Source organism: Symphalangus syndactylus, chromosome 21 (assembly GCF_028878055.3).
Source record: "Symphalangus syndactylus isolate Jambi chromosome 21, NHGRI_mSymSyn1-v2.1_pri, whole genome shotgun sequence".
NCBI lineage: Eukaryota > Metazoa > Chordata > Mammalia > Primates > Hylobatidae > Symphalangus > Symphalangus syndactylus.
The window spans coordinates 94,022,398-94,166,576 of NC_072443.2; positions in this window are offsets into that span (position 1 = coordinate 94,022,398).

Sequence of the window (144,179 nt, forward strand, 5' to 3'; positions counted from 1 at the left end):
AAAAAGAATATGTTCAAATATAAACTACACAGAAGCATTGTATGAAACTTCTTTCTGTTCTGTGCATTCAACTAACAGAGTTGAACCTTACTTTTGATTGAGCCTTTCTGAAACACCCTTTCTGTAGAAACTGCAATTGGACATTCTGAGCGCTAAGAGGCCTCTATTGGGAAAAATAATATCTTCAAATAAAAACTACACAGAAGCATTGTGTGAAACTTATTTCTGATATGTTCATTAAGCTAACAGAGTTAAATCATACTTTTGATTACGCAGTTCAGAACACACTTTCTGTAGAAAATGCAAGTGGACATTCGGAGCGCTAAGAGGGTAATAGTGGAAAAAAGAGTATATTCATATATAAACTACACAGTAGCATTCTGTGAAAATTCTTTCTGTTTTGTGCATTCAACTAACAGAGTTGAACCTTACTTTTGATTGAGCCGTTCTGAAACACTCTTTCTGTAGAAACTGCAATTGGACATGCTAAGCGCTAAGAGGCCTACATTGGGAAAAAGAATATCTTCAAATAAAAACTACACAGATGCATTCTGTGAAACTTATTTCTGATCTGTAAATTCAGTTAACAGAGATAAAACATATTTTTGATTGAGCAGTTATGAAACACTCTTTTTGTAGAAAATGCAAGTGGAGATTCGGAGCGCTAAGAGGGTAATAGTGGAAAAAGGAATGTCTTCAAATATAAACTACACAGAATCATTCGGTGAAACTTCCTTCTGATCTGTGCATTCAGCTAACAGAGTTAAACCATACTTTTGATTGAGCAGATCTGAACACTCTTTCTGTAGAAAATGCAACTGGACATTTGGAGCGCTAAGAGCGTAGTAGTGGAAAAAGGAATATATTCAAATATAAACTACACAGAAGCATTCTGTGAAACTTCTTTCTGATCTGAGCATTCAGCTAACAGAGTTAAACCATACTTTTGATTGAGCAGTTTTGAAACACTCTGTCTGTAGAAAATGCAACTTGACATTCGTAGCGCTAAGTGGGTAATAGTGGAAAAAAGAATATGTTCAAATACAAACTACACAGAAGCATTGTATGAAACTTCTTTCTGTTCTGTGCATTCAACTAACAGAGTTGAACCTTACTTTTGATTGAGCCGTTCTGCAACACTCTTTCTGCAGAAACTGCAATTGGACATTCTGAGCGCTAGGAGGCCTATATTGGGAAAAAGAATGTCTACAAATAAAAACTACACAGAAGAATTGTGTGAAACTTCTTTCAGTTCTCTTTGTTCAACTAAAAGAGTTGAACCTTAGTTTTGATTGAGCCGTTCTGAAACACTCTTTCTGTAGAAAATGCAAGTGGAGATTCGGAGCGCTAAGGGGGTAATAGTGGAAAAACGAATGTCTCCAAATATAAACTACACAGAATCATTCTGTGAAACTTCTTTCTGATCTGTGCATTCAGCTAACAGAGTTAAACCATACTTTTGATTGAGCAGTTTTGAAACACTCTGTCTGTTGAAAATGCAACTGGACATTCGTAGCGCTAAGTGGGTAATAGGGGAAAAAAGAATATGTTCAAATATAAACTACACAGAAACATTGTATGAAACTTCTTTCTGTTCTGTGCATTCAACTAACAGAGTTGAACCTTACTTTTGATTGAGCCTTTCTGAAACACTCTTTCTGTAGAAACTGCAATTGGACATTCTGAGTGCTAAGAGGCCTCTATTGGGAAAAATAATATCTTCAAATAAAAACTACACAGAAGCATTGTGTGAAACTTATTTCTGATATGTTCATTAAGCTAACAGAGTTAATCCATACTTTTGATTGCGCAGTTCTGAACACTCTTTCTGTAGAAAATGCAAGTGGACATTCGGAGCGCTAAGAGGGTAATAGTGGAAAAAAGATTATATTCAAATATAAACTACACAGTAGCATTCTGTGAAAATTCTTTCTGTTCTGTGCATTCAACTAACAGAGTTGAACCTTACTTTTGATTGAGCCGTTCTGAAACACTCTTTCTGTAGAAACTGCAATTGGACATGCTAAGCGCTAAGAGGCCTACATTGGGAAAAAGAATATCTTCAAATAAAAACTACAAAGATGCATTCTGTGAAACTTATTTCTGATCTGTAAATTCAGTTAACAGAGATAAAACATATTTTTGATTGAGCAGTTATGAAACCCTCTTTTTGTAGAAAATGCAAGTGGAGATTCGGAGCGCTAAGAGGGTAATAGTGGAAAAAGGAATGTCTTCAAATATAAACTACACAGAATCATTCGGTGAAACTTCCTTCTGATCTGTGCATTCAGCTAACAGAGTTAAACCATACTTTTGATTGAGCAGATCTGAACACTCTTTCTGTAGAAAATGCAACTGGACATTTGGAGCGTTAAGAGCGTAGTAGTGGAAAAAGGAATATATTCAAATATAAACTACACAGAAGCATTCTGTGAAACTTCTTTCTGATCTGAGCATTCAGCTAACAGAGTTAAACCATACTTTTGATTGAGCAGTTTTGAAACACTCTGTCTGTAGAAAATGCAACTTGACATTCGTAGCGCTAAGTGGGTAATAGTGGAAAAAAGAATATGTTCAAATACAAACTACACAGAAGCATTGTATGAAACTTCTTTCTGTTCTGTGCATTCAACTAACAGAGTTGAACCTTACTTTTGATTGAGCCGTTCTGCAACACTCTTTCTGCAGAAACTGCAATTGGACATTCTGAGCGCTAGGAGGCCTATATTGGGAAAAAGAATGTCTACAAATAAAAACTACACAGAAGAATTGTGTGAAACTTCTTTCAGTTCTCTTTGTTCAACTAAAAGAGTTGAACCTTAGTTTTGATTGAGCCGTTCTGAAACACTCTTTCTGTAGAAAATGCAAGTGGAGATTCGGAGCGCTAAGGGGGTAATAGTGGAAAAACGAATGTCTCCAAATATAAACTACACAGAATCATTCTGTGAAACTTCTTTCTGATCTGTGCATTCAGCTAACAGAGTTAAACCATACTTTTGATTGAGCAGTTTTGAAACACTCTGTCTGTTGAAAATGCAACTGGACATTCGTAGCGCTAAGTGGGTAATAGGGGAAAAAAGAATATGTTCAAATATAAACTACACAGAAACATTGTATGAAACTTCTTTCTGTTCTGTGCATTCAACTAACAGAGTTGAACCTTACTTTTGATTGAGCCTTTCTGAAACACTCTTTCTGTAGAAACTGCAATTGGACATTCTGAGTGCTAAGAGGCCTCTATTGGGAAAAATAATATCTTCAAATAAAAACTACACAGAAGCATTGTGTGAAACTTATTTCTGATATGTTCATTAAGCTAACAGAGTTAATCCATACTTTTGATTGCGCAGTTCTGAACACTCTTTCTGTAGAAAATGCAAGTGGACATTCGGAGCGCTAAGAGGGTAATAGTGGAAAAAAGATTATATTCAAATATATACTACACAGTAGCATTCTGTGAAAATTCTTTCTGTTCTGTGCATTCAACTAACAGAGTTGAACCTTACTTTTGATTGAGCCGTTCTGAAACACTCTTTCTGTAGAAACTGCAATTGGACATGCTAAGCGCTAAGAGGCCTACATTGGGAAAAAGAATATCTTCAAATAAAAACTACAAAGATGCATTCTGTGAAACTTATTTCTGATCTGTAAATTCAGTTAACAGAGATAAAACATATTTTTGATTGAGCAGTTATGAAACACTCTTTTTGTAGAAAATGCAAGTGGAGATTCGGAGCGCTAAGAGGGTAATAGTGGAAAAAGGAATGTCTTCAAATATAAACTACACAGAATCATTCGGTGAAACTTCCTTCTGATCTGTGCATTCAGCTAACAGAGTTAAACCATACTTTTGATTGAGCAGATCTGAACACTCTTTCTGTAGAAAATGCAACTGGACATTTGGAGCGCTAAGAGCGTAGTAGTGGAAAAAGGAATATATTCAAATATAAACTACACAGAAGCATTCTGTGAAACTTCTTTCTGATCTGAGCATTCAGCTAACAGAGTTAAACCATACTTTTGATAGAGCAGTTTTGAAACACTCTGTCTGTAGAAAATGCAACTGGACATTCGTAGGGCTAAGTGGGTAATAGTGGAAAAAAGAATATGTTCAAATATAAACTACACAGAAGCATTGTATGAAACTTCTTTCTGTATTGTGCATTCAACTAACAGTGTTGAACCTTACTTTTGATTGAGCCGTTCTGAAACACTCTTTCTGTAGAAACTGCAATTGGACATTCTGAGCGCTAGGAGGCCTATATTTGGAAAAAGAATGTCTACAAATAAAAACTACACAGAAGAATTGTGCGAAACTTCTTTCTGTTCTGTTTGTTCAACTAAAAGAGTTGAACCTTAGTTTTGATTGAGCCGTTCTGAAACACTCTTTCTGTAGAAAATGCAAGTGGAGATTCGGAGCGCTTAGAGGGTAATAGTGGAAAAAGGAATGTCTCCAAATATAAACTACACAGAATCATTCTGTGAAACTTCTTTCTGATCTGTGCATTCAGCTAACAGAGTTAAACCATACATTTGATTGTGCAGATCTGAACACTCTTTCTGTAGAAAATGCAACTGGACATTTGGAGCGCTAAGAGAGTAGTAGTGGAAAAAGGAATATATTCAAATATAAACTACACAGAAGCATTCTGTGAAACTTCTTTCTGATCTGAGCATTCAGCTAACAGAGTTAAACCATACTTTTGATTGAGCAGTTTTGAAACACTCTGTCTGTAGAAAATGCAACTGGACATTCGTAGCGCTAAGTGGGTAATAGTGGAAAAAAGAATATGTTCAAATATAAACTACACAGAAGCATTGTATGAAACTTCTTTCTGTTCTGTGCATTCAACTAACAGAGTTGAACCTTACTTTTGATTGAGCCTTTCTGAAACACTCTTTCTGTAGAGACTGCAATTGGACATTCTGAGCGCTAAGAGGCCTCTATTGGGAAAAATAATATCTTCAAATAAAAACTACACAGAAGCATTGTGTGAAACTTATTTCTGATATGTTAATTAAGCTAACAGAGTTAAAACATACTTTTGATTGCGCAGTTCTGAACACTCTTTCTGTAGAAAATGCAAGTGGACATTCGGAGCGCTAAGAGGGTAATAGTGGAAAAGGGAATATATTCAAATATAAACAACACAGTAGCATTCTGTGACAATTCTTTCTGTTCTGTGCATTCAACTAACACAGTTGAACCTTACTTTTATTGAGCCGTTCTGAAACACTCTTTCTGTAGAAACTGCAATTGGACATGCTAAGTGCTAAGAGGCCTACATTGGGAAAAAGAATATCTTCAAATAAAAACTACACAGATGCATTCTGTGAAACTTATTTCTGATCTGTAAATTCAGTTAACAGAGATAAAACATATTTTTGATTGAGCAGCTATGAAACACTCTTTTTGTAGAAAATGCAGGTGGAGATTCGGAGTGCTAAGAGGGTAATAGTGGAAAAAGGAATATCTTCAAATATAAACTACACAGAATCATTCGGTGAAACTTCCTTCTGATCTGTGCATTCAGCTAACAGAGTTAAACCATACTTTTGATTGAGCAGATCTGAACACTCTTTCTGTAGAAAATGCAACTGGACATTTGGAGTGCTAAAAGCGTAGTAGTGGAAAAAGGAGTATATTCAAATATAAACTACACAGAAGCATTCTGTGAAACTTCTTTCTGATCTGAGCATTCAGCTAACAGAATTAAACCATACTTTTGATTGAGCAGTTTTGAAACACTCTGTCTGTAGAAAATGCAACTGGACATTAGTAGCGCTAAGTGGGTAATAGTGGAAAAAAGAATATGTTCAAATATAAACTACACAGAAGCATTGTATGAAACTTCTTTCTGTTCTGTGCATTCAACTAACAGATTTGAACCTTACTTTTGATTGAGCCGTTCTGAAACACTCTTTCTGTAGAAACTGCAATTGGACATTCTGAGCGCTAGGAGGCCTATATTGGGAAAAAGAATGTCTACAAATAAAAACTACACAGAAGAATTGTGTGAAACTTCTTTCTATTCTGTTTGTTCAACTAAAAGAGTTGAACCTTAGTTTTGATTGAGCCGTTCTGAAACACTCTTTCTGTAGAAAATGCAAGTGGAGATTCGGAGCGCTTAGAGGGTAATAGTGGAAAAAGGAACGTCTCCAAATATAAACTACACAGAATCATTCTGTGAAACTTCTTTCTGATCTGTGCATTCAGCTAACAGAGTTAAACCATACTTTTGATTGAGCAGATCTGAACACTCTTTCTGTAGAAAATGCAACTGGACATTTGGAGCGCTAAGAGAGTAGTAGTGGAAAAAGGAATATATTCAAATATAAACTACACAGAAGCATTCTGTGAAACTTCTTTCTGATCTGAGCATTCAGCTAACAGAGTTAAACCATACTTTTGATTGAGCAGTTTTGAAACACTCTGTCTGTAGAAAATGCAACTGGACATTCGTAGCGCTAAGTGGGTAATAGTGGAAAAAAGAATATGTTCAAATATAAACTACACAGAAGCATTGTATGAAACTCCTTTCTGTTCTGTGCATTCAACTAACAGTGTTGAACCTTACTTTTGATTGAGCCTTTCTGAATCACTCTTTCTGTAGAAACTGCAATTGGACATTCTGAGCGCTAAGAGGCCTCTATTGGGAAAAATAATATCTTCAAATAAAAACTACACAGAAGCATTGTGTGAAACTTATTTCTGATATGTTCATTAAGCTAACAGAGTTAAACCATACTTTTGATTGTGCAGTTCTGAACACTCTTTCTGTAGAAAATGCAAGTGTACATTCGGAGAGCTAAGAGGGTAATAGTGGAAAAGGGAATATATTCAAATATAAACTACACAGTAGCATTCTGTGAAAATACTTTCTGTTCTGTGCATTCAACTAACAGAGTTGAACCTTACTTTTGATTGAGCCGTTCTGAAACACTCTTTCTGTAGAAACTGCAATTGGACATGCTAAGCGCTAAGAGGCCTACATTGGGAAAAAGTATATCTTCAAATAAAAACTACACAGATGCATTCTGTGAAACTTATTTCTGATCTGTAAATTCAGTTAACAGAGATAAAACATATTTTCGATTGAGAAGTTATGAAACACTCTTTTTGTAGAAAATGCAAGTGGAGATTCGGAGCGCTAAGTGGGTAATAGGGGAAAAGGAATGTCTTCAAATATAAACTACACAGAATCATTCGGTGAAACTTCCTTCTGATCTGTGCATTCAGCTAACAGATTTAAACCATACTTTTGATTGAGCAGATCTGAACACTCTTTCTGTAGAAAATGCACCTGGACATTTGGAGCGCTAAGAGAGTAGTAGTGGAAATAGGAATATATTCAAATATAAACTACACAGAAGCATTCTGTGGAACTTCTTTCTGATCTGAGCATTCAGGTAACAGAGTTAAACCATACTTTTGATTGAGCAGTTTTGAAACACTCTGTCTGTAGAAAATGCAACTGGACATTCGTAGCGCTAAGTGGGTAATAGTGGAAAAAAGAATATGTTCAAATATAAACTACACAGAAGCATTGTATGAAACTTCTTTCTGTTCTGTGCATTCAACTAACAGAGTTGAACCTTACTTTTGATTGAGCCGTTCTGAAACACTCTTTCTGTAGAAACTGCAATTGGACATTCTGAGCGCTAGGAGGCCTATATTGGGAAAAAGAATGTCTACAAATAAAAACTACACAGAAGAATTGTGCGAAACTCCTTTCTGTTCTGTTTGTTCAACTAAAAGAATTGAACCTTAGTTTTGATTGAGCCGTTCTGAAACACTCTTTCTGTAGAAAATGCAAGTGGAGATTCGGAGCGCTTAGAGGGTAATAGTGGAAAAAGGAACGTCTCCAAATATAAACTACACAGAATCATTCTGTGAAACTTCTTTCTGATCTGTGCATTCAGCTAACAGAGTTAAACCATACTTTTGATTGAGCAGATCTGAACACTCTTTCTGTAGAAAATGCAACTGGACATTTGGAGCGCTAAGAGAGTAGTAGTGGAAAAAGGAATATATTCAAATATAAACTACACAGAAGCATTCTGTGAAACTTCTTTCTGATCTGAGCATTCAGCTAACAGAGTTAAACCATACTTTTGATTGAGCAGTTTTGAAACACTCTGTCTGTAGAAAATGCAACTGGACATTCGTAGCGCTAAGTGGGTAATAGTGGAAAAAAGAATATGTTCAAATATAAACTACACAGAAGCATTGTATGAAACTTCTTTCTGTTCTGTGCATTCAACTAACAGAGTTGAACCTTACTTTTGATTGAGCCTTTCTGAATCACTCTTTCTGTAGAAACTGCAATTGGACATTCTGAGCGCTAAGAGGCCTCTATTGGGAAAAATAATATCTTCAAATAAAAATTACACAGAAGCATTGTGTGAAACTTATTTCTGATATGTTCATTAAGCTAACAGAGTTAAACCATACTTTTGATTGCGCAGTTCTGAACACTCTTTCTGTAGAAAATGCAAGTGGACATTCGGAGAGCTAAGAGGGTAATAGTGGAAAAGGGAATATATTCAAATATAAACTACACAGTAGCATTCTGTGAAAATACTTTCTGTTCTGTGCATTCAACTAACAGAGTTGAACCTTACTTTTGATTGAGCCGTTCTGAACACTCTTTCTGTAGAAACTGCAATTGGACATGCTAAGCGCTAAGAGGCCTACATTGGGAAAAATAATATCTTCAAATGAAAACTACACAGATGCATTCTGTGAAACTTATTTCTGATCTGTAAATTCAGTTAACAGAGATAAAACATATTTTCGATTGAGAAGTTATGAAACACTCTTTTTGTAGAAAATGCAAGTGGAGATTCGGAGCGCTAAGAGGGTAATAGGGGAAAAGGAATGTCTTCAAATATAAACTACACAGAATCATTCGGTGAAACTTCCTTCTGATCTGTGCATTCAGCTAACAGATTTAAACCATACTTTTGATTGAGCAGATCTGAACACTCTTTCTGTAGAAAATGCACCTGGACATTTGGAGCGCTAAGAGAGTAGTAGTGGAAAAAGGAATATATTCAAATATAAACTACACAGAAGCATTCTGTGGAACTTCTTTCTGATCTGAGCATTCAGGTAACAGAGTTAAACCATACTTTTGATTGAGCAGTTTTGAAACACTCTGTCTGTAGAAAATGCAACTGGACATTCGTAGCGCTAAGTGGGTAATAGTGGAAAAAAGAATATGTTCAAATATAAACTACACAGAAGCATTGTATGAAACTTCTTTCTGTTCTGTGCATTCAACTAACAGAGTTGAACCTTACTTTTGATTGAGCCGTTCTGAAACACTCTTTCTGTAGAAACTGCAATTGGACATTCTGAGCGCTACGAGGCCTATATTGGGAAAAAGAATGTCTACAAATAAAAACTACACAGAAGAATTGTGTGAAACTACTTTCTGTTCTGTTTGTTCAACTAAAAGAGTTGAACCTTAGTTTTGATTGAGCCGTTCTGAAACACTCTTTCTGTAGAAAATGCAAGTGGAGATTCGGAGCGCTTAGAGGGTAATAGTGGAAAAAGGAATGTCTCCAAATATAAAATACACAGAATCATTCTGGGAAACTTCTTTCTGATCTGTGCATTCAGCTAACAGAGTTAAACCATACTTTTGATTGAGCAGATCTGAACACTCTTTCTGTAGAAAATGCAACTGGACATTTGGAGCGCTAAGAGAGTAGTAGTGGAAAAAGGAATATATTCAAATATAAACTACACAGAATCATTCTGTGAAACTTCTTTCTGATCTGAGCATTCAGCTAACAGAGTTAAACCATACTTTTGATTGAGCAGTTTTGAAACACTCTGTCTGTAGAAAATGCAACTGGACATTCGTAGCGCTGAGTGGGTAATAGTGGAAAAAAGAATATGTTCAAATATAAACTACACAGAAGCATTGTATGAAACTTCTTTCTGTTCTGTGCATTCAACTAACAGAGTTGAACCTTACTTTTGATTGAGCCTTTCTGAAACACTCTTTCTGTAGAAACTGCAATTGGACATTCTGAGCGCTAAGAGGCCTCTATTGGGAAAAATAATATCTTCAAATAAAAACTACACAGAAGCATTGTGTGAAACTTATTTCTGATATGTTCATTAAGCTAACAGATTTAAACCATACTTTTGATTGCGCAGTTCTGAACACTCTTTCTGTAGAAAATGCAAGTGGACATTCGGAGCGCTAAGAGGGTAATAGTGGAAAAAAGAGTATATTCAAATATAAACTACACAGTAGCATTCTGTGAAAATTCTTTCTGTTCTGTGCATTCAACTAACAGAGTTGAACCTTACTTTTGATTGAGCCGTTCTGAAACACTATTTCTGTAGAAACTGCAATTGGACATGCTAAGCGCTAAGAGGCCTACATTGGGAAAAAGGATATCTTCAAATAAAAACTACACAGATGCATTCTGTGAAACTTCTTTCTGATCTGTAAATTCAGTTAACAGAGATAAAACATATTTTCGATTGAGCAGTTATGAAACACTCTTTTTGTAGAAAATGCAAGTGGAGATTCGGAGCGCTAAGAGGGTAATAGTGGAAAAAGTAATGTCTTCAAATATAAACTACACAGAATCATTCGGTGAAACTTCCTTCTGATCTGTGCATTCAGCTAACAGATTTAAACCATACTTTTGATTGAGCAGATCTGAACACTCTTTCTGTAGAAAATGCAACTGGACATTTGGAGCGCTAAGAGCGTAGTAGTGGAAAAAGGAATATATTCAAATATAAACTACACAGAAGCATTCTGTGAAACTTCTATCTGATCTGAGCATTCAGCTAACAGAGTTAAACCATACCTTTGATTGAGCAGTTTTGAAACACTCTGTCTGTAGAAAATGCAGCTGGACATTCGTAGCGCTAAGTTGGTAATAGTGGAAAAAAGAATATGTTCAAATATAAACTACACAGAAGCATTGTATGAAACTTCTTTCTGTTCTGTGCATTCAACTAACAGAGTTGAACCTTACTTTTGATTGAGCCGTTCTGAAACACTCTTTCTGTAGAAACTGCAATTGGACATTCTGACCGCTAGGAGGCCTATATTGGGAAAAAGAATGTCTACAAATAAAAACTACACAGAAGAATTGTGCGAAACTTCTTTCTGTTCTGTTTGTTCAACTAAAAGAGTTGAACCTTAGTTTTGATTGAGCCGTTCTGAAACACTCTTTCTGTAGAAAATGCAAGTGGAGATTCGGAGCGCTTAGAGGGTAATAGTGGAAAAAGGAATGTCTCCAAATATAAACTACACAGAATCATTCTGTGAAACTTCTTTCTGATCTGTGCATTCAGCTAACAGAGTTAAACCATACTTTTGATTGAGCAGATCTGAACACTCTTTCTGTAGAAAATGCAACTGGACATTTGGAGCGCTAAGAGAGTAGTAGTGGAAAAAGGAATATATTCAAATATAAACTACACAGAAGCATTCTGTGGAACTTCATTCTGATCTGAGCATTCAGCTAACAGAGTTAAACCATACTTTTGATTGAGCAGTTTTGAAACACTCTGTCTGTAGAAAATGCAACTGGACATTCGTAGCGCTAAGTGGGTAATAGTGGAAAAAAGAATATGTTCAAATATAAACTACACAGAAGCATTGTATGAAACTTCTTTCTGTTCTGTGCATTGAACTAACAGAGTTAAACCTTACTTTTGATTGAGCCTTTCTGAAACACTCTTTCTGTAGAAACTGCAATTGGACATTCTGAGCGCTAAGAGGCCTCTATTGGGATAAATAATATCTTCAAATAAAAACTACACAGAAGCATTGTGTGAAACTTATTTCTGATATGTTCATTAAGCTAACAGAGTTAAACCATACTTTTGATTGCGCAGTTCTGAACACTCTTTCTGAAGAAAATGCAAGTGGACATTCGGAGCGCTAAGAGGGTAATAGTGGAAAAGGGAATATATTCAAATATAAACTACAAAGTAGCATTCTGTGAAAATACTTTCTGTTCTGTGCATTCAACTAACAGAGTTGAACCTTACTTTTGATTGAGCCGTTCTGAAACACTCTTTCTGTAGAAACTGCAATTGGACATGCTAAGCGCTAAGAGGCCTACATTGGGAAAAAGAATATCTTCAAATAAAAACTACACAGATGCATTCTGTGAAACTTATTTCTGATCTGTAAATTCAGTTAACAGAGATAAAACATATTTTTGAGTGAGCAGTTATGAAACACTCTTTTTGTAGAAAATGCAAGTGGAGATTCGGAGCGCTAAGAGGGTAATAGTGGAAAAAGGAATGTCTTCAAATATAAACTACACAGAATCATTCGGTGAAACTTCCTTCTGATCTGTGCATTCAGCTAACAGAGTTAAAGCACACTTTTGATTGAGCAGATCTGAACACCCTTTCTGTAGAAAATGCAACTGGACATTTGGAGCGCTAACAGCGTAGTAGTGGAAAAAGGAATATATTCAAATATAAACTACACAGAAGCATTCTGTGAAACTTCTTTCTGATCTGAGCATTCAGCTAACAGAGTTAAACCATACTTTGGATTGAGCAGTTTTGAAACACTCTGTCTGTAGAAAATGCAACTGGACATTCGTAGCGCTAAGTGGTTAATAGTGGAAAAAAGAATATGTTCAAATATAAACTACACAGAAGCATTGTATGAAACTTCTTTCTCTTCTGTGCATTCAACTAACAGAGTTGAACCTTACGTTTGATTGAGCCGTTCTGAAACACTCTTTCTGTAGAAACTGCAATTGGACATTCTGAGCGCTAAGAGGCCTATATTGGGAAAAAGAATGTCTACAAATAAAAACTACACAGAAGAATTGTGTGAAACTTCTTTCTGTTCTGTTTGTTCAACTAAAAGAGTTGAACCTTAGTTTTGATTGAGCCGTTCTGAAACACTCTTTCTGTAGGAAATGCAAGTGGAGATTCGGAGCGCTAAGAGGGTAATAGTGGAAAAAGGAATGTCTCCAAATATAAACTACACAGAATCATTCTGTGAAACTTCTTTCTGATCTGTGCATTCAGCTAACAGAGTTAAACCATACTTTTGATTGAGCAGATCTGAACACTCTTTCTGTAGAAAATGCAACTGGACATTTGGAGCGCTGAGAGAGTAGTAGTGGAAAAAGGAATATATTCAAATGTAAACTACACAGAAGCATTCTGTGAAACTTCTTTCTGATCTGAGCATTCAGCTAACAGAGTTAAACCATACTTTTGATTGAGCAGTCTTGAAACACTCTGTCTGTAGAAAATGCAACTGGACATTCGTAGCGCTAAGGGGGTAATAGTGGAAAAAAGAATATGTTCAAATATAAACTACACAGAAACATTGTATGAAACTTCTTTCTGTTCTGTGATTTAAACTAACAGAGTTGAACCTTACTTTTGATTGAGCCTTTCTGAAACACTCCTTCTGTAGAAACTGCAATTGGACATTCTGAGCGCTAAGAGGCCTCTATTGGGAAAAATAATGTCTTCAAATAAAAACTAAACAGAAGCATTGTGTGAAACTTATTTCTGATATGTTCATTAAGCTAACAGAGTTAAACCATACTTTTGATTGCGCAGTTCTGAACACTCTTTCTGCAGAAAATGCAAGTGGACATTCGGAGCGCTAAGGGGGTAATAGTGGAAAACGTAATGTCTTCAAATATAAACTACACAGAATCATTCGGTGAAACTTCTTTCTGATCTGTGCATTCAGCTAACAGAATTAAACCATACTTTTGATTGAGCAGATCTGAACACTCTTTCTGTAGAAAATGCAACTGGACATTTGGAGCGCTAAGAGCGTAGTAGTGGAAAAAGGAATATATTCAAATATAAACTACACAGAAGCATTCTGTGAAACTTCTTTCTGATCTGAGCATTCAGCTAACAGAGTTAAACCATAATTTTGATTGAGCAGTTTTGAAACACTCTGTCTGTAGAAAATGCAACTGGACATTCGTAGCGCTAAGTGGGTAATAGTGGAAAAAAGAATATGTTCAAATATAAACTACACAGAAGCATTGTATGAAACTTCTTTCTGTTCTGTGCATTCAACTAACAGAGTTGAACCTTACTTTTGATTGAGCCGTTCTGAAACACTCTTTCTGTAGAAACTGCAATTGGACATTCTGAGCGCTAAGAGGCCTATATTGGGAAAAAGAATGTCTACAAATAAAAACTACACAGAAGAATTGTGTGAAACTTCTTTCTGTTCTGTTTGTTCAACTAAAAGAACTGAACCTTAGTTTTGATTGAGCCGTTCTGAAACACTCTTTCTGTAGAAAATGCAAGTGGAGATTCGGAGCGCTAAGAGGGTAATAGTGGAAAAAGGAATGTCTCCAAATATAAACTACACAGAATCATTCTGTGAAACTTCTTTCTCCTCTGTGCATTCAGCTAACAGAGTTAAACCATCCTTTTTATTGAGCATATCTGAACACTCTTTCTGTAGAAAATGCAACTGGACACTTGGAGCGCTAAGAGAGTAGTAGTGGAAAAAGGAATATATTCAAATATAAACTACACAGAAGCATTCTGTGAAACTTCTTTCTGATCTGAGCATTCAGCTAACAGAGTTAAACCATACTTTTGATTGAGCAGTTTTGAAACACTCTGTCTGTAGAAAATGCAACTGGACATTCGTAGCGCTAAGTGGGTAATAGTGGAAAAAAGAATATGTTCAAATATAAACTACACAGAAGCATTGTATGAAACTTCTTTCTGTTCTGTGCATTCAACTAACAGAGTTGAACCTTACTTTGATTGAGCCTTTCTGAAACACTCTTTCTGTAGAAACTGCAATTGGACATTCTGAGCGCTAAGAGGCCTCTATTGGGAAAAATAATATCTTCAAATAAAAACTACACAGAAGCATTGTGTGAAACTTATTTCTGATATGTTCATTAAGCTAACAGAAATAAACCATACTTTTGATTGCGCAGTTCTGAACACTCTTTCTGCAGAAAATGCAAGTGGACATTCGGAGAGCTAAGAGGGTAATAGTGGAAAAAGGAATATATTCAAATATAAACTACACAGTAGCATTCTGTGAAAATTCTTTCTGTTCTGTGCATTCAACTAACAGAGTTGAACCTTACTTTTGATTGAGCCGTTCTGAAACACTCTTTCTGTAGAAACTGCAATTGGACATGCTAAGCGCTAAGAGGCCTACATTGGGAAAAAGAATATCTTCAAATAAAAAGTACACAGATGCATTCTGTGAAACTTATTTCTGATCTGTAAATTCAGTTAACAGAGATAAAACATATTTTTGATTGAGCAGTTATGAAACACTCTTTTTGTAGAAAATGCAAGTGGAGATTCGGAGCGCTTAGAGGGTAATAGTGGAAAAAGGAATGTCTTCAAATATAAACTACACAGAATCATTCGGTGAAACTTCTTTCTGATCTGTGCATTCAGCTAACAGAGTTAAACCATACTTTTGATTGAGCAGTTTTGAAACACTCTGTCTGTAGAAAATGCAACTGGACATTCGTAGCGCTAAGTGGGTAATAGTGGAAAAAAGAATATGTTCAAATATAAACTACACAGAAGCATTGTATGAAACTTCTTTCTGTTCTGTGCATTCAACTAACAGAGTTGAACCTTACTTTTGATTGAGCCGTTCTGAAACACTCTTTCTGTAGAAACTGCAATTGGACATTCTGAGCGCTAGGAGGCCTATATTGGGAAAAAGAATGTCTACAAATAAAAACTACACAGAAGAATTGTGCGAAACTTCTTTCTGTTCTGTTTGTTCAACTAAAAGAGTTGAACCTTAGTTTTGATTGAGCCGTTCTGAAACACTCTTTCTGTAGAAAATGCAAGTGGAGATTCGGAGCACTTAGAGGGTAATAGTGGAAAAAGGAATGTCTCCAAATATAAACTACACAGAATCATTCTGTGAAACTTCTTTCTGATCTGTGCATTCAGCTAACAGAGTTAAACCATACTTTTGATTGAGCAGATCTGAACACTCTTTCTGTAGAAAATGCAACTGGACATTTGGAGCGCTAAGAGAGTAGTAGTGGAAAAAGGAATATATTCAAATATAAACTACACAGAAGCATTCTGTGAAACTTCTCTCTGATCTGAGCATTCAGCTAACAGAGTTAAACCATACTTTTGATTGAGCAGTTTTGAAACACTCTGTCTGTAGAAAATGCAACTGGACATTCGTAGCGCTAAGTGGGTAATAGTGGAAAAAAGAATATGTTCAAATATAAACTACACAGAAGCATTGTATGAAACTTCTTTCTGTTCTGTGCATTCAACTAACAGAGTTGAACCTTACTTTTGATTGAGCCTTTCTGAAACACTCTTTCTGTAGAAACTGCAATTGGACATTCTGAGCGCTAAGAGGCCTCTACTGGGAAAAATAATATCTTCAAATAAAAACTACACAAAAGCATTGTGTGAAACTTATTTCTGATATGTTCATTAAGCTAACAGATTTAAACCATACTTTTGATTGCGCAGTTCTGAACACTCTTTCTGTAGAAAATGCAAGTGGACATTCGGAGCGCTAAGAGGGTAATAGTGGAAAAGGGAATATGTTCAAATATAAACTACACAGTAGGATTCTGTGAAAATTCTTTCTGTTCTGTGCATTCAACTAACAGAGTTGAACCTTACTTTTGATTGAGCCGTCCTGAAACACTCTTTCTGTACAAACTGCAATTGGACATGCTAAGCGCTTAGAGGCCTACATTGGGAAAAAGAATATCTTCAAATAAAAACTACACAGATGCATTCTCTGAAACTTATTTCTGATCTGTAAATTCAGTTAACAGAGATAAAACATATTATTGATTGAGCAGTTATGAAACACTCTTTTTGTAGAAAATGCAAGTGGAGATTCGGAGCGCTAAGAGGGTAATAGTGGAAAAAGGAATGTCTTCAAATATAAACTACACAGAATCATTCGGTGAAACTTCCTTCTGATCTGTGCATTCAGCTAACAGAGTTAAACCATACTTTTGATTGAGCAGATCTGAACACTCTTTCTGTAGAAAATGCAACTGGACATTTGGAGCGCTAAGAGCGTAGTAGTGGAAAAAGGAATATATTCAAATATAAACTACACAGAAGCATTCTGTGAAACTTTTTTCTGATCTGAGCATTCAGCTAACAGATTTAAACCATACTTTTGATTGAGCAGTTTTGAAACACTCTGTCTGTAGAAAATGCAAGTGGACATTCGTAGCGCTAAGTGGGTAATAGTGGAAAAAAGAATATGTTCAAATATAAACTACACAGAAGCATTGTATGAAACTTCTTTCTGTTCTGTGCATTCAACTAACAGAGTTGAACCTTACTTTTGATTGAGCCGTTCTGAAACACTCTTTCTGTAGAAACTGCAATTGGACATTCTGAGCGCTACGAGGCCTATATTGGGAAAAAGAATGTCTACAAATAAAAACTACACAGAAGAATTGTGTGAAACTACTTTCTGTTCTGTTTGTTCAACTAAAAGAGTTGAACCTTAGTTTTGATTGAGCCGTTCTGAAACACTCTTTCTGTAGAAAATGCAAGTGGAGATTCGGAGCGCTTAGAGGGTAATAGTGGAAAAAGGAATGTCTCCAAATATAAACTACACAGAATCATTCTGGGAAACTTCTTTCTGATCTGTGCATTCAGCTAACAGAGTTAAACCATACTATTGATTGAGCAGATCTGAACACTCTTTCTGTACAAAATGCAACTGGACATTTTGAGCGCTAAGAGAGTAGTAGTGGAAAAAGGAATATATTCAAATATAAACTACACAGAATCATTCTGTGAAACTTCTTTCTGATCTGAGCATTCAGCTAACAGAGTTAAACCATACTTTTGATTGAGCAGTTTTGAAACACTCTGTCTGTAGAAAATGCAACTGGACATTCGTAGCGCTGAGTGGGTAACAGTGGAAAAAAGAATATGTTCAAATATAAACTACACAGAAGCATTGTATGAAACTCCTTTCTGTTCTGTGCATTCAACTAACAGAGTTGAACCTTACTTTTGATTGAGCCTTTCTGAAACACTCTTTCTGTAGAAACTGCAATTGGACATTCTGAGCTCTAAGAGGCCTCTATTGGGAAAAATAATATCTTCAAATAAAAACTACACAGAAGCATTGTGTGAAACTTATTCCTGATATGTTCATTAAGCTAACAGATTTAAACCATACTTTTGATTGCGCAGTTCTGAACACTCTTTCTGTAGAAAATGCAAGTGGACATTCGGAGCGCTAAGAGGGTAATAGTGGAAAAAAGAGTATATTCAAATATAAACTACACAGTAGCATTCTGTGAAAATTCTTTCTGTTCTGTGCATTCAACTAACAGAGTTAAACCTTACTTTTGATTGAGCCTTTCTGAAACACTCTTTCTGTAGAAACTGCAATTGGACATTCTGAGCGCTAAGAGGCCTCTATTGGGATAAATAATATCTTCAAATAAAAACTACACAGAAGCATTGTGTGAAACTTATTTCTGATATGTTCATTAAGCTAACAGAGTTAAACCATACTTTTGATTGCGCAGTTCTGAACACTCTTTCTGTAGAAAATGCAAGTGGACATTCGGAGCGCTAAGAGGGTAATAGTGGAAAAGGGAATATATTCAAATATAAACTACACAGTAGCATTCTGTGAAAATTCTTTCTGTTCTGTGCATTCAACTAACAGAGTTGAACCTTACTTTTGATTGAGCCGTTCTGAAACACTCTTTCTGTAGAAACTGCAATTGGACATGCTAAGCGCTAAGAGGCCTACATTGGGAAAAAGAATATCTTCAAATAAAAACTACACAGATGCATTCTGTGAAACTTATTTCTGATCTGTAAATTCAGTTAACAGAGATAAAACATATTTTTGATTGAGCAGTTATGAAACACTCTTTTTGTAGAAAATGCAAGTGGAGATTCGGAGCGCTAAGAGGGTAATAGTGGAAAAAGGAATGTCTTCAAATATAAACTACACAGAATCATTCGGTGAAACTTCTTTCTGATCTGTGCATTCAGCTAACAGAGTTAAACCATACTTTTGATTGAGCAGATCTGAACACTCTTTCTGTAGAAAATGCAACTGGACATTTGGAGCGCTAAGAGCGTAGTAGTGGAAAAAGTAATATATTCAAATATAAACTACACAGAAGCATTCTGTGAAACTTCTTTCTGATCTGAGCATTCAGCTAACAGAGTTAAACCATACTTTTGATTGAGCAGTTTTGAAACACTCTGTCTGTAGAAAATGCAACTGGACATTCGTAGCGCTAAGTGGGTAATAGTGGAAAAAAGAATATATTCAAATATAAACTACACAGAAGCATTGTATGAAACTTCTTTCTGTTCTGTGCATTCAGCTAACAGAGTTGAACCTTACTTTTGATTGAGCCGTTCTGAAACACTCTTTCTGTAGAAACTGCAATTGGACATTCTGAGCGCTAAGAGGCCTATATTGGGAAAAAGAATGTCTACAAATAAAAACTACACAGAAGAATTGTGTGAAACTTCTTTCTGTTCTGTTTGTTCAACTAAAAGAGCTGAACCTTAGTTTTGATTGAGCCGTTCTGAAACACTCTTTCTGTAGAAAATGCAAGTGGAGATTCGGAGCGCTAAGAGGGTAATAGTGGAAAAAGGAATGTCTCCAAATATAAACTACACAGAATCATTCTGTGAAACTTCTTTCTGATCTGTGCATTCAGCTAACAGAGATAAACCATACATTTGATTGAGCAGATCTGAACACTCTTTCTGTAGAAAATGCAACTGGACATTTGGAGCGCTAAGAGAGTAGTAGTGGAAAAAGGAATATATTCAAATATAAACTACACAGAAGCATTCTGTGAAACTTCTTTCTGATCTGAGCATTCAGCTAACAGAGTTAAACCATACTTTTGATTGAGCAGTTTTGAAACACTCTGTCTGTAGAAAATGCAACTGGACATTCGTAGCGCTAAGTGGGTAATAGTGGAAAAAAGAATATGTTCAAATATAAACTACACAGAAGCATTGTATGAAACTTCTTTCTGTTCTGTGCATTCAACTAACAGAGTTGAACCTTACTTTTGATTGAGCCTTTCTGAAACACTCTTTCTGTAGAAACTGCAATTGGACATTCTGAGCGCTAAGAGGCCTCTACTGGGAAAAATAATATCTTCAAATAAAAACTACACAAAAGCATTGTGTGAAACTTATTTCTGATATGTTCATTAAGCTAACAGATTTAAACCATACTTTTGATTGCGCAGTTCTGAACACTCTTTCTGTAGAAAATGCAAGTGGACATTCGGAGCGCTAAGAGGGTAATAGTGGAAAAGGGAATATGTTCAAATATAAACTACACAGTAGGATTCTGTGAAAATTCTTTCTGTTCTGTGCATTCAACTAACAGAGTTGAACCTTACTTTTGATTGAGCCGTCCTGAAACACTCTTTCTGTACAAACTGCAATTGGACATGCTAAGCGCTTAGAGGCCTACATTGGGAAAAAGAATATCTTCAAATAAAAACTACACAGATGCATTCTCTGAAACTTATTTCTGATCTGTAAATTCAGTTAACAGAGATAAAACATATTATTGATTGAGCAGTTATGAAACACTCTTTTTGTAGAAAATGCAAGTGGAGATTCGGAGCGCTAAGAGGGTAATAGTGGAAAAAGGAATGTCTTCAAATATAAACTACACAGAATCATTCGGTGAAACTTCCTTCTGATCTGTGCATTCAGCTAACAGAGTTAAACCATACTTTTGATTGAGCAGATCTGAACACTCTTTCTGTAGAAAATGCAACTGGACATTTGGAGCGCTAAGAGCGTAGTAGTGGAAAAAGGAATATATTCAAATATAAACTACACAGAAGCATTCTGTGAAACTTTTTTCTGATCTGAGCATTCAGCTAACAGATTTAAACCATACTTTTGATTGAGCAGTTTTGAAACACTCTGTCTGTAGAAAATGCAACTGGACATTCGTAGCGCTAAGTGGGTAATAGTGGAAAAAAGAATATGTTCAAATATAAACTACACAGAAGCATTGTATGAAACTTCTTTCTGTTCTGTGCATTCAACTAACAGAGTTGAACCTTACTTTTGATTGAGCCGTTCTGAAACACTCTTTCTGTAGAAACTGCAATTGGACATTCTGAGCGCTACGAGGCCTATATTGGGAAAAAGAATGTCTACAAATAAAAACTACACAGAAGAATTGTGTGAAACTACTTTCTGTTCTGTTTGTTCAACTAAAAGAGTTGAACCTTAGTTTTGATTGAGCCGTTCTGAAACACTCTTTCTGTAGAAAATGCAAGTGGAGATTCGGAGCGCTTAGAGGGTAATAGTGGAAAAAGGAATGTCTCCAAATATAAACTACACAGAATCATTCTGGGAAACTTCTTTCTGATCTGTGCATTCAGCTAACAGAGTTAAACCATACTTTTGATTGAGCAGATCTGAACACTCTTTCTGTACAAAATGCAACTGGACATTTGGAGCGCTAAGAGAGTAGTAGTGGAAAAAGGAATATATTCAAATATAAACTACACAGAATCATTCTGTGAAACTTCTTTCTGATCTGAGCATTCAGCTAACAGAGTTAAACCATACTTTTGATTGAGCAGTTTTGAAACACTCTGTCTGTAGAAAATGCAACTGGACATTCGTAGCGCTGAGTGGGTAACAGTGGAAAAAAGAATATGTTCAAATATAAACTACACAGAAGCATTGTATGAAACTCCTTTCTGTTCTGTGCATTCAACTAACAGAGTTGAACCTTACTTTTGATTGAGCCTTTCTGAAACACTCTTTCTGTAGAAACTGCAATTGGACATTCTGAGATCTAAGAGGCCTCTATTGGGAAAAATAATATCTTCAAATAAAAACTACACAGAAGCATTGTGTGAAACTTATTCCTGATATGTTCATTAAGCTAACAGATTTAAACCATACTTTTGATTGCGCAGTTCTGAACACTCTTTCTGTAGAAAATGCAAGTGGACATTCGGAGCGCTAAGAGGGTAATAGTGGAAAAAAGAGTATATTCAAATATAAACTACACAGTAGCATTCTGTGAAAATTCTTTCTGTTCTGTGCATTCAACTAACAGAGTTAAACCTTACTTTTGATTGAGCCTTTCTGAAACACTCTTTCTGTAGAAACTGCAATTGGACATTCTGAGCGCTAAGAGGCCTCTATTGGGATAAATAATATCTTCAAATAAAAACTACACAGAAGCATTGTGTGAAACTTATTTCTGATATGTTCATTAAGCTAACAGAGTTAAACCATACTTTTGATTGCGCAGTTCTGAACACTCTTTCTGTAGAAAATGCAAGTGGACATTCGGAGCGCTAAGAGATTAATAGTGGAAAAGGGAATATATTCAAATATAAACTACACAGTAGCATTCTGTGAAAATTCTTTCTGTTCTGTGCATTCAACTAACAGAGTTGAACCTTACTTTTGATTGAGCCGTTCTGAAACACTCTTTCTGTAGAAACTGCAATTGGACATGCTAAGCGCTAAGAGGCCTACATTGGGAAAAAGAATATCTTCAAATAAAAACTACACAGATGCATTCTGTGAAACTTATTTCTGATCTGTAAATTCAGTTAACAGAGATAAAACATATTTTTGATTGAGCAGTTATGAAACACTCTTTTTGTAGAAAATGCAAGTGGAGATTCGGAGCGCTAAGAGGGTAATAGTGGAAAAAGGAATGTCTTCAAATATAAACTACACAGAATCATTCGGTGAAACTTCTTTCTGATCTGTGCATTCAGCTAACAGAGTTAAACCATACTTTTGATTGAGCAGATCTGAACACTCTTTCTGTAGAAAATGCAACTGGACATTTGGAGCGCTAAGAGCGTAGTAGTGGAAAAAGTAATATATTCAAATATAAACTACACAGAAGCATTCTGTGAAACTTCTTTCTGATCTGAGCATTCAGCTAACAGAGTTAAACCATACTTTTGATTGAGCAGTTTTGAAACACTCTGTCTGTAGAAAATGCAACTGGACATTCGTAGCGCTAAGTGGGTAATAGTGGAAAAAAGAATATATTCAAATATAAACTACACAGAAGCATTGTATGAAACTTCTTTCTGTTCTGTGCATTCAACTAACAGAGTTGAACCTTACTTTTGATTGAGCCGTTCTGAAACACTCTTTCTGTAGAAACTGCAATTGGACATTCTGAGCGCTAAGAGGCCTATATTGGGAAAAAGAATGTCTACAAATAAAAACTACACAGAAGAATTGTGTGAAACTTCTTTCTGTTCTGTTTGTTCAACTAAAAGAGCTGAACCTTAGTTTTGATTGAGCCGTTCTGAAACACTCTTTCTGTAGAAAATGCAAGTGGAGATTCGGAGCGCTAAGAGGGTAATAGTGGAAAAAGGAATGTCTCCAAATATAAACTACACAGAATCATTCTGTGAAACTTCTTTCTGATCTGTGCATTCAGCTAACAGAGATAAACCATACTTTTGATTGAGCAGATCTGAACACTCTTTCTGTAGAAAATGCAACTGGACATTTGGAGCGCTAAGAGAGTAGTAGTGGAAAAAGGAATATATTCAAATATAAACTACACAGAAGCATTCTGTGAAACTTCTTTCTGATCTGAGCATTCAGCTAACAGAGTTAAACCATACTTTTGATTGAGCAGTTTTGAAACACTCTGTCTGTAGAAAATGCAACTGGACATTCGTAGCGCTAAGTGGGTAATAGTGGAAAAAAAATATGTTCAAATATAAACTACACAGAAGCATTGTATGAAACTTCTTTCTGTTCTGTGCATTCAACTAACAGAGTTGAACCTTACATTTGATTGAGCCGTTCTGAAACACTCTTTCTGTAGAAACTGCAATTGGACATTCTGAGCGCTAAGAGGCCTCTATTGGGAAAAAGAATATCTTCAAATAAAAACTACACAGAAGCATTGTGTGAAACTTATTTCTGATATGTTCATTAAGCTAACAGAGTTAAACCATACTTTTGATTGCGCAGTTCTGAACACTCTTTCTGCAGAAAATGCAAGTGGACATTCGGAGCGCTAAGATGGTAATAGAGGAAAAAGGAATATATTCAAATATAAACTACACAGTAGCATTCTGTGAAGCTTCTTTCTGTTCTGTGCATTCAACTAACAGAGTTGAACCTTACTTTTGATTGAGCCGTTCTGAAACACTCTTTCTGTAGAAAATGCAATTGGACATGCTAAGCGCTAAGAGGCCTACATTGGGAAAAAGAATATCTTCAAATAAAAACTACACAGATGCATTCTGTGAAACTTATTTCTGATCTGTAAATTCAGTTAACAGAGATAAAACATATTTTTGATTGAGCAGTTATGAAACACTCTTTTTGTAGAAAATGCAAGTGGAGATTCGGAGCGCTAAGAGGGTAATAGTGGAAAAAGGAATGTCTTCAAATATAAACTACACAGAATCATTCGGTGAAACTTTTTTCTGATCTGTGCATTCAGCTAACAGAGTTAAACCATACTTTTGATTGAGCAGATCTGAACACTCTTTCTGTAGAAAATGCAACTGGACATTTGGAGCGCTAAGAGCGTAGTAGTGGAAAAGGTAATATATTCAAATATAAACTACACAGAAGCATTCTGTGAAACTTCTTTCTGATCTGAGCATTCAGCTAACAGAGTTAAACCATACTTTTGATTGAGCAGTTTTGAAACACTCTGTCTGTAGAAAATGCAACTGGACATTCGTAGCGCTAAGTGGGTAAGAGTGGAAAAAAGAATATGTTCAAATATAAACTACACAGAAGCATTGTATGAAACTTCTTTCTGTTCTGTGCATTCAACTAACAGAGTTGAACCTTACTTTTGATTGAGCCGTTCTGAAACACTCTTTCTGTAGAAACTGCAATTGGACATTCTGAGCGCTAAGAGGCCTCTATTGGGAAAAAGAATATCTTCAAATAAAAACTACACAGAAGCATTGTGTGAAACTTATTTCTGATATGTTCATTAAGCTAACAGAGTTAAACCATACTTTTGATTGCGCAGTTCTGAACACTCTTTCTGCAGAAAATGCAAGTGGACATTCGGAGCGCTAAGAGGGTAATAGTGGAAAAAGGAATATATTCAAATATAAACTACACAGTAGCATTCTGTGAAGCTTCTTTCTGTTCTGTGCATTCAACTAACAGAGTTGAACCTTACTTTTGATTGAGCCGTTCTGAAACACTCTTTCTGTAGAAACTGCAATTGGACATTCTGAGCGCTAAGAGGCCTATATTGGGAAAAAGAATGTCTACAAATAAAAACTACACAGAAGAATTGTGTGAAACTTCTTTCTGTTCTGTTTGTTCAACTAAAAGAGCTGAACCTTAGTTTTGATTGAGCCGTTCTGAAACACTCTTTCTGTAGAAAATGCAAGTGGAGATTCGGAGCGCTAAGAGGGTAATAGTGGAAAACGGAATGTCTCCAAATATAAACTACACAGAATCATTCTGTGAAACTTCTTTCTGATCTGTGCATTCAGCTAACAGAGTTAAACCATACTTTTGATTGAGCAGATCTGAACACTCTTTCTGTAGAAAATGCAACTGGACATTTGGAGCGCTAAGAGAGTAGTAGTGGAAAAAGGAATATATTCAAATATAAACTACACAGAAGCATTCTGTGAAACTTCTTTCTGATCTGAGCATTCAGCTAACAGAGTTAAACCATACTTTTGATTGAGCAGTTTTGAAACACTCTGTCTGTAGAAAATGCAACTGGACATTCGTAGCGCTAAGTGGGTAATAGTGGAAAAAAGAATATGTTCAAATATAAACTACACAGAAGCATTGTATGAAACTTCTTTCTGTTCTGTGCATTCAACTAACAGAGTTGAACCTTAATGTTGATTGAGCCTTTCTGAAACACTCTTTCTGTAGAAACTGCAATTGTCATTCTGAGCGCTAAGAGGCCTATATTGCGAAAAATAATATCTTCAAATAAAAACTACACAGAAGAATTGTGTGAAACTTATTTCTGATATGTTCATTAAGCTAACAGAGTTAAACCATACTTTTGATTGCGCAGTTCTGAACACTCTTTCTGCAGAAAATGCAAGTGGACATTCGGAGCGCTAAGAGGGTAACAGTGGAAAAAGGAATATATTCAAATATAAACTACACAGTAGCATTCTGTGAAGCTTCTTTCTGTTCTGTGCATTCAACTAACAGAGTTGAACCTTACTTTTGATTGAGCCGTTCTGAAAGACTCTTTCTGTAGAAACTGCAATTGGACATGCTAAGCGCTAAGAGGCCTACTTTGGGAAAAAGAATATCTTCAAATAAAAACTACACAGATGCATTCTGTGAAACTTATTTCTGATCTGTAAATTCAGTTAACAGAGATAAAACATATTTTTGATTGAGCAGTTATGAAACACTCTTTTTGTAGAAAATGCAAGTGGAGATTCGGAGCGCTAAGAGGGTAATAGTGGAAAAAGGAATGTCTTCAAATATAAACTACACAGAATCATTCGGTGAAACATCTTTCTGATCTGTGCATTCAGCTAACAGAGTTAAACCATACTTTTGATTGAGCAGATCTGAACACTCTTTCTGTAGAAAATGCAACTGGACATTTGGAGCGCTAAGAGAGTAGTAGTGGAAAAAGGAATATATTCAAATATAAACTACACAGAAGCATTCTGTGAAACTTCTTTCTGATCTGAGCATTCAGCAGACAGAGTTAAACCATACTTTTGATTGAGCAGTTTTGAAACACTCTGTCTGTAGAAAATGCAACTGGACATTCCTAGCGCTAAGTGGGTAATAGTGGAAAAAAGAATATGTTCAAATATAAACTACACAGAAGCATTGTATGAAACTTCTTTCTGTTCTGTGCATTCAACTAACAGAGTTGAACCTTACTTTTGATTGAGCCGTTCTGAAACACTCTTTCTGTAGAAACTGCAATTGGACATTCTGAGCGCTAAGAGGCCTACATTGGGAAAAAGAATATCTTCAAATAAAAACTACACAGATGCATTCTGTGAAACTTATTTCTGATCTGTAAATTCAATTAACAGAGATAAAACATATTTTTTATTGAGCAGTTATGAAACACTCTTTTTGTAGAAAATGCAAGTGGAGATTCGGAGCGCTAAGAGGGTAATAGTGGAAAAATGAATGTCTTCAAATATAAACTACACAGAATCATTCAGTGAAACTTCTTTCTGATCTGTGCATTCAGCTAACAGAGTTAAACCATACTTTTTATTGAGCAGATCTGAAAACTCTTTCTGTAGAAAATGCAACTGGACATTTGGAGCGCTAAGAGCGTAGTAGTGTAAAAAGGAATATATTCAAATATAAACTACACAGAAGCATTCTGTGAAACTTCTTTCTGATCTGAGCATTCAGCTAACAGAGTTAAACCATACTTTTGATTGAGCAGTTTTGAAACACTCTGTCTGTAGAAAATGCAACTGGACATTCGTAGCGCTAAGTGGGTAATAGTGGAAAAAAGAATATGTTCAAATATAAACTACACAGAAACATTGCATGAAACGCCTTTCTGTTCTGTGCATTCAACTAACAGAGTTGAACCTTACTTTTGATTGAGCCGTTCTGAAACACTCTTTCTGTAGAAACTGCAATTGGACATTCTGAGCGCTAAGAGGCCTATATTGGGAAAAAGAATGTCTACAAATAAAAACTACACAGAAGAATTGTGTGAAACTTCTTTCTGTTCTGTTTGTTCAACTAAAAGAGTTGAACCTTAGTTTTGATTGAGCCGTTCTGAAACACTCTTTCTGTAGAAAATGCAAGTGGAGATTCGGAGCGCTAAGAGGGTAATAGTGGAAAAAGGAATGTCTCCAAATATAAACTACACAGAATCATTCTGTGAAACTTCTTTCTGATCTGAGCATTCAGCTAACAGAGTTAAACCATACTGTTGATTGAGCAGTTTTGAAACACTCTGTCTGTAGAAAATGCAACTGGACATTCGTAGCGCTAAGTGGGTAATAGTGGAAAAAATAATATGTTCAAATATAAACTACACAGAAGCATTGTATGAAACTTCTTTCTGTTCTGTGCATTCAACTAACAGAGTTGAACCTTACTTTTGATTGAGCCTTTCTGAAACACTCTTTCTGTAGAAACTGCAATTGGACATTCTGAGCGCTAAGAGGCCTATATTGGGAAAAATAATATCTTCAAATAAAAACTACACAGAAGCATTGTGTGAAACTTATTTCTGATATGTTCATTAAGCTAACAGAGTTAAACCATACTTTTGATTGCGCAGTTCTGAACACTCTTTCTGTAGAAAATACAAGTGGACATTCGGAGCGCTAAGAGGGTAATAGTGGAAAAAGGAATATATTCAAATATAAACTACACAGTAGCATTCTGTGAAAATCCTTTCTGTTCTGTGCATTCAACTAACAGAGTTGAACCTTACTTTTGATTGAGCCGTTCTGAAACACTCTTTCTGTAGAAACTGCAATTGGACATGCTAAGCGCTAAGAGGCCTACATTGGGAAAAAGAATATCTTCAAATAAAAACTACACAGATGCATTCTGTGAAACTTATTTCTGATCTGTAAATTCAGTTAACAGAGATAAAACATATTTTTGATTGAGCAGTTATGAAACACTCTTTTTGTAGAAAATGCAAGTGGAGATTCGGAGCGCTAAGAGGGTAATAGTGGAAAAAGGAATGTCTTCAAATGTAAACTACACAGAATCAATCGGTGAAACTTCTTTCTGATCTGTGCATTCAGCTAACAGAGTTAAACCATACTTTTGATTGAGCAGATCTGAACACTCTTTCTGTAGAAAATGCAACTGGACATTTGGAGCGCTAAGAGCGTAGTAGTGGAAAAAGGAATATATTCAAATATAAACTACACAGAAGCATTCTGTGAAACTTCTTTCTGATCTGAGCATTCAGCTAACAGAGTTAAACCATACTTTTGATTGAGCAGTTTTGAAACACTCTGTCTGTAGAAAATGCAACTGGACATTCGTAGCGCTAAGTGGGTAATAGTGGAAAAATAATATGTTCAAATATAAACTACACAGAAGCATTGTATGAAACTTCTTTCTGTTCTGTGCATTCAACTAACAGAGTTGAACCTTACTTTTGATTGAGCCGTTCTGAAACACTCTTTCTGTAGAAACTGCAATTGGACATTCTGAGCGCTAGGAGGCCTATATTGGGAAAAAGAATGTCTACAAATAAAAACTACACAGAAGAATTGTGTGAAACTTCTTTCTGTTCTGTTTGTTCAACTAAAAGAGTTGAACCTTAGTTTTGATTGAGCCGTTCTGAAACACTTTTTCTGTAGAAAATGCAAGTGGAGATTCGGAGCGCTAAGAGGGTAATAGTGGAAAAAGGAATGTCTCCAAATATAAACTACACAGAATCATTCTGTGAAACTTCTTTCTGATCTGTGCATTCAGCTAACAGAGTTAAAACATACTTTTGATTGAGCAGATCTGAACACTCTTTCTGTAGAAAATGCAACTGGACATTTGGAGCGCTAAGAGAGTAGTAGTGGAAAAAGGAATATATTCAAATATAAACTACACAGAAGCATTCTGTGAAACTTCTTTGTGATCTGAGCATTCAGCTAACAGAGTTAAACCATACTTTTGATTGAGCAGTTTTGAAACACTCTGTCTGTAGAAAATGCAACTGGACATTCGTAGCGCTAAGTGGGTAATAGTGGAAAAAATAATATGTTCAAATATAAACTACACAGAAGCATTGTATGAAACTTCTTTCTGTTCTGTGCATTCAACTAACAGAGTTGAACCTTACTTTTGATTGAGCCTTTCTGAAACACTCTTTCTGTAGAAACTGCAATTGGACATTCTGAGCGCTAAGAGGCCTATATTGGGAAAAATAATATCTTCAAATAAAAACTACACAGAAGCATTGTGTGAAACTTATTTCTGATATGTTCGTTAAGCTAACAGAGTTAAACCATACTTTTGATTGCGCAGTTCTGAACACTCTTTCTGTGGAAAATGCAAGTGGAAATTCGGAGCGCTAAGAGGGTAATAGTGGAAAAAGGAATATATTCAAATATAAACTACACAGTAGCATTCTGTGAAAATTCTTTCTGTTCTGTGCATTCAACTAACAGAGTTGAACCTTACTTTTGATTGAGCCGTTCTGAAACACTCTTTCTGTAGAAAGTGCAATTGGACATGCTAAGCGCTAAGAGGCCTACATTGGGAAAAAGAATATCTTCAAATAAAAACTACACAGATGCATTCTGTGAAACTTATTTCTGATCTGTAAATTCAGTTAACAGAGATAAATCATATTTTTGATTGAGCAGTTATGAAACACTCTTTTTGTAGAAAATGCAAGTGGAGATTCGGAGCGCTAAGAGGGTAATAGTGGAAAAAGGAATGTCTTCAAATATAAACTACACAGAATCATTCGGTGAAACTTCTTTCTGATCTGTGCATTCACCTAACAGAGTTAAACCATACTTCTGATTGAGCAGATCTGAACACTCTTTCTGTAGAAAATGCAACTGGACATTTGGAGCGCTAAGAGAATAGTAGTGGAAAAAGGAATATATTCAAATATAAACTACACAGAAGCATGCTGTGAAACTTCTTTCTGATCTGAGCATTCAGCTAACAGAGTTAAACCATACTTTTGATTGAGCAGTTTTGAAACACTCTGTCTGTAGAAAATGCAACTGGACATTCGTAGCGCTAAGTGGGTAATAGTGGAAAAAAGAATATGTTCAAATATAAACTACACAGAAGCATTGTAGGAAACTTCTTTCTGTTCTGTGCATTCAACTAACAGAGTTGAACCTTACTTTTGATTGAGCCTTTCTGAAACACTCTTTCTGTAGAAACTGCAATTGGACATTCTGAGCGCTAAGAGGCCTATATTGGGAAAAATAATATCTTCAAATGAAAACTACACAGAAGCATTGTGTGAAACTTATTTCTGATATGTTCATTAAGCTAACAGAGTTAAACCATACTTTTGATTGTGCAGTTCTGAACACTCTTTCTGTAGAAAATGCAAGTGGACATTCGGAGGGCTAAGAGGGTAATAGTGGAAAAAGGAATATATTCAAATATAAACTACACAGTAGCATTCTGTGAAAATTCTTTCTGTTCTGTGCATTCAACTAACAGAGTTGAACCTTACTTTTGATTGAGCCGTTCTGAAACACTCTTTCTGTAGAAACTGCAATTGGACATGCTAAGCGCTAAGAGGCCTACATTGGGAAAAAGAATATCTTCAAATAAAACTACACAGATGCATTCTGTGAAACTTATTTCTGATCTGTAAATTCAGTTAACAGAGATAAAACATATTTTTGATTGAGCAGTTATGAAACACTCTTTTTGTAGAAAATGCAAGTGGAGATTCGGAGCGCTAAGAAGGTAATAGTGGAAAATGAATGTCTTCAAATATAAACTACACAGAATCATTCGGTGAAACTTCTTTCTGATCTGTGCATTCAGCTAACAGAGTTAAACCATACTTTTGATTGAGCAGATCTGAACACTCTTTCTGTAGAAAATGCAACTGGACATTTGGATCGCTAAGAGCGTAGTGGTGGAAAAAGGAATATATTCAAATATAAACTACACAGAAGCATTCTGTGAAACTTCTTTCTGATCTGAGCATTCAGCTAACAGAGTTAAACCATACTTTTGATTGAGCAGTTTTGAAACACTCTGTCTGTAGAAAATGCAACTGGACATTCGTAGCGCTAAGTGGGTAATAGTGGAAAAAAGAATATGTTCAAATATAAACTACACAGAAGCATTGTATGAAACTTCTTTCTGTTCTGTGCATTCAACTAACAGAGTTGAACCTTACTTTTGATTGAGCCTTTCTGAAACACTCTTTCTGTAGAAACTGCAATTGGACATTCTGAGCGCTAAGAGGCCTATATTGGGAAAAATAATATCTTCAAATAAAAACTACACAGAAGCATTGTGTGAAACTTATTTCTGATATGTTCATTAAGCTAACAGAGTTAAACCATACTTTTGATTGCGCAGTTCTGAACACTCTTTCTGTAGAAAATGCAAGTGGACATTCGGAGCGCTAAGAGGGTAATAGTGGAAAAAGGAATATATTCAAATATAAACTACACAGTAGCATTCTGTGAAAATTCTTTCTGTTCTGTGCATTCAACTAACCGAGTTGAACCTTACTTTTGATTGAGCCGTTCTGAAACACTCTTTCTGTAGAAACTGCAATTGGACATGCTAAGCGCTAAGAGGCCTACATTGGGAAAAAGAATATCTTCAAATAAAAACTACACAGATGCATTCTGTGAAACTTATTTCTGATCTGTAAATTCAGTTAACAGAGATAAAACATATTTTTGATTGAGCAGTTATGAAACACTCTTTTTGTAGAAAATGCAAGTGGAGATTCGGAGCGCTAAGAGGTTAATAGTGGAAAAAGGAATGTCTTCAAATATAAACTACACAGAATCATTCGGTGAAACTTCTTTCTGATCTGTGCATTCAGCTAACAGAGTTAAACCATACTTTTGATTGAGCAGATCTGAACACTCTTTCTGTAGAAAATGCAACTGGACATTTGGAGCGCTAAGAGCGTAGTAGTGGAAAAAGGAATATATTCATATATAAACTACACAGAAGCATTCTGTGAAACTTCTTTCTGATCTGAGCATTCAGCTAACAGAGTTAAACCATACTTTTGATTGAGCAGTTTTGAAACACTCTGTCTGTAGAAAATGCAACTGGACATTCGTAGCGCTAAGTGGGTAATAGTGGAAAAAAGAATATGTTCAAATATAAACTACACAGAAGCATTGTATGAAATTTCTTTCTGTTCTGTGCATTCAACTAACAGAGTTGAACCTTACTTTTGATTGAGCCGTTCTGAAACACTCTTTCTCTAGAAACTGCAATTGGACATTCTGAGCGCTAAGAGGCCTATATTGGGAAAAAGAATGTCTACAAATAAAAACTACACAGAATAATTGTGTGAAATTTCTTTCTGTTCTGTTTGTTCAACTAAAAGAGTTGAACCTTAGTTTTGATTGAGCCGTTCTGAAACACTCTTTCTGTAGAAAATGCAAGTGGAGATTCGGAGCGCTAAGAGGGTAATAGTGGAAAAAGGAATGGCTCCAAATATAAACTACACAGAATCATTCTGTGAAACTTCTTTCTTATCTGTGCATTCAGCTAACAGAGTTAAACCATACTTTTGATTGAGCAGATCTGAACACTCTTTCTGTAGAAAATGCAACTGGACATTTGGAGCACTAAGAGAGTAGTAGTGGAAAAAGGAATATATTCAAATATAAACTACACAGAAGCATTCTGTGAAACTTCTTTCTGATCTGAGCATTCAGCTAACAGAGTTAAACCATACTTTTGATTGAGCAGTTTTGAAACACTCTGTCTGTAGAAAATGCAACTGGACATTCGTAGCGCTAAGTGGGTAATAGTGGAAAAAATAATATGTTCAAATATAAACTACACAGAAGCATTGTATGAAACTTCTTTCTGTTCTGTGCATTCAAATAACAGAGTTGAACCTTACTTTTGATTGAGCCTTTCTGAAACACTCTTTCTGTAGAAACTGCAATTGGACATTCTGAGCGCTAAGAGGACTATATTGGGAAAAATAATATCTTCAAATAAAAACTACACAGAAGCATTGTGTGAAACTTATTTCTGATATGTTCATTAAGCTAGCAGAGTTAAACCATACTTTTGATTGCGCAGTTCTGAACACTCTTTCTGTAGAAAATGCAAGTGGACATTCGGAGCGCTAAGAGGGTAATAGTGGAAAAAGTAATATATTCAAATATAAACTACACAGTAGCATTCTGTGAAAATTCTTTCTATTCTGTGCATTCAACTAACAGAGTTGAAACTTACTTTTGATTGAGCCGTTCTGAAACACTCTTTCTGTAGAAACTGCAATTGGACATGCTAAGCGCTAAGAGGCCTACATTGGGAAAAAGAATATCTTCAAATAAAAACTACACAGATGCATTCTGTGAAACTTATTTCTGATCTGTAAATTCAGTTAACAGAGATAAAACATATTTTTGATTGAGCAGTTATGAAACACTCTTTTTGTAGAAAATGCAAGTGGAGATTCGGAGCGCTAAGAGGGTAATAGTGGAAAAAGGAATGTCTTCAAATATAAACTACACAGAATCATTCGGTGAAACTTCTTTCTGATCTGTGCATTCAGCTAACAGAGTTAAACCATACTTTTGATTGAGCAGATCTGAACACTCTTTCTGTAGAAAATGCAACTGGACATTTGGAGCGCTAAGAGCGTAGTAGTGGAAAAAGGAATATATTCATATATAAACTACACAGAAGCATTCTGTGAAACTTCTTTCTGATCTGAGCATTCAGCTAACAGAGTTAAACCATACTTTTGATTGAGCAGTTTTGAAACACTCTGTCTGTAGAAAATGCAACTGGACATTCGTAGCGCTAAGTGGGTAATAGAGGAAAAAAGAATATGTTCAAATATAAACTACACAGAAGCATTGTATGAAATTTCTTTCTTTTCTGTGCATTCAACTAACAGAGTTGAACCTTACTTTTGATTGAGCCGTTCTGAAACACTCTTTCTCTAGAAACTGCAATTGGACATTCTGAGCGCTAAGAGGCCTATATTGGGAAAAAGAATGTCTACAAATAAAAACTACACAGAAGAATTGTGTGAAACTTCTTTCTGTTCTGTTTGTTCAACTAAAAGAGTTGAACCTTAGTTTTGATTGAGCCGTTCTGAAACACTCTTTCTGTAGAAAATGCAAGTGGAGATTCGGAGCGCTAAGAGGGTAATAGTGGAAAAAGGAATGTCTCCAAATATAAACTACACAGAATCATTCTGTGAAACTTCTTTCTGATCTGTGCATTCAGCTAACAGAGTTAAACCATACTTTTGATTGAGCAGATCTGAACACTCTTTCTGTAGAAAATGCAACTGGACATTTGGAGCGCTAAGAGAGTAGTAGTGGAAAAAGGAATATATTCAAATATAAACTACACAGAAGCATTCTGTGAAACTTCTTTCTGATCTGAGCATTCAGCTAACAGAGTTAAACCATACTTTTGATTGAGCAGTTTTGAAACACTCTGTCTGTCGAAAATGCAACTGGACATTCGTAGCGCTAAGTGGGTAATAGTGGAAAAAAGAATATGTTCAAATATAAACTACACAGAAGCATTGTATGAAACTTCTTTCTGTTCTGTGCATTCAATTAACAGAGTTGAACCTTACTTTTGATTGAGCATTTCTGAAACACTCTTTCTGTAGAAACTGCAATTGGACATTCTGAGCGCTAAGAGGCCTATATTGGGAAAAATAATATCTTCAAATAAAAACTACACAGAAGCATTGTGTGAAACTTATTTCTGATATGTTCATTAAGCTAACAGAGTTAAACCATACTTTTGATTGCGCAGTTCTGAACACTCTTTCTGTAGAAAATGCAAGTGGACATTCGGAGCGCTAAGAGGGTAATAGTGGAAAAAGGAATATATTCAAATATAAACTACACAGTAGAATTCTGTGAAAATTCTTTCTGTTCTGTGCATTCAACTAACAGAGTTGAACCTTACTTTTGATTGAGCCGTTCTGAAACACTCTTTCTGTAGAAACTGGAATTGGACATGCTAAGCGCTAAGAGGCCTACATTGGGAAAAAGAATATCTTCAAATAAAAACTACACAGATGCATTCTGTGAAACTTATTTCTGATCTGTAAATTCAGTTAACAGAGATAAAGCATATTTTTGATTGAGCAGTTATGAAACACTCTTTTTGTAGAAAATGCAAGTGGAGATTCGGAGCGCTAAGAGGGTAATAGTGGAAAAAGGAATGTCTTCAAATATAAACTACACAGAATCATTCTGTGAAACTTCTTTCTGATCTGTGCATTCAGCTAACAGAGTTAAACCATACTTTTGATTGAGCAGATCTGAACACTCTTTCTGTAGAAAATGCAACTGGACATTTGGAGCGCTAAGAGCGTAGTAGTGGAAAAAGGAATATATTCAAATATAAACTACACAGAAGCATTCTGTGAAACTTCTTTTTGATCTGAGCATTCAGCTAACAGAGTTAAACCATACTTTTGATTGAGCAGTTTTGAAACACTCTGTCTGTAGAAAATGCAACTGGACATTCGTAGCGCTAAGTGGGTAATAGTGGAAAAAAGAATATGTTCAAATATAAACTACACAGAAGCATTGTATGAAACTTCTTTCTGTTCTGTGCATTCAACTAACAGAGTTGAACCTTACTTTTGATTGAGCCTTTCTGAAACACTCTTTCTGTAGGAACTGCAATTGGACATTCTGAGCGCTAAGAGGCCTATATTGGGAAAAATAATATCTTCAAATAAAAACTACACAGAAGCATTGTGTGAAACTTATTTCTGATATGTTCATTAAGCTAACAGAGTTAAACCATACTTTTGATTGCGCAGTTCTGAACACTCTTTCTGTAGAAAATGCAAGTGGACATTCGGAGCGCTAAGAGGGTAATAGTGGAAAAAGGAATATATTCAAATATAAACTACACAGTATCATTCTCTGAAAATTCTTTCTGTTCTGTGCATTCAACTAACAGAGTTGAACCTTACTTTTGATTGAGCCGTTCTGAAACACTCTTTCTGTAGAAACTGCAATTGGACATGCTAAGCGCTAAGAGGCCTACATTGGGAAAAAGAATGTCTACAAATAAAAACTACACAGAAGAATTGTGTGAAACTTCTTTCTGTTCTGTTTTTCAACTAAAAGAGTTGAACCTTAGTTTTGATTGAGCCGTTCTGAAACACTCTTTCTGTAGAAAATGCAAGTGGAGATTCGGAGCGCTAAGAGGGTAATAGTGGAAAAAGAATGTCTCCAAATATAAACTACACAGAATCATTCTGTGAAACTTCTTTCTGATCTGTGCATTCAGCTAACAGTGTTAAACCATACTTTTGATTGAGCAGATCTGAACACTCTTTCTGTAGAAAATGCAACTGGACATTTGGAGCGCTAAGAGAGTAGTAGTGGAAAAAGGAATATATTCAAATATAAACTACACAGAAGCATTCTGTGAAACTTCTTTCTGATCTGAGCATTCAGCTAACAGAGTTAAACCATACTTTTGATTGAGCAGTTTTGAAACACTCTGTCTGTAGAAAATGCAACTGGACATTCGTAGCGCTAAGTGGGTAATAGTGGAAAAAAGAATATGTTCAAACATAAACTACACAGAAGCATTGTATGAAACTTCTTTCTGTTCTGTGCATTCAAGTAACAGAGTTGAACCTTACTTTTGATTGAGCCTTTCTGAAACACTCTTTCTGTAAAAACTGCAATTGGACATTCTGAGCGCTAAGAGGCCTATATTGGGAAAAATAATACCTTCAAATAAAAACTACACAGAAGCATTGTGTGAAACTTATTTCTGATATGTTCATTAAGCTAACAGAGTTAAACCATACTTTTGATTGCGCAGTTCTGAACACTCTTTCTGTAGAAAATGCAAGTGGACATTCGGAGCGCTAAGAGGGTAATAGTGGAAAAAGGAATATATTCAAATATAAACTACACAGTAGCATTCTGTGAAAATTCTTTCTGTTCTGTGCATTCAACTAACGGAGTTGAACCTTACTTTTGATTGAGCCGTTCTGAAACACTCTTTCTGTAGAAACTGCAATTGGACATGCTAACCGCTAAGAGGCCTACATTGGGAAAAAGAATATCTTCAAATAAAAACTACACAGATGCATTCTGTGAAACTTATTTCTGATCTGTAAATTCAGTTAACAGAGATAAAACATATTTTTGATTGAGCAGTTATGAAACACTCTTTTTGTAGAAAATGCAAGTGGAGATTCGGAGCGCTAAGAGGGTAATAGTGGAAAAAGGAATGTCTTCAAATATAAACTACACAGAATCATTCGGTGAAACTTCTTTCTGATCTGTGCTTTCAGCTAACAGAGTTAAACCATACTTTTGATTGAGCAGATCTGAACACTCTTTCTGTAGAAAATGCAACTGGACATTTGGAGCGCTAAGAGCGTAGTAGTGGAAAAAGGAATATATTCAAATATAAACTACACAGAAGCATTCTGTGAAAGTTCTTTCTGATCCTAGCATTCAGCTAACAGAGTTAAACCATACTTTTGATTGAGCAGTTTTGAAACACTCTGTCTGTAGAAAATGCAACTGGACATTCGTAGCGCTAAGTGGGTAATAGTGGAAAAAAGAATATGTTCAAATATAAACTACACAGAAGCATTGTATGAAACTTCTTTCTGTTCTGTGCATTCAACTAACAGAGTTGAACCTTACTTTTGATTGAGCCTTTCTGAAACACTCTTTCTGTAGGAACTGCAATTGGACATTCTGAGCGCTAAGAGGCCTATATTGGGAAAAATAATATCTTCAAATAAAAACTACACAGAAGCATTGTGTGAAACTTATTTCTGATATGTTCATTAAGCTAACAGAGTTAAACCATACTTTTGATTGCGCAGTTCTGAACACTCTTTCTGTAGAAAATGCAAGTGGACATTCGGAGCGCTAAGAGGGTAATAGTGGAAAAAGGAATATATTCAAATATAAACTACACAGTAGCATTCTGTGAAAATTCTTTCTGTTCTGTGCATTCAACTAACAGATTTGAACCTTACTTTTGATTGAGCCGTTCTGAAACACTCTTTCTGTAGAAACTGCAATTGGACATGCTAAGCGCTAAGAGGCCTACATTGGGAAAAAGAATATCTTCAAATAAAAACTACACAGATGCATTCTGTGAAACTTATTTCTGATCTGTAAATTCAGTTAACAGAGATAAAACATATTTTTGATTGAGCAGTTATGAAACACTCTTTTTGTAGAAAATGCAAGTGGAGATTCGGAGCGCTAAGAGGGTAATAGTGGAAAAAGGAATGTCTTCAAATATAAACTACACAGAATCATTCGGTGAAACTTCTTTCTGATCTGTGCATTCAGCTAACAGAGTTAAACCATACTTATGATTGAGCAGATCTGAACACTCTTTCTGTAGAAAATGCAACTGGACATTTGGAGCGCTAAGAGAGTAGTAGTGGAAAAAGGAATATATTCAAATATAAACTACACAGAAGCATTCTGTGAAACTTCTTTCTGATCTGAGCATTCAGCTAACAGAGTTAAACCATACTTTTGATTGAGCAGTTTTGAAACACTCTGTCTGTAGAAAATGCAACTGGACATTCGTAGCGCTAAGTGGGTAATAGTGGAAAAAAAATATGTTCAAATATAAACTACACAGAAGCATTGTATGAAACTTCTTTCTGTTCTGTGCATTCAACTAACAGAGTTGAACCTTACTTTTGATTGAGCCTTTCTGAAACACTCTTTCTGTAGAAACTGCAATTGGACATTCTGAGCGCTAAGAGGCCTATATTGGGAAAAATAATATCTTCAAATAAAAACTACACAGAAGCATTGTGTGAAACTTATTTCTGATATGTTCATTAAGCTAACAGAGTTAAACCATACTTTTGATTGCGCAGTTCTGAACACTCTTTCTGTAGAAAATGCAAGTGGACATTCGGAGCTCTAAGAGGGTAATAGTGGAAAAAGGAATATATTCAAATATAAACTACACAGTATCATTCTCTGAAAATTCTTTCTGTTCTGTGCATTCAACTAACAGAGTTGAACCTTACTTTTGATTGAGCCGTTCTGAAACACTCTTTCTGTAGAAACTGCAATTGGACATGCTAAGCGCTAAGAGGCCTACATTGGGAAAAAGAATATCTTCAAATAAAAAGTACACAGATGCATTCTGTGAAACATATTTCTGATCTGTAAATTCAGTTAACAGAGATAAAACATATTTTTGATTGAGCAGTTATGAAACACTCTTTCTGTAGAAAATGCAAGTGGAGATTCGGAGCGCTAAGAGGGTAATAGTGGAAAAAGGAATGTCTCCAAATATAAACTACACAGAATCATTCTGTGAAACTACTTTCTGATCTGTGCATTCAGCTAACAGTGTTAAACCATACTTTTGATTGAGCAGATCTGAACACTCTTTCTGTAGAAAATGCAACTGGACATTTGGAGCGCTAAGAGAGTAGTAGTGGAAAAAGGAATATATTCAAATATAAACTCCACAGAAGCATTCTGTGAAACTTCTTTCTGATCTGAGCATTCAGCTAACAGAGTTAAACCATACTTTTGATTGAGCAGTTTTGAAACACTCTGTCTGTAGAAAATGCAACTGGACATTCGTAGCGCTAAGTGGGTAATAGTGGTAAAAAGAATATGTTCAAATATAAACTACACAGAAGCATTGTATGAAACTTCTTTCTGTTCTGTGCATTCAACTAACAGAGTTGAACCTTACTTTTGATTGAGCCGTTCTGAAACACTCTTTCTGTAGAAACTGCAATTGGACATTCTGAGCGCTAAGAGGCCTATATTGGGAAAAAGAATGTCTACAAATAAAAACTACACAGAAGAATTGTGTGAAACTTCTTTCTGTTCTGTTTGTTCAACTAAAAGATTTGAACCTTAGTTTTGATTGAGCCGTTCTGAAACACTCTTTCTGTAGAAAATGCAAGTGGAGATTCGGAGCGCTAAGAGGGTAATAGTGGAAAAAGGAATGTCTCCAAATATAAACTACACAGAATCATTCTGTGAAACTTCTTTCTGATCTGTGCATTCAGCTAACAGAGTTAAACCATACTTTTGATTGAGCAGATCTGAACACTCTTTCTGTAGAAAATGCAACTGGACATTTGGAGCGCTAAGAGAGTAGTAGTGGAAAAAGGAATATATTCAAATATAAACTACACAGAAGCATTCTGTGAAACTTCTTTCTGATCTGAGCATTCAGCTAACAGAGTTAAACCATACTTTTGATTGAGCAGTTTTGAAACACTCTGTCTGTAGAAAATGCAACTGGACATTCGTAGCGCTAAGTGGGTAATAGTGGAAAAAAGAATATGTTCAAATATAAACTACACAGAAGCATTGTATGAAACTTCTTTCTGTTCTGTGCATTCAACTAACAGAGTTGAACCTTACTTTTGATTGAGCCTTTCTGAAACACTCTTTCTGTAGAAACTGCAATTGGACATTCTGAGCGCTAAGAGGCCTATATTGGGAAAAATAATATCTTCAAATAAAAACTACACAGAAGCATTGTGTGAAACTTATTTCTGATATGTTCATTAAGCTAACAGAGTTAAACCATACTTTTGATTGCGCAGTTCTGAACACTCTTTCTGTAGAAAATGCAAGTGGACATTCGGAGCGCTAAGAGGGTAATAGTGGAAAAAGGAATATATTCAAATATAAACTACACAGTATCATTCTCTGAAAATTCTTTCTGTTCTGTGCATTCAACTAACAGAGTTGAACCTTACTTTTGATTGAGCCGTTCTGAAACACTCTTTCTGTAGAAACTGCAATTGGACATGCTAAGCGCTAAGAGGCCTACATTGGGAAAAAGAATGACTACAAATAAAAACTACACAGAAGAATTGTGTGAAACTTCTTTCTGTTCTGTTTTTCAACTAAAAGAGTTGAACCTTAGTTTTGATTGAGCCGTTCTGAAACACTCTTTCTGTAGAAAATGCAAGTGGAGATTCCGAGCGCTAAGAGGGTAATAGTGGAAAAAGAATGTCTCCAAATATAAACTACACAGAATCATTCTGTGAAACTTCTTTCTGATCTGTGCATTCAGCTAACAGTGTTAAACCATACTTTTGATTGAGCAGATCTGAACACTCTTTCTGTAGAAAATGCAACTGGACATTTGGAGCGCTAAGAGAGTAGTAGTGGAAAAAGGAATATATTCAAATATAAACTACACAGAAGCATTCTGTGAAACTTCTTTCTGATCTGAGCATTCAGCTAACAGAGTTAAACCATACTTTTGATTGAGCAGTTTTGAAACACTCTGTCTGTAGAAAATGCAACTGGACATTCGTAGCGCTAAGTGGGTAATAGTGGAAAAAAGAATATGTTCAAATATAAACTACACAGAAGCATTGTATGAAACTTCTTTCTGTTCTGTGCATTCAATTAACAGAGTTGAACCTTACTTTTGATTGAGCCTTTCTGAAACACTCTTTCTGTAGAAACTGCAATTGGACATTCTGAGCGCTAAGAGGCGTATATTGGGAAAAATAACACCTTCAAATAAAAACTACACAGAAGCATTGTGTGAAACTTATTTCTGATATGTTCATTAAGCTAACAGAGTTAAACCATACTTTTGATTGCGCAGTTCTGAACACTCTTTCTGTAGAAAATACAAGTGGACATTCGGAGCGCTAAGAGGGTAATAGTGGAAAAAGGAATATATTCAAATATAAACTACACAGTAGCATTCTGTGAAAATTCTTTCTGTTCTGTGCATTCAACTAACAGAGTTGAACCTTACTTTTGATTGAGCCGTTCTGAAACACTCTTTCTGTAGAAACTGCAATTGGACATGCTAAGCGCTAAGAGGCCTACATTGGGAAAAAGAATATCTTCAAATAAAAACTACACAGATGCATTCTGTGAAACTTATTTCTGATCTGTAAATTCAGTTAACAGAGATAAAACATATTTTTGATTGAGCAGTTATGAAACACTCTTTTTGTAGAAAATGCAAGTGGAGATTCGGAGCGCTAAGAGGGTAATAGTGGAAAAAGGAATGTCTTCAAATATAAACTACACAGAATCATTCGGTGAAACTTCTTTCTGATCTGTGCATTCAGCTAACAGAGTTAAACCATACTTATGATTGAGCAGATCTGAACACTCTTTCTGTAGAAAATGCAACTGGACATTTGGAGCGCTAAGAGAGTAGTAGTGGAAAAAGGAATATATTCAAATATAAACTACACAGAAGCATTCTGTGAAACTTCTTTCTGATCTGAGCATTCAGCTAACAGAGTTAAACCATACTTTTGATTGAGCAGTTTTGAAACACTCTGTCTGTAGAAAATGCAACTGGACATTCGTAGCGCTAAGTGGGTAATAGTGGAAAAAAAATATGTTCAAATATAAACTACACAGAAGCATTGTATGAAACTTCTTTCTGTTCTGTGCATTCAACTAACAGAGTTGAACCTTACTTTTGATTGAGCCTTTCTGAAACACTCTTTCTGTAGAAACTGCAATTGGACATTCTGAGCGCTAAGAGGCCTATATTGGGAAAAATAATATCTTCAAATAAAAACTACACAGAAGCATTGTGTGAAACTTATTTCTGATATGTTCATTAAGCTAACAGAGTTAAACCATACTTTTGATTGCGCAGTTCTGAACACTCTTTCTGTAGAAAATGCAAGTGGACATTCGGAGCTCTAAGAGGGTAATAGTGGAAAAAGGAATATATTCAAATATAAACTACACAGTATCATTCTCTGAAACTTCTTTCTGTTCTGTGCATTCAACTAACAGAGTTGAACCTTACTTTTGATTGAGCCGTTCTGAAACACTCTTTCTGTAGAAACTGCAATTGGACATTCTGAGCGCTAAGAGGCCTACATTGGGAAAAAGAATATCTTCAAATAAAAACTACACAGATGCATTCTGTGAAACATATTTCTGATCTGTAAATTCAGTTAACAGAGATAAAACATATTTTTGATTGAACAGTTATGAAACACTCTTTCTGCAGAAAATGCAAGTGGAGATTCGGAGCGCTAAGAGGGTAATAGTGGAAAAAGGAATGTCTCCAAATATAAACTACACAGAATCATTCTGTGAAACTACTTTCTGATCTGTGCATTCAGCTAACAGTGTTAAACCATACTTTTGATTGAGCAGATCTGAACACTCTTTCTGTAGAAAATGCAACTGGACATTTGGAGCGCTAAGAGAGTAGTAGTGGAAAAAGGAATATATTCAAATATAAACTACACAGAAGCATTCTGTGAAACTTCTTTCTGATCTGAGCATTCAGCTAACAGAGTTAAACCATACTTTTGATTGAGCAGTTTTGAAACACTCTGTCTGTAGAAAATGCAACTGGACATTCGTAGCGCTAAGTGGGTAATAGTGGTAAAAAGAATATGTTCAAATATAAACTACACAGAAGCATTGTATGAAACTTCTTTCTGTTCTGTGCATTCAACTAACAGAGTTGAACCTTACTTTTGATTGAGCCGTTCTGAAACACTCTTTCTGTAGAAACTGCAATTGGACATTCTGAGCGCTAAGAGGCCTATATTGGGAAAAAGAATGTCTACAAATAAAAACTACACAGAAGAATTGTGTGAAACTTCTTTCTGTTCTGTTTGTTCAACTAAAAGATTTGAACCTTAGTTTTGATTGAGCCGTTCTGAAACACTCTTTCTGTAGAAAATGCAAGTGGAGATTCGGAGCGCTAAGAGGGTAATAGTGGAAAAAGGAATGTCTCCAAATATAAACTACACAGAATCATTCTGTGAAACTTCTTTCTGATCTGTGCATTCAGCTAACAGAGTTAAACCATACTTTTGATTGAGCAGATCTGAACACTCTTTCTGTAGAAAATGCAACTGGACATTTGGAGCGCTAAGAGAGTAGTAGTGGAAAAAGGAATATATTCAAATATAAACTACACAGAAGCATTCTGTGAAACTTCTTTCTGATCTGAGCATTCAGCTAACAGAGTTAAACCATACTTTTGATTGAGCAGTTTTGAAACACTCTGTCTGTAGAAAATGCAACTGGACATTCGTAGCGCTAAGTGGGTAATAGTGGAAAAAAGAATATGTTCAAATATAAACTACACAGAAGCATTGTATGAAACTTCTTTCTGTTCTGTGCATTCAACTAACAGAGTTGAACCTTACTTTTGATTGAGCCTTTCTGAAACACTCTTTCTGTAGAAACTGCAATTGGACATTCTGAGCGCTAAGAGGCCTATATTGGGAAAAATAATATCTTCAAATAAAAACTACACAGAAGCATTGTGTGAAACTTATTTCTGATATGTTCATTAAGCTAACAGAGTTAAACCATACTTTTGATTGCGCAGTTCTGAACACTCTTTCTGTAGAAAATGCAAGTGGACATTCGGAGCGCTAAGAGGGTAATAGTGGAAAAAGGAATATATTCAAATATAAACTACACAGTATCATTCTCTGAAAATTCTTTCTGTTCTGTGCATTCAACTAACAGGGTTGAACCTTACTTTTGATTGAGCCGTTCTGAAACACTCTTTCTGTAGAAACTGCAATTGGACATGCTAAGCGCTAAGAGGCCTACATTGGGAAAAAGAATGTCTACAAATAAAAACTACACAGAAGAATTGTGTGAAACTTCTTTCTGTTCTTTTTTTCAACTAAAAGAGTTGAACCTTAGTTTTGATTGAGCCGTTCTGAAACACTCTTTCTGTAGAAAATGCAAGTGGAGATTCGGAGCGCTAAGAGGGTAATAGTGGAAAAAGAATGTCTCCAAATATAAACTACACAGAATCATTCTGTGAAACTTCTTTCTGATCTGTGCATTCAGCTAACAGTGTTAAACCATACTTTTGATTGAGCAGATCTGAACACTCTTTCTGTAGAAAATGCAACTGGACATTTGGAGCGCTAAGAGAGTAGTAGTGGAAAAAGGAATATATTCAAATATAAACTACACAGAAGCATTCTGTGAAACTTCTTTCTGATCTGAGCATTCAGCTAACAGAGTTAAACCATACTTTTGATTGAGCAGTTTTGAAACACTCTGTCTGTAGAAAATGCAACTGGACATTCGTAGCGCTAAGTGGGTAATAGTGGAAAAAAGAATATGTTCAAATATAAACTACACAGAAGCATTGTATGAAACTTCTTTCTGTTCTGTGCATTCAATTAACAGAGTTGAACCTTACTTTTGATTGAGCCTTTCTGAAACACTCTTTCTGTAGAAACTGCAATTGGACATTCTGAGCGCTAAGAGGCCTATATTGGGAAAAATAATACCTTCAAATAAAAACTACACAGAAGCATTGTGTGAAACTTATTTCTGATATGTTCATTAAGCTAACAGAGTTAAACCATACTTTTGATTGCGCAGTTCTGAACACTCTTTCTGTAGAAAATGCAAGTGGACATTCGGAGCGCTAAGAGTGTAATAGTGGAAAAAGGAATATATTCAAATATAAACTACACAGTAGCATTCTGTGAAAATTCTTTCTGTTCTGTGCATTCAACTAACAGAGTTGAACCTTACTTTTGATTGAGCCGTTCTGAAACACTCTTTCTGTAGAAACTGCAATTGGACATGCTAAGCGCTAAGAGGCCTACATTGGGAAAAAGAATATCTTCAAATAAAAACTACACAGATGCATTCTGTGAAACTTATTTCTGATCTGTAAATTCAGTTAACAGAGATAAAACATATTTTTGATTGAGCAGTTATGAAACACTCTTTTTGTAGAAAATGCAAGTGGAGATTCGGAGCGCTAAGAGGGTAATAGTGGAAAAATTAATGTCTTCAAATATAAACTACACAGAATCATTCGGTGAAACTTCTTTCTGATCTGTGCTTTCAGCTAACAGAGTTAAACCATACTTTTGATTGAGCAGATCTGAACACTCTTTCTGTAGAAAATGCAACTGGACATTTGGAGCGCTAAGAGCGTAGTAGTGGAAAAAGGAATATATTCAAATATAAACTACACAGAAGCATTCTGTGAAAGTTCTTTCTGATCCTAGCATTCAGCTAACAGAGTTAAACCATACTTTTGATTGAGCAGTTTTGAAACACTCTGTCTGTAGAAAATGCAACTGGACATTCGTAGCGCTAAGTGGGTAATAGTGGAAAAAAGAATATGTTCAAATATAAACTACACAGAAGCATTGTATGAAACTTCTTTCTGTTCTGTGCATTCAACTAACAGAGTTGAACCTTACTTTTGATTGAGCCTTTCTGAAACACTCTTTCTGTAGGAACTGCAATTGGACATTCTGAGCGCTAAGAGGCCTATATTGGGAAAAATAATATCTTCAAATAAAAACTACACAGAAGCATTGTGTGAAACTTATTTCTGATATGTTCATTAAGCTAACAGAGTTAAACCATACTTTTGATTGCGCAGTTCTGAACACTCTTTCTGTAGAAAATGCAAGTGGACATTCGGAGCGCTAAGAGGGTAATAGTGGAAAAAGGAATATATTCAAATATAAACTACACAGTAGCATTCTGTGAAAATTCTTTCTGTTCTGTGCATTCAACTAACAGAGTTGAACCTTACTTTTGATTGAGCCGTTCTGAAACACTCTTTCTGTAGAAACTGCAATTGGACATGCTAAGCGCTAAGAGGCCTACATTGGGAAAAAGAATATCTTCAAATAAAAACTACACAGATGCATTCTGTGAAACTTATTTCTGATCTGTAAATTCAGTTAACAGAGATAAAACATATTTTTGATTGAGCAGTTATGAAACACTCTTTCTGTAGAAAATGCAAGTGGAGATTCGGAGCGCTAAGAGGGTAATAGTGGAAAAAGGAATGTCTCCAAATATAAACTACACAGAATCATTCTGTGAAACTACTTTCTGATCTGTGCATTCAGCTAACAGTGTTAAACCATACTTTTGATTGAGGAGATCTGAACATTCTTTCTGTAGAAAATGCAACTGGACATTTGGAGCGCTAAGAGAGTAGTAGTGGAAATAGGAATATATTCAAATATAAACTACACAGAAGCATTCTGTGAAACTTCTTTCTTATCTGAGCATTCAGCTAACAGAGTTAAACCATACTTTTGATTGAGCAGTTTTGAAACACTCTGTCTGTAGAAAATGCAACTGGACATTCGTAGCGCTAAGTGGGTAATAGTGGTAAAAAGAATATGTTCAAATATAAACTACACAGAAGCATTGTATGAAACTTCTTTCTGTTCTGTGCATTCAACTAACAGAGTTGAACCTTACTTTTGATTGAGCCTTTCTGAAACACTCTTTCTGTAGAAACTGCAATTGGACATTCTGAGCGCTAAGAGGCCTATATTGGGAAAAAAAATATCTTCAAATAAAAACTACACAGAAGCATTGTGTGAAACTTATTTCTGATATGTTCATTAAGCTAACAGAGTTAAACCATACTTTTGATTGCGCAGTTCTGAACACTCTTTCTGCAGAAAATGCAAGTGGACATTCGGAGCGCTAAGATGGTAATAGTGGAAAAAGGAATATATTCAAATATAAACTACACAGTAGCATTCTGTGAAAATTCTTTCTGTTCTGTGCACTCAACTAACAGAGTTGAACCGTACTTTTGATTGAGCCGTTCTGAAACACTCTTTCTGTAGAAACTGCAATTGGACATGCTAACCGCTAAGAGGCCTACATTGGGAAAAAGAATATCTTCAAATAAAAACTACACAGATGCATTCTGTGAAACTTATTTCTGATCTGTAAATTCAGTTAACAGAGATAAAACATATTTTTGATTGAGCAGTTATGAAACACTCTTTTTGTAGAAAATGCAAGTGGAGATTCGGAGCGCTAAGAGGGTAATAGTGGAAAAAGGAATGTCTTCAAATATAAACTACACAGAATCATTCGGTGAAACTTCTTTCTGATCTGTGCTTTCAGCTAACAGAGTTAAACCATACTTTTGATTGAGCAGATCTGAACACTCTTTCTGTAGAAAATGCAACTGGACATTTGGAGCGCTAAGAGCGTAGTAGTGGAAAAAGGAATATATTCAAATATAAACTACACAGAAGCATTCTGTGAAAGTTCTTTCTGATCCTAGCATTCAGCTAACAGATTTAAACCATACTTTTGATTGAGCAGTTTTGAAACACTCTGTCTGTAGAAAATGCAACTGGACATTCGTAGCGCTAAGTGGGTAATAGTGGAAAAAAGAATATGTTCAAATATAAACTACACAGAAGCATTGTATGAAACTTCTTTCTGTTCTGTGCATTCAACTAACAGAGTTGAACCTTACTTTTGATTGAGCCTTTCTGAAACACTCTTTCTGTAGGAAATGCAATTGGACATTCTGAGCGCTAAGAGGCCTATATTGGGAAAAATAATATCTTCAAATAAAAACTACACAGAAGCATTGTGTGAAACTTATTTCTGATATGTTCATTAAGCTAACAGAGTTAAACCATACTTTTGATTGCGCAGTTCTGAACACTCTTTCTGTAGAAAATGCAAGTGGACATTCGGAGCGCTAAGAGGGTAATAGTGGAAAAAGGAATATATTCAAATATAAACTACACAGTAGCATTCTGTGAAAATTCTTTCTGTTCTGTGCATTCAACTAACAGAGTTGAACCTTACTTTTGATTGAGCCGTTCTGAAACACTCTTTCTGTAGAAACTGCAATTGGACATGCTAAGCGCTAAGAGGCCTACATTGGGAAAAAGAATATATTCAAATAAAAACTACACAGATGCATTCTGTGAAACTTATTTCTGATCTGTAAATTCAGTTAACAGAGATAAAACATATTTTTGATTGAGCAGTTATGAAACACTCTTTTTGTAGAAAATGCAAGTGGAGATTCGGAGCGCTAAGAGGGTAATAGTGGAAAAAGGAATGTCTTCAAATATAAACTACACAGAATCATTCGGTGAAACTTCTTTCTGATCTGTGCATTCAGCTAACAGAGTTAAACCATACTTATGATTGAGCAGATCTGAACACTCTTTCTGTAGAAAATGCAACTGGACATTTGGAGCGCTAAGAGAGTAGTAGTGGAAAAAGGAATATATTCAAATATAAACTACACAGAAGCATTCTGTGAAACTTCTTTCTGATCTGAGCATTCAGCTAACAGAGTTAAACCATACTTTTGATTGAGCAGTTTTGAAACACTCTGTCTGTAGAAAATGCAACTGGACATTCGTAGCGCTAAGTGGGTAATAGTGGAAAAAAGAATATGTTCAAATATAAACTACACAGAAGCATTGTATGAAACTTCTTTCTGTTCTGTGCATTCAACTAACAGAGTTGAACCTTACTTTTGATTGAGCCTTTCTGAAACACTCTTTCTGTAGAAACTGCAATTGGACATTCTGAGCGCTAAGAGGCCTATATTGGGAAAAATAATATCTTCAAATAAAAACTACACAGAAGCATTGTGTGAAACTTATTTCTGATATGTTCATTAAGCTAACAGAGTTAAACCATACTTTTGATTGCGCAGTTCTGAACACTCTTTCTGTAGAAAATGCAAGTGGACATTCGGAGCTCTAAGAGGGTAATAGTGGAAAAAGGAATATATTCAAATATAAACTACACAGTATCATTCTCTGAAAATTCTTTCTGTTCTGTGCATTCAACTAACAGAGTTGAACCTTACTTTTGATTGAGCCGTTCTGAAACACTCTTTCTGTAGAAACTGCAATTGGACATGCTAAGCGCTAAGAGGCCTACATTGGGAAAAAGAATATCTTCAAATAAAAACTACACAGATGCATTCTGTGAAACTTATTTCTGATCTGTAAATTCAGTTAACAGAGATAAAACATATTTTTGATTGAGCAGTTATGAAACACTCTTTCTGTAGAAAATGCAAGTGGAGATTCGGAGCGCTAAGAGGGTAATAGTGGAAAAAGGAATGTCTCCAAATATAAACTACACAGAATCATTCTGTGAAACTACTTTCTGATCTGTGCATTCAGCTAACAGTGTTAAACCATACTTTTGATTGAGCAGATCTGAACACTCTTTCTGTAGAAAATGCAACTGGACATTTGGAGCGCTAAGAGAGTAGTAGTGGAAAAAGGAATATATTCAAATATAAACTACACAGAAGCATTCTGTGAAACTTCTTTCTGATCTGAGCATTCAGCTAACAGAGTTAAACCATACTTTTGTTTGAGCAGTTTTGAAACACTCTGTCTGTAGAAAATGCAACTGGACATTCGTAGCGCTAAGTGGGTAATAGTGGTAAAAAGAATATGTTCAAATATAAACTACACAGAAGCATTGTATGAAACTACTTTCTGTTCTGTGCATTCAACTAACAGAGTTGAACCTTACTTTTGATTGAGCCTTTCTGAAACACTCTTTCTGTAGAAACTGCAATTGGACATTCTGAGCGCTAAGAGGCCTATATTGGGAAAAAAAATATCTTCAAATAAAAACTACACAGAAGCATTGTGTGAAACTTATTTCTGATATGTTCATTAAGCTAACAGAGTTAAACCATACTTTTGATTGCGCAGTTCTGAACACTCTTTCTGCAGAAAATGCAAGTGGACATTCGGAGCGCTAAGATGGTAATAGTGGAAAAAGGAATATATTCAAATATAAACTACACAGTAGCATTCTGTGAAAATTCTTTCTGTTCTGTGCACTCAACTAACAGAGTTGAACCTTACTTTTGATTGAGCCGTTCTGAAACACTCTTTCTGTAGAAACTGCAATTGGACATGCTAAGCGCTAAGAGGCCTACATTGGGAAAAAGAATATCTTCAAATAAAAACTACACAGATGCATTCTGTGAAACTTATTTCTGATCTGTAAATTCAGTTAACAGAGATAAAACATATTTTTGATTGAGCAGTTATGAAACACTCTTTTTGTAGAAAATGAAAGTGGAGATTCGGAGCGCTAGAGGGTAATAGTGGAAAAAGGAATGTCTTCAAATATAAACTACACAGAATCATTCGGTGAAACTTCTTTCTGATCTGTGCATTCAGCTAACAGAGTTAAACCATACTTTTGATTGAGCAGATCTGAACACTCTTTCTGTAGAAAATGCAACTGGACATTTGGAGCGCTAAGAGCGTAGTAGTGGAAAAAGGAATATATTCAAATATAAACTACACAGAAGCATTCTGTGAAACTTCTTTCTGATCTGAGCATTCAGCTAACAGAGTTAAACCATACTTTTGATTGAGCAGTTTTGAAACACTCTGTCTGTAGAAAATGCAACTGGACATTCGTAGCGCTAAGTGGGTAATAGTGGAAAAAAGAATATGTTCAAATATAAACTACACAGAAGCATTGTATGAAACTTCTTTCTGTTCTGTGCATTCAACTAACAGAGTTGAACCTTACTTTTGATTGAGCCGTTCTGAAACACTCTTTCTGTAGAAACTGCAATTGGACATTCTGAGCGCTAAGAGGCCTATATTGGGAAAAAGAATGTCTACAAATAAAAACTACACAGAAGAATTGTGTGAAACTTCTTTCTGTTCTGTTTGTTCAACTAAAAGAGTTGAACCTTAGTTTTTGATTGAGCCATTCTGAAACACTCTTTCTGTAGAAAATGCAAGTGGAGATTCGGAGCGCTAAGAGGGTAATAGTGGAAAAAGGAATGTCTCCAAATATAAACTACACAGAATCATTCTGTGAAACTTCTTTCTGATCTGTGCATTCAGCTAACAGAGTTAAACCATACTTTTGATTGAGCAGATCTGAACACTCTTTCTGTAGAAAATGCAACTGGACATTTGGAGCGCTAAGAGAGTAGTAGTGGAAAAAGGAATATATTCAAATATAAACTACACAGAATCATTCTGTGAAACTTCTTTCTGATCTGAGCATTCAGCTAACAGAGTTAAACCACACTTTTGATTGAGCAGTTTTGAAACACTCTGTCTGTAGAAAATGCAACTGGACATTCTTAGCGCTAAGTGGGTAATAGTGGAAAAAAGAATATGCTCAAATATAAACTACACAGAAGCATTGAATGAAACTTCTTTCTGTTCTGTGCATTCAACTAACAGAGTTGAACCTTACTTTTGATTGAGCCTTTCTGAAACACTCTTTCTGTAGAAACTGCAATTGGACATTCTGAGCGCTAAGAGGCCTATATTGGGAAAAATAATATCTTCAAATAAAAACTACCCAGAAGCATTGTGTGAAACTTATTTCTGATATGTTCATTAAGCTAACAGAGTTAAACCATACTTTTGATTGCGCAGTTCTGAACACTCTTTCTGCAGAAAATGCAAGTGGACATTCGGAGCGCTAAGATGGTAATAGTGGAAAAAGGAATATATTCAAATATAAACTACACAGTAGCATTCTGTGAAAATACTTTCTGTTCTGTGCATTCAACTAACAGAGTTGAACCTTACTTTTGATTGAGCCGTTCTGAATACTCTTTCTGTAGAAACTGCAATTGGACATGCTAAGCGCTAAGAGGCCTACATTGGGAAAAAGAATATCTTCAAATAAAAACTACACAGATGCATTCTGTGAAACTTATTTCTGATCTGTAAATTCAGTTAACAGAGATAAAACATATTTTTGATTGAGCAGTTATGAAACACTCTTTTTGTAGAAAATGCAAGTGGAGATTCGGAGCGCTAAGAGGGTAATAGTGGAAAAAGGAATGTCTTCAAATATAAACTACACAGAATCATTCGGTGAAACTTCTTTCTGATCTGTGCATTCAGCTAACAGAGTTAAACCATACTTATGATTGAGCAGATCTGAACACTCTTTCTGTAGAAAATGCAACTGGACATTTGGAGCGCTAAGAGAGTAGTAGTGGAAAAAGGAATATATTCAAATATAAACTACACAGAAGCATTCTGTGAAACTTCTTTCTGATCTGAGCATTCAGCTAACTGAGTTAAACCATACTTTTGATTGAGCAGTTTTGAAACACTCTGTCTGTAGAAAATGCAACTGGACATTCGTAGCGCTAAGTGGGTAATAGTGGAAAAAAGAATATGTTCAAATATAAACTACACAGAAGCATTGTATGAAACTTCTTTCTGTTCTGTGCATTCAACTAACAGAGTTGAACCTTACTTTTGATTGAGCCTTTCTGAAACACTCTTTCTGTAGAAACTGCAATTGGACATTCTGAGCGCTAAGAGGCCTATATTGGGAAAAATAATATCTTCAAATAAAAACTACACAGAAGCATTGTGTGAAACTTATTTCTGATATGTTCATTAAGCTAACAGAGTTAAAGCATACTTTTGATTGCGCAGTTCTGAACACTCTTTCTGTAGAAAATGCAAGTGGACATTCGGAGCGCTAAGAGGGTAATAGTGGAAAAAGGAATATATTCAAATATAAACTACACAGTATCATTCTCTGAAAATTCTTTCTGTTCTGTGCATTCAACTAACAGAGTTGAACCTTACTTTTGATTGAGCCGTTCTGAAACACTCTTTCTGTAGAAACTGCAATTGGACATGCTAAGCGCTAAGAGGCCTACATTGGGAAAAAGAATATCTTCAAATAAAAACTACACAGATGCATTCTGTGAAACTTATTTCTGATCTGTAAATTCAGTTAACAGAGATAAAACATATTTTTGATTGAGCAGTTATGAAACACTCTTTCTGTAGAAAATGCAAGTGGAGATTCGGAGCGCTAAGAGGGTAATAGTGGAAAAAGGAATGTCTCCAAATATAAACTACACAGAATCATTCTGTGAAACTTCTTTCTGATCTGTGCATTCAGCTAACAGTGTTAAACCATACTTTTGATTGAGCAGATCTGAACACTCTTTCTGTAGAAAATGCAACTGGACATTTGGAGCGCTAAGAGAGTAGTAGTGGAAAAAGGAATATATTCAAATATAAACTACACAGAAGCATTCTGTGAAACTTCTTTCTGATCTGAGCATTCAGCTAACAGAGTTAAACCATACTTTTGATTGTGCAGTTTTGAAACACTCTGTCTGTAGAAAATGCAACTGGACATTCGTAGCGCTAAGTGGGTAATAGTGGAAAAAAGAATATGTTCAAATATAAACTACACAAAAGCATTGTATGAAACTTCTTTCTGTTCTGTGCATTCAACTAACAGAGTTGAACCTTACTTTTGATTGAGCCTTTCTGAAACACTCTTTCTGTAGAAACTGCAATTGGACATTCTGAGCGCTAAGAGGCCTATATTGGGAAAAAAAATATCTTCAAATAAAAACTACACAGAAGCATTTTGTGAAACTTATTTCTGATATGTTCATTAAGCTAACAGAGTTAAACCATACTTTTGATTGCGCAGTTCTGAACACTCTTTCTGCAGAAAATGCAAGTGGACATTCGGAGCGCTAAGATGGTAATAGTGGAAAAACGAATATATTCAAATATAAACTACACAGTAGCATTCTGTGAAAATACTTTCTGTTCTGTGCATTCAACTAACAGAGTTGAACCTTACTTTTGATTGAGCCGTTCTGAATACTCTTTCTGTAGAAACTGCAATTGGACATGCTAAGCGCTAAGAGGCCTACATTGGGAAAAAGAATATCTTCAAATAAAAACTACACAGATGCATTCTGTGAAACTTATTTCTGATCTGTAAATTCAGTTAACTGAGATAAAACATATTTTTGATTGAACAGTTATGAAACACTCTTTTTGTAGAAAATGCAAGTGGAGATTCGGAGCGCTAAGAGTGTAATAGTGGAGAAAGGAATGTCTCCAAATATAAACTACACAGAATCATTCTGTGAAACTTCTTTCTGATCTGTGCATTCAGCTAACAGAGTTAAACCATACTTTTGATTGAGCAGATCTGAACACTCTTTCTGTAGAAAATGCAACTGGACATTTGGAGCGCTAAGAGAGTAGTAGTGGAAAAAGGAATATATTCAAATATAAACTACACAGAAGCATTCTGTGAAACTTCTTTCTGATCTGAGCATTCAGCTAACAGAGTTAAACCATACTTTTGATTGAGCAGTTTTGAAACACTCTGTCTGTAGAAAATGCAACTGGACATTCGTAGCGCTAAGTGGGTAATAGTGGAAAAAAGAATATGTTCAAATATAAACTACACAGAAGCATTGTATGAAACTTCTTTCTGTTCTGTGCATTCAACTAACAGAGTTGAACCTTACTTTTGATTGAGCCGTTCTGAAACACTCTTTCTGTAGAAACTGCAATTGGACATTCTGAGCGCTAAGAGGCCTATATTGGGAAAAAGAATGTCTACAAATAAAAACTACGCAGAAGGATTGTGTGAAACTTCTTTCTGTTCTGTTTGTTCAACTAAAAGAGTTGAACCTTAGTTTTGATTGATCCGTTCTGAAACACTCTTTCTGTAGAAAATGCAAGTGGAGATTCGGAGCGCTAAGAGTGTAATAGTGGAGAAAGGAATGTCTCCAAATATAAACTACACAGAATCATTTTGTGAAACTTCTTTCTGATCTGTGCATTCAGCTAACAGAGGTAAACCATACTTTTGATTGAGCAGATCTGAACACTCTTTCTGTAGAAAATGCAACTGGACTTTTGGAGCGCTAAGAGAGTAGTAGTGGAAAAAGGAATATATTCAAATATAAACTACACAGAAGCATTCTGTGAAACTTCTTTCTGATCTGAGCATTCAGCTAACAGAGTTAAACCATACTTTTGATTGAGCAGTTTTGAAACACTCTGTCTGTAGAAAATGCAACTGGACATTCGTAGCGCTAAGTGGGTAATAGTGGAAAAAAGAATATGTTCAAATATAAACTACACAGAAGCATTGTATGAAACTTCTTTCTGTTCTGTGCATTCAACTAACAGAGTTGAACCTTACTTTTGATTGAGCCGTTCTGAAACACTCTTTCTGTAGAAACTGCAATTGGACATTCTGAGCGCTAAGAGGCCTATATTGGGAAAAAGAATGTCTACAAATAAAAACTACGCAGAAGGATTGTGTGAAACTTCTTTCTGTTCTGTTTGTTCAACTAAAAGAGTTGAACCTTAGTTTTGATTGAGCCGTTCTGAAACACTCTTTCTGTAGAAAATGCAAGTGGAGATTCGGAGCGCTAAGAGTGTAATAGTGGAGAAAGGAATGTCTCCAAATATAAACTACACAGAATCATTTTGTGAAACTTCTTTCTGATCTGTGCATTCAGCTAACAGAGGTAAACCATACTTTTGATTGAGCAGATCTGTACACTCTTTCTGTAGAAAATGCAACTGGACTTTTGGAGCGCTAAGAGAGTAGTAGTGGAAAAAGGAATATATTCAAATATAAACTACACAGAAGCATTCTGTGAAACTTTTTTCTGATCTGAGCATTCAGCTAACAGAGTTAAACCATACTTTTGATTGAGCAGTTTTGAAACACTCTGTCTGTAGAAAATGCAACTGGACATTCGTAGCGCTAAGTGGGTAATAGTGGAAAAAAGAATATGTTCAAATATAAACTACACAGAAGCATTGTATGAAACTTCTTTCTGTTCTGTGCATTCAACTAACAGAGTTGAACCTTACTTTTGATTGAGCCTTTCTGAAACACTCTTTCTGTAGAAACTGCAATTGGGCATTCTGAGCGCTAAGAGGCCTATATTGGGAAAAATAATATCTTCAAATAAAAACTACACAGAAGCATTGTGTGAAACTTATTTCTGATATGTTCATTAAGCTAACAGAGTTAAACCATACTTTTGATTGCGCAGTTCTGAACACTCTTTCTGTAGAAAATGCAAGTGGACATTCGGAGCGCTAAGAGGGTAATAGTGGAAAAAGGAATATATTCAAATATAAACTACACAGTAGCATTCTGTGAAAATTCTTTCTGTTCTGTGCATTCAACTAACAGAGTTGAACCTTACTTTTGATTGAGCCGTTCTGAAACACTCTTTCTGTAGAAACTGCAATTGGACATGCTAAGCGCTAAGAGGCCTACATTGGGAAAAAAATATCTTCAAATAAAAACTACACAGATGCATTCTGTGAAAATTATTTCTGATCTGTAAATTCAGTTAACAGAGATAAAACATATTTTTGATTGAGCAGTTATGAAACAATCTTTTTGTAGAAAATGCAAGTGGAGATTCGGAGCGCTAAGTGGGTAATAGTGGAAAAAGGAATGTCTTCAAATATAAACTACACAGAATCATTCGGTGAAACTTCTTTCTGATCTGTGCATTCAGCCAACAGAGTTAAACCATACTTCTGATTGAGCAGATCTGAACACTCTTTCTGTAGAAAATGCAACTGGACATTTGGAGCGCTAAGAGAGTAGTAGTGGAAAAAGGAATATATTCAAATATAAACTACACAGAAGCATTCTGTGAAACTTCTTTCTGATCTGAGCATTCAGCTAACAGAGTTAAACCATACTTTTGATTGAGCAGTTTTGAAACACTCTGTCTGTAGAAAATGCAACTGGACATTCGTAGCGCTAAGTGGGTAATAGTGGAAAAAAGAATATGTTCAAATATAAACTACACAGAAGCATTGTATGAAACTTCTTTCTGTTCTGTGCATTCAACTAACAGAGTTGAACCTTACTTTTGATTGAGCCGTTCTGAAACACTCTTTCTGTAGAAACTGCAATTGGACAATCTGAGCACTAAGAGGCCTATATTGGGAAAAATAATATCTTCAAATAAAAACTACACAGAAGCATTGTGTGAAACTTCTTTCTGATATGTTCATTAAGCTAACAGAGTTAAACCATACTTTTGATTGCGCAGTTCTGAACATTCTTTCTGTAGAAAATGCAAGTGGACATTCGGAGCGCTAAGAGGGTAATAGTGGAAAAAGGAATATATTCAAATATAAACTACACAGTAGCATTCTGTGAAAATTCCTTCTGTTCTGTGCATTCAACTAACAGAGTTGAACCTTACTTTTGATTGAGCCGTTCTGAAACACTCTTTCTGTAGAAACTGCAATTGGACATGCTAAGCGCTAAGAGGCCTACATTGGGAAAAAGAATATCTTCAAATAAAAACTACACAGATGCATTCTGTGAAACTTATTTCTGATCTGTAAATTCAGTTAACAGAGATAAAACCTATTTTTGATTGAGCAGTTATGAAACACTCTTTTTGTAGAAAATGCAAGTGGAGATTCGGAGCGCTAAGAGGGTAATAGTGGAAAAAGGAATGTCTTCAAATATAAACTACACAGAATCATTCGGTGAAACTTCTTTCTGATCTGTGCATTCAGCTAACAGAGTTAAACCATACTTTTGATTGAGCAGATCTGAACACTCTTTCTGTAGAAAATGCAACTGGACATTTGGAGCGCTAAGAGCTTAGTAGTGGAAAAAGGAATATATTCAAATATAAACTACACAGAAGCATTCTGTGAAACTTCTTTCTGATCTGAGCATTCAGCTAACAGAGTTAAACCATACTTTTGATTGAGCAGTTTTGAAACACTCTGTCTGTAGAAAATGCAACTGGACATTCGTAGCGCTAAGTGGGTAATAGTGGAAAAAAGAATATGTTCAAATATAAACTACACAGAATCATTGTATGAAATTTCTTTCTGTTCTGTGCATTCAACTAACAGAGTTGAACCTTACTTTTGATTGAACCGTTCTGAAACACTCTTTCTGTAGAAACTGCAATTGGACATTCTGAGCGCTAAGAGGCCTATATTGGGAAAAAGAATGTCTACAAATAAAAACTACACGGAAGAATTGTGTGAAACTTCTTTCTGTTCTGTTTGTTCAACTAAAAGAGTTGAACCTTAGTTTTGATTGAGCCGTTCTGAAACACTCTTTCTGTAGAAAATGCAAGTGGAGATTCGGAGCGCTAAGAGGGTAATAGTGGAGAAAGTAATATCTCCAAATATAAACTACACAGAATCATTCTGTGAAACTTCTTTCTGATCTGTGCATTCAGCTAACAGAGTTAAACCATACTTTTGATTGAGCAGATCTGAACACTCTTTCTGTAGAAAATGCAACTGGACATTTGGAGCGCTAAGAGAGTAGTAGTGGAAAATGAATATATTCAAATATAAACTACACAGAAGCATTCTGTGAAACTTCTTTCTGATCTGAGCATTCAGCTAACAGAGTTAAACCATACTTTTGATTGAGCAGTTTTGAAACACTCTGTCTGTAGAAAATGCAACTGGACATTCGTAGCGCTAAGTGGGTAATAGTGGAAAAAAGAATATGTTCAAATATAAACTACACAGAAGCATTGTATGAAACTTCTTTCTGTTCTGTGCATTCAACTAACAGAGTTGAACCTTACTTTTGATTGAGCCTTTCTGAAACACTCTTTCTGTAGAAACTGCAATTGGACATTCTGAGCGCTAAGAGGCCTATATTGGGAAAAATAATATCTTCAAATAAAAACTACACAGAAGCATTGTGTGAAACTTATTTCTGATATGTTCATTAAGCTAACAGAGTTAAACCATACTTTTGATTGCGCAGTTCTGAACACTCTTTCTGCAGAAAATGCAAGTGGACATTCGGAGCGCTAAGAGGGTAATATTGGAAAAAGGAATATATTCAAATATAAACTACACAGTAGCATTCTGTGAAACTTCTTTCTGTTCTGTGCATTCAACTAACAGAGTTGAACCTTACTTTTGATTGAGCCGTTCTGAAACACTCTTTCTGTAGAAACTGCAATTGGACATGCTAAGCGCTAAGAGGCCTACATTGGGAAAAAGAATATCTTCAAATAAAAACTACACAGATGCATTCTGTGAAACTTATTTCTGATCTGTAAATTCAGTTAACTGAGATAAAACATATTTTTGATTGAGCAGTCATGAAACACTCTTTTTGTAGAAAATGCAAGTGGAGATTCGGAGCGCTAAGAGGGTAATAGTGGAAAAAGGAATGTCTTCAAATATAAACTACACAGAATCATTCGGTGAAACTTCTTTATGATCTGTGCATTCAGCTAACAGAGTTAAACCATACTTTTGATTGAGCAGATCTGAACACACTTTCTGTAGAAAATGCAACTGGACATTTGGAGCGCTAAGCGCGTAGTAGTGGAAAAAGGAATATATTCAAATATAAACTACACAGAAGCATTCTGTGAAACTTCTTTCTGATCTGAGCATTCAGCTAACAGAGTTAAACCATACTTTTGATTGAGCAGTTTTGAAACACTCTGTCTGTAGAAAATGCAACTGGACATTCGTAGCGCTAAGTGGGTAATAGTGGAAAAAAGAATATGTTCAAATATAAACTACACAGAAGCATTGTATGAAACTTCTTTCTGTTCTGTGCATTCAACTAACAGAGTTGAACCTTACTTTTGATTGAGCCGTTCTGAAACACTCTTTCTGTAGAAACTGCAATTGGACATTCTGAGCGCTAAGAGGCCTATATTGGGAAAAAGAATGTCTACAAATAAAAACTACACAGAAGAATTGTGTGAAACTTCTTTCTGTTCTGTTTGTTCAACTAAAAGAGTTGAACCTTAGTTTTGATTGAGCCGTTCTGAAACACTCTTTCTGTAGAAAATGCAAGTGGAGATTCGGAGCGCTAAGAGGGTAATAGTGGAAAAAGGAATGTCTCCAAATATAAACTACACAGAATCATTCTGTGAAACTTCTTTCTGATCTGTGCATTCAGCTAACAGAGTTAAACCATACTTTTGATTGAGCAGATCTGAACACTCTTTCTGTAGAAAATGCAACTGGACATTTGGAGCGCTAAGAGAGTAGTAGTGGAAAAAGGAATATATTCAAATATAAACTACACAGAAGCATTCTGTGAAACTTCTTTCTGATCTGAGCATTCAGCTAACAGAGTTAAACCATACTTTTGATTGAGCAGTTTTGAAACACTCTGTCTGTAGAAAATGCAACTGGACATTCGTAGCGCTAAGTGGGTAATAGTGGAAAAAAGAATATGTTCAAATATAAACTACACAGAAGCATTGTATGAAACTTCTTTCTGTTCTGTGCATTCAACTAACAGAGTTGAACCTTACTTTTGATTGAGCCGTTCTGAAACACTCTTTCTGTAGAAACTGCAATTGGACATTCTGAGCGCTAAGAGGCCTATATTGGGAAAAAGAATGTCTACAAATAAAAACTACACGGAAGAATTGTGTGAAACTTCTTTCTGTTCTGTTTGTTCAACTAAAAGAGTTGAACCTTAGTTTTGATTGAGCCGTTCTGAAACACTCTTTCTGTAGAAAATGCAAGTGGAGATTCGGAGCGCTAAGAGGGTAATAGTGGAGAAAGTAATATCTCCAAATATAAACTACACAGAATCATTCTGTGAAACTTCTTTCTGATCTGTGCATTCAGCTAACAGAGTTAAACCATACTTTTGATTGAGCAGATCTGAACACTCTTTCTGTAGAAAATGCAACTGGACATTTGGAGCGCTAAGAGAGTAGTAGTGGAAAATGAATATATTCAAATATAAACTACACAGAAGCATTCTGTGAAACTTCTTTCTGATCTGAGCATTCAGCTAACAGAGTTAAACCATACTTTTGATTGAGCAGTTTTGAAACACTCTGTCTGTAGAAAATGCAACTGGACATTCGTAGCGCTAAGTGGGTAATAGTGGAAAAAAGAATATGTTCAAATATAAACTACACAGAAGCATTGTATGAAACTTCTTTCTGTTCTGTGCATTCAACTAACAGAGTTGAACCTTACTTTTGATTGAGCCTTTCTGAAACACTCTTTCTGTAGAAACTGCAATTGGACATTCTGAGCGCTAAGAGGCCTATATTGGGAAAAATAATATCTTCAAATAAAAACTACACAGAAGCATTGTGTGAAACTTATTTCTGATATGTTCATTAAGCTAACAGAGTTAAACCATACTTTTGATTGCGCAGTTCTGAACACTCTTTCTGCAGAAAATGCAAGTGGACATTCGGAGCGCTAAGAGGGTAATATTGGAAAAAGGAATATATTCAAATATAAACTACACAGTAGCATTCTGTGAAACTTCTTTCTGTTCTGTGCATTCAACTAACAGAGTTGAACCTTACTTTTGATTGAGCCGTTCTGAAACACTCTTTCTGTAGAAACTGCAATTGGACATGCTAAGCGCTAAGAGGCCTACATTGGGAAAAAGAATATCTTCAAATAAAAACTACACAGATGCATTCTGTGAAACTTATTTCTGATCTGTAAATTCAGTTAACTGAGATAAAACATATTTTTGATTGAGCAGTCATGAAACACTCTTTTTGTAGAAAATGCAAGTGGAGATTCGGAGCGCTAAGAGGGTAATAGTGGAAAAAGGAATGTCTTCAAATATAAACTACACAGAATCATTCGGTGAAACTTCTTTATGATCTGTGCATTCAGCTAACAGAGTTAAACCATACTTTTGATTGAGCAGATCTGAACACACTTTCTGTAGAAAATGCAACTGGACATTTGGAGCGCTAAGCGCGTAGTAGTGGAAAAAGGAATATATTCAAATATAAACTACACAGAAGCATTCTGTGAAACTTCTTTCTGATCTGAGCATTCAGCTAACAGAGTTAAACCATACTTTTGATTGAGCAGTTTTGAAACACTCTGTCTGTAGAAAATGCAACTGGACATTCGTAGCGCTAAGTGGGTAATAGTGGAAAAAAGAATATGTTCAAATATAAACTACACAGAAGCATTGTATGAAACTTCTTTCTGTTCTGTGCATTCAACTAACAGAGTTGAACCTTACTTTTGATTGAGCCGTTCTGAAACACTCTTTCTGTAGAAACTGCAATTGGACATTCTGAGCGCTAAGAGGCCTATATTGGGAAAAAGAATGTCTACAAATAAAAACTACACAGAAGAATTGTGTGAAACTTCTTTCTGTTCTGTTTGTTCAACTAAAAGAGTTGAACCTTAGTTTTGATTGAGCCGTTCTGAAACACTCTTTCTGTAGAAAATGCAAGTGGAGATTCGGAGCGCTAAGAGGGTAATAGTGGAAAAAGGAATGTCTCCAAATATAAACTACACAGAATCATTCTGTGAAACTTCTTTCTGATCTGTGCATTCAGCTAACAGAGTTAAACCATACTTTTGATTGAGCAGATCTGAACACTCTTTCTGTAGAAAATGCAACTGGACATTTGGAGCGCTAAGAGAGTAGTAGTGGAAAAAGGAATATATTCAAATATAAACTACACAGAAGCATTCTGTGAAACTTCTTTCTGATCTGAGCATTCAGCTAACAGAGTTAAACCATACTTTTGATTGAGCAGTTTTGAAACACTCTGTCTGTAGAAAATGCAACTGGACATTCGTAGCGCTAAGTGGGTAATAGTGGAAAAAAGAATATGTTCAAATATAAACTACACAGAAGCATTGTATGAAACTTCTTTCTGTTCTGTGCATTCAACTAACAGAGTTGAACCTTACTTTTGATTGAGCCGTTCTGAAACACTCTTTCTGTAGAAACTGCAATTGGACATTCTGAGCGCTAAGAGGCCTATATTGGGAAAAAGAATGTCTACAAATAAAAACTACGCAGAAGGATTGTGTGAAACTTCTTTCTGTTCTGTTTGTTCAACTAAAAGAGTTGAACCTTAGTTTTGATTGAGCCGTTCTGAAATACTCTTTCTGTAGAAAATGCAAGTGGAGATTCGGAGCGCTAAGAGTGTAATAGTGGAGAAAGGAATGTCTCCAAATATAAACTACACAGAATCATTTTGTGAAACTTCTTTCTGATCTGTGCATTCAGCTAACAGAGGTAAACCATACTTTTGATTGAGCAGATCTGAACACTCTTTCTGTAGAAAATGCCACTGGACTTTTGGAGCGCTAAGACAGTAGTAGTGGAAAAAGGAATATATTCAAATATAAACTACACAGAAGCATTCTGTGAAACTTCTTTCTGATCTGAGCATTCAGCTAACAGAGTTAAACCATACTTTTGATTGACCAGTTTTGAAACACTCTGTCTGTAGAAAATGCAACTGGACATTCGTAGCGCTAAGTGGGTAATAGTGGAAAAAAGAATATGTTCAAATATAAACTACACAGAAGCATTGTATGAAACTTCTTTCTGTTCTGTGCATTCAACTAACAGAGTTGAACCTTACTTTTGATTGAGCCTTTCTGAAACACTCTTTCTGTAGAAACTGCAATTGGGCATTCTGAGCGCTAAGAGGCCTATATTGGGAAAAATAATATCTTCAAATAAAAACTACACAGAAGCATTGTGTGAAACTTATTTCTGATATGTTCATTAAGCTAACAGAGTTAAACCTTACTTTTGATTGCGCAGTTCTGAACACTCTTTCTGTAGAAAATGCAAGTGGACATTCGGAGCGCTAAGAGGGTAATAGTGGAAAAAGGAATATATTCAAATATAAACTACACAGTAGCATTCTGTGAAAATTCTTTCTGTTCTGTGCATTCAACTAACAGAGTTGAACCTTACTTTTGATTGAGCCGTTCTGAAACACTCTTTCTGTAGAAACTGCAATTGGACATGCTAAGCGCTAAGAGGCCTACATTGGGAAAAAAATATCTTCAAATAAAAACTACACAGATGCATTCTGTGAAACTTATTTCTGATCTGTAAATTCAGTTAACAGAGATAAAACATATTTTTGATTGAGCAGTTATGAAACAATCTTTTTGTAGAAAATGCAAGTGGAGATTCGGAGCGCTAAGTGGGTAATAGTGGAAAAAGGAATGTCTTCAAATATAAACTACACAGAATCATTCGGTGAAACTTCTTTCTGATCTGTGCATTCAGCCAACAGAGTTAAACCATACTTCTGATTGAGCAGATCTGAACACTCTTTCTGTAGAAAATGCAACTGGACATTTGGAGCGCTAAGAGAGTAGTAGTGGAAAAAGGAATATATTCAAATATAAACTACACAGAAGCATTCTGTGAAACTTCTTTCTGATCTGAGCATTCAGCTAACAGAGTTAAACCATACTTTTGATTGAGCAGTTTTGAAACACTCTGTCTGTAGAAAATGCAACTGGACATTCGTAGCGCTAAGTGGGTAATAGTGGAAAAAAGAATATGTTCAAATATAAACTACACAGAAGCATTGTATGAAACTTCTTTCTGTTCTGTGCATTCAACTAACAGAGTTGAACCTTACTTTTGATTGAGCCGTTCTGAAACACTCTTTCTGTAGAAACTGCAATTGGACATTCTGAGCACTAAGAGGCCTATATTGGGAAAAATAATATCTTCAAATAAAAACTACACAGAAGCATTGTGTGAAACTTATTTCTGATATGTTCATTAAGCTAACAGAGTTAAACCATACTTTTGATTGCGCAGTTCTGAACATTCTTTCTGTAGAAAATGCAAGTGGACATTCGGAGCGCTAAGAGGGTAATAGTGGAAAAAGGAATATATTCAAATATAAACTACACAGTAGCATTCTGTGAAAATTCCTTCTGTTCTGTGCATTCAACTAACAGAGTTGAACCTTACTTTTGATTGAGCCGTTCTGAAACACTCTTTCTGTAGAAACTGCAATTGGACATGCTAAGCGCTAAGAGGCCTACATTGGGAAAAAGAATATCTTCAAATAAAAACTACACAGATGCATTCTGTGAAACTTATTTCTGATCTGTAAATTCAGTTAACAGAGATAAAACCTATTTTTGATTGAGCAGTTATGAAACACTCTTTTTGTAGAAAATGCAAGTGGAGATTCGGAGCGCTAAGAGGGTAATAGTGGAAAAAGGAATGTCTTCAAATATAAACTACACAGAATCATTCGGTGAAACTTCTTTCTGATCTGTGCATTCAGCTAACAGAGTTAAACCATACTTTTGATTGAGCAGATCTGAACACTCTTTCTGTAGAAAATGCAACTGGACATTTGGAGCGCTAAGAGCTTAGTAGTGGAAAAAGGAATATATTCAAATATAAACTACACAGAAGCATTCTGTGAAACTTCTTTCTGATCTGAGCATTCAGCTAACAGAGTTAAACCATACTTTTGATTGAGCAGTTTTGAAACACTCTGTCTGTAGAAAATGCAACTGGACATTCGTAGCGCTAAGTCGGTAATAGTGGAAAAAAGAATATGTTCAAATATAAACTACACAGAAGCATTGTATGAAATTTCTTTCTGTTCTGTGCATTCAACTAACAGAGTTGAACCTTACTTTTGATTGAACCGTTCTGAAACACTCTTTCTGTAGAAACTGCAATTGGACATTCTGAGCGCTAAGAGGCCTATATTGGGAAAAAGAATGTCTACAAATAAAAACTACACGGAAGAATTGTGTGAAACTTCTTTCTGTTCTGTTTGTTCAACTAAAAGAGTTGAACCTTAGTTTTGATTGAGCCGTTCTGAAACACTCTTTCTGTAGAAAATGCAAGTGGAGATTCGGAGCGCTAAGAGGGTAATAGTGGAGAAAGTAATATCTCCAAATATAAACTACACAGAATCATTCTGTGAAACTTCTTTCTGATCTGTGCATTCAGCTAACAGAGTTAAACCATACTTTTGATTGAGCAGATCTGAACACTCTTTCTGTAGAAAATGCAACTGGACATTTGGAGCGCTAAGAGAGTAGTAGTGGAAAATGAATATATTCAAATATAAACTACACAGAAGCATTCTGTGAAACTTCTTTCTGATCTGAGCATTCAGCTAACAGAGTTAAACCATACTTTTGATTGAGCAGTTTTGAAACACTCTGTCTGTAGAAAATGCAACTGGACATTCGTAGCGCTAAGTGGGTAATAGTGGAAAAAAGAATATGTTCAAATATAAACTACACAGAAGCATTGTATGAAACTTCTTTCTGTTCTGTGCATTCAACTAACAGAGTTGAACCTTACTTTTGATTGAGCCGTTCTGAAACACTCTTTCTGTAGAAACTGCAATTGGACATGCTAAGCGCTAAGAGGCCTACATTGGGAAAAAGAATATCTTCAAATAAAAACTACACAGATGCATTCTGTGAAACTTATTTCTGATCTGTAAATTCAGTTAACAGAGATAAAACCTATTTTTGATTGAGCAGTTATGAAACACTCTTTTTGTAGAAAATGCAAGTGGAGATTCGGAGCGCTAAGAGGGTAATAGTGGAAAAAGGAATGTCTTCAAATATAAACTACACAGAATCATTCGGTGAAACTTCTTTCTGATCTGTGCATTCAGCTAACAGAGTTAAACCATACTTTTGATTGAGCAGATCTGAACACTCTTTCTGTAGAAAATGCAACTGGACATTTGGAGCGCTAAGAGCTTAGTAGTGGAAAAAGGAATATATTCAAATATAAACTACACAGAAGCATTCTGTGAAACTTCTTTCTGATCTGAGCATTCAGCTAACAGAGTTAAACCATACTTTTGATTGAGCAGTTTTGAAACACTCTGTCTGTAGAAAATGCAACTGGACATTCGTAGCGCTAAGTGGGTAATAGTGGAAAAAAGAATATGTTCAAATATAAACTACACAGAATCATTGTATGAAATTTCTTTCTGTTCTGTGCATTCAACTAACAGAGTTGAACCTTACTTTTGATTGAACCGTTCTGAAACACTCTTTCTGTAGAAACTGCAATTGGACATTCTGAGCGCTAAGAGGCCTATATTGGGAAAAAGAATGTCTACAAATAAAAACTACACGGAAGAATTGTGTGAAACTTCTTTCTGTTCTGTTTGTTCAACTAAAAGAGTTGAACCTTAGTTTTGATTGAGCCGTTCTGAAACACTCTTTCTGTAGAAAATGCAAGTGGAGATTCGGAGCGCTAAGAGGGTAATAGTGGAGAAAGTAATATCTCCAAATATAATCTACACAGAATCATTCTGTGAAACTTCTTTCTGATCTGTGCATTCAGCTAACAGAGTTAAACCATACTTTTGATTGAGCAGATCTGAACACTCTTTCTGTAGAAAATGCAACTGGACATTTGGAGCGCTAAGAGAGTAGTAGTGGAAAATGAATATATTCAAATATAAACTACACAGAAGCATTCTGTGAAACTTCTTTCTGATCTGAGCATTCAGCTAACAGAGTTAAACCATACTTTTGATTGAGCAGTTTTGAAACACTCTGTCTGTAGAAAATGCAACTGGACATTCGTAGCGCTAAGTGGGTAATAGTGGAAAAAAGAATATGTTCAAATATAAACTACACAGAAGCATTGTATGAAACTTCTTTCTGTTCTGTGCATTCAACTAACAGAGTTGAACCTTACTTTTGATTGAGCCTTTCTGAAACACTCTTTCTGTAGAAACTGCAATTGGACATTCTGAGCGCTAAGAGGCCTATATTGGGAAAAATAATATCTTCAAATAAAAACTACACAGAAGCATTGTGTGAAACTTATTTCTGATATGTTCATTAAGCTAACAGAGTTAAACCATACTTTTGATTGCGCAGTTCTGAACACTCTTTCTGCAGAAAATGCAAGTGGACATTCGGAGCGCTAAGAGGGTAATATTGGAAAAAGGAATATATTCAAATATAAACTACACAGTAGCATTCTGTGAAACTTCTTTCTGTTCTGTGCATTCAACTAACAGAGTTGAACCTTACTTTTGATTGAGCCGTTCTGAAACACTCTTTCTGTAGAAACTGCAATTGGACATGCTAAGCGCTAAGAGGCCTACATTGGGAAGAAGAATATCTTCAAATAAAAACTACACAGATGCATTCTGTGAAACTTATTTCTGATCTGTAAATTCAGTTAACAGAGATAAAACATATTTTTGATTGAGCAGTCATGAAACACTCTTTTTGTAGAAAATGCAAGTGGAGATTCGGAGCGCTAAGAGGGTAATAGTGGAAAAAGGAATGTCTTCAAATATAAACTACACAGAATCATTCGGTGAAACTTCTTTCTGATCTGTGCATTCAGCTAACAGAGTTAAACCATACTTTTGATTGAGCAGATCTGAACACACTTTCTGTAGAAAATGCAACTGGACATTTGGAGCGCTAAGCGCGTAGTAGTGGAAAAAGGAATATATTCAAATATAAACTACACAGAAGCATTCTGTGAAACTTCTTTCTGATCTGAGCATTCAGCTAACAGAGTTAAACCATACTTTTGATTGAGCAGTTTTGAAACACTCTGTCTGTAGAAAATGCAACTGGACATTCGTAGCGCTAAGTGGGTAATAGTGGAAAAAAGAATATGTTCAAATATAAACTACACAGAAGCATTGTATGAAACTTCTTTCTGTTCTGTGCATTCAACTAACAGAGTTGAACCTTACTTTTGATTGAGCCGTTCTGAAACACTCTTTCTGTAGAAACTGCAATTGGACATTCTGAGCGCTAAGAGGCCTATATTGGGAAAAAGAATGTCTACAAATAAAAACTACACAGAAGAATTGTGTGAAACTTCTTTCTGTTCTGTTTGTTCAACTAAAAGAGTTGAACCTTAGTTTTGATTGAGCCGTTCTGAAACACTCTTTCTGTAGAAAATGCAAGTGGAGATTCGGAGCGCTAAGAGGGTAATAGTGGAAAAAGGAATGTCTCCAAATATAAACTACACAGAATCATTCTGTGAAACTTCTTTCTGATCTGTGCATTCAGCTAACAGAGTTAAACCATACTTTTGATTGAGCAGATCTGAACACTCTTTCTGTAGAAAATGCAACTGGACATTTGGAGCGCTAAGAGAGTAGTAGTGGAAAAAGGAATATATTCAAATATAAACTACACAGAAGCATTCTGTGAAACTTCTTTCTGATCTGAGCATTCAGCTAACAGAGTTAAACCATACTTTTGATTGAGCAGTTTTGAAACACTCTGTCTGTAGAAAATGCAACTGGACATTCGTAGCGCTAAGTGGGTAATAGTGGAAAAAAGAATATGTTCAAATATAAACTACACAGAAGCATTGTATGAAACTTCTTTCTGTTCTGTGCATTCAACTAACAGAGTTGAACCTTACTTTTGATTGAGCCGTTCTGAAACACTCTTTCTGTAGAAACTGCAATTGGACATTCTGAGCGCTAAGAGGCCTATATTGGGAAAAAGAATGTCTACAAATAAAAACTACGCAGAAGGATTGTGTGAAACTTCTTTCTGTTCTGTTTGTTCAACTAAAAGAGTTGAACCTTAGTTTTGATTGAGCCGTTCTGAAATACTCTTTCTGTAGAAAATGCAAGTGGAGATTCGGAGCGCTAAGAGTGTAATAGTGGAGAAAGGAATGTCTCCAAATATAAACTACACAGAATCATTTTGTGAAACTTCTTTCTGATCTGTGCATTCAGCTAACAGAGGTAAACCATACTTTTGATTGAGCAGATCTGAACACTCTTTCTGTAGAAAATGCCACTGGACTTTTGGAGCGCTAAGACAGTAGTAGTGGAAAAAGGAATATATTCAAATATAAACTACACAGAAGCATTCTGTGAAACTTCTTTCTGATCTGAGCATTCAGCTAACAGAGTTAAACCATACTTTTGATTGACCAGTTTTGAAACACTCTGTCTGTAGAAAATGCAACTGGACATTCGTAGCGCTAAGTGGGTAATAGTGGAAAAAAGAATATGTTCAAATATAAACTACACAGAAGCATTGTATGAAACTTCTTTCTGTTCTGTGCATTCAACTAACAGAGTTGAACCTTACTTTTGATTGAGCCTTTCTGAAACACTCTTTCTGTAGAAACTGCAATTGGGCATTCTGAGCGCTAAGAGGCCTATATTGGGAAAAATAATATCTTCAAATAAAAACTACACAGAAGCATTGTGTGAAACTTATTTCTGATATGTTCATTAAGCTAACAGAGTTAAACCTTACTTTTGATTGCGCAGTTCTGAACACTCTTTCTGTAGAAAATGCAAGTGGACATTCGGAGCGCTAAGAGGGTAATAGTGGAAAAAGGAATATATTCAAATATAAACTACACAGTAGCATTCTGTGAAAATTCTTTCTGTTCTGTGCATTCAACTAACAGAGTTGAACCTTACTTTTGATTGAGCCGTTCTGAAACACTCTTTCTGTAGAAACTGCAATTGGACATGCTAAGCGCTAAGAGGCCTACATTGGGAAAAAAATATCTTCAAATAAAAACTACACAGATGCATTCTGTGAAACTTATTTCTGATCTGTAAATTCAGTTAACAGAGATAAAACATATTTTTGATTGAGCAGTTATGAAACAATCTTTTTGTAGAAAATGCAAGTGGAGATTCGGAGCGCTAAGTGGGTAATAGTGGAAAAAGGAATGTCTTCAAATATAAACTACACAGAATCATTCGGTGAAACTTCTTTCTGATCTGTGCATTCAGCCAACAGAGTTAAACCATACTTCTGATTGAGCAGATCTGAACACTCTTTCTGTAGAAAATGCAACTGGACATTTGGAGCGCTAAGAGAGTAGTAGTGGAAAAAGGAATATATTCAAATATAAACTACACAGAAGCATTCTGTGAAACTTCTTTCTGATCTGAGCATTCAGCTAACAGAGTTAAACCATACTTTTGATTGAGCAGTTTTGAAACACTCTGTCTGTAGAAAATGCAACTGGACATTCGTAGCGCTAAGTGGGTAATAGTGGAAAAAAGAATATGTTCAAATATAAACTACACAGAAGCATTGTATGAAACTTCTTTCTGTTCTGTGCATTCAACTAACAGAGTTGAACCTTACTTTTGATTGAGCCGTTCTGAAACACTCTTTCTGTAGAAACTGCAATTGGACATTCTGAGCACTAAGAGGCCTATATTGGGAAAAATAATATCTTCAAATAAAAACTACACAGAAGCATTGTGTGAAACTTATTTCTGATATGTTCATTAAGCTAACAGAGTTAAACCATACTTTTGATTGCGCAGTTCTGAACATTCTTTCTGTAGAAAATGCAAGTGGACATTCGGAGCGCTAAGAGGGTAATAGTGGAAAAAGGAATATATTCAAATATAAACTACACAGTAGCATTCTGTGAAAATTCCTTCTGTTCTGTGCATTCAACTAACAGAGTTGAACCTTACTTTTGATTGAGCCGTTCTGAAACACTCTTTCTGTAGAAACTGCAATTGGACATGCTAAGCGCTAAGAGGCCTACATTGGGAAAAAGAATATCTTCAAATAAAAACTACACAGATGCATTCTGTGAAACTTATTTCTGATCTGTAAATTCAGTTAACAGAGATAAAACCTATTTTTGATTGAGCAGTTATGAAACACTCTTTTTGTAGAAAATGCAAGTGGAGATTCGGAGCGCTAAGAGGGTAATAGTGGAAAAAGGAATGTCTTCAAATATAAACTACACAGAATCATTCGGTGAAACTTCTTTCTGATCTGTGCATTCAGCTAACAGAGTTAAACCATACTTTTGATTGAGCAGATCTGAACACTCTTTCTGTAGAAAATGCAACTGGACATTTGGAGCGCTAAGAGCTTAGTAGTGGAAAAAGGAATATATTCAAATATAAACTACACAGAAGCATTCTGTGAAACTTCTTTCTGATCTGAGCATTCAGCTAACAGAGTTAAACCATACTTTTGATTGAGCAGTTTTGAAACACTCTGTCTGTAGAAAATGCAACTGGACATTCGTAGCGCTAAGTCGGTAATAGTGGAAAAAAGAATATGTTCAAATATAAACTACACAGAAGCATTGTATGAAATTTCTTTCTGTTCTGTGCATTCAACTAACAGAGTTGAACCTTACTTTTGATTGAACCGTTCTGAAACACTCTTTCTGTAGAAACTGCAATTGGACATTCTGAGCGCTAAGAGGCCTATATTGGGAAAAAGAATGTCTACAAATAAAAACTACACGGAAGAATTGTGTGAAACTTCTTTCTGTTCTGTTTGTTCAACTAAAAGAGTTGAACCTTAGTTTTGATTGAGCCGTTCTGAAACACTCTTTCTGTAGAAAATGCAAGTGGAGATTCGGAGCGCTAAGAGGGTAATAGTGGAGAAAGTAATATCTCCAAATATAAACTACACAGAATCATTCTGTGAAACTTCTTTCTGATCTGTGCATTCAGCTAACAGAGTTAAACCATACTTTTGATTGAGCAGATCTGAACACTCTTTCTGTAGAAAATGCAACTGGACATTTGGAGCGCTAAGAGAGTAGTAGTGGAAAATGAATATATTCAAATATAAACTACACAGAAGCATTCTGTGAAACTTCTTTCTGATCTGAGCATTCAGCTAACAGAGTTAAACCATACTTTTGATTGAGCAGTTTTGAAACACTCTGTCTGTAGAAAATGCAACTGGACATTCGTAGCGCTAAGTGGGTAATAGTGGAAAAAAGAATATGTTCAAATATAAACTACACAGAAGCATTGTATGAAACTTCTTTCTGTTCTGTGCATTCAACTAACAGAGTTGAACCTTACTTTTGATTGAGCCTTTCTGAAACACTCTTTCTGTAGAAACTGCAATTGGACATTCTGAGCGCTAAGAGGCCTATATTGGGAAAAATAATATCTTCAAATAAAAACTACACAGAAGCATTGTGTGAAACTTATTTCTGATATGTTCATTAAGCTAACAGAGTTAAACCATACTTTTGATTGCGCAGTTCTGAACACTCTTTCTGCAGAAAATGCAAGTGGACATTCGGAGCGCTAAGAGGGTAATATTGGAAAAAGGAATATATTCAAATATAAACTACACAGTAGCATTCTGTGAAACTTCTTTCTGTTCTGTGCATTCAACTAACAGAGTTGAACCTTACTTTTGATTGAGCCGTTCTGAAACACTCTTTCTGTAGAAACTGCAATTGGACATGCTAAGCGCTAAGAGGCCTACATTGGGAAAAAGAATATCTTCAAATAAAAACTACACAGATGCATTCTGTGAAACTTATTTCTGATCTGTAAATTCAGTTAACAGAGATAAAACATATTTTTGATTGAGCAGTTATGAAACACTCTTTTTGTAGAAAATGCAAGTGGAGATTCGGAGCGCTAAGAGGGTAATAGTGGAAAAAGGAATGTCTTCAAATATAAACTACACAGAATCATTCGGTGAAACTTCTTTCTGATCTGTGCATTCAGCTAACAGAGTTAAACCATACTTTTGATTGAGCAGATCTGAACACACTTTCTGTAGAAAATGCAACTGGACATTTGGAGCGCTAAGCGCGTAGTAGTGGAAAAAGGAATATATTCAAATATAAACTACACAGAAGCATTCTGTGAAACTTCTTTCTGATCTGAGCATTCAGCTAACAGAGTTAAACCATACTTTTGATTGAGCAGTTTTGAAACACTCTGTCTGTAGAAAATGCAACTGGACATTCGTAGCGCTAAGTGGGTAATAGTGGAAAAAAGAATATGTTCAAATATAAACTACACAGAAGCATTGTATGAAACTTCTTTCTGTTCTGTGCATTCAACTAACAGAGTTGAACCTTACTTTTGATTGAGCCGTTCTGAAACACTCTTTCTGTAGAAACTGCAATTGGACATTCTGAGCGCTAAGAGGCCTATATTGGGAAAAAGAATGTCTACAAATAAAAACTACACAGAAGAATTGTGTGAAACTTCTTTCTGTTCTGTTTGTTCAACTAAAAGAGTTGAACCTTAGTTTTGATTGAGCCGTTCTGAAACACTCTTTCTGTAGAAAATGCAAGTGGAGATTCGGAGCGCTAAGAGGGTAATAGTGGAAAAAGGAATGTCTCCAAATATAAACTACACAGAATCATTCTGTGAAACTTCTTTCTGATCTGTGCATTCAGCTAACAGAGTTAAACCATACTTTTGATTGAGCAGATCTGAACACTCTTTCTGTAGAAAATGCAACTGGACATTTGGAGCGCTAAGAGAGTAGTAGTGGAAAAAGGAATATATTCAAATATAAACTACACAGAAGCATTCTGTGAAACTTCTTTCTGATCTGAGCATTCAGCTAACAGAGTTAAACCATACTTTTGATTGAGCAGTTTTGAAACACTCTGTCTGTAGAAAATGCAACTGGACATTCGTAGCGCTAAGTGGGTAATAGTGGAAAAAAGAATATGTTCAAATATAAACTACACAGAAGCATTGTATGAAACTTCTTTCTGTTCTGTGCATTCAACTAACAGAGTTGAACCTTACTTTTGATTGAGCCGTTCTGAAACACTCTTTCTGTAGAAACTGCAATTGGACATTCTGAGCGCTAAGAGGCCTATATTGGGAAAAAGAATGTCTACAAATAAAAACTACGCAGAAGGATTGTGTGAAACTTCTTTCTGTTCTGTTTGTTCAACTAAAAGAGTTGAACCTTAGTTTTGATTGAGCCGTTCTGAAACACTCTTTCTGTAGAAAATGCAAGTGGAGATTCGGAGCGCTAAGAGTGTAATAGTGGAGAAAGGAATGTCTCCAAATATAAACTACACAGAATCATTTTGTGAAACTTCTTTCTGATCTGTGCATTCAGCTAACAGAGGTAAACCATACTTTTGATTGAGCAGATCTGAACACTCTTTCTGTAGAAAATGCCACTGGACTTTTGGAGCGCTAAGAGAGTAGTAGTGGAAAAAGGAATATATTCAAATATAAACTACACAGAAGCATTCTGTGAAACTTCTTTCTGATCTGAGCATTCAGCTAACAGAGTTAAACCATACTTTTGATTGACCAGTTTTGAAACACTCTGTCTGTAGAAAATGCAACTGGACATTCGTAGCGCTAAGTGGGTAATAGTGGAAAAAAGAATATGTTCAAATATAAACTACACAGAAGCATTGTATGAAACTTCTTTCTGTTCTGTGCATTCAACTAACAGAGTTGAACCTTACTTTTGATTGAGCCTTTCTGAAACACTCTTTCTGTAGAAACTGCAATTGGGCATTCTGAGCGCTAAGAGGCCTATATTGGGAAAAATAATATCTTCAAATAAAAACTACACAGAAGCATTGTGTGAAACTTATTTCTGATATGTTCATTAAGCTAACAGAGTTAAACCATACTTTTGATTGCGCAGTTCTGAACACTCTTTCTGTAGAAAATGCAAGTGGACATTCGGAGCGCTAAGAGGGTAATAGTGGAAAAAGGAATATATTCAAATATAAACTACACAGTAGCATTCTGTGAAAATTCTTTCTGTTCTGTGCATTCAACTAACAGAGTTGAACCTTACTTTTGATTGAGCCGTTCTGAAACACTCTTTCTGTAGAAACTGCAATTGGACATGCTAAGCGCTAAGAGGCCTACATTGGGAAAAAAATATCTTCAAATAAAAACTACACAGATGCATTCTGTGAAACTTATTTCTGATCTGTAAATTCAGTTAACAGAGATAAAACATATTTTTGATTGAGCAGTTATGAAACAATCTTTTTGTAGAAAATGCAAGTGGAGATTCGGAGCGCTAAGTGGGTAATAGTGGAAAAAGGAATGTCTTCAAATATAAACTACACAGAATCATTCGGTGAAACTTCTTTCTGATCTGTGCATTCAGCCAACAGAGTTAAACCATACTTCTGATTGAGCAGATCTGAACACTCTTTCTGTAGAAAATGCAACTGGACATTTGGAGCGCTAAGAGAGTAGTAGTGGAAAAAGGAATATATTCAAATATAAACTACACAGAAGCATTCTGTGAAACTTCTTTCTGATCTGAGCATTCAGCTAACAGAGTTAAACCATACTTTTGATTGAGCAGTTTTGAAACACTCTGTCTGTAGAAAATGCAACTGGACATTCGTAGCGCTAAGTGGGTAATAGTGGAAAAAAGAATATGTTCAAATATAAACTACACAGAAGCATTGTATGAAACTTCTTTCTGTTCTGTGCATTCAACTAACAGAGTTGAACCTTACTTTTGATTGAGCCGTTCTGAAACACTCTTTCTGTAGAAACTGCAATTGGACATTCTGAGCACTAAGAGGCCTATATTGGGAAAAATAATATCTTCAAATAAAAACTACACAGAAGCATTGTGTGAAACTTATTTCTGATATGTTCATTAAGCTAACAGAGTTAAACCATACTTTTGATTGCGCAGTTCTGAACATTCTTTCTGTAGAAAATGCAAGTGGACATTCGGAGCGCTAAGAGGGTAATAGTGGAAAAAGGAATATATTCAAATATAAACTACACAGTAGCATTCTGTGAAAATTCCTTCTGTTCTGTGCATTCAACTAACAGAGTTGAACCTTACTTTTGATTGAGCCGTTCTGAAACACTCTTTCTGTAGAAACTGCAATTGGACATGCTAAGCGCTAAGAGGCCTACATTGGGAAAAAGAATATCTTCAAATAAAAACTACACAGATGCATTCTGTGAAACTTATTTCTGATCTGTAAATTCAGTTAACAGAGATAAAACCTATTTTTGATTGAGCAGTTATGAAACACTCTTTTTGTAGAAAATGCAAGTGGAGATTCGGAGCGCTAAGAGGGTAATAGTGGAAAAAGGAATGTCTTCAAATATAAACTACACAGAATCATTCGGTGAAACTTCTTTCTGATCTGTGCATTCAGCTAACAGAGTTAAACCATACTTTTGATTGAGCAGATCTGAACACTCTTTCTGTAGAAAATGCAACTGGACATTTGGAGCGCTAAGAGCTTAGTAGTGGAAAAAGGAATATATTCAAATATAAACTACACAGAAGCATTCTGTGAAACTTCTTTCTGATCTGAGCATTCAGCTAACAGAGTTAAACCATACTTTTGATTGAGCAGTTTTGAAACACTCTGTCTGTAGAAAATGCAACTGGACATTCGTAGCGCTAAGTGGGTAATAGTGGAAAAAAGAATATGTTCAAATATAAACTACACAGAAGCATTGTATGAAACTTCTTTCTGTTCTGTGCATTCAACTAACAGAGTTGAACCTTACTTTTGATTGAGCCGTTCTGAAACACTCTTTCTGTAGAAACTGCAATTGGACATTCTGAGCGCTAAGAGGCCTATATTGGGAAAAAGAATGTCTACAAATAAAAACTACACAGAAGAATTGTGTGAAACTTCTTTCTGTTCTGTTTGTTCAACTAAAAGAGTTGAACCTTAGTTTTGATTGAGCCGTTCTGAAACACTCTTTCTGTAGAAAATGCAAGTGGAGATTCGGAGCGCTAAGAGGGTAATAGTGGAAAAAGGAATGTCTCCAAATATAAACTACACAGAATCATTCTGTGAAACTTCTTTCTGATCTGTGCATTCAGCTAACAGAGTTAAACCATACTTTTGATTGAGCAGATCTGAACACTCTTTCTGTAGAAAATGCAACTGGACATTTGGAGCGCTAAGAGAGTAGTAGTGGAAAAAGGAATATATTCAAATATAAACTACACAGAAGCATTCTGTGAAACTTCTTTCTGATCTGAGCATTCAGCTAACAGAGTTAAACCATACTTTTGATTGAGCAGTTTTGAAACACTCTGTCTGTAGAAAATGCAACTGGACATTCGTAGCGCTAAGTGGGTAATAGTGGAAAAAAGAATATGCTCAAATATAAACTACACAGAAGCATTGTATGAAACTTCTTTCTGTTCTGTGCATTCAACTAACAGAGTTGAACCTTACTTTTGATTGAGCCTTTCTGAAACACTCTTTCTGCAGAAAGTGCAATTGGACATTCTGAGCGCTAAGAGGCCTATATTGGGAAAAATAATATCTTCAAATAAAAACTACCCAGAAGCATTGTGTGAAACTTATTTCTGATATGTTCATTAAGCTAACAGAGTTAAACCATACTTTTGATTGCGCAGTTCTGAACACTCTTTCTGCAGAAAATGCAAGTGGACATTCGGAGCGCTAAGATGGTATTAGTGGAAAAAGGAATATATTCAAATATAAACTACACAGTAGCATTCTGTGAAAATACTTTCTGTTCTGTGCATTCAACTAACAGAGTTGAACCTTACTTTTGATTGAGCCGTTCTGAATACTCTTTCTGTAGAAACTGCAATTGGACATGCTAAGCGCTAAGAGGCCTACATTGGGAAAAAGAATATCTTCAAATAAAAACTACACAGATGCATTCTGTGAAACTTATTTCTGATCTGTAAATTCAGTTAACTGAGATAAAACATATTTTTGATTGAACAGTTATGAAACACTCTTTTTGTAGAAAATGCAAGTGGAGATTCGGAGCGCTAAGAGGGTAATAGTGGAAAAAGGAATGTCTTCAAATATAAACTACACAGAATCATTCGGTGAAACTTCTTTCTGATCTGTGCATTCAGCTAACAGAGTTAAAACATACTTTTGATTGAGCAGATCTGAACACTCTTTCTGTAGAAAATGCAACTGGACATTTGGAGCGCTAAGAGCGTAGTAGTGGAAAAAGGAATATATTCAAATATAAACTGCACAGAAGCATTCTGTGAAACTTCTTTCTGATCTGAGCATTCAGCTAACAGAGTTAAACCATACTTTTGATTGAGCAGTTTTGAAACACTCTGTCTGTAGAAAATGCAACTGGACATTCGTAGCGCTAAGTGGGTAATAGTGGAAAAAAGAATATGTTCAAATATAAACTACACAGAAGCATTGTATGAAACTTCTTTCTGTTCTGTGCATTCAACTAACAGAGTTGAACCTTACTTTTGATTGAGCCGTTCTGAAACACTCTTTCTGTAGAAACTGCAATTGGACATTCTGAGCGCTAAGAGGCCTATATTGGGAAAAAGAATGTCTACAAATAAAAACTACACAGAAGGATTGTGTGAAACTTCTTTCTGTTCTGTTTGTTCAACTAAAGAGTTGAACCTTAGTTTTGATTGAGCCGTTCTGAAACACTCTTTCTGTAGAAAATGCAAGTGGAGATTCGGAGCGCTAAGAGGGTAATAGTGGAAAAAGGAATGTCTCCAAATATAAACTACACAGAATCATTCTGTGAAACTTCTTTCCGATCTGTGCATTCAGCTAACAGAGTTAAACCATACTTTTGATTGAGCAGATCTGAACACTCTTTCTGTAGAAAATGCAACTGGACATTTGGAGCGCTAAGAGAGTAGTAGTGGAAAAAGGAATATATTCAAATATAAACTACACAGAAGCATTCTGTGAAACTTCTTTCTGATTTGAGCATTCAGCTAACAGAGTTAAACCATACTTTTGATTGAGCAGTTTTGAAACACTCTGTCTGTAGAAAATGCAACTGGACATTCGTAGCGCTAAGTGGGTAATAGTGGAAAAAAGAATATGTTCAAATATAAACTACACAGAAGCATTGTATGAAACTTCTTTCTGTTCTGTGCATTCAACTAACAGAGTTGAACCTTACTTTTGATTGAGCCTTTCTGAAACACTCTTTCTGTAGAAACTGCAATTGGAAATTCTGAGCGCTAAGAGGCCTCTATTGGGAAAAATAATATCTTCAAATAAAAACTACACAGAAGCATTGTGTGAATCTTATTTCTGATATGTTCATTAAGCTAACAGAGTTAAACCATACTTTTGATTGCGCAGTTCTGAACCCTCTTTCTGTAGAAAATGCAAGTGGACTTTCGGAGCGCTAAGAGGGTAATAGTGGAAAAAGGACTATATTCAAATATAAACTACACAGTAGCATTCTGTGAAAATTCTTTCTGTTCTGTGCATTCAACTAACAGAGTTGAACCTTAATTTTGATTGAGCCGTTCTGAAACACTCTTTCTGTAGAAACTGCAATTGGACATGCTAAGCGCTAAGAGGCCTACTTTGGGAAAAAGAATATCTTCAAATAAAAACTACACAGATGCATTCTGTGAAACTTATTTCTGATCTGTAAATTCAGTTAACAGAGATAAAACATATTTTTGATTGAGCAGTTATGAAACACTCTTTTTGTAGAAAATACAAGTGGAGATTCGGAGCGCTAAGAGGGTAATTGTGGAAAAAGGAATGTCTTCAAATATAAACTACACAGAATCATTCGGTGAAACTTCTTTCTGATCTGTGCATTCAGCTAACAGAGTTAAACCATACTTTTGATTGAGCAGATCTGAACACTCTTTCTGTAGAAAATGCAACTGGACATTTGGAGCGCTAAGAGCGTAGTAGTGGAAAAAGGAATATATTCAAATATAAACTACACAGAAGCATTCTGTGAAACTTCTTTCTGATCTGAGCATTCAGCTAACAGAGTTAAACCATACTTTTGATTGAGCAGTTTTGAAACACTCTGTCTGTAGAAAATGCAACTGGACATTCGTAGCACTAAGTGGGTAATAGTGGAAAAAAGAATATGTTCAAATATAAACTACAAAGAAGCATTGTATGAAACTTCTTTCTGTTCTGTGCATTCAACTAACAGAGTTGAACCTTACTTTTGATTGAGCCGTTCTGAAACACTCTTTCTGTAGAAACTGCAATTGGACATTCTGAGCGCTAAGAGGACTATATTGGGAAAAAGAATGTCTACAAATAAAAACTACACAGAAGAATTGTGTGAAAATTCTTTCTGTTCTGTTTGTTCAACTAAAAGAGTTGAACCTTAGTTTTGATTGATCCGTTCTGAAACACTCTTTCTGTAGAAAATGCAAGTGGAGATTCGGAGCGCTAAGTGGGTAATAGTGGAAAAAGGAATGTCTCCAAATATAAACTACACAGAAACATTCTGTGAAACTTCTTTCTGATCTGTGCATTCAGCTAACAGAGTTAAACCATACTTTTGATTGAGCAGATCTGAACACTCTTTCTGTAGAAAATGCAACTGGACATTTGGAGCGCTAAGAGAGTAGTAGTGGAAAAAGGAATATATTCAAATATAAACTACACAGAAGCATTCTGTGAAACTTCTTTCTGATCTGAGCATTCAGCTAACAGAGTTAAACCATACCTTTGATTGAGCAGTTTTGAAACACTCTGTCTGTAGAAAATGCAACTGGACATTCGTAGCGCTAAGTGGGTAATAGTGGAAAAAAGAATATGTTCAAATATAAACTACACAGAAGCATTGTATGAAACTTCTTTCTGTTCTGTGCATTCAACTAACAGAGTTGAACCTTACTTTTGATTGAGCCTTTCTGAAACACTCTTTCTGTAGAAACTGCAATTGGAAATTCTGAGCGCTAAGACGCCTCTATTGGGGAAAATAATATCTTCAAATAAAAACTACACAGAAGCATTGTGTGAAACTTATTTCTGATATGTTCACTAAGCTAACAGAGTTAAACCATACTTTTGATTGCGCAGTGCAGAACCCTCTTTCTGTAGAAAATGCAAGTGGACATTCGGAGCGCTAAGAGGGTAATAGTGGAAAAAGGACTATATTCAAATATAAACTACACAGTAGCATTCTGTGAAAATTCTTTCTGTTCTGTGCATTCAACTAACAGAGTTGAACCTTACTTTTGATTGAGCCGTTCTGAAACACTCTTTCTGTAGAAACTGCAATTGGACATGCTAAGCGCTAAGAGGACTACATTGGGAAAAAGAATATCTTCAAATAAAAACTACACAGATGCATTCTGTGAAACTTATTTCTGATCTGTAAATTCAGTTAACAGAGATAAAACATATTTTTGATTGAGCAGTTATGAAACACTCTTTTTGAAGAAAATGCAAGTGGAGATTCGGAGCGCTAAGAGGGTAATAGTGGAAAAAGGAATGTCTTCAAATATAAACTACACAGAATCATTCGGTGAAACTTCTTTCTGATCTGTGGATTCAGCTAACAGAGTTAAAACATACTTTTGATTGAGCAGATCTGAACACTCTTTCTGTAGAAAATGCAACTGGACATTTTGAGCGCTAAGCGCGTAGTAGTGGAAAAAGGAATATATTCAAATATAAACTACACAGAAGCATTCTGAGAAACTTCTTTCTGATCTGAGCATTCAGCTAACAGAGTTATACCATACTTTTGATTGAGCAGTTTTGAAACACTCTGTCTGTAGAAAATGCAACTGGACATTCGTAGCGCTAAGTTGGTAATAGTGGAAAAAAGAATATGTTCAAATATAAACTACACAGAAGCATTGTATAAAACTTCTTTCTTTTCTGTGCATTCAACTAACAGAGTTGAACCTTACTTTTGATTGAGCCGTTCTGAAACACTCTTTCTGTAGAAACTGCAATTGGACATTCTGAGCGCTAAGAGGCCTATATTGGGAAAAAGAATGTCTACAAATAAAAACTACACAGAAGAATTGTGTGAAACTTCTTTCTGTTCTGTTTGTTCAACTAAAAGAGTTGAAACTTAGTTTTGATTGAGCCTTTCTGAAACACTCTTTCTGTAGAAAATGCAAGTGGAGATTCGGAGCGCTAAGAGGGTAATAGTGGAAAAAGGAATGTCTCCAAATATAAACTACACAGAATCATTCTGTGAAACTTCTTTCCGATCTGTGCATTCAGCTAACAGAGTTAAACCATACTTTTGATTGAGCAGATCTGAACACTCTTTCTGTAGAAAATGCAACTGGATATTTTGAGCGCTAAGAGTGTAGTAGTGGAAAAAGGAATATATTCAAATATAAACTACACCGAAGCATTCTGTGAAACTTCTTTCTGATTTGAGCATTCAGCTAACAGAGTTAAACCATACTTTTGATTGAGCAGTTTTGAAACACTCTGTCTGTAGAAAATGCAACTGGACATTCGTAGCGCTAAGTGGGTAATAGTGGAAAAAAGAATATGTTCAAATATAAACTACACAGAAGCATTGTATGAAACTTCTTTCTGTTCTGTGCATTCAACTAACAGAGTTGAACCTTACTTTTGATTGAGCCTTTCTGAAACACTCTTTCTGTAGAAACTGCAATTGGACATTCTGAGCGCTAAGAGGCCTATATGGGGAAAAATAATATCTTCAAATAAAAACTACACAGAAGCATTGTGTGAATCTTATTTCTGATATGTTCATTAAGATAACAGAGTTAAACCATACTTCTGATTGCGCAATTCTGAACACTCTTTCTGTAGAAAATGCAACTGGACATTCGGAGCGCTAAGAGGGTAATAGTGGAAAAAGGAATATATTCAAATATAAACTACACAGTAGCATTCTGTGAAAATTCTTTCTTTTCTGTGCATTCAACTAACAGAGTTGAACCTTACTTTTGATTGAGCCGTTCTGAAACACTCTTTCTGTAGAAACTGCAATTGGACATGCTAAGCGCTAAGAGGCCTACATTGGGAAAAAAAATATCTTCAAGTAAAAACTACACAGATGCATTCTGTGAAACTTATTTCTGATCTGTAAATTCAGTTAACAGAGATAAAACATATTTTTGATTGAGCAGTTATGAAAAACCCTTTTTGTAGAAAATGCAAGTGGAGATTCGGAGCGCTAAGAGGGTAATAGTGGAAAAAGGAATGTCTTCAAATATAAACTACACAGAATCATTCGGTGAAACTTCTTTCTGATCTGTGCATTCAGCTAACAGAGTTAAACCATACATTTGATTGAGCAGTTTTGAAACACTCTGTTGTAGAAAATGCAACTAGACATTCGTAGCGCTAAATGGGTAATAGTGGAAAAAAGAATATATTCAAATATAAACTACACAGAAGCATTGTATGAAACTTCTTTCTGTTCTGTGCATTCAACTAACAGAGTTGAACCTTACTTTTGATTGAGCCGTTCTGAAACACTCTTTCTGTAGAAACTGCAATTGGACATTCTGAGCGCTAAGAGGCCTATATTGGGAAAAAGAATGTCTACAAATAAAAACTACACAGAAGAATTGTATGAAACTTCTTTCTGATCTGTTTGTTCAACTAAAAGAGTTGAACCTTAGTTTTGATTGAGCCGTTCTGAAACACTCTTTCTGTAGAAAATGCAAGTGGAGATTCGGAGCGCTAAGAGGGTAATAGTGGAAAAAGGAATGTCTCCAAATATAAACTACACAGAATCATTCTGTGAAACTTCTTTCTGATCTGTGCATTCAGCTAACAGAGTTAAACCATACTTTTGATTGAGCAGATCTGAACACTCTTTCTGTAGAAAATGCAACTGTACATTTGGAGCGCTAAGAGAGTAGTAGTTGAAAAAGGAATATATTCAAATATAAACTACACAGAAGCATTCTGTGAAACTTCTTTCTGATCTGAGCATTGAGCTAAGAGAATTAAACCATACTTTTGGTTGAGCAGTTTTGAAACTCTCTGTCTGTAGAAAATGCAACTGGACATTCGTAGGGCTAAGTGGGTAATAGTGGAAAAAAGAATATTTTCAAATATAAACTACACAGAAGCATTGTATGAAACTTCTTTCTGTTCTGTGCATTCAACTAACAGAGTTGAACCTTACTTTTGATTGAGCCTTTCTGAAACACTCTTTCTGTAGAAACTGCAATTGGACATTCTGAGCGCTAAGAGGCCTCTATAGGGAAAAATAATATCTTCAAATAAAAACTACACAGAAGCATTGTGTGAAACTTATTTCTGATATGTTCATTAAGCTAACAGAGTTAAACCATACTTTTGATTGCGCAGTGCTGAACCCTCTTTCTGTAGAAAATGCAAGTGGACATTCGGAGCGCTAAGAGGGTAATAGTGGAAAAAGGAATATATTCAAATATAAACTACACAATAGCATTCTGGGAAAATTCTTTCTGTTCTGTGCATTCAACTAACAGAGTTGAACCTTACTTTTGATTGAGCCGTTCTGGAACACTCTTTCTGTAGAAACTGCAATTGGACATGCTAAGCGCTAAGAGGCCTACATTGGGAAAAAGAATCTCCTCAAATAAAAACTACACAGATGCATTCTGTGAAACTTATCTCTGATCTGTAAATTCAGTTAACAGAGATAAAACATATTTTTGATTGAGCAGTTATGAAACACTCTTTTTGTAGAAAAGGCAAGTGGAGATTCCGAGCGCTAAGAGGGTAATAGTGGAAAAAGGAATGTCTCCAAATATAAACTACACAGAATCATTCGGTGAAACTTCTTTCTGATCTGTGCATTCAGCTAACAGAGTTAAACCATACTTTTGATTGAGAAGATCTGAACACTCTTTCTGTAGAATATGCAACTGGACATTTGGAGCGCTAAGAGCGTAGTAGTGGAAAAAGGAATATATTCAAATATAAACTACACAGAAGCATTCTGTGAAACTTCTTTCTGATCTGAGCATTCAGCTAACAGAGTTAAACCATACATTTGATTGAGCAGTTTTGAAACACTCTGTCTGTAGAAAATGCAACTGGACATTCGTAGCGCTAAATGGCTAATAGTGGAAAAAAGAATATGTTCAAATATAAACTACACAGAAACATTGTATGAAACTTCTTTCTGTTCTGTGCATTCAACTAACAGAGTTGAACCTTACTTTTGATTGAGCCGTTCTGAAACACTCTTTCTGTAGAAACTGCAATTGGACATTCTGAGCGCTAAGAGGCCTATATTGGGAAAAAGTATGTCTACAAATAAAAACTACACAGAAGAATTGTATGAAACTTCTTTCTGTTCTGTTTGTTCAACTAAAAGAGTTGAACCTTAGTTTTGATTGAGCCGTTCTGAAACACTCTTTCTGTAGAAAATGCAAGTGGAGATTCGGAGCGCTAAGAGGGTAATAGTGGAAAAAGGAATGTCTCCAAATATAAACTACACCGAATCATTCTGTGAAACTTGTTTCTGATCTGTGCATTCAGCTAACAGAGTTAAACCATACTTTTGATTGAGCAGATCTGAACACTCTTTCTGTAGAAAATGCAACTGTACATTTGGAGCGCTAAGAGAGTAGTAGTGGAAAAAGGAATATATTCAAATATAAACTACACAGAAGCATTCTGTGAAACTTCTTTCTGATATGAGAATTGAGCTAACAGAGTTAAACCATACTTTTGATTGAGCAGTTTTGAAACTCTCTTTCTGTAGAAAATGCAACTGGACATTCGTAGGGCTAAGTGGGTAATAGTGGAAAAAAGAATATGTTCAAATATAAACTACACAGAAGCATTGTATGAAACTTCTTTCTGTTCTGTGCATTCAACTAACAGAGTTGAACCTTACTTTTGATTGAGCCTTTCTGAAACACTCTTTCTGTAGAAACTGCAATTGGACATTCAGAGCGCTAAGAGGCCTCTATTGGGAAAAATAATATCTTCAAATAAAAACTACACAGATGCATTCTATGAAACTTATTTCTGATCTGTAAATTCAGTTAACAGAGATAAAATATATTTTTGATTGAGCAGTTATGAAACACTCTTTTTGTAGAAAATGCAAGTGGAGATTCGGAGCGCTAAGAGGGTAATAGTGGAAAAAGGGATATATTCAAATATAAACTACACAGTAGCATTCTGTGAAAATTCTTTCTGTTCTGTGCATTCAACTAACAGAGTTGAACCTTACTTTTGATTGAGCCATTCTGAAACACTCTTTCTGTAGAAACTGCAATTGGACATTCTGAGCACTAAGAGGCCTATATTGGGAAAAATAATATCTTCAAATAAAAACTACACAGAAACATTGTGTGAAACTTATTTCTGATATGTTCATTAAGCTAACAGAGTTAAACCATACTTTTGATTGCGCAGTTCTGAACACTCTTTCTGTAGAAAATGCAAGTGGACATTCGGAGCGCTAAGAGGGTAATAGTGGAAAAAGGAATATATTCAAATATAAACTACACAGTAGCATTCTGTGAAAATTCTTTCTGTTCTGTGCATTCAACTAACAGAGTTGAACCTTACTTTTGATTGAGCCGTTCTGAAACACTCTTTCTGTAGAAACTGCAATTGGACATGCTAAGCGCTAAGAGGCCTACATTGGGAAAAAGAATATCTTCAAGTAAAAACTACACAGATGCATTCTGTGAAACTTATTTCTGATCTGTAAATTCAGTTAACAGAGATAAAACATATTTTTGATTGAGCAGTTATGAAACACCCTTTTTGTAGAAAATGCAAGTGGAGATTCGGAGCGCTAAGAGGGTAATAGTGGAAAAAGGAATGTCTTCAAATATAACCTACACAGAATCATTCGGTGAAACTTCTTTCTGATCTGTGCATTCAGCTAACAGAGTTAAACCATACTTTTGATTGAGCAGATCTGAACACTCTTTCTGTAGAAAATGCAACTGGACATTTGGAGCGCTAAGCGCGTAGTAGTGGAAAAAGGAATATATTCAAATATAAACTACACAGAAGCATTGTATAAAACTTCTTTCTGTTCTGTGCATTCAACTAACAGAGTTGAACCTTACTTTTGATTGAGCCGTTCTGAAACACTCTTTCTGTAGAAACTGCAATTGGACATTCTGAGCGCTAAGAGGCCTATATTGGGAAAAAGAATGTCTACAAATAAAAACTACACAGAAGAATTGTGTGAAACTTCTTTCTGTTCTGTTTGTTCAACTAAAAGAGTTGAACCTTAGTTTTTATTGAGCCGTTCTGAAACACTCTTTCTGTAGAAAATGCAAGTGGACATTCGGAGCGCTAAGAGGGTAATAGTGGAAAAAGGAATATATTCAAATATAAACTACACAGAAGCATTCTGTGAAACTTCTTTCTGATCTGAGCATTCAGCTAACAGAGTTAAACCATACCTTTGTTTGAGCAGTTTTGAAACACTCTGTCTGTAGAAAATGCAACTGGACATTCGTAGCGCTAAGTGGGTAATAGTGGAAAAAAGAATATGTTCAAATATAAACTACACAGAAGCATTGTATGAAACTTCTTTCTGTTCTGTGCATTCAACTAACAGAGTTGAACCTTACTTTTGATTGAGCCTTTCTGAAACACTCTTTCTGTAGAAACTGCAATTGGAAATTCTGAGCGCTAAGACGCCTCTATTGGGGAAAATAATATCTTCAAATAAAAACTACACAGAAGCATTGTGTGAAACTTATTTCTGATATGTTCATTAAGCTAACAGAGTTAAACCATACTTTTGATTGCGCAGTGCAGAACCCTCTTTCTGTAGAAAATGCAAGTGGACATTCGGAGCGCTAAGAGGGTAATAGTGGAAAAAGGACTATATTCAAATATAAACTACACAGTAGCATTCTGTGAAAATTCTTTCTGTTCTGTGCATTCAACTAACAGAGTTGAACCTTACTTTTGATTGAGCCGTTCTGAAACACTCTTTCTGTAGAAACTGCAATTGGACATGCTAAGCGCTAAGAGGCCTACATTGGGAAAAAGAATATCTTCAAATAAAAACTACACAGATGCATTCTGTGAAACTTATTTCTGATCTGTAAATTCAGTTAACAGAGATAAAACATATTTTTGATTGAGCAGTTATGAAACACTCTTTTTGTAGAAAATGCAAGTGGAGATTCGGAGCGCTAAGAGGGTAATAGTGGAAAAAGGAATGTCTTCAAATATAAACTACACAGAATCATTCGGTGAAACTTCTTTCTGATCTGTGGATTCAGTTAACAGAGTTAAAACATACTTTTGATTGAGCAGATCTGAACACTCTTTCTGTAGAAAATGCAACTGGACATTTTGAGCGCTAAGCGCGTAGTAGTGGAAAAAGGAATATATTCAAATATAAACTACACAGAAGCATTCTGAGAAACTTCTTTCTGATCTGAGCATTCAGCTAACAGAGTTATACCATACTTTTGATTGAGCAGTTTTGAAACACTCTGTCTGTAGAAAATGCAACTGGACATTCGTAGCGCTAAGTTGGTAATAGTGGAAAAAAGAATATGTTCAAATATAAACTACACAGAAGCATTGTATAAAACTTCTTTCTGTTCTGTGCATTCAACTAACAGAGTTGAACCTTACTTTTGATTGAGCCGTTCTGAAACACTCTTTCTGTAGAAACTGCAATTGGACATTCTGAGCGCTAAGAGGCCTATATTGGGAAAAAGAATGTCTACAAAAAAAAACTACACAGAAGAATTGTGTGAAACTTCTTTCTGTTCTGTTTGTTCAACTAAAAGAGTTGAAACTTAGTTTTGATTGAGCCTTTCTGAAACACTCTTTCTGTAGAAAATGCAAGTGGAGATTCGGAGCGCTAAGAGGGTAATAGTGGAAAAAGGAATGTCTCCAAATATAAACTACACAGAATCATTCTGTGAAACTTCTTTCCGATCTGTGCATTCAGCTAACAGAGTTAAACCATACTTTTGATTGAGCAGATCTGAACACTCTTTCTGTAGAAAATGCAACTGGATATTTTGAGCGCTAAGAGTGTAGTAGTGGAAAAAGGAATATATTCAAATATAAACTACACCGAAGCATTCTGTGAAACTTCTTTCTGATTTGAGCATTCAGCTAACAGAGTTAAACCATACTTTTGATTGAGCAGTTTTGAAACACTCTGTCTGTAGAAAATGCAACTGGACATTCGTAGCGCTAAGTGGGTAATAGTGGAAAAAAGAATATGTTCAAATATAAACTACACAGAAGCATTGTATGAAACTTCTTTCTGTTCTGTGCATTCAACTAACAGAGTTGAACCTTACTTTTGATTGAGCCTTTCTGAAACACTCTTTCTGTAGAAACTGCAATTGGACATTCTGAGCGCTAAGAGGCCTATATGGGGAAAAATAATATCTTCAAATAAAAACTACACAGAAGCATTGTGTGAATCTTATTTCTGATATGTTCATTAAGCTAACAGAGTTAAACCATACTTTTGATTGCGCAATTCTGAACACTCTTTCTGTAGAAAATGCAACTGGACATTCGGAGCGCTAAGAGGGTAATAGTGGAAAAAGGAATATATTCAAATATAAACTACACAGTACCATTCTGTGAAAATTCTTTCTGTTCTGTGCATTCAACTAACAGAGTTGAACCTTACTTTTGATTGAGCCGTTCTTAACACTCTTTCTGTAGAAACTGCAATTGGACAGGCTAAGCGCTAAGAGGCCTACATTGGGAAAAAGAATATCTTCAAGTAAAAACTACACAGATGCATTCTGTGAAACTTATTTCTGATCTGTAAATTCAGTTAACAGAGATAAAACATATTTTTGATTGAGCAGTTATGAAAAACCCTTTTTGTAGAAAATGCAAGTGGAGATTCGGAGCGCTAAGAGGGTAATAGTGGAAAAAGGAATGTCTTCAAATATAAACTACACAGAATCATTCGGTGAAACTTCTTTCTGATCTGTGCATTCAGCTAACAGAGTTAAACCATACTTTTGATTGAGCAGATCTGAACACTCTTTCTGTAGAAAATGCAACTGGACATTTGGAGCGCTAAGCGCGTAGTAGTGGAAAAAGGAATATATTCAAATATAAACTACACAGAAGCATTGTATAAAACTTCTTTCTGTTCTGTGCATTCTACTAACAGAGTTGAACCTTACTTTTGATTGAGCCGTTCTGAAACACTCTTTCTGTAGAAACTGCAATTGGACATTCTGAGCGCTAAGAGGCCTATATTGGGAAAAAGAATGTCTACAAATAAAAACTACACAGAAGAATTGTGTGAAACTTCTTTCTGTTCTGTTTGTTCAACTAAAAGAGTTGAACCTTAGTTTTTATTGAGCCGTTCTGAAACACTCTTTCTGTAGAAAATGCAAGTGGACATTCGGAGCGCTAAGAGGGTAATAGTGGAAAAAGGAATATATTCAAATATAAACTACACAGAAGCATTCTGTGAAACTTCTTTCTGATCTGAGCATTCAGCTAACAGAGTTAAACCATACTTTTGATTGAGCAGTTTTGAAACACTCTGTCTGTAGAAAATGCAACTGGACATTCGTAGCGCTAAGTGGGTAATAGTGGAAAAAAGAATATGTTCAAATATAAACTACACAGAAGCATTGTATGAAACTTCTTTCTGTTCTGTGCATTCAACTAAAAGAGTTGAACCTTACATTTGATTGAGCCTTTCTGAAACACTCTTTCTGTAGAAACTGCAATTGGACATTCTGAGCGCTAAGAGGCCTCTATTGGGAAAAATAATATCTTCAAATAAAAACTACACAGAAGCATTGTGTGAAACTTATTTCTGATATGTTCATTAAGCTAACAGAGTTAAACCATACTTTTGATTGCGCAGTGCAGAACCCTCTTTCTGTAGAAAATGCAAGTGGACATTCGGAGCGCTAAGAGGGTAATAGTGGAAAAAGGACTATATTCAAATATAAACTACACAGTAGCATTCTGTGAAAATTCTTTCTGTTCTGTGCATTCAACTAACAGAGTTGAACCTTACTTTTGATTGAGCCGTTCTGAAACACTCTTTCTGTAGAAACTGCAATTGGACATGCTAAGCGCTAAGAGGCCTACATTGGGAAAAAGAATATCTTCAAATAAAAACTACACAGATGCATTCTGTGAAACTTATTTCTGATCTGTAAATTCAGTTAACAGAGATAAAACATATTTTTGATTGAGCAGTTATGAAACACTCTTTTTGTAGAAAATGCAAGTGGAGATTCGGAGTGCTAAGAGGGTAATAGTGGAAAAAGGAATGTCTTCAAATATAAACTACACAGAATCATTCGGTGAAACTTCTTTCTGATCTGTGGATTCAGATAACAGAGTTAAAACATACTTTTGATTGAGCAGATCTGAACACTCTTTCTGTAGAAAATGCAACTGGACATTTTGAGCGCTAAGCGCGTAGTAGTGGAAAAAGGAATATATTCAAATATAAACTACACAGAAGCATTCTGAGAAACTTCTTTCTGATCTGAGCATTCAGCTAACAGAGTTATACCATACTTTTGATTGGCAGTTTTGAAACACTCTGTCTGTAGAAAATGCAACTGGACATTCGTAGCGCTAAGTTGGTAATAGTGGAAAAAAGAATATGTTCAAATATAAACTACACAGAAGCATTGTATAAAACTTCTTTCTGTTCTGTGCATTCAACTAACAGAGTTGAACCTTACTTTTGATTGAGCCGTTCTGAAACACTCTTTCTGTAGAAACTGCAATTGGACATTCTGAGCGCTAAGAGGCCTATATTGGGAAAAAGAATGTCTACAAAAAAAAACTACACAGAAGAATTGTGTGAAACTTTTTTCTGTTCTGTTTGTTCAACTAAAAGAGTTGAAACTTACTTTTGATTGAGCCTTTCTGAAACACTCTTTCTGTAGAAAATGCAAGTGGAGATTCGGAGCGCTAAGAGGGTAATAGTGGAAAAAGGAATGTCTCCAAATATAAACTACACAGAATCATTCTGTGAAACTTCTTTCCGATCTGTGCATTCAGCTAACAGAGTTAAACCATACTTTTGATTGAGCAGATCTGAACACTCTTTCTGTAGAAAATGCAACTGGATATTTTGAGCGCTAAGAGTGTAGTAGTGGAAAAAGGAATATATTCAAATATAAACTACACCGAAGCATTCTGTGAAACTTCTTTCTGATTTGAGCATTCAGCTAACAGAGTTAAACCATACTTTTGATTGAGCAGTTTTGAAACACTCTGTCTGTAGAAAATGCAACTGGACATTCGTAGCGCTAAGTGGGTAATAGTGGAAAAAAGAATATGTTCAAATATAAACTACACAGAAGCATTGTATGAAACTTCTTTCTGTTCTGTGCATTCAACTAACAGAGTTGAACCTTACTTTTGATTGAGCCTTTCTGAAACACTCTTTCTGTAGAAACTGCAATTGGACATTCTGAGCGCTAAGAGGCCTATATGGGGAAAAATAATATCTTCAAATAAAAACTACACAGAAGCATTGTGTGAATCTTATTTCTGATATGTTCATTAAGCTAACAGAGTTAAACCATACTTTTGATTGCGCAATTCTGAACACTCTTTCTGTAGAAAATGCAACTGGACATTCGGAGCGCAAAGAGGGTAATAGTGGAAAATGGAATATATTCAAATATAAACTACACAGTACCATTCTGTGAAAATTCTTTCTGTTCTGTGCATTCAACTAACAGAGTTGAACCTTACTTTTGATTGAGCCGTTCTGAAACACTCTTTCTGTAGAAACTGCAATTGGACATGCTAAGCGCTAAGAGGCCTACATTGGGAAAAAGAATATCTTCAAGTAAAAACTACACAGATGCATTCTGTGAAACTTATTTCTGATCTGTAAATTCAGTTAACAGAGATAAAACATATTTTTGATTGAGCAGTTATGAAAAACCCTTTTTGTAGAAAATGCAAGTGGAGATTCGGAGCGCTAAGAGGGTAATAGTGGAAAAAGGAATGTCTTCAAATATAAACTACACAGAATCATTCGGTGAAACTTCTTTCTGATCTGTGCATTCAGCTAACAGAGTTAAACCATACTTTTGATTGAGCAGATCTGAACACTCTTTCTGTAGAAAATGCAACTGGACATTTGGAGCGCTAAGCGCGTAGTAGTGGAAAAAGGAATATATTCAAATATAAACTACACAGAAGCATTGTATAAAACTTCTTTCTGTTCTGTGCATTCTACTAACAGAGTTGAACCTTACTTTTGATTGAGCCGTTCTGAAACACTCTTTCTGTAGAAACTGCAATTGGACATTCTGAGCGCTAAGAGGCCTATATTGGGAAAAAGAATGTCTACAAATAAAAACTACACAGAAGAATTGTGTGAAACTTCTTTCTGTTCTGTTTGTTCAACTAAAAGAGTTGAACCTTAGTTTTTATTGAGCCGTTCTGAAACACTCTTTCTGTAGAAAATGCAAGTGGACATTCGGAGCGCTAAGAGGGTAATAGTGGAAAAAGGAATATATTCAAATATAAACTACACAGAAGCATTCTGTGAAACTTCTTTCTGATCTGAGCATTCAGCTAACAGAGTTAAACCATACTTTTGATTGAGCAGTTTTGAAACACTCTGTCTGTAGAAAATGCAACTGGACATTCGTAGCGCTAAGTGGGTAATAGTGGAAAAAAGAATATGTTCAAATATAAACTACACAGAAGCATTGTATGAAACTTCTTTCTGTTCTGTGCATTCAACTAAAAGAGTTGAACCTTACTTTTGATTGAGCCTTTCTGAAACACTCTTTCTGTAGAAACTGCAATTGGACATTCTGAGCGCTAAGAGGCCTCTATTGGGAAAAATAATATCTTCAAATAAAAACTACACAGAAGCATTGTGTGAAACTTATTTCTGATATGTTCATTAAGCTAACAGAGTTAAACCATACTTTTGATTGCGCAGTTCTGAACACTCTTTCTGTAGAAAATGCAAGTGGACATTCGGAGCGCTAAGAGGGTAATAGTGGAAAAAGGAATATATTCAAATATAAACTACACAGTAGCATTCTGTGAAAATTATTTCTGTTCTGTGCATTCAACTAACAGAGTTGAACCTTACTTTTGATTGAGCCTTTCTGAAACACTCTTTCTGTAGAAAATGCAAGTGGAGATTCGGAGCGCTAAGAGGGTAATAGTGGAAAAAGGAATGTCTCCAAATATAAACTACACAGAATCATTCTGTGAAACTTCTTTCCGATCTGTGCATTCAGCTAACAGAGTTAAACCATACTTTTGATTGAGCAGATCTGAACACTCTTTCTGTAGAAAATGCAACTGGATATTTTGAGCGCTAAGAGTGTAGTAGTGGAAAAAGGAATATATTCAAATATAAACTACACCGAAGCATTCTGTGAAACTTCTTTCTGATTTGAGCATTCAGCTAACAGAGTTAAACCATACTTTTGATTGAGCAGTTTTGAAACACTCTGTCTGTAGAAAATGCAACTGGACATTCGTAGCGCTAAGTGGGTAATAGTGGAAAAAAGAATATGTTCAAATATAAACTACACAGAAGCATTGTATGAAACTTCTTTCTGTTCTGTGCATTCAACTAACAGAGTTGAACCTTACTTTTGATTGAGCCTTTCTGAAACACTCTTTCTGTAGAAACTGCAATTGGACATTCTGAGCGCTAAGAGGCCTATATGGGGAAAAATAATATCTTCAAATAAAAACTACACAGAAGCATTGTGTGAATCTTATTTCTGATATGTTCATTAAGCTAACAGAGTTAAACCATACTTTTGATTGCGCAATTCTGAACACTCTTTCTGTAGAAAATGCAACTGGACATTCGGAGCGCAAAGAGGGTAATAGTGGAAAATGGAATATATTCAAATATAAACTACACAGTACCATTCTGTGAAAATTCTTTCTGTTCTGTGCATTCAACTAACAGAGTTGAACCTTACTTTTTATTGAGCCGTTCTGAAACACTCTTTCTGTAGAAACTGCAATTGGACATGCTAAGCGCTAAGAGGCCTACATTGGGAAAAAGAATATCTTCAAGTAAAAACTACACAGATGCATTCTGTGAAACTTATTTCTGATCTGTAAATTCAGTTAACAGAGATAAAACATATTTTTGATTGAGCAGTTATGAAAAACCCTTTTTGTAGAAAATGCAAGTGGAGATTCGGAGCGCTAAGAGGGTAATAGTGGAAAAAGGAATGTCTTCAAATATAAACTACACAGAATCATTCGGTGAAACTTCTTTCTGATCTGTGCATTCAGCTAACAGAGTTAAACCATACTTTTGATTGAGCAGATCTGAACACTCTTTCTGTAGAAAATGCAACTGGACATTTGGAGCGCTAAGCGCGTAGTAGTGGAAAAAGGAATATATTCAAATATAAACTACACAGAAGCATTGTATAAAACTTCTTTCTGTTCTGTGCATTCTACTAACAGAGTTGAACCTTACTTTTGATTGAGCCGTTCTGAAACACTCTTTCTGTAGAAACTGCAATTGGACATTCTGAGCGCTAAGAGGCCTATATTGGGAAAAAGAATGTCTACAAATAAAAACTACACAGAAGAATTGTGTGAAACATCTTTCTGTTCTGTTTGTTCAACTAAAAGAGTTGAACCTTAGTTTTTATTGAGCCGTTCTGAAACACTCTTTCTGTAGAAAATGCAAGTGGACATTCGGAGCGCTAAGAGGGTAATAGTGGAAAAAGGAATATATTCAAATATAAACTACACAGAAGCATTCTGTGAAACTTCTTTCTGATCTGAGCATTCAGCTAACAGAGTTAAACCATACTTTTGATTGAGCAGTTTTGAAACACTCTGTCTGTAGAAAATGCAACTGGACATTCGTAGCGCTAAGTGGGTAATAGTGGAAAAAAGAATATGTTCAAATATAAACTACACAGAAGCATTGTATGAAACTTCTTTCTGTTCTGTGCATTCAACTAAAAGAGTTGAACCTTACTTTTGATTGAGCCTTTCTGAAACACTCTTTCTGTAGAAACTGCAATTGGACATTCTGAGCGCTAAGAGGCCTCTATTGGGAAAAATAATATCTTCAAATAAAAACTACACAGAAGCATTGTGTGAAACTTATTTCTGATATGTTCATTAAGCTAACAGAGTTAAACCATACTTTTGATTGCGCAGTTCTGAACACTCTTTCTGTAGAAAATGCAAGTGGACATTCGGAGCGCTAAGAGGGTAATAGTGGAAAAAGGAATATATTCAAATATAAACTACACAGTAGCATTCTGTGAAAATTATTTCTGTTCTGTGCATTCAACTAACAGAGTTGAACCTTACTTTTGATTGAGCCGTTCTGAAACACTCTTTCTGTAGAAACTGCAATTGGACATGCTAAGCGCTAAGAGGCCTACATTGGGAAAAAGAATATCTTCAAATAAAAACTACACAGATGCATTCTGTGAAACTTATTTCTGATCTATAAATTCAGTTAACAGAGATAAAACATATTTTTGATTGAGCAGTTATGAAACACTCTTTTTGTAGAAAATGCAAGTGGAGATTCGGAGCGCTAAGAGGGTAATAGTGGAAAAAGGAATGTCTTCAAATATAAACTACACAGAATCATTCGGTGAAATTTCTTTCTGATCTGTGCATTCAGCTAACAGAGTTAAACCATACTTTTGATTGAGCAGATCTGACCACTCTTTCTGTAGAAAATGCAACTGGACATTTGGAGCGCTAAGAGCGTAGTAGTGGAAAAAGGAATATATTCAAATATAAACTACACAGAAGCATTCTGTGAAACTTCTTTCTGATCTGAGCATTCAGCTAACAGAGTCAAACCATACATTTGATTGAGCAGTTTTGAAACACTCTGTTGTAGAAAATGCAACTAGACATTCGTAGCGCTAAATGGCTAATAGTGGAAAAAAGAATATATTCAAATATAAACTACACAGAAACATTGTATGAAACTTCTTTCTGTTCTGTGCATTCAACTAACAGAGTTGAACCTTACTTTTGATTGAGCCGTTCTGAAACACTCTTTCTGTAGAAACTGCAATTGGACATTCTGAGCGCTAAGAGGCCTATATTGGGAAAAAGTATGTCTACAAATAAAAACTACACAGAAGAATTGTATGAAACTTCTTTCTGTTCTGTTTGTTCAACTAAAAGAGTTGAACCTTAGTTTTGATTGAGCCGTTCTGAAACACTCTTTCTGTAGAAAATGCAAGTGGAGATTCGGAGCGCTAAGAGGGTAATAGTGGAAAAAGGAATGTCTCCAAATATAAACTACACAGAATCATTCTGTGAAACTTGTTTCTGATCTGTGCATTCAGCTAACAGAGTTAAACCATACTTTTGATTGAGCAGATCTGAACACTCTTTCTGTACAAAATGCAACTGTACATTTGGAGCGCTAAGAGAGTAGTAGTGGAAAAAGGAATATATTCAAATATAAACTACACAGAAGCATTCTGTGAAACTTCTTTCTGATATGAGCATTGAGCTAACAGAGTTAAACCATACTTTTGATTGAGCAGTTTTGAAACTCTCTTTCTGTAGAAAATGCAACTGGACATTCGTAGGGCTAAGTGGGTAATAGTGGAAAAAAGAATATGTTCAAATATAAACTACACAGAAGCATTGTATGAAACTTCTTTCTGTTCTGTGCATTCAACTAACAGAGTTGAACCTTACTTTTGATTGAGCCTTTCTGAAACACTCTTTCTGTAGAAACTGCAATTGGACATTCAGAGCGCTAAGAGGCCTCTATTGGGAAAAATAATATCTTCAAATAAAAACTACACAGAACCATTGTGTGAAACTTATTTCTGATATGTTCATTAAGCTAACAGAGTTAAACCATACTTTTGATTGCGCAGTTCTGAACACTCTTTCTGTAGAAAATGCAAGTGGACATTCGGAGCGCTAAGAGGGTAATAGTGGAAAAAGGAATATATTCAAATATAAACTACACAGTAGCATTCTGTGAAAATTCTTTCTGTTCTGTGCATTCAACTAACAGAGTTGAACCTTACTTTTGATTGAGCCGTTCTGAAACACTCTTTCTGTAGAAACTGCAATTGGACTTGCTAAGCGCTAAGAGGCCTACATTGGGAAAAAGAATATCTTCAAATAAAAACTACACAGATGCATTCTATGAAACTTATTTCTGATCTGTAAATTCAGTTAACAGAGATAAAATATATTTTTGATTGAGCAGTTATGAAACACTCTTTTTGTAGAAAATGCAAGTGGAGATTCGGAGCGCTAAGAGGGTAATAGTGGAAAAAGGAATGTCTTCAAATATAAACTACACAGAATCATTCGGTGAAACTTCTTTCTGATCTGTGCATTCAGCTAACAGAGTTAAACCATACTTTTGATTGAGCAGATCTGAACACTCTTTCTGTAGAAAATGCAACTGGACATTTGGAGCGCTAAGAGCGTAGTAGTGGATAAAGGAATATATTCAAATATAAACTACACAGAAGCATTCTGTGAAACTTCTTTCTGATCTGAGCATTCAGCTAACAGAGTTAAACCATACTTTTGATTGAGCAGTTTTGAAACACTCTGTCTGTAGAAAATGCAACTGGACATTCGTAGCGCTAAGTGGGTAATAGTGGAAAAAAGAATATGTTCAAATATAAACTACACAGAAGCATTGTATGAAACTTCTTTCTGTTCTGTGCATTCAACTAACAGAGTTGAACCTTACTTTTGATTGAGCCTTTCTGAAACACTCTTTCTGTAGAAACTGCAATTGGACATTCTGAGCGCTAAGAGGCCTCTATTGGGAAAAATAATATCTTCAAATAAAAACTACACAGAAGCATTGTGTGAAACTTATTTCTGATATGTTCATTAAGCTAACAGAGTTAAAACATACTTTTGATTGCGCAGTTCTGAACACTCTTTTTGTAGAAAATGCAAGTGGACATTCGGAGCGCTAAGAGGGTAATAGTGGAAAAAGGAATATATTCAAATATAAACTACACAGTAGCATTCTGTGAAAATTCTTTCTGTTCTGTGCATTCAACTAACAGAGTTGAACCTTACTTTTGATTGAGCCGTTCTGAAACACTCTTTCTGTAGAAACTGCAATTGGACATGCTAAGCGCTAAGAGGCCTACATTGGGAAAAAGAATATCTTCAAGTAAAAACTACACAGATGCATTCTGTGAAACTTATTTCTGATCTGTAAATTCAGTTAACAGAGATAAAACATATTTTTGATTGAGCAGTTATGAAACACCCTTTTTGTAGAAAATGCAAGTGGAGATTCGGAGCGCTAAGAGGGTAATAGTGGAAAAAGGAATGTCTTCAAATATAACCTACACAGAATCATTCGGTGAAACTTCTTTCTGATCTGTGCATTCAGCTAACAGAGTTAAACCATACTTTTGATTGAGCAGATCTGAACACTCTTTCTGTAGAAAATGCAACTGGACATTTGGAGCGCTAAGCGCGTAGTAGTGGAAAAAGGAATATATTCAAATATAAACTACACAGAAGCATTGTATAAAACTTCTTTCTGTTCTGTGCATTCAACTAACAGAGTTGAACCTTACTTTTGATTGAGCCGTTCTGAAACACTCTTTCTGTAGAAACTGCAATTGGACATTCTGAGCGCTAAGAGGCCTATATTGGGAAAAAGAATGTCTACAAATAAAAACTACACAGAAGAATTGTGTGAAACTTCTTTCTGTTCTGTTTGTTCAACTAAAAGAGTTGAACCTTAGTTTTTATTGAGCCGTTCTGAAACACTCTTTCTGTAGAAAATGCAAGTGGACATTCGGAGCGCTAAGAGGGTAATAGTGGAAAAAGGAATATATTCAAATATAAACTACACAGAAGCATTCTGTGAAACTTCTTTCTGATCTGAGCATTCAGCTAACAGAGTTAAACCATACTTTTGATTGAGCAGTTTTGAAACACTCTGTCTGTAGAAAATGCAACTGGACATTCGTAGCGCTAAGTGGGTAATAGTGGAAAAAAGAATATGTTCAAATATAAACTACACAGAAGCATTGTATGAAACTTATTTCTGTTCTGTGCATTCAACTAACAGAGTTCAACCTTACTTTTGATTGAGCCGTTCTGAAACACTCTTTCTGTAGAAACTGCAATTGGACATTCTGAGCGCTAAGAGGCCTATATTGGGAAAAAGAATGTCTACAAATAAAAACTACACAGAAGAATTGTGTGAAACTTCTTTCTGTTCTGTTTGTTCAACTAAAAGTGTTGAACCTTAGTTTTGATTGAGCCGTTCTGAAACACTCTTTCTGTAGAAAATGCAAGGGGAGATTCGGAGCGCTAAGAGGGTAATAGTGGAAAAAGGAATGTCTCCAAATATAAACTACACAGAATCATTCTGTGAAACTTCTTTCTGATCTGTGCATTCAGGTAACAGAGTTAAACCATACTTTTGATTGAGCAGATCTGAACACTCTTTCTGTAGAAAATGCAACTGGACATTTGGAGCGCTAAGAGAGTAGTAGTGGAAAAAGGAATATATTCAAATATAAACTACACAGAAGCATTCTGTGAAACTTCTTTCTGATCTGAGCATTCAGCTAACAGAGTTAAACCATACTTTTGATTGAGCAGTTTTGAAACACTCTGTCTGTAGAAAATGCAACTGGACATTCGTAGCGCTAAGTGGGTAATAGTGGAAAAAAGAATATGTTCAAATATAAACTACACAGAAGCATTGTATGAAACTTCTTTCTGTTCTGTGCATTCAACTAACAGAGTTGAACCTTACTTTTGATTGAGCCTTTCTGAAACACTCTTTCTGTAGAAACTGCAATTGGACATTCTGAGCGCTAAGAGGCCTCTATTGGGAAAAATAATATCTTCAAATAAAAACTACACAGAATCATTGTGTGAAACTTATTTCTGATATGTTCATTAAGCTAACAGAGTTAAACCATACTTTTGATTGCGCAGTGCTGAACACTCTTTCTGTAGAAAATGCAAGTGGACATTCGGAGCGCTAAGAGGGTAATAGTGGAAAAAGGACTATATTCAAATATAAACTACACAGTAGCATTCTGTGAAAATTCTTTCTGTTCTGTGCATTCAACTAACAGAGTTGAACCTTACTTTTGATTGAGCCGTTCTGAAACACTCTCTCTGTAGAAACTGCAATTGGACATGCTAAGCGCTAAGAGGCCTACTTTGGGAAAAAGAATATCTTCAAATAAAAACTACACAGATGCATTCTGTGAAACTTATTTCTGATCTGTAAATTCAGTTAACAGAGATAAAACATATTTTTGATTGAGCAGTTATGAAACACTCTTTTTGTAGAAAATGCAAGTGGAGATTCGGAGCGCTAAGAGGGTAATAGTGGAAAAAGGAATGTCTTCAAATATAAACTACACAGAATCATTCGGTGAAACTTCTTTCTGATCTGTGCATTCAGCTAACAGAGTTAAACCATACTTTTGATTGAGCAGATCTGAACACTTTCTGTAGAAAATGCAACTGGACATTTGGAGCGCTAAGAGCGTAGTAGTGGAAAAAGGAATATATTCAAATATAAACTACACAGAAGCATTCTGTGAAACTTCTTTCTGATCTGAGCATTCAGCTAACAGAGTTAAACCATACATTTGATTGAGCAGTTTTGAAACACTCTGTCTGTAGAAAATGCAACTGGACACTCGTAGCGCTAAGTGGGTAATAGTGGAAAAAAGAATATGTTCAAATATAAACTACACAGAAGCATTGTATGAAACTTCTTTCTGTTCTGTGCATTCAACTAACAGAGTTCAACCTTACTTTTGATTCAGCCGTTCTGAAACACTCTTTCTGTAGAAACTGCAATTGGACATTCTGAGCGCTAAGAGGCCTATATTGGGAAAAAGAATGTCTACAAATAAAAACTACACAGAAGAATTGTGTGAAACTTCTTTCTGTTCTGTTTGTTCAACTAAAAGTGTTGAACCTTAGTTTTGATTGAGCCGTTCTGAAACACTCTTTCTGTAGAAAATGCAAGGGGAGATTCGGAGCGCTAAGAGGGTAATAGTGGAAAAAGGAATGTCTCCAAATATAAACTACACAGAATCATTCTGTGAAACTTCTTTCTGACCTGTGCATTCAGCTAACAGAGTTAAACCATACTTTTGATTGAGCAGATCTGAACACTCTTTCTGTAGAAAATGCAACTGGACATTTGGAGCGCTAAGAGAGTAGTAGTGGAAAAAGGAATATATTCAAATATAAACTACACAGAAGCATTCTGTGAAACTTCTTTCTGATCTGAGCATTCAGCTAACAGAGTTAAACCATACTTTTGATTGAGCAGTTTTGAAACACTCTGTCTGTAGAAAATGCAACTGGACATTCGTAGCGCTAAGTGGGTAATAGTGGAAAAAAGAATATGTTCAAATATAAACTACACAGAAGCATTGTATGAAACTTCTTTCTGTTCTGTGCATTCAACTAACAGAGTTGAACCTTACTTTTGATTGAGCCTTTCTGAAACACTCTTTCTGTAGAAACTGCAATTGGACATTCTGAGCGCTAAGAGGCCTCTATTGGGAAAAATAATATCTTCAAATAAAAACTACACAGAAGCATTGTGTGAAACTTATTTCTGATATGTTCATTAAGCTAACAGAGTTAAACCATACTTTTGATTGCGCAGTGCTGAACCCTCTTTCTGTAGAAAATGCAAGTGGACATTCGGAGCGCTAAGAGTGTAATAGTGGAAAAAGGACTATATTCAAATATAAACTACACAGTAGCATTCTGTGAAAATTCTTTCTGTTCTGTGCATTCAACTAACAGAGTTGAACCTTACTTTTGATTGAGCCGTTCTGAAACACTCTTTCTGTAGAAACTGCAATTGGACATGCTAAGCGCTAAGAGGCCTACTTTGGGAAAAAGAATATCTTCAAATAAAAACTACACAGATGCATTCTGTGAAACTTATTTCTGATCTGTAAATTCAGTTAACAGAGATAAAACATATTTTTGATTGAGCAGTTATGAAACACTCTTTTTGTAGAAAATACAAGTGGAGATTCGGAGCGCTAAGAGGGTAATAGTGGAAAAAGGAATGTCTACAAATATAAACTACACAGAATCATTCGGTGAAACTTCTTTCTGCTCTGTGCATTCAGCTAACAGAGTTAAACCATACTTTTGATTGAGCAGATCTGAACACTCTTTCTGTAGAAAATGCAACTGGACATTTGGAGCGCTAAGAGCGTAGTAGTGGAAAAAGGAATATATTCAAGTATAAACTACACAGAAGCATTCTGTGAAACTTCTTTCTGATCTGAGCATTCAGCTAACAGAGTTAAACCATACTTTTGATTGAGCAGTTTTGAAACACTCTGTCTGTAGAAAATGCAACTGGACATTCGTAGCGCTAAGTGGGTAATAGTGGAAAAAAGAATATGTTCAAATATAAACTACACAGAAGCATTGTATGAAACTTCTTTCTGTTCTGTGCATTCAACTAACAGAGTTGAACCTTACTTTTGATTGAGCCGTTCTGAAACACTCTTTCTGTAGAAACTGCAATTGGACATTCTGAGCGCTAAGAGGCCTCTATTGGGAAAAATAATATCTTCAAATAAAAACTACACAGAAGCATTGTGTGAAACTTATTTCTGATATGTTCATTAAGCTAACAGAGTTAAACCATACTTTTGATTGCGCAGTGCTGAACCCTCTTTCTGTAGAAAATGCAAGTGGACATTCGGAGCGCTAAGAGGGTAATAGTGGAAAAAGGACTATATTCAAATATAAACTACACAGTAGCATTCTGTGAAAATACTTTCTGTTCTGTGCATTCAACTAACAGAGTTGAACCTTACTTTTGATTGAGCCGTTCTGAAACACTCTTTCTGTAGAAACTGCAATTGGACATGCTAAGCGCTAAGAGGCCTACTTTGGGAAAAAGAATATCTTCAAATAAAAACTGCACAGAAGCATTGTGTGAAACTTATTTCTGATCTGTAAATTCAGTTAACAGAGATAAAACATATTTTTGATTGAGCAGTTATGAAACACTCTTTTTGTAGAAAATACAAGTGGAGATTCGGAGCGCTAAGAGGGTAATAGTGGAAAAAGGAATGTCTTCAAATAAAAACTACACAGAATCATTCGGTGAAACTTCTTTCTGATCTGTGCATTCAGCTAACAGAGTTAAACCATACTTTTGATTGAGCAGATCTGAACACTCTTTCTGTAGAAAATGCAACTGGACATTTTGAGCGCTAAGAGCGTAGTAGTGGAAAAAGGAATATATTCAAGTATAAACTACACAGAAGCATTCTGTGAAACTTCTTTCTGATCTGAGCATTCAGCTAACAGAGTTAAACCATACTTTTGATTGAGCAGTTTTGAAACACTCTGTCTGTAGAAAATGCAACTGGACATTCCTAGCGCTAAGTGGGTAATAGTGGAAAAAAGAATATGTTCAAATATAAACTACACAGAAGCATTGTATGAAACTTCTTTCTGTTCTGTGCATTCAACTAACAGAGTTCAACCTTACTTTTGATTGAGCCGTTCTGAAACACTCTTTCTGTAGAAACAGCAATTGGACATTCTGAGCGCTAAGAGGCCTATATTGGGAAAAAGAATGTCTACAAATAAAAACTACACAGAAGAATTGTGTGAAACTTCTTTCTGTTCTGTTTGTTCAACTAAAAGAGTTGAACCTTAGTTTTGATTGAGCCGTTCTGAAACACTCTTTCTGTAGAAAATGCAAGTGGAGATTCGGAGCGCTAAGAGGGTAATAGTGGAAAAAGGAATGTCTCCAAATATAAACTACACAGAATCATTTTGTGAAACTTCTTTCTGATCTGTGCATTCAGCTAACAGAGTTAAACCATACTTTTGATTGAGCAGATCTGAACACTCTTTCTGTAGAAAATGCAACTGGACATTTGGAGCGCTAAGAGAGTAGTAGTGGAAAAAGTAATATATTCAAATATAAACTACACAGAAGCATTCTGTGAAACTTCTTTCTGATCTGAGCATTCAGCTAACAGAGTTAAACCATACTTTTGATTGAGCAGTTTTGAAACACTCTGTCTGTAGAAAATGCAACTGGACATTCGTAGCGCTAAGTGGGTAATAGTGGAAAAAAGAATATGTTCAAATATAAACTACACAGAAGCATTGTATGAAACTTCTTTCTGTTCTGTGCATTCAACTAACAGAGTTGAACCTTACTTTTGATTGAGCCTTTCTGAAACACTCTTTCTGTAGAAATTGCAATTGGACATTCTGAGCGCTAAGAGGCCTCTATTGGGAAAAATAATATCTTCAAATAAAAACTACACAGAAGCATTGTGTGAAACTTATTTCTGATATGTTCATTAAGCTAACAGAGTTAAACCATACTTTTGATTGCGCAGTGCTGAACACTCTTTCTGTAGAAAATGCAAGTGGACATTCGGAGCGCTAAGAGGGTAATAGTGGAAAAAGGACTATATTCAAATATAAACTACACAGTAGCATTCTCTGAAAATTCTTTCTGTTCTGTGCATTCAACTAACAGAGTTGAACCTTACTTTTGATTGAGCCGTTCTGAAACACTCTTTCTGTAGAAACTGCAATTGGACATGCTAAGCGCTAAGAGGCCTACTTTGGGAAAAAGAATATCTTCAAATAAAAACTACACAGATGCATTCTGTGAAACTTATTTCTGATCTGTAAATTCAGTTAACAGAGATAAAACATATTTTTATTGAGCAGTTATGAAACACTCTTTTTGTAGAAAATGCAAGTGGAGATACGGAGCGCTAAGGGGGTAATAGTGGAAAAAGGAATGTCTTCAAATATAAACTACACAGAATCATTCGGTGAAACTTCTTTCTGATCTGTGCATTCAGCTAACAGAGTTAAACCATACTTTTGATTGAGCAGATCTGAACACTCTTTCTGTAGAAAATGCAACTGGACATTTGGAGCGCTAAGAGCGTAGTAGTGGAAAAAGGAATATATTCAAGTATAAACTACACAGAAGCATTCTGTGAAACTTCTTTCTGATCTGAGCATTCAGCTAACAGAGTTAAACCATACTTTTGATTGAGCAGTTTTGAAACACTCTGTCTGTAGAAAATGCAACTGGACATTCGTAGCGCTAAGTGGGTAATAGTGGAAAAAAGAATATGTTCAAATATAAACTACACAGAAGCATTGTATGAAACTTCTTTCTGTTCTGTGCATTCAACTAACAGAGTTGAACCTTACTTTTGATTGAGCCGTTCTGAAACACTCTTTCTGTAGAAACTGCAATTGGACATTCTGAGCGCTAAGAGGCCTATATTGGGAAAAAGAATGTCTACAAATAAAAACTACACAGAAGAATTGTGTGAAACTTCTTTCTGTTCTGTTTGTTCAACTAAAAGAGTTGAACCTTAGTTTTGATTGAGCCGTTCTGAAACACTCTTTCTGTGGAAAATGCAAGTGGAGATTCGGAGCGCTAAGAGGGTAATAGTGGAAAAAGGAATGTCTCCAAATATAAACTACACAGAATCATTCTGTGAAACTTCTTTCTGATCTGTGCATTCAGCTAACAGAGTTAAACCATACTTTTGATTGAGCAGATCTGAACACTCTTTCTGTAGAAAATGCAACTGGACATTTGGAGCGCTAAGAGAGTAGTAGTGGAAAAAGGAATATATTCAAATATAAACTACACAGAAGCATTCTGTGAAACTTCTTTCTGATCTGAGCATTCAGCTAACAGAGTTAAACCATACTTTTGATTGAGCAGTTTTGAAACACTCTGTCTGTAGAAAATGCAACTGGACATTCGTAGCGCTAAGTGGTTAATAGTGGAAAAAAGAATATGTTCAAATATAAACTACACAGAAGCATTGTATGAAACTTCTTTCTGTTCTGTGCATTCAACTAACAGAGTTGAACCTTACATTTGATTGAGCCTTTCTGAAACACTCTTTCTGTAGAAACTGCAATTGGACATTCTGAGCGCTAAGAGGCCTCTACTGGGAAAAATAATATCTTCAAATAAAAACTACACAGAAGCATTGTGTGAAACTTATTTCTGATATGTTCATTAAGCTAACAGAGTTAAACCATACTTTTGATTGCGCAGTGCTGAACCCTCTTTCTGTAGAAAATGCAAGTGGACATTCGGAGCGCTAAGAGGGTAATAGTGGAAAAAGGACTATATTCAAATATAAACTACACAGTAGCATTCTGTGAAAATTCTTTCTGTTCTGTGCATTCAACTAACAGAGTTGAACCTTACTTTTGATTGAGCCGTTCTGAAACACTCTTTCTGTAGAAACTGCAATTGGACATGCTAAGCGCTAAGAGGCCTACTTTGGGAAAAAGGATATCTTCAAATAAAAATTACACAGATGCATTCTGTGAAACTTATTTCTGATCTGTAAATTCAGTTAACAGAGATAAAACATATTTTTGATTGAGCAGTTATGAAACACTCTTTTTGTAGAAAATACAAGTGGAGATTCGGAGCGCTAAGAGGGTAATAGTGGAAAAAGGAATGTCTTCAAATATAAACTACACAGAATCATTCGGTGAAACTTCTTTCTGATCTGTGCATTCAGCTAACAGAGTTAAACCATACTTTTGATTGAGCAGATCTGAACACTCTTTCTGTAGAAAATGCAACTGGACATTTGGAGCGCTAAGAGCGTAGTAGTGGAAAAAGGAATATATTCAAGTATAAACTACACAGAAGCATTCTGTGAAACTTCTTTCTGATCTGAGCATTCAGCTAACAGAGTTAAACCATACTTTTGATTGAGCAGTTTTGAAACACTCTGTCTGTAGAAAATGCAACTGGACATTCGTAGCGCTAAGTGGGTAATAGTGGAAAAAAGAATATGTTCAAATATAAACTACACAGAAGCATTGTATGAAACTTCTTTCTGTTCTGTGCATTCAACTAACAGAGTTCAACCTTACTTTTGATTGAGCCGTTCTGAAACACTCTTTCTGTAGAAACTGCAATTGGACATTCTGAGCGCTAAGAGGCCTATATTGGGAAAAAGAATGTCTACAAATAAAAACTACACAGAAGAATTGTGTGAAACTTCTTTCTGTTCTGTTTGTTCAACTAAAAGAGTTGAACCTTAGTTTTGATTGAGCCGTTCTGAAACACTCTTTCTGTAGAAAATGCAAGTGGAGATTCGGAGCGCTAAGAGGGTAATAGTGGAAAAAGGAATGTCTCCAAATATAAACTACACAGAATCATTCTGTGCAACTTCTTTCTGATCTGTGCATTCAGCTAACAGAGTTAAACCATACTTTTGATTGAGCAGATCTGAAAACTCTTTCTGTAGAAAATGCAACTGGACATTTGGAGCGCTAAGAGAGTAGTAGTGGAAAAAGGAATATATTCAAATATAAACTACACAGAAGCATTCTGTGAAACTTCTTTCTGATCTGAGCATTCAGCTAACAGAGTTAAACCATACTTTTGATTGAGCAGTTTTGAAACACTCTGTCTGTAGAAAATGCAACTGGACATTCGTAGCGCTAAGTGGGTAATAGTGGAAAAAAGAATATGTTCAAATATAAACTACACAGAAGCATTGTATGAATCTTCTTTCTGTTCTGTGCATTCAACTAACAGAGTTGAACCTTACTTTTGATTGAGCCTTTCTGAAACACTCTTTCTGTAGAAACTGCAATTGGACATTCTGAGCGCTAAGAGGCCTCTATTGGGAAAAATAATATCTTCAAATAAAAACTACACAGAAGCATTGTGTGAAACTTATTTCTGATATGTTCATTAAGCTAACAGAGTTAAACCATACTTTTGATTGCGCAGTGCTGAACCCTCTTTCTGTAGAAAATGCAAGTGGACATTCGGAGCGCTAAGAGGGTAATAGTGGAAAAAGGACTATATCCAAATATAAACTACACAGTAGCATTCTGTGAAAATTCTTTCTGTTCTGTGCATTCAACTAACAGAGTTGAACCTTACTTTTGATTGAGCCGTTCTGAAACACTCTTTCTGTAGAAACTGCAATTGGACATGCTAAGCGCTAAGAGGCCTACTTTGGGAAAAAGAATATCTTCAAATAAAAACTACACAGATGCATTCTGTGAAACTTATTTCTGATCTGTAAATTCAGTTAACAGAGGTAAAACATATTTTTGATTGAGCAGTTATGAAACACTCTTTTTGTAGAAAATACAAGTGGAGATTCGGAGCGCTAAGAGGGTAATAGTGGAAAAAGGAATGTCTTCAAATATAAACTGCACAGAATCATTCGGTGAAACTTCTTTCTGATCTGTGCATTCAGCTAACAGAGTTAAACCATACTTTTGATTGAGCAGATCTGAACACTCTTTCTGTAGAAAATGCAACTGGACATTTGGAGCGCTAAGAGCGTAGTATTGGAAAAGGAATATATTCAAATATAAACTACACAGAAGCTTTCTGTGAAACTTCTTTCTGATCTGAGCATTCAGCTAACAGAGTTAAACCATACTTTTGATTGAGCAGTTTTGAAACACTCTGTCTGTAGAAAATGCAACTGGACATTCGTAGCGCTAAGTGGGTAATAGTGGAAAAAAAATATGTTCAAATATAAACTACACAGAAGCATTGTATGAAACTTCTTTCTGTTCTGTGCATTCAACTAACAGAGTTCAACCTTACTTTTGATTGAGCCGTTCTGAAACACTCTTTCTGTAGAAACTGCAATTGGACATTCTGAGCGCTAAGAGGCCTATATTGGGAAAAAGAATGTCTACAAATAAAAACTACACAGAAGAATTGTGTGAAACTTCTTTCTGTTCTGTTTGTTCAACTAAAAGAGTTGAACCTTAGTTTTGATTGAGCCGTTCTGAAACACACTTTCTGTAGAAAATGCAAGTGGAGATTCGGAGAGCTAAGAGGGTAATAGTGGAAAAAGGAATGTCTCCAAATATAAACTACACAGAATCATTCTGTGAAACTTCTTTCTGATCTGTGCATTCAGCTAACAGAGTTAAACCATACTTTTGATTGAGCAGATCTGGACACTCTTTCTGTAGAAAATGCAACTGGACATTTGGAGCGCTAAGAGAGTAGTAGTGGAAAAAGGAATATATTCAAATATAAACTACACAGAAGCATTCTGTGAAACTTCTTTCTGATCTGAGCATTCAGCTAACAGAGTTAAACCATACTTTTGATTGAGCAGTTTTGAAACACTCTGTCTGTAGAAAATGCAACTGGACATTCGTAGCGCTAAGTGGGTAATAGTGGAAAAAAGAATATGTTCAAATATAAACTACACAGAAGCATTGTATGAAACTTCTTTCTGTTCTGTGCATTCAACTAACAGAGTTGAACCTTACTTTTGATTGAGCCTTTCTGAAACACTCTTTCTGTAGAAACTGCAATTGGACATTCTGAGCGCTAAGAGGCCTCTATTGGGAAAAATAATATCTTCAAATAAAAACTACACAGAAGCATTGTGTGAAACTTATTTCTGATATGTTCATTAAGCTAACAGAGTTAAACCATACTTTTGATTGCGCAGTGCTGAACCCTCTTTCTGTAGAAAATGCAAGTGGACATTCGGAGCGCTAAGAGGGTAATAGTGGAAAAAGGACTATATTCAAATATAAACTACACAGTAGCATTCTGTGAAAATTCTTTCTGTTCTGTGCATTCAACTAACAGAGTTGAACCTTACTTTTGATTGAGCCGTTCTGAAACACTCTTTCTGTAGAAACTGCAATTGGACATGCTAAGCGCTAAGAGGCCTACTTTGGGAAAAAGAATATCTTCAAATAAAAACTACACAGATGCATTCTGTGAAACTTATTTCTGATCTGTAAATTCAGTTAACAGAGATAAAACATATTTTTGATTGAGCAGTTATGAAACACTCTTTTTGTAGAAAATACAAGTGGAGATTCGGAGCGCTAAGAGGGTAATAGTGGAAAAAGGAATGTCTTCAAATATAAACTACACAGAATCATTCGGTGAAACTTCTTTCTGATCTGTGCATTCAGCTAACAGAGTTAAACCATACTTTTGATTGAGCAGATCTGAACACTCTTTCTGTAGAAAATGCAACTGGACATTTGGAGCGCTAAGAGCGTAGTATTGGAAAAGGAATATATTCAAATATAAACTACACAGAAGCATTCTGTGAAACTTCTTTCTGATCTGAGCATTCAGCTAACAGAGTTAAACCATACTTTTGATTGAGCAGTTTTGAAACACTCTGTCTGTAGAAAATGCAACTGGACATTCGTAGCGCTAAGTGGGTAATAGTGGAAAAAAGAATATGTTCAAATATAAACTACACAGAAGCATTGTATGAAACTTCTTTCTGTTCTGTGCATTCAACTAACAGAGTTCAACCTTACTTTTGATTGAGCCGTTCTGAAACACTCTTTCTGTAGAAACTGCAATTGGACATTCTGAGCGCTAAGAGGCCTATATTGGGAAAAAGAATGTCTACAAATAAAAACTACACAGAAGAATTGTGTGAAACTTCTTTCTGTTCTGTTTGTTCAACTAAAAGAGTTGAACCTTAGTTTTGATTGAGCCGTTCTGAAACACTCTTTCTGTAGAAAATGCAAGTGGAGATTCGGAGCGCTAAGAGGGTAATAGTGGAAAAAGGAATGTCTCCAAATATAAACTACACAGAATCATTCTGTGAAACTTCTTTCTGATCTGTGCATTCAGCTAACAGAGTTAAACCATACTTTTGATTGAGCAGATCTGAACACTCTTTCTATAGAAAATGCAACTGGACATTTGGAGCGCTAAGAGAGTAGTAGTGGAAAAAGGAATATATTCAAATATAAACTACACAGAAGCATTCTGTGAAACTTCTTTCTGATCTGAGCATTCAGCTAACAGAGTTAAACCATACTTTTGATTGAGCAGTTTTGAAACACTCTGTCTGTAGAAATGCAACTGGACATTCGTAGCGCTAAGTGGGTAATAGTGGAAAAAAGAATATGTTCAAATTTAAACTACACAGAAGCATTGTATGAAACTTCTTTCTGTTCTGTGCATTCAACTAACAGAGTTGAACCTTACTTTTGATTGAGCCTTTCTGAAACACTCTTTCTGTAGAAACTGCAATTGGACATTCTGAGCGCTAAGAGGCCTCTATTGGGAAAAATAATATCTTCAAATAAAAACTACACAGAAGCATTGTGTGAAACTTATTTCTGATATGTTCATTAAGCTAACAGAGTTAAACCATACTTTTGATTGCGCAGTGCTGAACCCTCTTTCTGTAGAAAATGCAAGTGGACATTCGGAGCGCTAAGAGGGTAATAGTGGAAAAAGGACTATATTCAAATATAAACTACACAGTAGCATTCTGTGAAAATTCTTTCTGTTCTGTGCATTCAACTAACAGAGTTGAACCTTACTTTTGATTGAGCCGTTCTGAAACACTCTTTCTGTAGAAACTGCAATTGGACATGCTAAGCGCTAAGAGGCCTACTTTGGGAAAAAGAATATCTTCAAATAAAAACTACACAGATGCATTCTGTGAAACTTATTTCTGATCTGTAAATTCAGTTAACAGAGATAAAACATATTTTTGATTGAGCAGTTATGAAACACTCTTTTTGTAGAAAATACAAGTGGAGATTCGGAGCGCTAAGAGGGTAATAGTGGAAAAAGGAATGTCTTCAAATATAAACTACACAGAATCATTCGGTGAAACTTCTTTCTGATCTGTGCATTCAGCTAACAGAGTTAAACCATACTTTTGATTGAGCAGATCTGAACACTCTTTCTGTAGAAAATGCAACTGGACATTTGGAGCGCTAAGAGCGTAGTATTGGAAAAGGAATATATTCAAATATAAACTACACAGAAGCATTCTGTGAAACTTCTTTCTGATCTGAGCATTCAGCTAACAGAGTTAAACCATACTTTTGATTGAGCAGTTTTGAAACACTCTGTCTGTAGAAAATGCAACTGGACATTCGTAGCGCTAAGTGGGTAATAGTGGAAAAAAGAATATGTTCAAATATAAACTACACAGAAGCATTGTATGAAACTTCTTTCTGTTCTGTGCATTCAACTAACAGAGTTCAACCTTACTTTTGATTGAGCCGTTCTGAAACACTCTTTCTGTAGAAACTGCAATTGGACATTCTGAGCGCTAAGAGGCCTATATTGGGAAAAAGAATGTCTACAAATAAAAACTACACAGAAGAATTGTGTGAAACTTCTTTCTGTTCTGTTTGTTCAACTAAAAGAGTTGAACCTTAGTTTTGATTGAGCCGTTCTGAAACACTCTTTCTGTAGAAAATGCAAGAGGAGATTCGGAGCGCTAAGAGGGTAATAGTGGAAAAAGGAATGTCTCCAAATATAAACTACACAGAATCATTCTGTGAAACTTCTTTCTGATCTGTGCATTCAGCTAACAGAGTTAAACCATACTTTTGATTGAGCAGATCTGAACACTCTTTCTGTAGAAAATGCAACTGGACATTTGGAGCGCTAAGAGAGTAGTAGTGGAAAAAGGAATATATTCAAATATAAACTACACAGAAGCATTCTTTGAAACTTCTTTCTGATCTGAGCATTCAGCTAACAGAGTTAAACCATACTTTTGATTGAGCAGTTTTGAAACACTCTGTCTGTAGAAATGCAACTGGACATTCGTAGCGCTAAGTGGGTAATAGTGGAAAAAAGAATATGTTCAAATTTAAACTACACAGAAGCATTGTATGAAACTTCTTTCTGTTCTGTGCATTCAACTAACAGAGTTGAACCTTACTTTTGATTGAGCCTTTCTGAAACACTCTTTCTGTAGAAACTGCAATTGGACATTCTGAGCGCTAAGAGGCCTCTATTGGGAAAAATAATATCTTCAAATAAAAACTACACAGAAGCATTGTGTGAAACTTATTTCTGATATGTTCATTAAGCTAACAGAGTTAAACCATACTTTTGATTGCGCAGTGCTGAACCCTCTTTCTGTAGAAAATGCAAGTGGACATTCGGAGCGCTAAGAGGGTAATAGTGGAAAAAGGACTATATTCAAATATAAACTACACAGTAGCATTCTGTGAAAATTCTTTCTGTTCTGTGCATTCAACTAACAGAGTTGAACCTTACTTTTGATTGAGCCGTTCTGAAACACTCTTTCTGTAGAAACTGCAATTGGACATGCTAAGCGCTAAGAGGCCTACTTTGGGAAAAAGAATATCTTCAAATAAAAACTACACAGATGCATTCTGTGAAACTTTTTCTGATCTGTAAATTCAGTTAACAGAGATAAAACATATTTTTGATTGAGCAGTTATGAAACACTCTTTTTGTAGAAAATACAAGTGGAGATTCGGAGCGCTAAGAGGGTAATAGTGGAAAAAGGAATGTCTTCAAATATAAACTACACAGAATCATTCGGTGAAACTTCTTTCTGATCTGTGCATTCAGCTAACAGATTTAAACCATACTTTTGATTGAGCAGATCTGAACACTCTTTCTGTAGAAAATGCAACTGGACATTTGGAGCGCTAAGAGCGTAGTATTGGAAAAGGAATATATTCAAATATAAACTACACAGAAGCATTCTGTGAAACTTCTTTCTGATCTGAGCATTCAGCTAACAGAGTTAAACCATACTTTTGATTGAGCAGTTTTGAAACACTCTGTCTGTAGAAAATGCAACTGGACATTCGTAGCGCTAAGTGGGTAATAGTGGAAAAAAGAATATGTTCAAATATAAACTACACAGAAGCATTGTATGAAACTTCTTTCTGTTCTGTGCATTCAACTAACAGAGTTCAACCTTACTTTTGATTGAGCCGTTCTGAAACACTCTTTCTGTAGAAACTGCAATTGGACATTCTGAGCGCTAAGAAGCCTATATTGGGAAAAAGAATGTCTACAAATAAAAACTACACAGAAGAATTGTGTGAAACTTCTTTCTGTTCTGTTTGTTCAACTAAAAGAGTTGAACCTTAGTTTTGATTGAGCCGTTCTGAAACACTCTTTCTGTAGAAAATGCAAGTGGAGATTCGGAGCGCTAAGAGGGTAATAGTGGAAAAAGGAATGTCTCCAAATATAAACTACACAGAATCATTCTGTGAAACTTCTTTCTGATCTGTGCATTCAGCTAACAGAGTTAAACCATACTTTTGATTGAGCAGATCTGAACACTCTTTCTGTAGAAAATGCAACTGGACATTTGGAGCGCTAAGAGAGTAGTAGTGGAAAAAGGAATATATTCAAATATAAACTACACAGAAGCATTCTGTGAAACTTATTTCTGATCTGAGCATTCAGCTAACAGAGTTAAACCATACTTTTGATTGAGCAGTTTTGAAACACTCTGTCTGTAGAAATGCAACTGGACATTCGTAGCGCTAAGTGGGTAATAGTGGAAAAAAGAATATGTTCAAATTTAAACTACACAGAAGCATTGTATGAAACTTCTTTCTGTTCTGTGCATTCAACTAACAGAGTTGAACCTTACTTTTGATTGAGCCTTTCTGAAACACTCTTTCTGTAGAAACTGCAATTGGACATTCTGAGCGCTAAGAGGCCTCTATTGGGAAAAATAATATCTTCAAATAAAAACTACACAGAAGCATTGTGTGAAACTTATTTCTGATATGTTCATTAAGCTAACAGAGTTAAACCATACTTTTGATTGCGCAGTGCTGAACCCTCTTTCTGTAGAAAATGCAAGTGGACATTCGGAGCGCTAAGAGGGTAATAGTGGAAAAAGGACTATATTCAAATATAAACTACACAGTAGCATTCTGTGAAAATACTTTCTGTTCTGTGCATTCAACTAACAGAGTTGAACCTTACTTTTGATTGAGCCGTTCTGAAACACTCTTTCTGTAGAAACTGCAATTGGACATGCTAAGCGCTAAGAGGCCTACTTTGGGAAAAAGAATATCTTCAAATAAAAACTACACAGAAGCATTGTGTGAAACTTATTTCTGATCTGTAAATTCAGTTAACAGAGATAAAACATATTTTTGATTGAGCAGTTATGAAACACTCTTTTTGTAGAAAATACAAGTGGAGATTCGGAGCGCTAAGAGGGTAATAGTGGAAAAAGGAATGTCTTCAAATAAAAACTACACAGAATCATTCGGTGAAACTTCTTTCTGATCTGTGCATTCAGCTAACAGAGTTAAACCATACTTTTGATTGAGCAGATCTGAACACTGTTTCTGTAGAAAATGCAACTGGACATTTGGAGCGCTAAGAGCGTAGTAGTGGAAAAAGGAATATATTCAAGTATAAACTACACAGAAGCATTCTGTGAAACTTCTTTCTGATCTGAGCATTCAGCTAACAGAGTTAAACCATACTTTTGATTGAGCAGTTTTGAAACACTCTGTCTGTAGAAAATGCAACTGGACATTCGTAGCGCTAAGTGGGTAATAGTGGAAAAAAGAATATGTTCAAATATAAACTACACAGAAGCATTGTATGAAACTTCTTTCTGTTCTGTGCATTCAACTAACAGAGTTCAACCTTACTTTTGATTGAGCCGTTCTGAAACACTCTTTCTGTAGAAACTGCAATTGGACATTCTGAGCGCTAAGAGGCCTATATTGGGAAAAAGAATGTCTACAAATAAAAACTACACAGAAGAATTGTGTGAAACTTCTTTCTGTTCTGTTTGTTCAACTAAAGGAGTTGAACCTTAGTTTTGATTGAGCCGTTCTGAAACACTCTTTCTGTAGAAAATGCAAGTGGAGATTCGGAGCGCTAAGAGGGTAATAGTGGAAAAAGGAATGTCTCCAAATATAAACTACACAGAATCATTCTGTGAAACTTCTTTCTGATCTGTGCATTCAGCTAACAGAGTTAAACCATACTTTTGATTGAGCAGATCTGAACACTCTTTCTGTAGAAAATGCAACTGGACATTTGGAGCGCTAAGAGAGTAGTAGTGGAAAAAGGAATATATTCAAATATAAACTACACAGAAGCATTCTGTGAAACTTCTTTCTGATCTGAGCATTCAGCTAACAGAGTTAAACCATACTTTTGATTGAGCAGTTTTGAAACACTCTGTCTGTAGAAAATGCAACTGGACATTCGTAGCGCTAAGTGGGTAATAGTGGAAAAAAGAATATGTTCAAATATAAACTACACAGAAGCATTGTATGAAACTTCTTTCTGTTCTGTGCATTCAACTAACAGAGTTGAACCTTACTTTTGATTGAGCCTTTCTGAAACACTCTTTCTGTAGAAACTGCAATTGGACATTCTGAACGCTAAGAGGCCTCTATTGGGAAAAATAATATCTTCAAATAAAAACTACACAGAAGCATTGTGTGAAACTTATTTCTGATATGTTCATTAAGCTAACAGAGTTAAACCATACTTTTGATTGCGCAGTGCTGAACCCTCTTTCTGTAGAAAATGCAAGTGGACATTCGGAGGGCTAAGAGGGTAATAGTGGAAAAAGGACTATATTCAAATATAAACTACACAGTAGCATTCTGTGAAAATTCTTTCTGTTCTGTGCATTCAACTAACAGAGTTGAACCTTACTTTTGATTGAGCCGTTCTGAAACACTCTTTCTGTAGAAACTGCAATTGGACATGCTAAACGCTAAGAGGCCTACTTTGGGAAAAAGAATATCTTCAAATAAAAACTACACAGATGCATTCTGTGAAACTTATTTCTGATCTGTAAATTCAGTTAACAGAGATAAAACTTATTTTTGATTGAGCAGTTATGAAACACTCTTTTTGTAGAAAATACAAGTGGAGATTCGGAGCGCTAAGAGGGTAATAGTGGAAAAAGGAATGTCTTCAAATATAAACTACACAGAATCATTCGGTGAAACTTCTTTCTGATCTGTGCATTCAGCTAACAGAGTTAAACCATACTTTTGATTGAGCAGATCTGAGCACTCTTTCTGTAGAAAATGCAACTGGACATTTGGAGCGCTAAGAGCGTAGTATTGGAAAAGGAATATATTCAAATATAAACTACACAGAAGCATTCTGTGAAACTTCTTTCTGATCTGAGCATTCAGCTAACAGAGTTAAACCATACTTTTGATTGAGCAGTTTTGAAACACTCTGTCTGTAGAAAATGCAACTGGACATTCGTAGCGCTAAGTGGGTAATAGTGGAAAAAAGAATATGTTCAAATATAAACTACACAGAAGCATTGTATGAAACTTCTTTCTGTTCTGTGCATTCAACTAACAGAGTTCAACCTTACTTTTGATTGAGCCGTTCTGAAACACTCTTTCTGTAGAAACTGCAATTGGACATTCTGAGCCCTAAGAGGCCTATATTGGGAAAAAGAATGTCTACAAATAAAAACTACACAGAAGAATTGTGTGAAACTTCTTTCTGTTCTGTTTGTTCAACTAAAAGAGATGAACCTTAGTTTTGATTGAGCCGTTCTGAAACACTCTTTCTGTAGAAAATGCAAGTGGAGATTCGGAGCGCTAAGAGGGTAATAGTGGAAAAAGGAATGTCTCCAAATATAAACTACACAGAATCATTCTGTGAAACTTCTTTCTGATCTGTGCATTCAGCTAACAGAGTTAAACCATACTTTTGATTGAGCAGATCTGAACACTCTTTCTGTAGAAAATGCAACTGGACATTTGGAGCGCTAAGAGAGTAGTAGTGGAAAAAGGAATATATTCAATTATAAACTACACAGAAGCATTCTGTGAAACTTCTTTCTGATCTGAGCATTCAGCTAACAGAGTTAAACCATACTTTTGATTGAGCAGTTTTGAAACACTCTGTCTGTAGAAAATGCAACTGGACATTCGTAGCGCTAAGTGGGTAATAGTGGAAAAAAGAATATGTTCAAATATAAACTACACAGAAGCATTGTATGAAACTTCTTTCTGTTCTGTGCATTCAACTAACAGAGTTGAACCTTACTTTTGATTGAGCCTTTCTGAAACACTCTTTCTGTAGAAACTGCAATTGGACATTCTGAGCGCTAAGAGGCCTCTATTGGGAAAAATAATATCTTCAAATAAAAATTACACAGAAGCATTGTGTGAAACTTATTTCTGATATGTTCATTAAGCTAACAGAGTTAAACCATACTTTTGATTGCGCAGTGCTGAACCCTCTTTCTGTAGAAAATGCAAGTGGACATTCGGAGCGCTAAGAGGGTAATAGTGGAAAAAGGACTATATTCAAATATAACTACACAGTAGCATTCTGTGAAAATTCTTTCTGTTCTGTGCATTCAACTAACAGAGTTGAACCTTACTTTTGATTGAGCCGTTCTGAAACACTCTTTCTGTAGAAACTGCAATTGGAAATGCTAAGCGCTAAGAGGCCTACTTTGGGAAAAAGAATATCTTCAAATAAAAACTACACAGATGCATTCTGTGAAACTTATTTCTGATCTGTAAATTCAGTTAACAGAGATAAAACATATTTTTGATTGAGCAGTTATGAAACACTCTTTTTGTAGAAAATACAAGTGGAGATTCGGAGCGCTAAGAGGGTAATAGTGGAAAAACGAATGTCTTCAAATATAAACTACACTGAATCATTCGGTGAAACTTCTTTCTGATCTGTGCATTCAGCTAACAGAGTTAAACCATACTTTTGATTGAGCAGATCTGAACACTCTTTCTGTAGAAAATGCAACTGGACATTTGGAGCGCTAAGAGCGTAGTATTGGAAAAGGAATATATTCAAATATAAACTACACAGAAGCATTCTTTGAAACTTCTTTCTGATCTGAGCATTCAGCTAACAGAGTTAAACCATACTTTTGATTGAGCAGTTTTGAAACACTCTGTCTGTAGAAAATGCAACTGGACATTCGTAGCGCTAAGTGGGTAATAGTGGAAAAAAGAATATGTTCAAATATAAACTACACAGAAGCATTGTATGAAACTTCTTTCTGTTCTGTGCATTCAACTAACAGAGTTCAACCTTACTTTTGATTGAGCCGTTCTGAAACACTCTTTCTTTAGAAACTGCAATTGGACATTCTGAGCGCTAAGAGGCCTATATTGGGAAAAAGAATGTCTACAAATAAAAACTACACAGAAGAATTGTGTGAAACTTCTTTCTGTTCTGTTTGTTCAACTAAAAGAGATGAACCATAGTTTTGATTGAGCCGTTCTGAAACACTCTTTCTGTAGAAAATGCAAGTGGAGATTCGGAGCGCTAAGAGGGTAATAGTGGAAAAAGGAATGTCTCCAAATATAAACTACACAGAATCATTCTGTGAAACTTCTTTCTGATCTGTGCATTCAGCTAACAGAGTTAAACCATACTTTTGATTGAGCAGATCTGAACACTCTTTCTGTAGAAAATGCAACTGGACATTTGGAGCGCTAAGAGAGTAGTAGTGGAAAAAGGAATATATTCAATTATAAACTACACAGAAGCATTCTGTGAAACTTCTTTCTGATCTGAGCATTCAGCTAACAGAGTTAAACCATACTTTTGATTGAGCAGTTTTGAAACACTCTGTCTGTAGAAAATGCAACTGGACATTCGTAGCGCTAAGTGGGTAATAGTGGAAAAAAGAATATGTTCAAATATAAACTACACAGAAGCATTGTATGAAACTTCTTTCTGTTCTGTGCATTCAACTAACAGAGTTGAACCTTACTTTTGATTGAGCCTTTCTGAAACACTCTTTCTGTAGAAACTGCAATTGGACATTCTGAGCGCTAAGAGGCCTCTATTGGGAAAAATAATATCTTCAAATAAAAACTACACAGAAGCATTGTGTGAAACTTATTTCTGATATGTTCATTAAGCTAACAGAGTTAAACCATTCTTTTGATTGCGCAGTGCTGAACCCTCTTTCTGTAGAAAATGCAAGTGGACATTCGGAGCGCTAAGAGGGTAATAGTGGAAAAAGGACTATATACAAATATAAACTACACAGTAGCATTCTGTGAAAATTCTTTCTGTTCTGTGCATTCAACTAACAGAGTTGAACCTTACTTTTGATTGAGCCCTTCTGAAACACTCTTTCTGTAGAAACTGCAATTGGAAATGCTAAGCGCTAAGAGGCCTACTTTGGGAAAAAGAATATCTTCAAATAAAAACTACACAGATGCATTCTGTGAAACTTATTTCTGATCTGTAAATTCAGTTAACAGAGATAAAACATATTTTTGATTGAGCAGTTATGAAACATTCTTTTTGTAGAAAATACAAGTGGAGATTCGGAGCGCTAAGAGGGTAATAGTGGAAAAACGAATGTCTTCAAATATAAACTACACTGAATGATTCGGTGAAACTTCTTTCTGATCTGTGCATTCAGCTAACAGAGTTAAACCATACTTTTGATTGAGCAGATCTGAACACTCTTTCTGTACAAAATGCAACTGGACATTTGGAGCGCTAAGAGCGTAGTAGTGGACAAAGTAATATATTCAAGTATAAACTACACAGAAGCATTCTGTGAAACTTCTTTCTGATCTGAGCATTCAGCTAACAGAGTTAAACCATACTTTTGATTGAGCAGTTTTGAAACACTCTGTCTGTAGAAAATGCAACTGGACATTCGTAGCGCTAAGTGGGTAATAGTGGAAAAAAGAATATGTTCAAATATAAACTACACAGAAGCATTGTATGAAACTTCTTTCTGTTCTGTGCATTCAACTAACAGAGTTCAACCTTACTTTTGATTGAGCCGTTCTGAAACACTCTTTCTGTAGAAACTGCAATTGGACATTCTGAGCGCTAAGAGGCCTATATTGGGAAAAAGAATGTCTACAAATAAAAACTACACAGAAGAATTGTGTGAAACTTCTTTCTGTTCTGTTTGTTCAACTAAAAGAGTTGAACCTTAGTTTTGATTGAGCCGTTCTGAAACACTCTTTCTGTAGAAAATGCAAGTGGAGATTCGGAGCGCTAAGAGGGTAATAGTGGAAAAAGGAATGTCTCCAAATATAAACTACACAGAATCATTCTGTGAAACTTCTTTCTGATCTGTGCATTCAGCTAACAGAGTTAAACCATACTTTTGATTGAGCAGATCTGAACACTCTTTCTGTAGAAAATGCAACTGGACATTTTGAGCGCTAAGAGAGTAGTAGTGGAAAAATGAATATATTCAAATATAAACTACACAGAAGCATTCTGTGAAACTTCTTTCTGATCTGAGCATTCAGCTAACAGAGTTAAACCATACTTTTGATTGAGCAGATTTGAAACACTCTGTCTGTAGAAAATGCAACTGGACATTCGTAGCGCTAAGTGGGTAATAGTGGAAAAAAGAATATGTTCAAATATAAACTACACAGAAGCATTGTATGAAACTTCTTTCTGTTCTGTGCATTCAACTAACAGAGTTCAACCTTACTTTTGATTGAGCCGTTCTGAAACACTCTTTCTTTAGAAACTGCAATTGGACATTCTGAGCGCTAAGAGGCCTATATTGGGAAAAAGAATGTCTACAAATAAAAACTACACAGAAGAATTGTGTGAAACTTCTTTCTGTTCTGTTTGTTCAACTAAAAGAGATGAACCATAGTTTTGATTGAGCCGTTCTGAAACACTCTTTCTGTAGAAAATGCAAGTGGAGATTCGGAGCGCTAAGAGGGTAATAGTGGAAAAAGGAATGTCTCCAAATATAAACTACACAGAATCATTCTGTGAAACTTCTTTCTGATCTGTGCATTCAGCTAACAGAGTTAAACCATACTTTTGATTGAGCAGATCTGAACACTCTTTCTGTAGAAAATGCAACTGGACATTTGGAGCGCTAAGAGAGTAGTAGTGGAAAAAGGAATATATTCAATTATAAACTACACAGAAGCATTCTGTGAAACTTCTTTCTGATCTGAGCATTCAGCTAACAGAGTTAAACCATACTTTTGATTGAGCAGTTTTGAAACACTCTGTCTGTAGAAAATGCAACTGGACATTCGTAGCGCTAAGTGGGTAATAGTGGAAAAAAGAATATGTTCAAATATAAACTACACAGAAGCATTGTATGAAACTTCTTTCTGTTCTGTGCATTCAACTAACAGAGTTGAACCTTACTTTTGATTGAGCCTTTCTGAAACACTCTTTCTGTAGAAACTGCAATTGGACATTCTGAGCGCTAAGAGGCCTCTATTGGGAAAAATAATATCTTCAAATAAAAACTACACAGAAGCATTGTGTGAAACTTATTTCTGATATGTTCATTAAGCTAACAGAGTTAAACCATTCTTTTGATTGCGCAGTGCTGAACCCTCTTTCTGTAGAAAATGCAAGTGGACATTCGGAGCGCTAAGAGGGTAATAGTGGAAAAAGGACTATATACAAATATAAACTACACAGTAGCATTCTGTGAAAATTCTTTCTGTTCTGTGCATTCAACTAACAGAGTTGAACCTTACTTTTGATTGAGCCGTTCTGAAACACTCTTTCTGTAGAAACTGCAATTGGAAAAGCTAAGCGCTAAGAGGCCTACTTTGGGAAAAAGAATATCTTCAAATAAAAACTACACAGATGCATTCTGTGAAACTTATTTCTGATCTGTAAATTCAGTTAACAGAGATAAAACATATTTTTGATTGAGCAGTTATGAAACATTCTTTTTGTAGAAAATACAAGTGGAGATTCGGAGCGCTAAGAGGGTAATAGTGGAAAAACGAATGTCTTCAAATATAAACTACACTGAATGATTCGGTGAAACTTCTTTCTGATCTGTGCATTCAGCTAACAGAGTTAAACCATACTTTTGATTGAGCAGATCTGAACACTCTTTCTGTACAAAATGCAACTGGACATTTGGAGCGCTAAGAGCGTAGTAGTGGACAAAGTAATATATTCAAGTATAAACTACACAGAAGCATTCTGTGAAACTTCTTTCTGATCTGAGCATTCAGCTAACAGAGTTAAACCATACTTTTGATTGAGCAGTTTTGAAACACTCTGTCTGTAGAAAATGCAACTGGACATTCGTAGCGCTAAGTGGGTAATAGTGGAAAAAAGAATATGTTCAAATATAAACTACACAGAAGCATTGTATGAAACTTCTTTCTGTTCTGTGCATTCAACTAACAGAGTTCAACCTTACTTTTGATTGAGCCGTTCTGAAACACTCTTTCTGTAGAAACTGCAATTGGACATTCTGAGCGCTAAGAGGCCTATATTGGGAAAAAGAATGTCTACAAATAAAAACTACACAGAAGAATTGTGTGAAACTTCTTTCTGTTCTGTTTGTTCAACTAAAAGAGTTGAACCTTAGTTTTGATTGAGCCGTTCTGAAACACTCTTTCTGTAGAAAATGCAAGTGGAGATTCGGAGCGCTAAGAGGGTAATAGTGGAAAAAGGAATGTCTCCAAATATAAACTACACAGAATCATTCTGTGAAACTTCTTTCTGATCTGTGCATTCAGCTAACAGAGTTAAACCATACTTTTGATTGAGCAGATCTGAACACTCTTTCTGTAGAAAATGCAACTGGACATTTTGAGCGCTAAGAGAGTAGTAGTGGAAAAATGAATATATTCAAATATAAACTACACAGAAGCATTCTGTGAAACTTCTTTCTGATCTGAGCATTCAGCTAACAGAGTTAAACCATACTTTTGATTGAGCAGATTTGAAACACTCTGTCTGTAGAAAATGCAACTGGACATTCGTAGCGCTAAGTGGGTAATAGTGGAAAAAAGAATATGTTCAAATATAAACTACACAGAAGCATTGTATGAAACTTCTTTCTGTTCTGTGCATTCAACTAACAGAGTTGAACCTTACTTTTGATTGAGCCTTTCTGAAACACTCTTTCTGTAGAAACTGCAATTGGACATTCTGAGCGCTAAGAGGCCTCTATTGGGAAAAATAATATCTTCAAATAAAAACTACACAGAAGCATTGTGTGAAACTTATTTCTGATATGTTCATTAAGCTAACAGAGTTAAACCATACTTTTGATTGCGCAGTGCTGAACCCTCTTTCTGTAGAAAATGCAAGTGGACATTCGGAGCGCTAAGAGGGTAATAGTGGAAAAAGGACTATATTCAAATATAAACTACACAGTAGCATTCTGTGAAAATTCTTTCTGTTCTGTGCATTCAACTAACAGAGTTGAACCTTACTTTTGATTGAGCCGTTCTGAAACACTCTTTCTGTAGAAACTGCAATTGGACATGCTAAGCGCTAAGAGGCCTACTTTGGGAAAAAGAATATCTTCAAATAAAAACTACACAGATGCATTCTGTGAAACTTATTTCTGATCTGCAAATTCAGTTAACAGAGATAAAACATATTTTTGATTGAGCAGTTATGAAACACTCTTTTTGTAGAAAATACAAGTGGAGATTCGGAGCGCTAAGAGGGTAATAGTGGAAAAAGGAATGTCTTCAAATATAAACTACACAGAATCATTCGGTGAAACTTCTTTCTGATCTGTGCATTCAGCTAACAGAGTTAAACCATACTTTTGATTGAGCAGATCTGAACACTCTTTCTGTAGAAAATGCAACTGGACATTTGGAGCGCTAAGAGCGTAGTATTGGAAAAGGATTATATTCAAATATAAACTACACAGAAGCATTCTGTGAAACTTCTTTCTGATCTGAGCATTCAGCTAACAGAGTTAAACCATACTTTTGATTGAGCAGTTTTGAAACACTCTGTCTGTAGAAAATGCAACTGGACATTCGTAGCGCTAAGTGGGTAATAGTGGAAAAAAGAATATGTTCAAATATAAACTACACAGAAGCATTGTATGAAACTTTTTTCTGTTCTGTGCATTCAACTAACAGAGTTCAACCTTACTTTTGATTGAGCCGTTCTGAAACACTCTTTCTGTAGAAACTGCAATTGGACATTCTGAGCGCTAAGAGGCCTATATTGGGAAAAAGAATGTCTACAAATGAAAACTACACAGAAGAATTGTGTGAAACTTCTTTCTGTTCTGTTTGTTCAACTAAAAGAGTTGAACCTTAGTTTTGATTGAGCCGTTCTGAAACACTCTTTCTGTAGAAAATGCAAGTGGAGATTCGGAGCGCTAAGAGGGTAATAGTGGAAAAAGGAATGTCTCCAAATATAAACTACACAGAATCATTCTGTGAAACTTCTTTCCGATCTGTGCATTCAGCTAACAGAGTTAAACCATACTTTTGATTGAGCAGATCTGAACACTCTTTCTGTAGAAAATGCAACTGGACATTTGGAGCGCTAAGAGAGTAGTAGTGGAAAAAGGAATATATTCAATTATAAACTACACAGAAGCATTCTGTGAAACTTCTTTCTGATCTGAGCATTCAGCTAACAGAGTTAAACCATACTTTTGATTGAGCAGTTTTGAAACACTCTGTCTGTAGAAAATGCAACTGGACATTCGTAGCGCTAAGTGGGTAATAGTGGAAAAAAGAATATGTTCAAATATAAACTACACAGAAGCATTGTATGAAACTTCTTTCTGTTCTGTGCATTCAACTAACAGAGTTGAACCTTACTTTTGATTGAGCCTTTCTGAAACACTCTTTCTGTAGAAACTGCAATTGGACATTCTGAGCGCTAAGAGGCCTCTATTGGGAAAAATAATATCTTCAAATAAAAACTACACAGAAGCATTGTGTGAAACTTATTTCTGATATGTTCATTAAGCTAACAGAGTTAAACCATACTTTTGATTGCGCAGTGCTGAACCCTCTTTCTGTAGAAAATGCAAGTGGACATTCGGAGCGCTAAGAGGGTAATAGTGGAAAAAGGACTATATTCAAATATAAACTACACAGTAGCATTCTGTGAAAATTCTTTCTGTTCTGTGCATTCAACTAACAGAGTTGAACCTTACTTTTGATTGAGCCGTTCTGAAACACTCTTTCTGTAGAAACTGCAATTGGAAATGCTAAGCGCTAAGAGGCCTACTTTGGGAAAAAGAATATCTTCAAATAAAAACTACACAGATGCATTCTGTGAAACTTATTTCTGATCTGTAAATTCAGTTAACAGAGATAAAACATATTTTTGATTGAGCAGTTATGAAACACTCTTTTTGTAGAAAATACAAGTGGAGATTCGGAGCGCTAAGAGGTTAATAGTGGAAAAACGAATGTCTTCAAATATAAACTACACTGAATAATTCGGTGAAACTTCTTTCTGATCTGTGCATTCAGCTAACAGAGTTAAACCATACTTTTGATTGAGCAGATCTGAACACTCTTTCTGTAGAAAATGCAACTGGACATTTGGAGCGCTAAGAGCGTAGTAGTGGAAAAAGGAATATATTCAAGTATAAACTACACAGAAGCATTCTGTGAAACTTCTTTCTGATCTGAGCATTCAGCTAACAGAGTTAAACCATACTTTTGATTGAGCAGTTTTGAAACACTCTGTCTGTAGAAAATGCAAATGGAAATTCGTAGCGCTAAGTGGGTAATAGTGGAAAAAAGAATATGTTCAAATATAAACTACACAGAAGTATTGTATGAAACTTCTTTCTGTTCTGTGCATTCAACTAACAGAGTTGAACCTTACTTTTGATTGAGCCGTTCTGAAACACTCTTTCTGTAGAAACTGCAATTGGACATTCTGAGCGCTAAGAGGCCTCTATTGGGAAAAATAATATCTTCAAATAAAAACTACACAGAAGCATTGTGTGAAACTTATTTCTGATATGTTCATTAAGCTAACAGAGTTAAACCATACTTTTGATTGCGCAGTGCTGAACCCTCTTTCTGTAGAAAATGCAAGTGGACATTCGGAGCGCTAAGAGGGTAATAGTGGAAAAAGGACTATATTCAAATATAAACTACACAGTAGCATTCTGTGAAAATTCTTTCTGTTCTGTGCATTCAACTAACAGAGTTGAACCTTACTTTTGATTGAGCCGTTCTGAAACACTCTTTATGTAGAAACTGCAATTGGAAATGCTAAGCGCTAAGAGGCCTACTTTGGGAAAAAGAATATCTTCAAATAAAAACTACACAGATGCATTCTGTGAAACTTATTTCTGATCTGTAAATTCAGTTAACAGAGATAAAACATATTTTTGATTGAGCAGTTATGAAACACTCTTTTTGTAGAAAATACAAGTGGAGATTCGGATCGCTAAGAGGGTAATAGTGGAAAAACGAATGTCTTCAAATATAAACTACACTGAATCATTCGGTGAAACTTCTTTCTGATCTGTGCATTCAGCTAACAGAGTTAAACCATACTTTTGATTGAGCAGATCTGAACACTCTTTCTGTAGAAAATGCAACTGGACATTTGGAGCGCTAAGAGCGTAGTAGTGGAAAAAGGAATATATTCAAGTATAAACTACACAGAAGCATTCTGTGAAACTTCTTTCTGATCTGAGCATTCAGCTAACAGAGTTAAACCATACTTTTGATTGAGCAGTTTTGAAACACTCTGTCTGTAGAAAATGCAACTGGACATTCGTAGCGCTAAGTGGGTAATAGTGGAAAAAAGAATATGTTCAAATATAAACTACACAGAAGCATTGTATGAAACTTTTTTCTGTTCTGTGCATTCAACTAACAGAGTTCAACCTTACTTTTGATTGAGCCGTTCTGAAACACTCTTTCTGTAGAAACTGCAATTGGACATTCTGAGCGCTAAGAGGCCTATATTGGGAAAAAGAATGTCTACAAATAAAAACTACACAGAAGAATTGTGTGAAACTTCTTTCTGTTCTGTTTGTTCAACTAAAAGAGTTGAACCTTAGTTTTGATTGAGCCGTTCTGAAACACTCTTTCTGTAGAAAATGCAAGTGGAGATTCGGAGCGCTAAGAGGGTAATAGTGGAAAAAGGAATGTCTCCAAATATAAACTACACAGAATCATTCTGTGAAACTTCTTTCTGATCTGTGCATTCAGCTAACAGAGTTAAACCATACTTTTGATTGAGCAGATCTGAACACTCTTTCTGTAGAAAATGCAACTGGACATTTGGAGCGCTAAGAGAGTAGTAGTGGAAAAATGAATATATTCAAATATAAACTACACAGAAGCATTCTGTGAAACTTCTTTCTGATCTGAGCATTCAGCTAACAGAGTTAAACCATACTTTTGATTGAGCAGTTTTGAAACACTCTGTCTGTAGAAAATGCAACTGGACATTCGTAGCGCTAAGTGGGTAATAGTGGAAAAAAGAATATGTTCAAATATAAACTACACAGAAGCATTGTATGAAACTTCTTTCTGTTCTGTGCATTCAACTAACAGAGTTGAACCTTACTTGTGATTGAGCCTTTCTGAAACACTCTTTCTGTAGAAACTGCAATTGGACATTCTGAGCGCTAAGAGGCCACTATTGGGAAAAATAATATCTTCAAATAAAAACTACACAGAAGCATTGTGTGAAACTTATTTCTGATATGTTCATTAAGCTAACAGAGTTAAACCATACTTTTGATTGCGCAGTGCTGAACCCTCTTTCTGTAGAAAATGCAAGTGGACATTCGGAGCGCTAAGAGGGTAATAGTGGAAAAAGGACTATATTCAAATATAAACTACACAGTAGCATTCTGTGAAAATTCTTTCTGTTCTGTGCATTCAACTAACAGAGTTGAACCTTACTTTTGATTGAGCCGTTCTGAAACACTCTTTCTGTAGAAACTGCAATTGGACATGCTAAGCGCTAAGAGGCCTACTTTGGGAAAAAGAATATCTTCAAATAAAAACTACACAGATGCATTCTGTGAAACTTATTTCTGATCTGTAAATTCAGTTAACAGAGATAAAACATATTTTTGATTGAGCAGTTATGATACACTCTTTTTGTAGAAAATACAAGTGGAGATTCGGAGCGCTAAGAGGGTAATAGTGGAAAAAGGAATGTCTTCAAATATAAACTACACAGAATCATTCGGTGAAACTTCTTTCTGATCTGTGCATTCAGCTAACAGAGTTAAACCATACTTTTGATTGAGCAGATCTGAACACTCTTTCTGTAGAAAATGCAACTGGACATTTGGAGCGCTAAGAGCGTAGTAGTGGAAAAAGGAATATATTCAAGTATAAACTACACAGAAGCATTCTGTGAAACTTCTTTCTGATCTGAGCATTCAGCTAACAGAGTTAAACCATACTTTTGATTGAGCAGTTTTGAAACACTCTGTCTGTAGAAAATGCAACTGGACATTCGTAGCGCTAAGTGGGTAATAGTGGAAAAAAAATATGTTCAAATATAAACTACACAGAAGCATTGTATGAAACTTCTTTCTGTTCTGTGCATTCAACTAACAGAGTTCAACCTTACTTTTGATTGAGCCGTTCTGAAACACTCTTTCTGTAGAAACTGCAATTGGACATTCTGAGCGCTAAGAGGCCTATATTGGGAAAAAGAATGTCTACAAATAAAAACTACACAGAAGAATTGTGTGAAACTTCTTTCTGTTCTGTTTGTTCAACTAAAAGAGTTGAACCTTAGTTTTGATTGAGCCGTTCTGAAACACTCTTTCTGTAGAAAATGCAAGTGGAGATTCGGAGCGCTAAGAGGGTAATAGTGGAAAAAGGAATGTCTCCAAATATAAACTACACAGAATCATTCTGTGAAACTTCTTTCTGATCTGTGCATTCAGCTAACAGAGTTAAACCATACTTTTGATTGAGCAGATCTGGACACTCTTTCTGTAGAAAATGCAACTGGACATTTGGAGCGCTAAGAGAGTAGTAGTGGAAAAAGGAATATATTCAAATATAAACTACACAGAAGCATTCTGTGAAACTTCTTTCTGATCTGAGCATTCAGCTAACAGAGTTAAACTATACTTTTGATTGAGCAGTTTTGAAACACTCTGTCTGTAGAAAATGCAACTGGACATTCGTAGCGCTAAGTGGGTAATAGTGGAAAAAAGAATATGTTCAAATATAAACTACACAGAAGCATTGTATGAAACTTCTTTCTGTTCTGTGCATTCAACTAACAGAGTTGAACCTTACTTTTGATTGAGCCTTTCTGAAACACTCTTTCTGTAGAAACTGCAATTGGACATTCTGAGCGCTAAGAGGCCTCTATTGGGAAAAATAATATCTTCAAATAAAAACTACACAGAAGCATTGTGTGAAACTTATTTCTGATATGTTCATTAAGCTAACAGAGTTAAACCATACTTTTGATTGCGCAGTGCTGAACCCTCTTTCTGTAGAAAATGCAAGTGGACATTCGGAGCGCTAAGAGGGTAATAGTGGAAAAAGGACTATATTCAAATATAAACTACACAGTAGCATTCTGTGAAAATTCTTTCTGTTCTGTGCATTCAACTAACAGAGTTGAACCTTACTTTTGATTGAGCCGTTCTGAAACACTCTTTCTGTAGAAACTGCAATTGGACATGCTAAGCGCTAAGAGGCCTACTTTGGGAAAAAGAATATCTTCAAATAAAAACTACACAGATGCATTCTGTGAAACTTATTTCTGATCTGTAAATTCAGTTAACAGAGATAAAACATATTTTTGATTGAGCAGTTATGAAACACTCTTTTTGTAGAAAATACAAGTGGAGATTCGGAGCGCTAAGAGGGTAATAGTGGAAAAAGGAATGTCTTCAAATATAAACTACACAGAATCATTCGGTGAAACTTCTTTCTGATCTGTGCATTCAGCTAACAGAGTTAAACCATACTTTTGATTGAGCAGATCTGAACACTCTTTCTGTAGAAAATGCAACTGGACATTTGGAGCGCTAAGAGAGTAGTAGTGGAAAAAGGAATATATTCAAGTATAAACTACACAGAAGCATTCTGTGAAACTTCTTTCTGATCTGAGCATTCAGCTAACAGAGTTAAACCCTACTTTTGATTGAGCAGTTTTGAAACACTGTGTCTGTAGAAAATGCAACTGGACATTCGTAGCGCTAAGTGGGTAATAGTGGAAAAAAGAATATGTTCAAATATAAACTACACAGAAGCATTGTATGAAACTTCTTTCTGTTCTGTGCATTCAACTATCAGAGTTCAACCTTACTTTTGATTGAGCCGTTCTGAAACACTCTTTCTGTAGAAACTGCAATTGGACATTCTGAGCGCTAAGAGGCCTATATTGGGAAAAAGAATGTCTACAAATAAAAACTACACAGAAGAATTGTGTGAAACTTCTTTCTGTTCTGTTTGTTCAACTAAAAGAGTTGAACCTTAGTTTTGATTGAGCCGTTCTGAAACACTCTTTCTGTAGAAAATGCAAGTGGAGATTCGGAGCGCTAAGAGGGTAATAGTGGAAAAAGGAATGTCTCCAAATATAAACTACACAGAATCATCCTGTGAAACTTCTTTCTGATCTGTGCATTCAGCTAACAGAGTTAAACCATACTTTTGATTGAGCAGATCTGAACACTCTTTCTGTAGAAAATGCAACTGGACATTTGGAGCGCTAAGAGAGTAGTAGTGGAAAAATGAATATATTCAAATATAAACTACACAGAAGCATTCTGTGAAACTTCTTTCTGATCTGAGCATTCAGCTAACAGAGTTAAACCATACTTTTGATTGAGCAGTTTTGAAACACTCTGTCTGTAGAAAATGCAACTGGACATTCGTAGCGCTAAGTGGGTAATAGTGGAAAAAAGAATATGTTCAAATATAAACTACACAGAAGCATTGTATGAAACTTCTTTCTGTTCTGTGCATTCAACTAACAGAGTTGAACCTTACTTGTGATTGAGCCTTTCTGAAACACTCTTTCTGTAGAAACTGCAATTGGACATTCTGAGCGCTAAGAGGCCACTATTGGGAAAAATAATATCTTCAAATAAAAACTACACAGAAGCATTGTGTGAAACTTATTTCTGATATGTTCATTAAGCTAACAGAGTTAAACCATACTTTTGATTGCGCAGTGCTGAACCCTCTTTCTGTAGAAAATGCAAGTGGACATTCGGAGCGCTAAGAGGGTAATAGTGGAAAAAGGACTATATTCAAATATAAACTACACAGTAGCATTCTGTGAAAATTCTTTCTGTTCTGTGCATTCAACTAACAGAGTTGAACCTTACTTTTGATTGAGCCGTTCTGAAACACTCTTTCTGTAGAAACTGCAATTGGACATGCTAAGCGCTAAGAGGCCTACTTTGGGAAAAAGAATATCTTCAAATAAAAACTACACAGATGCATTCTGTGAAACTTATTTCTGATCTGTAAATTCAGTTAACAGAGATAAAACATATTTTTGATTGAGCAGTTATGAAACACTCTTTTTGTAGAAAATACAAGTGGAGATTCGGAGCGCTAAGAGGGTAATAGTGGAAAAAGGAATGTCTTCAAATATAAACTACACAGAATCATTCGGTGAAACTTCTTTCTGATCTGTGCATTCAGCTAACAGAGTTAAACCATACTTTTGATTGAGCAGATCTGAACACTCTTTCTGTAGAAAATGCAACTGGACATTTGGAGCGCTAAGAGCGTAGTATTGGAAAAGGAATATATTCAAATATAAACTACACAGAAGCATTCTGTGAAACTTCTTTCTGATCTGAGCATTCAGCTAACAGAGTTAAACCATACTTTTGATTCAGCAGTTTTGAAACACTCTGTCTGTAGAAAATGCAACTGGACATTCGTAGCGCTAAGTGGGTAATAGTGGAAAAAAAAATATGTTCAAATATAAACTACACAGAAGCATTGTATGAAACTTCTTTCTGTTCTGTGCATTCAACTAACAGAGTTCAACCTTACTTTTGATTGAGCCGTTCTGAAACACTCTTTCTGTAGAAACTGCAATTGGACATTCTGAGCGCTAAGAGGCCTATATTGGGAAAAAGAATGTCTACAAATAAAAACTACACAGAAGAATTGTGTGAAACTTCTTTCTGTTCTGTTTGTTCAACTAAAAGAGTTGAACCTTAGTTTTGATTGAGCCGTTCTGAAACACTCTTTCTGTAGAAAATGCAAGTGGAGATTCGGAGCGCTAAGAGGGTAATAGTGGAAAAAGGAATGTCTCCAAATATAAACTACACAGAATCATTCTGTGAAACTTCTTTCTGATCTGTGCATTCAGCTAACAGAGTTAAACCATACTTTTGATTGAGCAGATCTGAACACTCTTTCTGTAGAAAATGCAACTGGACATTTGGAGCGCTAAGAGAGTAGTAGTGGAAAAAGGAATATATTCAAATATAAACTACACAGAAGCATTCTGTGAAACTTCTTTCTGATCTGAGCATTCAGCTAACAGAGTTAAGCCATACTTTTGATTGAGCAGTTTTGAAACACTCTGTCTGTAGAAAATGCAACTGGACATTCGTAGCGCTAAGTGGGTAATAGTGGAAAAAAGAATATGTTCAAATATAAACTACACAGAAGCATTGTATGAAACTTCTTTCTGTTCTGTGCATTCAACTAACAGAGTTGAACCTTACTTTTGATTGAGCCTTTCTGAAACACTCTTTCTGTAGAAACTGCAATTGGACATTCTGAGCGCTAAGAGGCCTCTATTGGGAAAAATAATATCTTCAAATAAAAACTACACAGAAGGATTGTGTGAAACTTATTTCTGATACGTTCATTAAGCTAACAGAGTTAAACCATACTTTTGATTGCGCAGTTTTGAACACTCTTTCTGTAGAAAATGCAAGTGGACATTCGGAGCGCTAAGAGGGTAATAGTGGAAAAAGGACTATATTCAAATATAAACTACACAGTAGCATTCTGTGAAAATTCTTTCTGTTCTGTGCATTCAACTAACAGAGTTGAACCTTACTTTTGATTGAGCCGTTCTGAAACACTCTTTCTGTAGAAACTGCAATTGGACATGCTAAGCGCTAAGAGGCCTACATTGGGAAAAAGAATATCTTCAAATAAAACTACACAGATGCATTCTGTGAAACTTATTTCTGATCTGTAAATTCAGTTAACAGAGATAAAACATGTTTTTGATTGAGCAGTTATGAAACACTCTTTTTGTAGAAAATGCAAGTGGAGATTCGGAGCGCTAAGAGGGTAATAGTGGAAAAAGGAATGTCTTCAAATATAAACTACACAGAATCATTCGGTGAAACTTCTCTCTGATCTGTGCATTCAGCTAACAGAGTTAAACCATACTTTTGATTGAGCAGATCTGAACACTCTTTCTGTAGAAAATGCAACTGGACATTTGGAGCGCTAAGAGCGTAGTAGTGGAAAAAGGAATATATTCAAATATAAACTACACAGAAGCATTCTGTGAAACTTCTTTCTGATCTGAGCATTCAGCTAACAGAGTTAAACCATACTTTTGATTGAGCAGTTTTGAAACACTCTGTCTGTAGAAAATGCAACTGGACATTCGTAGCGCTAAGTGGGTAATAGTGGAAAAAAGAATATGTTCAAATATAAACTACACAGAAACATTGTATGAAACTTCTTTCTGCTCTGTGCATTCAACTAACAGAGTTGAACCTTACTTTTGATTGAGCCTTTCTGAAACACTCTTTCTGTAGAAACTGCAATTGGACATTCTGAGCGCTAAGAGGCCTCTATTGGGAAAAATAATATCTTCAAATAAAAACTACACAGAAGCATTGTGTGAAACTTATTTCTGATATGTTCATTAAGCTAACAGAGTTAAACCATACTTTTGATTGCGCAGTTCTGATCACTCTTTCTGTAGAAAATGCAAGTGGACATTCGGAGCCCTAAGAGGGTAATAGTGGAAAAAGGAATATATTCAAATATAAACTACCCAGTAGCATTCTGTGAAAATTCTTTCTGTTCTGTGCATTCAACTAACAGAGTTGAACCTTACTTTTGATTGAGCCGTTCTGAAACACTCTTTCTGTAGAAACTGCAATTGGACATGCTAAGCGCTAAGAGGCCAACATTGGGAAAAATAATATCTTCAAATAAAAACTACACAGATGCATTCTGTGAAACTTATTTGTGATCTGTAAATTCAGTTAACAGAGATAAAACATATTTTTGATTGAGCAGTTATGAAACACTCTTTTTGTAGAAAATGCAAGTGGAGATTCGGAGCGCTAAGGGGGTAATAGTGGAAAAACGAATGTCTTCAAATATAAACTACACAGAATCATTCAGTGAAACTTCTTTCTGATCTGTGCATTCAGCTAACAGAGTTAAACCATACTTTTGACTGAGCAGATCTGAACACTCTTTCTGTAGAAAATGCAACTGGACATTTGGAGCGCTAAGAGCGTAGTAGTGGAAAAAGGAATATATTCAAATATAAACTACACAGAAGCATTCTGTGAAACTTCTTTCTGATCTGAGCATTCAGCTAACAGAGTTTAACCATACTTTTGATTGAGCAGTTTTGAAACACTCTGTCTGTAGAAAATCCAACTGGACATTCGTAGCGCTAAGTGGGTAATAGTGGAAAAAAGAATATGTTCAAATATAAACTACACAGAAGCATTGTATGAAACTTCTTTCTGTTCTGTGCATTCAACTAACAGAGTTGAACCTTACTTTTGATTGAGCCGTTCTGAAACACTCTTTCTGTAGAAACTGCAATTGGACATTCTGAGCGCTGAGAGGCCTATATTGGGAAAATGAATGTCTACAAATAAAAACTACACAGAAGAATTGTGTGAAACTACTTTCTGTTCTGTGCATTCAACTAACAGAGTTGAACCTTACTTTTGATTGAGCCGTTCTGAAACACTCTTTCTGTAGAAACTGCAATTGGACATTCTGAGCGCTAAGAGGCCTATATTGGGAAAAAGAATGTCTACAAATAAAAACTACACAGAAGAATTGTGTGAAACTTCTTTCTGTTCTGTTAGTTCAACTAAAAGAGTTGAACCTTAGTTTTGATTGAGCCGTTCTGAAACACTCTTTCTGTAGAAAATGCAAGTGGAGATTCGGAGCGCTAAGAGGGTAATAGTGGAAAAAGGAATGTCTCCAAATATAAACTACACAGAATCATTCTGTGAAACTTCTTTCTGATCTGCGCATTCAGCTAACAGAGTTAAAGCATACTTTTGATTGAGCAGATCTGAACACTCTTTCTGTAGAAAATGCAACTGGACATTTGGAGCGCTAAGAGAGTAGTAGTGGAAAAAGGAATATATTCAAATATAAACTACACAGAAGCATTCTGTGAAACTTCTTTCTGATCTGAGCATTCAGCTAACAGAGTTAAACCATACTTTTGATTGAGCAGTTTTGAAACACTCTGTCTGTAGAAAATGCAACTGGACATTCGTAGCGCTAAGTGGGTAATAGTGGAAAAAAGAATATGTTCAAATATAAACTACACAGAAGCATTGTATGAAACTACTTTCTGTTCCGTGCATTCAACTAACAGAGTTGAACCTTACTTTTGATTGAGCCTTTCTGAAACACTCTTTCTGTAGAAACTGCAATTGGACATTCTGAGCGCTAAGAGGCCTCTATTGGGAAAAATAATATCTTCAAATAAAAACTACACAGAAGCATTGTGTGAAACTTATTTCTGATATGTTCATTAAGCTAACAGAGTTAAACCATACTTTTGATTGCGCAGTTCTGAACTCTCTTTCTGTAGAAAATGCAACTGGACATTTGGAGCGCTAAGAGCGTAGTAGTGGAAAAAGGAATATATTCAAATATAAACTACACAGAAGCATTCTGTGAAACTTCTTTCTGATCTGAGCATTCAGCTAACAGAGTTAAACCATACATTTGATTGAGCAGTTTTGAAACACTCTGTCTGTAGAAAATGCAACTGGACATTCGTAGCGCTAAATGGGTAATAGTGGAAAAAAGAATATGTTCAAATATAAACTACACAGAAGCATTGTATGAAACTTCTTTCTGTTCTGTGCATTCAACTAACAGAGTTGAACCTTACTTTTGATTGAGCCGTTCTGAAACACTCTTTCTGTAGAAACTGCAATTGGACATTCTGAGCGCTAAGAGGCCTATATTGGGAAAAAGAATGTCAACAAATAAAAACTACACAGAAGAATTGTGTGAAACTTCTTTCTGTTCTGTTTGTTCAACTAAAAGAGTTGAACCTTAGTTTTGATTGAGCCGTTCTGAAACACTCTTTCTGTAGAAAATGCAAGTGGAGATTCGGAGCGCTAAGAGGGTAATAGTGGAAAAAGGAATGTCTCCAAATATAAACTACACAGAATCATTCTGTGAAACTTCTTTCTGATCTGTGCATTCAGCTAACAGAGTTAAACCATACTTTTGATTGAGCAGATCTGAACACTCTTTCTGTAGAAAATGCAACTGGACATTTGGAGCGCTAAGAGAGTAGTAGTTGAAAAAGGAATATATTCAAATATAAACTACACAGAAGCATTCTGTGAAACTTCTTTCTGATCTGAGCATTCAGCTAACAGAGTTAAGCCATATTTTTGATTGAGCAGTTTTGAAACACTCTGTCTGTAGAAAATGCAACTGGACATTCGTAGCGCTAAGTGGGTAATAGTGGAAAAAAGAATATGTTCAAATATAAACTACACAGAAGCATTGTATGAAACTTCTTTCTGTTCTGTGCATTCAACTAACAGAGTTGAACCTTACTTTTGATTGAGCCTTTCTGAAACACTCTTTCTGTAGAAACTGCAATTGGACATTCTGAGCGCTAAGAGGCCTCTATTGGGAAAAATAATATCTTCAAATAAAAACTACACAGAAGGATTGTGTGAAACTTATTTCTGATACGTTCATTAAGCTAACAGAGTTAAACCATACTTTTGATTGCGCAGTTCTGAACACTCTTTCTGTAGAAAATGCAAGTGGACATTCGGAGCGCTAAGAGGGTAATAGTGGAAAAAGGACTATATTCAAATATAAACTACACAGTAGCATTCTGTGAAAATTCTTTCTGTTCTGTGCATTCAACTAACAGAGTTGAACCTTACTTTTGATTGAGCCGTTCTGAAACACTCTTTCTGTAGAAACTGCAATTGGACATGCTAAGCGCTAAGAGGCCTACATTGGGAAAAAGAATATCTTCAAATAAAAACTACACAGATGCATTCTGTGAAACTTATTTCTGATCTGTAAATTCAGTTAACAGAGATAAAACATGTTTTTGATTGAGCAGTTATGAAACACTCTTTTTGTAGAAAATGCAAGTGGAGATTCGGAGCGCTAAGTGGGTAATAGTGGAAAAAGGAATGTCTTCAAATATAAACTACACAGAATCATTCGGTGAAACTTCTCTCTGATCTGTGCATTCAGCTAACAGAGTTAAACCATACTTTTGATTGAGCAGATCTGAACACTCTTTCTGTAGAAAATGCAACTGGACATTTGGAGCGCTAAGAGCGTAGTAGTGGAAAAAGGAATATATTCAAATATAAACTACACAGAAGCATTCTGTGAAACTTCTTTCTGATCTGAGCATTCAGCTAACAGAGTTAAACCATACTTTTGATTGAGCAGTTTTGAAACACTCTGTCTGTACAAAATGCAACTGGACATTCGTAGCGCTAAGTGGGTAATAGTGGAAAAAAGAATATGTTCAAATATAAACTACACAGAAGCATTGTATGAAACTTCTTTCTGTTCTGTGCATTCAACTAACAGAGTTGATCCTTACTTTTGATTGAGCCGTTCTGAAACACTCTTTCCGTAGAAACTGCAATTGGACATTCTGAGCGCTAAGAGGCCTCTATTGGGAAAAATAATATCTTCAAATAAAAACTACACAGATGCATTGTGTGAAACTTATTTCTGATATGTTCATTAAGATAACAGAGTTAAACCATACTTTTGATTGCGCAGTTCTGGACACTCTTTCTGTAGAAAATGCAAGTGGACATTCGGAGCGCTAAGAGGGTAATAGTGGAAAAAGGAATATATTCAAATATAAACTACACAGTAGCATTCTGTGAAAATTCTTTCTGTTCTGTGCATTCAACTAACAGAGTTGAACCTTACTTTTGATTGAGCCGTTCTGAAACACTCTTTCTGTAGAAACTGCAATTGGACATTCTGAGCGCTAAGAGGCCTATATTGGGAAAATGAATGTCTACAAATAAAAACTACACAGAAGAATTGTGTGAAACTTCTTTCTGTTCTGTGCATTCAACTAACAGAGTTGAACCTTACTTTTGATTGAGCCGTTCTGAAACACTCTTTCTGTAGAAACTGCAATTGGACATTCTGAGCGCTAAGAGGCCTATATTGGGAAAAAGAATGTCTACAAATAAAAACTACACAGAAGAATTGTGTGAAACTACTTTCTGTTCTGTTAGTTCAACTAAAAGAGTTGAACCTTAGTTTTGATTGAGCCGTTCTGAAACACTCTTTCTGTAGAAAATGCAAGTGGAGATTCGGAGCGCTAAGAGGGTAATAGTGGAAAAAGGAATGTCTCCAAATATAAACTACACAGAATCATTCTGTGAAACTTCTTTCTGATCTGCGCATTCAGCTAACAGAGTTAAACCATACTTTTGATTGAGCAGATCTGAACACTCTTTCTGTAGAAAATGCAACTGGACATTTGGAGCGCTAAGAGAGTAGTAGTGGAAAAAGGAATATATTCAAATATAAACTACACAGAAGCATTCTGTGAAACTTCTTTCTGATCTGAGCATTCAGCTAACAGAGTTAAACCATACTTTTGATTGAGCAGTTTTGAAACACTCTGTCTGTAGAAAATGCAACTGGACATTCGTAGCGCTAAGTGGGTAATAGTGGAAAAAAGAATATGTTCAAATATAAACTACACAGAAGCATTGTATGAAACTACTTTCTGTTCTGTGCATTCAACTAACAGAGTTGAACCTTACTTTTGATTGAGCCTTTCTGAAACACTCTTTCTGTAGAAACTGCAATTGGACATTCTGAGCGCTAAGAGGCCTCTATTGGGAAAAATAATATCTTCAAATAAAAACTACACAGAAGCATTGTGTGAAACTTATTTCTGATATGTTCATTAAGCTAACAGAGTTAAACCATACTTTTGATTGCGCAGTTCTGAACACTCTTTCTGTAGAAAATGCAAGTGGACATTCGGAGCGCTAAGAGGGTAATAGTGGAAAAAGGAATATATTCAAATATAAACTACACAGTAGCATTCTGTGAAAATTCTTTCTGTTCTGTGCATTCAACTAACAGAGTTGAACCTTACTTTTGATTGAGCCGTTCTGAAACACTCTTTCTGTAGAAACTGCAATTGGACATGCTAAGCGCTAAGAGGCCTACATTGGGAAAAAGAATATCTTCAAATAAAAACTACACAGATGCATTCTGTGAAACTTATTTCTGATCTGTAAATTCAGTTAACAGAGATAAAACATATTTTTGATTGAGCAGTTCTGAAACACTCTTTTTGTAGAAAATGCAAGTGGAGATTCGGAGCGCTAAGAGGGTAATAGTGGAAAAAGGAATGTCTTCAAATATAAACTACACAGAATCATTCGGTGAAACTTCTTTCTGATCTGTGCATTCAGCTAACAGAGTTAAACCATACTTTTGATTGAGCAGATCTGAACACTCTTTCTGTAGAAAATGCAACTGGACATTTGGAGCGCTAAGAGCGTAGTAGTGGAAAAAGGAATATATTCAAATATAAACTACACAGAAGCATTCTGTGAAACCTCTTTCTGATCTGAGCATTCAGCTAACAGAGTTAAACCATACTTTTGATTGAGCAGTTTTGAAACACTCTGTCTGTAGAAAATGCAACTGGACATTCGTAGCGCTAAGTTGGTAATAGTGAAAAAAAGAATATGTTCAAATATAAACTACACAGAAGCATTGTATGAAACTTCTTTCTGTTCTGTGCATTCAACTAACTGAGTTGAACCTTACTTTTGATTGAGCCGTTCTGAAACACTCTTTCTGTAGAAACTGCAATTGGACATTCTGAGCGCTAAGAGGCCTATATTGGGAAAAAGAATGTCTACAAATAAAAACTACACAGAAGAATTGTGTGAAACTTCTTTCTGTTCTGTTTGTTCAACTAAAAGAGTTGAACCTTAGTTTTGATTGAGCCGTTCTGAAACACTCTTTCTGTAGAAAATGCAAGTGGAGATTCGGAGCGCTAAGAGGGTAATAGTGGAAAAAGGAATGTCTCCAAATATAAACTACACAGAATCATTCTGTGAAACTTCTTTCTGATCTGTGCATTCAACTAACAGAGTTGAACCTTACTTTTGATTGAGCCGTTCTGAAACACTCTTTCTGTAGAAACTGCAATTGGACATGCTAAGCGCTAAGAGGCCTACATTGGGAAAAAGAATATCTTCAAATAAAAACTACACAGATGCATTCTGTGAAACTTATTTCTGATCTGTAAATTCAGTTAACAGAGATAAAACATATTTTTGATTGAGCAGTTATGAAACACTCTTTTTGTAGAAAATGCAAGTGGAGATTCGGAGCGCTAAGTGGGTAATAGTGGAAAAAGGAATGTCTTCAAATATAAACTACACAGAATCATTCAGTGAAACTTCTTTCTGATCTGTGCATTCAGCTAACAGAGTTAAACCATACTTTTGATTGAGCAGATCTGAACACTCTTTCTGTAGAAAATGCAACTGGACATTTGGAGCGCTAAGAGCGTAGTAGTGGAAAAAGAAATATATTCAAATATAAACTACACAGAAGCATTCTGTGAAACTTCTTTCTGATCTGAGCATTCAGCTAACAGAGTTAAACCATACTTTTGATTGAGCAGTTTTGAAACACTCTGTCTGTAGAAAATGCAACTGGACATTCGTAGCGCTAAGTGGGTAATAGTGGAAAAAAGAATATGTTCAAATATAAACTACACAGAAGCATTGTATGAAACTACTTTCTGTTCTGTGCATTCAACTAACAGAGTTGAACCTTACTTTTGATTGAGCCTTTCTGAAACACTCTTTCTGTAGAAACTGCAATTGGACATTCTGAGCGCTAAGAGGCCTCTATTGGGAAAAATAATATCTTCAAATAAAAACTACACAGAAGCATTGTGTGAAACTTATTTCTGATATGTTCATTAAGCTAACAGAGTTAAACCATACTTTTGATTGCGCAGTTCTGAACACTCTTTCTGTAGAAAATGCAAGTGGACATTCGGAGCGCTAAGAGGG